Source organism: Hyperoodon ampullatus, assembly GCF_949752795.1.
Source record: "Hyperoodon ampullatus genome assembly, chromosome: 2".
NCBI lineage: Eukaryota > Metazoa > Chordata > Mammalia > Artiodactyla > Ziphiidae > Hyperoodon > Hyperoodon ampullatus.
Genome location: NC_136915.1, coordinates 39,998,461 through 40,142,639, shown reverse-complemented (window position 1 = coordinate 40,142,639; position 144,179 = coordinate 39,998,461). Strand labels below are relative to the sequence as shown.

The 144,179-nt window shown below is 41.3% G+C and overlaps 3 protein-coding genes across 6 annotated transcripts; 1 reads left to right on the top strand and 2 right to left on the bottom strand.

Annotated features, from left to right (window-relative positions):
- Positions 1-5,781: 5,781 nt before the first annotated feature.
- On the bottom strand, positions 5,782-6,735 carry FOXE3 (forkhead box E3; the record flags this gene model as incomplete). Its single annotated transcript, XM_079698271.1, has 1 exon — positions 5,782-6,735. One exon carries the CDS (start codon positions 6,733-6,735, stop codon positions 5,782-5,784), a length of 954 nt encoding a protein of 317 aa, XP_079554397.1.
- Positions 6,736-37,977: 31,242 nt separating this feature from the next.
- On the bottom strand, positions 37,978-70,904 carry CMPK1 (cytidine/uridine monophosphate kinase 1; the record flags this gene model as incomplete). 2 transcript variants are annotated; one of them, XM_079725740.1, is made up of 6 exons in its annotated part: positions 37,978-38,019; positions 39,038-39,134; positions 39,378-39,454; positions 40,705-40,857; positions 44,588-44,734; positions 70,734-70,904. In XM_079725740.1, 6 exons carry the CDS (start codon positions 70,902-70,904, stop codon positions 37,978-37,980), a joined length of 687 nt encoding a protein of 228 aa, XP_079581866.1. The 2 variants fall into 2 exon arrangements, with proteins under 2 accessions (XP_079581866.1, XP_079581867.1); XM_079725741.1 differs by lacking the exon at positions 44,588-44,734.
- A 14,004-nt stretch (positions 70,905-84,908) lies between these two features.
- Positions 84,909-135,474, top strand: STIL (STIL centriolar assembly protein; the record flags this gene model as incomplete). Of its 3 annotated transcripts, XM_079697228.1 has the most annotated exons (17): positions 84,909-84,952; positions 88,316-88,423; positions 90,460-90,572; positions 90,892-91,079; positions 92,032-92,074; positions 92,216-92,279; positions 94,245-94,328; positions 95,865-95,951; positions 102,064-102,214; positions 104,930-105,039; positions 111,320-111,434; positions 112,575-113,543; positions 118,705-118,870; positions 120,056-120,287; positions 124,997-125,210; positions 126,705-126,955; positions 134,685-135,474. In XM_079697228.1, 17 exons carry the CDS (start codon positions 84,909-84,911, stop codon positions 135,472-135,474), a joined length of 3,729 nt encoding a protein of 1,242 aa, XP_079553354.1. The 3 variants fall into 3 exon arrangements, with proteins under 3 accessions (XP_079553354.1, XP_079553353.1, XP_079553352.1); XM_079697227.1 differs by having other exon boundaries at positions 92,032-92,279; positions 125,000-125,210; XM_079697226.1 differs by having other exon boundaries at positions 92,032-92,279.
- Between the last annotated feature and the right edge of the window lie 8,705 nt (positions 135,475-144,179).

Sequence of the window (144,179 nt, the reverse complement as noted above, 5' to 3'; positions counted from 1 at the left end):
TGGAAGTGCAGAGTCTTAAGCACTGGACCACCAGAGAAGTCCCCTAAGATATATTGTTGAGTGAAAAAAGTCAAGATACATGACAGTGTAAATATTATGCTACCAATTTGTTTTTTTAAGGAGAAAATAATGTATATTTGTTTTGTATATGCAACAAAAATATCTAGAAGGATGAATTGAAAACTAATAACTGATTACCTGTTGGGGCAAATACGGAACACAAATGGAAGAGAGACTTTTCACTGAATACTTTTTTATACTTTCAAAGCCAAGTGAATGTATTGCCTATTTAACAATTAAATAAATACTTTAAAAGAAACAGTGGAATCATTCCAATAAATAAGGCTGAGTGTGCAGCACATAAGAGTAATAAAAACCATTACTGTGCACTGAACAGTTTCTCTGGGCTCCATCCTGAGGAAATGGGTGGTGGCTGCAGTGTGGAAAGCAGGGGCGTCAGAGCCCCACCTAGTGGGTACCTGTGAGCGTTGGCCTGCCACCCTCAGGCAGAGCAGTAGGGAGTCTGGAAGCTAGGACCCCAGACTTCCTTTCTTCCTTGCCCTCCTTCTCTTTTGTTCCCAGCCCTCTGTCTTTGGGACCTCTTGGTCCCACCTAAATGGCTTTGGAAGTAGTCAGACTTTTTCAGTCTGGACAAGGATTAGGATTGAGGAAAGGGGATTTCATAGGACCTGGAGCAGCAGACTCTCCCCTCCCTTCCTTCAAAACCCAAACCAAGCTCACCTCCTCCAGGAAGAATTCCTTGTGAAACTCACCAAGCCCCAGCCCCTCCTCAACTCAGGGAGGTGGTCTGATGCCCAAGGTGGGGCCTGTGTCTCCCTGAAGCAGGGCCCAGGCCTCTTGTTTCTAATTCTCTTCATCCTCTAAACCCCAAGTCCAGCTTCTAGACAAGGGATATCTCAGGCCAAAGCCAGGTGTGCCCAGCCCTGGCCAGGCTGCCCAGTGAGGGAGATAGTGGACAGAAAAGACACAGACCCTGTCCTGGGAAGCCCCCAGCCGGGCGGGTCAGAATATCCTTACCCACGGTCGCAGTGGCTTGATTGGTTACAAAGGCCATCCCACCCAGGCAGAGAGGCCAGGGCACATTCCCCCTGTTTCAAAGGAGCCTGAGGCTGAGCTCAGGGCAGAGACCCAAACCAGTGAGTGACCAAGGTGACCTCATAGCTCCCTCATCTTGTCAGCACTCTGCACACTATATTGTCACCCGCCGATACTTGACTCTTCTGAATGGCAGTGTCTGATTCAGCTCTGAGTCCTCAGCTGGGGAGGGGCACACAATCAGGGAGCTTGGAGAGAGTTGTGAATTGCTGTGAAGGACAGAGAAAGGAAAGGCCTTGCCTAAGCGTGTGACCTGGGACTAGACCCCAGGTTTCTGACCCCAGCCCAGCATGCTTTCTTCTCTTTCCCTCTTACAGAGTGGATCAATCCTCTGCACCTAGGACTGCCCACCCCACCCACTTTCCAAGCCCTTCTACAATGGGTCAGCATCAAGGGCTACCAAGAAGAATGGGGGAGGACAGAAGATCTGGGAGGGCTCCCCAGGGTAGGTGGGAACTACAGCCGGTTTTCCTCTTCTAAAACAAATCTCTGGGCTCCCCATGAGCAAGTGCCTTTCAGCCACCGGAAGCCACCCTGAGCCCAAAATAGCATCCAAATGGATCCTGGCTTCCTTCCACTGATTTCCTGCTCAAATCAGGTGCATACAAGGTGGCCAATAGGTGGCGCTTTTGTCTCCACAAAATTAATGAGGGGAGAAGCGGGGAGAGAGAGAGAGGAGTTCAGGGAAAGGAGAGAGAGAGGGGAAGTGTCCAAGAGGGAGGAAGTGGAAAACTGGAAGAAAAAGGAAACCAGAACTTGTCATTTGGCTTAGAAAAGTAGCTTTCAAGATCAGGACTGTGGGTGTGAGTTGGGGGGGCATGGATATTGGGGTGAGCTGAGGAATTTTATTGGTGTCTGGGCCTTTCCATCTAAGTTTCCACCTCCACTGGCCTCTTTCTCAGAGGAAGAGAATGACTTTGGAGCCAGGGGAACCTGGAGCCCAGTTCTGAGTCAGTTACTTTGCAGCTTGACCTGGGTAAGTCACTTAACCTTTATGAGCCCCAATTTCACCATCTATTAAGTGGAGCTAAGAATTCTAATAATGCCATCCTGCATTCCAGGAATAAACTGTACTTGCTTGATTGTGCATTTTTGTAATACACTACTGGCTTCAATTTGCTGATATTTCATTGAGGAACTCTGCATCTTCTTTCGTATGTGAGAATGACTGTATTTTGCGTGTTCACCCCTTCTTTATCAGTTGTTTTTTTAAATAAATAAATTTATTTACTTATTTATTTTTGGCTGCACTGGGTCTTCGCTGCTGCACTCGGGCTTTCTCTAGTTGCGGTGAGCAGGGGCTACTCTTCATTGCGGTGCATGGGCTTCTCATTGCGGTGGCTTCTCTTGTTGCGGAGCACGGGCTCTAGGCGCACAGGCTTCAGTAGTTGTGGTTCACAGGCTCTAGAGCGCAGGCTCAGTAGTTGTGACGCATGGGCATAGTTGCTCCGCGGCCTGTGGGATCTTCCCAGACCAGGGCTCGAACCCATGTCCCCTGCATTGGCAGGCGGATTCTTTTTTTTTTTTTTTTTCTTTTTTTTGTGGTACGCGGGCCTCTCACTGTTGTGGCCTCTCCCGTTGCGGAGCACAGGCTCCAGACGCGCAGGCTCAGCGGCTATGGCTCACGGGCCCAGCCGCTTCGCGGCATGTGGGATCTTCCCAGACCGGGGCACGAACCCATGTCCGCTGCATCGGCAGGCGGACTCTCAACCACTGCGCCACCAGGGAAGCCCTGGCAGGCGGATTCTTAACCACTGCGCCACCAGGGAAGTCCCACTTGGTGATTTTTTAAAGACACAATTGAATTAGGGTTTTGTTTTGTTTTTTCAACACCTCCCAAGGTGTCAAAATTCTTAAGGCACTCTATGATATGTAGCTTTCCAGACAATGAACTCTGTAAGGGCGTAAACACTCTCGTATTTGTATCTGTATTGGCCTCAGAGCCCAGCACAGGGCCTGGCACACAGTAAGCCCTCAATGCTGTTGAATAAAGGAAAATTAAAGAGGCATTTTTGAAATAAAATCTTTCTGATTTTCCAGCTCAGTAGTGACCTTTCTAGTATTTCTGTGCAGACATTTCCCATCTTGTCCTCACTATTTCAAGATCCCAGGGACAGAGACCTACGTGGCAGAGGCAGGAATTGAAGTCAGAACTCAAGAAGCACTTCCTGGCTTCGGTAGAGTAAGAAGGGTCCTCACCTTCCCTTCCGTGGAAATTTTTTGGATTTAGAAGGCATTTCTCAAGAAGTGCTGTGAGGCAGGAGGAGGGGCTGTAACACCATTTGGAGCAGAAGAAAGTTTGCATTTTCATCTCTGTGGAGCTCTACTCCTTAGAGAACTGAGAGCAGGATCTTCGATACCTGTTGGGCCCCAGGGAGGGGCAATTTTCTTATTGGACCAGTGGGGACCTAGTCTCTACCTCCACCTCTTTCACCTCTTTCAGCTCTTTTGCAGATCACCATGAGGACTAAAAGTGAGAATGGGTAAGAAGATGCCAAAGTACTGTCAACCCAATCATTATTCAGTAAGTCAGGCACAATATTAGACACTAGGGATTCATTCATTCAGTCAGTCAGTCATCAAATATTAAGTGAAGGGCGACTATGCATCAGGCAAATTAGATCTGACTCTTGCCCACAGGGGTTAATAGCTGAGGGAGCAGGGTCTATCCAGGGCATTTCATACCAAGACTGTGCATACCTACTGCCCTACCTCCAAAGAGGGCCTTCCCTGCCTTCTCAGATTTCCTGAACCAGTCTTCTCTATGAGCTGCCTCCGCTCCATGTTCACCCTCAATCACTGCCCCGGAGCTTTAAACTCTTGTATCTAAGAGAGGAGCACCAGGCACGTCCAACATGCAAATCACGTTCACCCTGGGCTCAGTCACACTGATCCCCTCCCCCGCCCTTCCCCACACCTAATCCAGGCCCTACTAGACTGAAAACCCTGGGGCAAAGGAGCTTGGAAAAGCCTGATGCTTAGCATTTGGGTCAGCACCAGAGAGCAGGATAGGGTCAAAGGCCAACTCCCTCCCTCATGCTGCAACCTCCTAGTCTCTGCTCAGTGCTGCCCTGTCCTTGGTGCTGGGGACAGTCATGAGTCAGCTCAGGTCCTTGCTGCCCCAGCTCCCAATCCAGCAGGGGAGGTAAAACAGGGGCCATAGTTGATGGTGCAGACTCGAGCTTCATCCAGCGGGGCATGTATGGTTCTGCAGCCTGGTCCCACTCCTTAAAGTAGGGAGTGGACTTTTAAACTGAGCCCCAGCCTTGGCACGGTGCCTTTCCTTCCGAATACTGTGCGTATACTAATCACCCGGGAATTTTGTTAAAATGTGGAATCTGATGATTCAGTAGATCTGAGCTAGAGCTTGAGATTATGCATTTCTAACGAGCTCCCAGGTCTCTGGGACCTGGACCACAGTTTGAGTGGAAGGCTCTAGAGCTCTTGTCTCAGTTCTCTGAGAACTGATTGGTAATGTCTCTTCCCCACGGATCCGTAAGCTCCTTAAGGCAGGGATCTTGCCCATTTGTTTAGTGATATATTCCCAGTGCTTGGCACATTCAGTAAGTCCTTGTTGGAGGAGTAGCCAACGCTCCCTTATCCATGGGAGCTGGGAATAATCCCACACAGCAGACAAACCCACTGGCCAAATACACTCATTTGCACGCCCCATCTCATCTCTACCAGCCTCCACGGCAGGTGATGGCATTTTACCAGGCCTACTATGTGCACAGCTATGGCTTAATCACATCCTAATCCTACTTCATGAACCTCTGCCTAATAACTCACAAGGGGCTCACCCCATGTGGTGACCCAAGATCCTGAGCAAAGCTCCCCCACTGCCTCCCCCACTGCCTCCCCAGACCACTCCCCCAAGTCACCAGCCGACACACCGGGCCCAGAGGAAGATTTCTTCTTTCTTTTTAATTAAACTAGTTTTAATTAAAAATAATAATAACCTAACAAGTCCCAAGTTTTCCAAATGGTGGGGCAGCCCACTAACTCCCCTTGCAGTCAAGGAACCCCTGGTGCTGCTTGTCTCAGAGATGAAGAACTGTCCTCTGGGTCTGCAAGAGCTCAGCCAGGTGCGTCTGTGTGGAAGGGGAGCGCTCTCCCAGTAAGAAACCGAGAACGTACAGGTAACTGGGGGTGTGGGGACAAACTTGTGGGGGAATGAAGGGACAACAGCAAGGGAGTCATAAACCCGGGAGTCTGACCTGGGTTTGACGCCTTGTCTTATAAAAACACCAGGGAAGGTTAAAGAAGTGAGGAGCCAGTCGGGAAGTGGCTTGAGATCGAAGGTCTGGCTTCAGAAGGCTTGGAGTTCACCAGAAACCCGAGGTGAGGGCTCACAGGTGGTGATCCAGGGTCCCCAGACGTGGGACCCAAAAGAGCGCTGGCGAGTGGGGGGCGTGCACAGTGGAGGGAGAAAAAACGGGGGCCTCAGTTCGCGGTGGGGAGGGGGATTCAGTCCGGTGGAGCGACAGCGGGAGGCTCCCCAGAGATGGGGGGGCAGAGACAGATGCAACAGGTGTGCTCAGTCCATCAAGCAGAACTGGGAGCTCCGAGGTGCGCTCCAAGCCAAGGGGGCAGAGATGGGGGCTCCCAGGCAGCGCCCCGTCCTGGGGAAGAGGGGCCCGAGCCGCTCCGCCAGGCTGGAAGGGCTCACAGGTAGCGCTCCAGCCCCGGCGCGTAGCCCGGCGGCCGCAGGTAGGCCTCCCCCGGGCCGAGCGGGCCGAGCGCGGCCGCCGGCCCTGCCAAGGCCAGCAGCGGCTCGGCGGGCAGCGGTCCGGGGCCAGGACGCGTCGGGGGCAGCCCCAGGCGGTCGGGCGGCGGCGAGTAGAGAGGCGGGGAGGCGGCTGCCGCGCAGGGCGGGAAGGCGGCGTCAGGCGCAGCGCAGCAGGGCGGCTCGGGGGCGCCCAGCCCCGCCAGCTCGGGCGGCAGGCTCACCAGGCTGTCGACGCTGAAGAGGCGCGCGGGCGGTGTGGAGCCCGGAGCGGCGGGAGGAGGCGGCGCGAGCAGCGCGGGGCCGGGCGCGTAGGGCGCGTAGGGGAAGGGCGGCGGGCCGGCGGCGGGCGCGGGCGGCGCGGCAGGGAGCGCGGGCATCTCGGCGCGCTTGAAGCGCTTGCGGCGCCGCAGGAAGCTGCCGTTGTCGAACATGTCGGCGGCCGCCGGGTCGAGCGTCCAGTAGTTGCCCTTGCCCGGGTTGCCCGGCTCGCGGGGCACCTTGACGAAGCAGTCGTTGAGCGTGAGGTTGTGGCGGATGCTGTTCTGCCACTTGCGCGGGCTGTCGCGGTAGAAGGCGAAGCGCTCGGTGATGAAACGGTAGATGGCGGCCAGCGTGAGGCGGCGGCCCGGGGCGTGAGCCAGCGCCATGGCGATGAGCGCGATGTACGAGTAGGGCGGCTTCCCTCGCTGCAAGGGCCGCCGACGGCGGCGGCCCGGGCCCGGCGCCGGCGCAGGTTCCGGCTCCCCGCGGCCTGCGGCCGCCTCCTCGGGCTCCGGCCCGGGCTCGGCTCCGGCAAGCGGCGACGGCGGCGGCCCCGACGGCGCGACCGAGGGCGGGGCCGGGAAGCCCGAGAAAGCGGCGGGCGGCTCCATGTCGCTGCGCCCAGGCATGAGAAAGCGGTGGGCTGCCCGAGCTCTCGGAGGGAGCTGGGGCCGCTGACCCGCCTTATATGGACACGGCCCCCTCCCCCTGTGCCCCAAACCAGGGGCGAGGGCTCGGACCTTCTCCGCTGGCCAGCGCCTCCCCTCTAATTTGCCTTCCCAATCCTCTTACGATGTTGACAGTTCTCCCCCATTCCCATCCCCACCCCCCAACATTTCACCCCTCCCTTGGTCTCGTCCCTTTGGGTCAGTCAGTCCCAGACCCAGCCTCATCCCTTCCTCATCTCCATGGGGTCAGTCCCTGGCCCTGGCCCCATCCCACCAGATTCCGTCAGCCCCCTTCCCTTTCCGCTCCTCCCTCAACCTCCACCCCTTTGGCTCAATGCCAATCACAAATCCACCCATTCAGAGCACTCTCTGGGCCCCCTCCCCATTATGCTTCTCCCAGCCAACTCCTGTCCCCTCCATCCTTCTTCTCTCCTAGTCCCCTCCCTGTCCCTCCAACCCCAGCTGGGGCAGAGATGAGAGCCGCCCAGGGCCGCCTTGCTAGCCCTCAGCATCCTGCTACTGTGCTGGTCGGGGAGGTGCCAGGCCCACCCCGGGACATTAGGCAATGGAGAAAGGTAGGGTCAGGGAAGGGGAGAGCAGGAGGCAGGCTTGTCTCAGGGGAGGATGTTTCCTGGCTCCAGGGTCAGCATCTCCAATCTCTGCTATCTCCCCCACAATCTTGTCCCATCCAGGCCAGCATCCTTTGAAAAAACAAAATTGTGAAAAGTGGTCCAGCTAGCAGAATTGGGAACTGGAGGACTGACTACTTTAAATCAAGAGCCCCCTAGAAAATCTATAACTTGGAATTGCCTTCTGGCTGCCTCTTCTCCATGCGTCTTCTCTTCTAGAGAAAGGGCTCCCTTTCTCACACACTCATGTCATGCACACTGGGAAGATGCACAAAACACAGCCTGCACAGCCCAGAGTTCCAAGGAGCAGTTACTGGGTCAGAGAGTGACCCCCAAGTGCTTCCACAAACTGGAGGTCTGAGAGAGCTGCTTACTGGCCCAGAAATGCCAGACTTGCATCTCATTGGGGAAGGCGGGGTGGTCTTAGTCTTTATTAAAACCTGGCTCTAGGAAATACCACCACACACCACACGGTTCAGAAGAGATGCAACCCTGAGCTTATTTCAGGAAACTTGTCCAAAGTGACAGGAAAGCCAGACCTGGCTTGGAGAGAACTAAAGGATGGAAGAGGCTTGTCTTAAAGAGACTTGTCTGTCTTAGAGGTAGGCAAGTTCAAGGGAACAGGGCTGGGAGTGGGTAAGGCAACTGAAGTGGCCCAGATTTAAGGGGCCTCTCACTCTTGGGGTGGTGCAAGTGCAGGGTCGGCGTTTGAGAGCCAGTGCCTCCTTAAATTTGGGGACCCAGGTGCCTCACCCCAGTTCTGGCCCTGATGTGGAGTGCCCCTGGGTACAGATGATCAAAACTAGCTATAGCAGCCAGAGGGCCTAGGACTTCAAATTCCAAACTTGAAGCTCCAGGACTCCGCTCTCTCCAGCTCCAATCTCAGCTGATAATATACCAGCCACCATTGCAGAGCACTGTGTATGTGGTAAACACTTATGCACATTAGCTCACTTAAACGTGAACACCTTGAGAGGTAGGTACTGTTAATACCCCTGTTTTGCAGATAAGGAAACTAAGGCTTTGAGAGGTTAAGAGACTTGTCTAACCTCACACAGCTAGTAGGTGGCAAGTGGGATTAAACCCAGAGTTCAGTGCCCTGGCACCAAGACTAGGAACACCGTAGCTTAAAGCTGAGACTGTAGAAATAATTTACTCTGGAGGCCTTCCAGCTCTCACGACTTCAGCTGCAAAGTTGATGCCTAGCCGCTCTGCTGACCTCCAGGTCAGCATGTCCAAGTGTGCTTTGGGCATGACGCTCAACCTCGTGCACCCCCGACCCCATCCTCCTCCCCGTCCTGCATTTCAAATCTCAGCCAGTGGACCCCTTGCCCCTCACCACCCAGATCAGAAATATGGACACCATCTCGGGCTCCTACCTCCCCCATCACTCCCCACATCCAAGAGATCTGCAAGTGCTGTCAGTTCCACCTGAATCCAAATCCGTCCTTCCATCAGTTCTCTTGGCCTCATTAGCCCACATCATTCATCGAGCACTTCTGTGCCAGGCCCTTTGCCAGTGCTCAGGGCAGACAGGTGAAGAGACTCACAATCTGGTGGAGAGATGGACACACAAACAATTACAACTTGGAGAGAGGTAGGCAGAGGGGGCTGTAGAAGCAGAGAGGAAGGAGAAGATGACACTCGGAGATCTAGAGACAACCCCTCCCCCCCCACCACACTCACAACAGTGAAGAGTCAGCCTGGCTTATACACAAACAGACCTGACCTCAGTACCGTCTCCACCTTGCATCCTACTGCCTGACACAGGCCTTAGGAGCATAAGATGGTACCGTCGCAATGAACAGCTCACCAAAGAGGAAGGCAAGACAAGCAGCGACAGCAGCAGGGAACCTGGCTCCAAGAGCCGAGTGACCTGGGCTGCCGATTGCTCATTTGAGCCGCAGTTTCCTCACCTGCCAAAGAGGAGCAATAATGGACCCTCTCAGCATTGTTATGAGGTTCAAATGAGATCGTGTATGAAAGTGCCTGGCCCACATTGGCAACTGGTAATAGGAGATTTCCTTTCTACTACGTACCTGGCATGTCTGGTATTAAACCAGGAAGGGAAGGAGAGAGGCAGAGCCAGAGACGTGATTTCAGAGCCTGCATATTTTCAACCAGGTGCAGCAGAACCCTGCAGCTAGACTCAGGTACGGAACCAGAGCCACCATCTTTCTCACCTTCCCTTAGGGCTGAAGCTCCCCTCCAGATGCCTCTCCCACAGCCTCCTGGGGTAGGGGGCGGGTTGTGGAGAATGGCTCTTATTACCTCCCCTGGCAGACTACAATTTTCTTATACTTTCAATTTTCCAGTCCATGTGTAGAGACTGGGACATAGTATATGTTCAATAAATGATACTGAATGTGTGGTTGGCTGTGCTACTCTTGGGAAGGGTGGGGGCAGGGAGCTGGGCCAAAGGGGTGAGAACCCAGACTTTTCCAGTTCTCTGTGTCTGCCTGGCCCCCTCCATTGGGCCTGCTTCCCGGAGCCAAGCAGGCCGGTGTCAGGGAGTGGCCCAAGGGCTAATCCTTGTTTTCAGCGTGGCTGGGCCCTCTTTTCACAGGCCCTGGGCCGGACGGGATGCGGCTGAGCATCCGGGCATAAGATGGCCAGTGAAGGCGGCCCCTTTCTCATGGGCCTGGATTCCAGGCGGCCCAGCGTCTGAGTGGAGCCCCTGGGGCGGGAGGAACACAGTGGCTGGGCTGGGCAGGCCTTTGTCTGACCACGTTGGGTGGATATTCAGGCTGGCAGGAGGGATTAATGGCCAGGGATTGGCCCTGGGGCCGGCCTTCCCACTGCCCTTTGGAGGCCAAAGGCCCAGGTCAGGGCACACAGTGTTGATGGCTCCCTAGATAGGAGTGGAAATTCCCACCCTGTCCAAAGCTGTTAGCATCAGCCCCCAAGGCTCCCTGCCCCCAGCCCCACCTCTACAGAGGCACCAAGATGGACTTCGAGGCAAGGAGCAGAGGGTGGGGGACCGAGCTTCCCAGCCACTCTGCGTGGGAGAGAGGGCTGAGGCTGAAAGTCATTTCAGGTCCTTGCCCCAAGATTCACAGCCACTCTAGGAGGGCCCCCTGACTGCCTCTCCAGAGCTCTGGAGAGAAAGAACTATGTTAACCCAATGAGGGTTCAAGGGACCAGCCTGAGCTGTCACCAGACCCCATAAGGCTTCCCAGAAGGTTTTCTCAAATACCCCTAGTTTGAGACCACTCTAGAGCCATTTATTTCTAAAGCCGTCCATCATAGCAGCCACAGAACCCATAGCCCAGAGGCTGCAGAAGGGGCTCAGGAACTCTGAGACACCCTCACCTCAACCCCTGCCACCCAGGGGTCCCAAGGGCTGCTGCAGGACCTCCTCTCTCTTCCAAGACCAGAGCTGTCCAAGATGGTGCTCCTTCCTCAGAAGCCTGGGGCAGGGACTTCCCTGGTGGTCCAGTGGTTAAGAACCTGCCTTTCAATGCACGGGACGCAGGTTCGACACCCCCTCGTCGGGGAACTAAGATCCCACATGCCGTGGGGCAGCTAAGCCCGTGTGCTCTAGAGCCCACGTGCTGTAACTACTGAGCCTGCACACCACAACTAGAGAGAAGCCCGTGTGCCCCAACGAAGAGCCCCTGTGCCACAACGAAAGATCCTGCGAGCAGCAGCTGAGACCTGACGCAGCTAAATAAATAAATAAATATTAAATTTAAAAAAAGTGGGGGAAGCCTGGGGCAGACAGTTGCAGCCTGGCGAGGGGGCATATTGGGTGCCCATTTTGGTGTGGCCTTTTCTAACCAGGCTTCTCCTGAACTAGGGATGAAAGCAGCAGCCCCAGCCTTACCCGCAGAGCCTGACTCCTGCAGTGCTCTCTGGGCTGAGGGGCAGTGCTCTCTGGGCTGAGGGGCCTGCGCCAGCCTCGGGAAAGGGAACAAGGGCAGGCCTGACTCTGGAGAGAGCATCAGAGAAGAACCCAGGAGGAGGATGCTCTTCCTGGTGCCTCTTCATACCTCAAGCACTTCCATTCAGCAAATCCCAAGGATCTGTGTCCAGGCTGCCCTGGGTCCTGAGTCAGTGATGAATCAGACCGTCCTCTCCCTTCACTGTGTGGTCAGTGTGTGATGCAGGCAGAAAAGGGACTGCAGGGACACAGAAAAGGGAGCCCACCCAGCCTGGCAAAGCCAGAAGGCTTCCTGGAGGGGGTAGAACTCCAGCTGCGGGGGTGGGGGGCGAGCAGGCCCAAGCTGGATGAAGGCTCATTCTCTGTGTCCCATCTCATCTCATCACTGCACTTACCTTACTGACTCTCCATGTGTCTGTCTCCCACACTAGACTCTGTATACTTTGAGGGAGGGTACCATGTCTCACTCATATTTGGATCCCTAGCACTTAGTATAGTGCCTGGCACAAGTTGATGGCAGATAAATGTGAATCAGATGGCTGGAAGGATGGCTGGCTACCAGGACAAGAAAACCTCAGGTGCAAATGTCTAGAGGCAAGGGGATATAGTCCATTCTAGGAAGTGCAAGACTTTCAGTGTTTTTCGACTAAAAATTAGATGAGCTAATATGTGTAAAGTTCTTAGGACACTGCCTGGAACATATCAGTACTGTGTGGAGCTATTGTAGCCGTTGTTGTTTTTCTTGTTACTATTATAGTTCACTGTGGCTAGCGTAGAGTGTCAGGGGACTGAGACAAAGAAGGTAGATGGAATCAGATTGTAGATGACTTATTTGCCAGGCTAAGAAGATTACTTCTTTCTAGAGACAACAGGAAGCCTTTGAAAAATTTTCAGCAGGGGAGTGACAAGATCAGATTCCTTGTTTAGATCAGTGTGACAGCAGAGAGACTGGAGAGTGAAGAGGCTGGAGGCTAAGAGACCAGATGGGAGACTGAGCATACGATGCCATGTGAACCGAGGCTCTGCTTCTGCGAAAGCATCAGACCCTTCACACCCATTCACTTCAGACCAGGGCAAAGAGAGGGCCTCCAGCATCCATCTCAGATGGTACCTTAAACCTCAACTTGGTCACACATCCAGGGACTGGCCATCACCCTCTACTCCTTTCTCTCCCTCTCTGACCACCTCCACTCACCAAGACCTGTTGGTTCTCAGAAGTTTCTCTCATTTGTTGTCCCTTCTCTTGTCCGTCTGTCTCAGTCCTTGTTCAGGCCAGTGTCAGTTCTCACACTGCCGACTGTGGTAGCCTCCTGGCTGGGACCCCTACCTCCCACTCCGATTCCTTCTCTCCTCAGCAGCTGGAGCAATGCCTCATCGGTTAAACACGTGCACTGGCTCCCCATCAGCTCAGAAGTCAGCTGAATCCTTAACATGGCTGGCAGGGGCCGCACGACCTGACCCACCCGAGGCCCCACCGCCTCCTTTCTCCCCCGTCCCCCTGCACCCTGTTTCCCCCTCAGCACACACACGTTCTCTACAGAGTCACTTTTAGCAAAGTGCGAGGTCCTCTCCCACTCGGAGCCTTTGCTAATCGAAGTGAGCAAACCCGCTTTGCCAGCTTTGGATACAAAGGCAGTCTCGTTTACTTTTCCAGCCAGCCCCTCGATCTCCTAAGACTTTAATTAACGGGAAGGCCCATCTTTCCCTCTGAAAGATTCCACCTAACCTGCCTGGTGGGCTCCTCCTTGTCCTTTGAGAACCACTCACAGAAGATAATCATTTTATCCTCCGGAAAACATTTCCCCATTTCTCCTTCGGCAGGCAAAAGGCCCACCCACGCCTCTGGCCTGACTGAGCCTTAAGCACGTGCTCTGCGTTTGCTTTCCTCTGTGCCCAGTTCATCCCTGGACCCTGTGCCAGGCTGCAGAGCTGCACAGCTCAGTGAGCATTGTTGAGTGACTGACTGACTACTTTGCTGAATGAATGAATGAATGAACGAACGAACAAACAAAAAAATGACCACAAGTGTCTGGAAAGGGAAAAGATCCCTGTGCCTGATTTCCAGCTAGGAATCTGCCTCCTGCCCTTGCTGCCTCTCTGCTCAGCTCCGTGGCCCTGGGCTGAGACCCCCAGCGCAGTCCTTGCCTCTGCAAGGTCCAGACTCGGTTCAGGCTCAGACGCAGACAATGTTGGTGCAGCCCTGAGCGTGTAATTCCAGCTGCTCCTAAACCACACACCTGGCATCTGAAGCATGTTCCATGTCATTTGGGACTGTCAGCGTTCTGCCATCCACCTCACCTGCACCCTAGGCAATCTCAGGGCTCTCGGGCCTCCCTGCTTCTCATTTCCAGGGTAGCTGAGGGAGAGCGGTGCTGTCAGCCAGGCCGGCTGAGCCAAGGGAGTCGGGCTGGAGAAGAGTGAGTTAGAATCCACCACTCATTCGCTGTGTGATCCTGAGCAAGTTGCGCAGCTCCTGTGGTCCATGTTAGACACATAAACCCAGGGCCTGGAGAACTCTGAGAGGACCTGGGACACTGATTCCCAACCTACAGGCCCTTTAGCTAAAGCAAAGCATCTGGAAACCACGTGGCACCCTGTGCTGTCTGTAAAGAGGACGCACAATATATCTCACACACAGGTATGAATGCTTTGCAAATGGATGTCGAAGCTGCTGTGACTGAGAAATACCCACAGTGAAAAGCTTTGTGGTCATTTTAATTTTTAATCCATCGGTGGATACTAGAAGCACAACTACTATCATATGGAGTAGCTGAGAGGTAGTTTTTAATCCCCATTCTTTTTTTTTTAAAGACTTTTTTGATGTGGACCTTTTTTAAAGTCTTTTTGTTTTTTTTTTTTTTTTTGGCTGCACTGGTTCTTTGTTGCTGCACGCGGACTTTTCTCCAGCTGCGGAGAGCGGGGGCTGCTCTTGGTTGCGGTGCGCAGGCTTCTCCTTGCGGTGGCTTCTCTTGTTGCGGAGCACGGGCTCTAGGCGCTCCAGCTTCAGTACTTGTGGTGCACGGGCTTAGTTGCTCCTCGGCATCTGGGATCTTCTGGGACCAGGGCTCGAACCCGTGTCCCCTGCATTGGCAGGCGGATTCTTAACCGCTGAGCCACTAGGGAAGTCCCTTAATCCCCATTCTTAAACTACCACTTTAGTCCAATATACCTTCTTCACAGTTTTGGATATTGAGGTCTAGGAAGGGGAGAGACTTGCCTGAAGTCTCAAAGCAAGTCAGTGCAAAGCCAAAAATGGATCCTAGGACTCTGTCCCCCAACTCCTCCTTCTCTGCACTTATTCAACGGTATTTACTGGCACCTGCCTGTGGCTGACTCTATGCTGGGCACCAGGGAGCCATTGATGGAGAACCACAGTCCTATCCTGAGGGGCTGACATTCTCTGTCAGGGAGAGGAGACACTGAACAAAGACTTTATCCTAACTCCTCAAAGAAGCCATGGGAGGACTGGAATCAGGAAGTGATATGATAAGATTGCTGTTGTCTAGTAATCACTGCATTTGCAACGTGGATGATAGACCAGAAGGGTTTTATCATTTAGGATGTTTTGGGCTTCAAGTACAGAAAATCTCAACTCAAAGTGATTTAGGCTGTAGGGAAATATGTTTTCTCCCTAACAAGAAGGTCAGAGGCAGGATACAGTTAGGGCGCTGGCTCCCCTTTTCTGTGATTCTTTTGGCTCTGTGGTCCCTCATGGGTTGGCTTCATCTTCAGGCTGGCAACAGATAATTACAGCACCCAGAACTACAACACCGAGTTCCAAGTATCCACAAGAAGAGAGGTTGTCTCTTTCTCTGCCTATTTCTTAGGAGGAAAAAGCTCCCCTCCCCCTACCCCAATGTCTCCTCAGCTCTCATTGGCCAGAGTTGGATCATTTCCCCACTCCTAAACCAATCACTGGCAAGGAGGAATGAATTACAGGTTTGACTAGGACTAATCAGAACCTACCTACTCCCAGAACTGGGAATGGGTCACTTTCACATCAAGTGGGTTGCTGTGTGTTAGAGAGTGGATACTAAAATAAAACAGGTTCCCTTGAGAAGGAGGAAGGGACAACGTCTGCTATAAAGAGAGAAGCGAGGAGGCTGGAAGCCCAGCCTGGAGTCCACTGAACAGGGCAGCTTCTATAGAGCGCTCGCCTCTCTGCCTCGGGTGTCTGCCTCCTTACCTGGCTCTCAGCTCCTTGAAGGCAAGGCCTGGGACCCAACCTCTTGTGGATCCAGGCACTGGAGTCACCAGAGAGGAAGAGGAGTGGTTAGAAAAGCCAGCGTATTCCCACAGTAGCAGGCACAGGCTAACATTGAGAAGTGCCCCCAAGCATGGGCCAGAGAAGAACACCCAGTGAAGGATCACCTGGCTGGGTGAGCTGGGGCCATCATCTTGACCTCCCTGAGCCTCAGTTTTTCCTTTAGAGACCTGGGAGAGGATGTTCTTGCTCTCTAGCCACATTCACGTCCCACAGAATCTTCCTTCTCTATCTCCTTGGATGAGCCTCAGGGTGGGGGAGGAATGGGGGGAGGGGTTAAGAAGAGGGAAAAGTGGGAGACGGACAGGTAGAAAGACTAGAACTGGAGTGCTGGGGCTGGCTCCAACCAGCTGGTGAGAGTAGCGCATCTCCTCCCAGCACTGCTTTCAGTGACATGTTGGTAGTTTGAAATCAGTCACGGTGGGAGGTTTTACACCAGAAATTGACAAACGCTACAAATCAGAAGCTACTGCCCTCTACTCCGTGCCCCTCCCCCCCAATCCAGCTGTTAAACATTCACCAGCCCACCACTTGGCAAAGCACCAGTGATTAAAATAATAAAGCTCAGACAACACTGAGACTCTCCTTTGTGGCTGTCAGAGGGCTCCAGGGAGGGAGGCCCTAGAGGGCAGGGCCCCGGGGGAGGGGGAGGAGCAGGCATTGACCTGTCCTCGCTCTGGGACCCCTTAGCTCACACTCCTGGAACGCTGTGTCTGTGTCCAGCACTAGGCCAGAGACTTACAGAACATCCCTAACACAGCAGCTCTGTGAGCCAGACCTGAGCGCTCCCCCTCCCCTCCATTTTATCCTGAGTTCTAATACTTAGTTCATATTATTTGATTCAGTAATTCCCCTGCTAGGAATTCACCTTGAGGGATGTGCTCAACGATGCATGTTCATTCAGGGATGGTCATCACTGTGTTATCTATAATAGGGGAAAAATTGAACCTAATGTCCTGCAGTAGGTTTGCTCTGTTCTTTGAAACATTGGGCAAACGTTGAAAGTAGAACATTTTTGAGGACTTTTTAATGACATGAGGAAATATTTTTGATATAATGTTAGATATAAAAAACAGCATACAAAAGTCACACAGTGTGGTATCGATGTTTATGTATGTATACATACATAGAAAAAGAATGGGAAGAAAGTACACCACAATATCAACAGTTTTATCTCTAGGTGATAGATTGGGGTCATTTTTCTTTCTTTCTTTCCTTTTTTTTCGGAATTAAAACTATAAACATTATTCACCAAGTTTTGCTCTTGAGATATATGCACTTTGCCGTGTTTATATGTGCTAATACCTCATTTAAAAGTTTTTAAAATTTATACATTTGATACACCAGAAACCAATAGCAGTTGCCAAGGTAGAAGAAAAATGGTGTGGTTATAAAACAGGAGTGAGAGGAAGACATTACCAAGGGTTGAACACTCTGCAGTGAAAGCGCAGAGTCCTAACCACTGGACCACCAGGGAATTCCCCCATTTGCATCTCTTGAATTGAAATCATATGAGTGTATCACAAAGACGGGTTGATTACATATTTAAAAAATAGATAATAAGCATGCATGAGTTCTTTAACAAGAGAAAAAAATGTTAATTTCCAAAACCATCCCCAGTTTACAGATGAGGGTATGGAGGTTCACAGAGGTGGGGCAACTGCCTAGAGTCACCCAGCCAGGAGATAGTTCCAAGCCCAGGGCTCGACCAGTGGCAGCCATCGCTGAGTGTGTTTGGGGCTTCAAGTTTGCAAATTACTGCTTCCCTATAGACTCATTACTCATTATAGATGCAGAAGCTGAAAATACTCAAGTTTAGAGCTCACCTCCCTCACCCCAGCGTCATCTAGAGCACTGGCTCCCAGTTTCCCACCTGGCACCTTTCTTCCCCCACCGCACAAGGCAGGCAGGAAGGCACAGCCTCCACAGCAGTCTGTAAGGCAGAGATCCCCTAGACTGCCCCTATGAGGCCCAGGAGGGCAATCACTTTCCCCACCCCAGCCCACCCCAGCCCGCCATATGTCTCCCTAAGGACTAGAATCCAAGGAAAATTCCGGAACCTCAGGCAGGAAGAAGGAAGGGCTCTCCCAGAGACAAGAAGCAGCATCTGGAACAGTTTCTGCTTTGGAGCAGGCGTGCAGTCATTAGGAGGGCTTTGGCATGTTTGGGGGCAATAACTGCATATTTTCTCCAGGGTGCATCATTAACCGCTTTTGCTCAGAATGTAATGAGTGTGTCTCCTATGAGGTGGGGATGTTTACACTCCTCCCAGGCCTTCCTGGGCTGCTCTTCTGTCATCTGCTTGGCCTTAGGCTCCAGGCCTTCCCATTTTTAGATGGATCCAACAGCCTTAGGACCAGCCGCTGAATGCAACCGTGAGCGTGGATTTCATGATGGGACCAAGGACCAATGGGGCAGCCTACTAGGGGAAGAATCATTCATTCCAGGGCTTTACTGTGGTCAGAAGTCCCTTCTTTTCATCCCTGTTTAAAGACTCCACCCTGGGGATTTTCCAAGGAGTTTTTTCTTGTTTTCCCAGAAGTTACATGGGTGGAAAATACGAAAAAGGTCATCTCCTGTGTCCCCTCCCCTCCGGCCCCAGGCAGCTACTTTCTCTCATTCTCTTTTGGACCCTCACAAAGGCAGGTTCTTCTGCCTGGAATGCTCTTCCTCCTCTCTCCGCGCCCACCCCCATCTGAAAACCTCAGCTCCTGCCACCTCCTCCAGGAAGACTTACAAATGAGGATATGTCTCCTTCTCTGACATCCCCACAGTTTTTGTGCTTCCCTCTGTCACAGCCATTACCACACTCAGTACTTAACTCCCTCCCCTGCCTAACTCTGAGTCTTGAGAACCGGGGATGGGAATTATTCCTTTACCAAGAGTCTCAGTGTCCAACATAGGGCCAGGGACAGAACAGATGCACAAGGGATGCTGACTGACTAATTGATGGAAAGAATAAATTAATGAACATAGTAATAGAGCATCAGAGATAAAGGGGGAAGGGTGCAGCCCCATTATTTTATAGATAAGGATACTGAGGCTTAGAAAGGGGAGGGAGAAGGTATTATCAGGAGCCGTTGGTTCATGGCAAGGATGTAACTGGATTTAGTGATGTCTGGAACCAAATACTCAAACATCCTCTTCATGTCAGCATCACTTTTCCAGACCACTTTCTCCACAAGGTTGGGGACCTGGCTGTTGGCAGTTCTGCAAACAGAGACAAAAGGGCAGCAGTTGGAAAAAAGCCCCCGAGAAGCACTTTGAATGATCCAATTTGGGACCCATGCTCAGTCCTTGCAAATCACTATCAGAGGATGGCAGCCCCCCAGCTAAAGGAGGAGCAATTCTCCCAAACACATGAGGGCATCACAGCCATGACCCTTGGGGGAAATCACTGTGAGCAGGGCAGCCACCCCAATTTAAATCTACGAGAGTCACTAGCAGTTCTTGAGCATCTCTGTACCCAACCCTTGTTAGATATTTTCATGCTCAATCTCTTACAATAACTGTGAGGTAGATATCATTATCCCATTTCATAAATGAGAAAACTGAGATTCAAAAAGGGTAATTGGCCCAAAGTCCAAGAGAGTTAGGGAGCCCAATAGAACACTTAGACCCACCTCTGTGTACAAATGAAGAAACTGCAACCCCAAGAGGAGGGTAGGGACTTGCCTGAAGTCACAGAGTAGGTCAGTAGGATAGTCTGGAACTGGAATTCATGAGCACATGAGTTACATTATTAGATATGTAACAGGCATCTTTGGGGTATCTGCTCTGCTCATGACAATTCCTTTCTCTTGGAACAGACCACTCACCAACCCCCAGGACTGTGAGGAATGACTCCCAGAGGGGTAGCCTGGCAGCCATATTAGCACCATGTGACCCCATTCCCCTCCCAAAGCTGATTGGACCAGAGTGGGACACCTGCTCCAACTGGTCCAATCACCCTCTCTTGGAAATGTGGAGATTCTTTCCACATGGCTGGACATGATGGGTGCTGTGAACTGTCATGTTTTCCCCCATCTGATCAGAAGGGCAGAGAAGGCCAGTCTGGGAAAAGAAAAGAGCAAAGAGGTAGAGATAGAGGTGGGGAGAACCACCCCCCTGGGGTCTTGAGCTAGGTCAAGTCCTTTCCTGCGTTAGGTCACTTGAGACTCTAAGTCCCTTGTAATCAATCTCCCTTTCTTTGTTTAAACAGACTCTAGTGGATTTCTTTTTTTTTTATTAATTTTTATTGGAGTGTAGTTGATTTACAATGTTGTGTTAGTTTCTGCTGTACAGCAAAGTGAATCAGTTATACATATGCATATATTAAACAGACTCTAGTGAATTTCTTGCTGTGAAAATACCATCATTCTATAGCATGTGACAAAGCACCTTTACTGAAAAGGGGTCATTTAGTGAAGCCACATGGTTACTTCAGGCATTTCAGGTGATCTGATGAGGAGGCCAGAGTGAGCTGGAGTGGTTAGGAGGGCTTCCCTGGAGGAAGCAGGACTCCTCTGTCCTTGAAGGATGAGATGCATGTAAGCAGGGAGAGAAGAGGCAGGAGCACCTCCAGGGGACACTTGAGATGATGCAAGAGAGGCTAATTTGAAGGAGTCGAATGTAGGGCCAAGCAGGGCAGTGAAGCAGCTAACAAGAAAGACAGTGTGGTCTTCTGGTCCCCTAGGAGCCATCCAAAGCCATCCGAGGTGTCCGGCGGATGCAGGGAAGGATTGGGAGGCATTAGCCCCTGGGAGGGTTCCTCAGGGCTGGTTACAAACCGAATCGCTGTGATGAAAGCAATTACATCCCACCTGTGCTCTAGGCTGACATCAGGCATTTTGCCATTTCCTGCGGGCCCCTCACTCTCCCTCCTCTGTGACTTTGCGCAGTTCTACCAACCTAGGAGCCCTTCCATCCAATCTCAGCCCGGTTTAAAGGCTACCTTATCCCAAAGCCTTTCCTGTCACCACCCTCAACCCCCAAAGTGTAATCCAGGTTTTCTTTCTGCAGGTTCCCTCTTGGACCCTCTACTGTGTAGTTTATATAGTAATTATCTGTGCAAGTGTCTGTTGTCCCCAACAGGATGTGATCCCTGAGGCCAAGGCTCAGATTTGATTCATTGCTTCTCCGTTGCTTAACACTGGGGCTGGCCCACAGTACGGGAGAGTTTGCCACACGCCTAAGTGTAGCCGCTGTCCACGCTAACCATGGGAAGAAGTGATGTGTTTGCTGCCTCCTACCAACCTCCCTCCCCCACTTACCAATCAGGAGAGAGAGCAGGATGTGAGGGAGTTCATCCTCCCATGGGGGTGGGGGGGCTGTGGAGCCGGGAGCTCTGTGTGGATATACGTGTGCGTGTGTGTGCGCGCGAACACGTGTATGTGCGTGCATGGGTCTGTGCTGGGAGCTCTCTCTAGGTTGTCAGTCAAGGAGGGCTCCTCCCAGAGCCTGGCAGTTGGCAACACTAGTTGTGTCACTAGCTTTGTCAGCCATCCCCCACCCCAAGCTTCATTCTAGTCACATGGTCCCATGATGGGTCAGCAGGCGTTGGCCCGGAGGCTGATGGGAGTTGTAGTTAATAGCTCCAAAGCCAACCCTGTTTGGCCCGGAGCCCAGGAGGGGCTGGGGCTCAGCAGAAATCAGTCTAATCCTCTCACATGCTGCCCCCAAAGGTCCTATTCATTTCTGTTAACCTGCAGTTGACATTCAGGTTGATTAGGTGCTTCCCTTCCTCATACTGCTCCCCAAGGCTGTGAGGGGCCAGGAGAGAAGGCGGAGCAGCCGTTTGATTTCAGAGATTGGGTGTTGAAAAGTTCAACAAAGAAGAGAGGGGCCGGAAAGGAGCTGGCACTCACCAAGCACCTACAGGCTCCGGCTCTAACAAATATTTCATCCCTTCCTCCCGGCAGGCCTAGTTGTCCCTTCTCCAGCCCACAGACAAGGAACCTAGTGCTCTGGCCCTGAGGTGGCTTGTCCCAGGGTGAGTGGCTGGGAAGAGGCAGAGGTGCGGGGACTTGAACCCAGTTTGAGGACGGCCGCCCTCTCGTCACGGAGTCCCGTTGCCTTTAGAGGGTCTAGAGGTGGCACCCCAAACTTCTCCAGCACCTTTTCCTCCCGAAGCTTCGCGGCCCAAACCCTCATCACCCTACATGTCCAATCCTCTCGCAAACAGAGGATTTTTGTGCCAAATTTCCGCCAACTGGCCTGTCTGGCCTGTGGTCAGATCACCCTCATTCCACCTGCCGCGTTCCCACCAGCGTTTACCACAGTTGAGTCACTTAGTCCTACAGGTGACTATTTGCCTAACGTCTGCCTCTGCCACCAGACTCTAAGTTCCACAAGGGTGGGGGCTTTATCTTTTTCTCTGCTCTCTCCACATGGTTCATTCACTCAACAGATATTTATTGAGCACCTACAGTGTGACAGCTGCTGTGCTAAGTGTTTGAATATAATCGTGAAAAAAAAAGACAAAAATCTCTGCCCTTTGGAGCTTACCTTCTAGTGTAGAGAGACAATCAGCAAATCTTAGAGTGGACTGTGTCTCAGAAGGTAATGAGCATGATGGACAGAAATAAAGTTGGGGAGGATAATAGAGAGAGTAGGGGTGCAATTTTATGTAGGGAGGTCAGGAAAGGCCTGGAAGGAAGTGAGGGAGGGAGGCATTTGGATATACCGGGGAAGGGCCTTCCTGGCAGTGGGAACAGCAAGGGCAAAAGCGCTGAGGTGGGAGGGTCCCTGGTGTTTTCCAGGAACAGCAAGGAGGCCCATCGTGGCTGGAGCAGAGTGGGCGAAGGGTGGGGCATGAGAGCCGTGCAGGAGCCGCCTTCCCTTTGATTTGGAGAGTGATCTGATTCAGGTTTTAAAAGCACCACTCTGGCTACTGTGGTAAGAATTGGTAGTTTCTGATGCACGTCAGGGATTTAATAGATATTTTTGAATGAATGAGTAGAGGAGAGTGAGAGGGAAGAAAGAAAGGAATTGCTGTCGAGGGGAGAAGCTGGAGATGCAAACCCAGAGGACAGTTCTAACCTTGACACTCAGTGATTCTGAGTCCAGTTATGAGGCAGTGAAAGGCAAGAGACTTCTGCTGAGCTGAGTGTGAAGCTTCTCCCTGCCAGGCTACCTTAGTAGATGTCCTGGGAGGTCAGAACACCTTGTCATGGGAGGTGTGCAAATCAAGATGGATGGGCTCAGGAGAACCTGAGAGCTGCGGCTTTCCAGGGACTAGGGACAGCCTGTGCTCCCACCTCCGCATCTCCCCTCCCCTCCCGTCCTTCAGCTCAGATGTCGCTAGTGGGTGCAGCAAGATTCCTCTCTCTCCTCCTTGAGGACCTCCATCTGACCCTCAGGGATGTCAGGCCCTCTGGCATTTGGTCTACCTTCCTTAGGCAGTACCAATGACAAAGAGGTCCAGGGAGCAGGCCTGTGAGGAAACACTGCTGCGGAGCGTTTGGAGCCATATTTGCTTGGGCCAGGAGGCTGTCCAGGGTGGCAGGCTCTCTGTGGGCAGAGTCCTGGATTCCAGGGAGCCAAGGCCAAGGCAGGCCAGGAATTCCTTGCCTTAATTTTTGCCTCTAATTCCTCCCAGAAATGAGGCATGTCAGTCCTCAAATTCTTGGGTTTTTACGAGGCGATTATGGTGATTACTGTAAATCTCCCGTGTGTTGTTTTCAAAGGGGCAATTAAGTGGAGGAACCAGGCACCATTTTCATTTCTCATTAAGTGATTAGGGTTTGTTTGGCAAATCCCAACATCTGTGGCCAGAGGCAGGCTCTGCCGAGCTTGACTTGGGCAGTGCATGGCCTCCACACACTGTAAGCATCCAGCACTTCCCTTCTGCCCCAGCTTCTCCTAACGTGAAGGAGTTGGAAGGAATCCTTTCAGCGTGCAGAGGAGGAAACTGAGGCACAGAATGGGGAACTAACCCACTAATACCGCACCACTAGCAAGCCCTAGAGCCAGGTTCTGCCTCCCAGCGGGGGGACTCTAGGCAGTACACCATGCTTCCTACCTGAAGAAGGAGTTTTCAATAAACTTGTTCCCACTGAGGCAGCTTCGCTTCTGGAAGGAGCAGTGAAGGTTCCGTCTTTAGCATGGGGTCATTTTCCCACCTGATTGTTCTTCCCCCAGAACAACCACCACATCAACAAAGTATAGCTGACGCTGTTGGTTGCCCAAATGACAGTGATTCCCAGCCTCCTGTTCCTTTGCCTACCTCCCACTAAAGAGGCTGTACCCAGCCTGTCCAGTGGTTAGGAGAGGCTGTGTGACCCAGTTCTGGCCAATGAGAATATGGGGGATTCTGCTGGGTGACTTCTGGGTAAGATATTCCTCCCCCTTAAAGTCACTCAAGCAGAAAGACTTTGGTCTGTACTTACTTCCTTACTTCTGTTTTTAGATGTGGTTGTTTGTAATGATGCTCGTAGTTGAGGAGGCCATCTTGTAACTTGAGGCTACAGGCGAGAGGAAGAAAGCCAACTGTTCCAGTCATCTTTTACTACGTAACAAATTACCTCCCCAAATTCAGTATCTTAAAACAACAATTAGGTATTATCTTTCACCATTCCGTAGGTTGACTGGGCTCAACTAGATGGTTCTCACTTGAGGTCTCTTATGAGGTTACAATCTGGTGGAGGCTCAGGCAGGAGTCATCTAAAGGCTCACCTGGTCTGGATGTCCTAGACGGCTCATTCACATAGCTGGCAGTTGATGCTGGATGTCCAGTGAGAGCTCAGCCAGGGCTCTTGACCAGGACACCTGCACATGGCCCTTTCATGTGGCTTGGGTGACCCCAGCGTGGCTGCTGGTTTCCAAGGGCAAGTGTTTCAAGCACTAAGCATTTTAAGAGGCCCAGACAGATGCTGCAAGGCTTATGACCTAACCTTGAAAATTCTAAATGTCATTTCTACCACATTATATTGGTTAAGCTAGTCACTATGGCCAGCCCAGATTCAAGGGGAAGAGAATTAGATTCTACCTCTTTTATTTTATTTTATTGAAGTATAGTTGATTTGCAATGTTAATTTCTGCTGTACAGCAAAGTGACTCAGTTATAGATATATACATTCTCTTTCATATTCTCTTCCATTATGGTTTATCACAGGATGTGGATATAGTTCCCTGTGCTATACAGTAGGACCTTGTTGTTTATCCATCCTATACATGCTAGTTTGCATCTGCTAATCCCAAACTCCCGATCCTTCCCTCCCCCACTCCCTCTCCCCTTTGGCAACCACAAATCTGTTCTCTGTTTCTGTTTTGTAGATATGTTCATTTGTGTCATAGTTTAGATTCCACATATAAATGATATCATATGGCATTTGTCTTTCTCTGCTTGACTTACTTCGCTTAGTATGATGATCTCTAGATCCATCCATGTTGCTGCAAATGACATTATTTCACTCTTCTTTGGCTGAGTAATACTCCATTGTATATATATATATACCACATCTTCTTTATCCATGACTCCACCTCTTAATGAAGGCATAGCAAGGTCACACTGAAGAAGAGCAAGTGGCATGGGAGATATTGTTGCCTCCATCTTTGGAAAATGTAATCTACCATACCTACACCCTGAGGACGATGATGTGGAAGATGGAAAGGGTCATGGTCCTTGTTACCTATGAGCCACCACACAGTCTCTGGACTTAAGTAAGCAAATAATGTTCTAAAGGCTTGAGCCAGAGTGAGTTGGATTTTCTGTTAAAGTCCAGGCCCAGGGGCAGGGGTTGTAGTGCTGAGAAGCAGCAGCCGCTCTCTCCAGCCACAGTTGGGCCGTCTCAGTCCTCTGGGAGAGTCACATTTGTACTATTATCACCAGTGAGTAACATGGGAGCATTTTAGGGCCTCGAGGCATAGAAGACCCGCACTCACACCTGAGGTAGAACTTCCCTAAACTAAGCCCTAGAACTGAGATCCCACCATTCTCTCTTCATTTGTTAGGTCTGAACCAATGGGGACTGTGTTCTCTGAAGTTCTCACCCTCTGACAGGCACCCTCAGAGTAAAGGAGTTTACGGTCCTTTCCTGAGGAGGAGAGAGCCTTGATAGGTGAGGAAGAGGTGCCTGGGGCCGGGGAGGAGAGAGTGTGCACAGGAGACACACTTGGAGGACCTCACAACTGGGCCAGTGCTGTAATTAGAGGGATAATAAGGAAGAGCTTAGGCTGACATGTCCTTGAGGATGATAAATTGACTGCCTGTTTTATGCCCCTTTTGCTTGAGAGACTTCTATTGATAAAATGACTATTAAGGAATACAAAGGATGCAAACCACAACAATAAAGATAATGGGTGAGGTAACCTCAGCAGACAAGCTATTACAACAGAACAATAGAAAGCAGGTGGAGAAGTGGTAAGTGATGCAGGACGGCAGAGAAAGTCTTAGGACAGAGTGTGCGGAGAGGAAGATACAGCCAAGGAAGGAGGCAGCCTGTCTTGGCAGAACCAGCAAGACACAGAGCTTAAAACAGGGGATTAATTAAAAATCAACATTGGACAGTCTCTCCCCAACCCCAGGCACAGAGCACCAAGAGGTCAGGGTCTACTCTCCAGGGGGAGGTCAGGCGGGGTGGCGGGTTCTGGAGCAATCTATTGTCCCCAGATGAAAGACCTTCATGTTCTGGTATCGGGGTGGGAGTAGGGGAAGCAAGTCCTCTACTATAGACTGACTGACTGCTCAGTCAACCTGAGGCATGCACACTAGTTAATGAGCAAGCTCTTTAGTTCTTCATTTGTAAATATGAATGGACAGCCAAGGATTACCAAACATTTGAGGAAAGCCACCAAACTGAAAGAGTAAGACAAATAAAATGACCCCAAAGGAAATGGAAATAATGCAAGGACCAGAAAAGAACTTAAAAAAAAAAATGAAAAAAGTTTAACACTCAATAGAATCCTTATAGAGATTCAAGGAGATAGTGTATCCATAAAATAAAAACTAGATGGTATGAAGAAAAAAGAAACAACCAGAGAACAAGAGAGAGCTCTTGAAAATTTAAATATATATTTCAAATTTTAGTAGGTTTCAATGTTTTCAAGTTAAGGAAATTTCTCAGAGAGTGAAATAAAAAGATAAGAAGGTAGAAAATATGAGACATAAAGGATCAATACATGAAGTTAAAAATCTAAATGGGAATTCTAGCAAAAACAGATAAAAATGGAGAAATTATTTAAAAGTTAACTAAGAAAATTTCCCTTGAACAAAGTTCACAAAGTCTCCATATTAAAAAGAGCTCAATATGTGCACCCAAAATGAATGAAAAAATGACCTGCTCTTGGGTACCATATCCTGACTTTTTAAATACAGGGAGATAAAGAGAAGACCTAAAAGCTTTCAGATGGGAGAAAGATAAAAATAAAGAAAAAAGGTCACAAAGGAATGGTAATCAGAGTGACTTCAGAATTCTCAGCAGCAACACAGGATGCTAGAAGTTAGTAGAGAAATGCTTCAAAGTGCTGAGGGAACATAGCCGTATGAACCATCAACTATACAGATATAGTAAAGACATAGGGAGACATGCCAGGAGTGAGAATACTTACATCCTATGCATTCTTCCTCAGGTGGTTACTTGGAGGGTGTGGGTGTGCTCTAGACGAACATGGACATAAACCATGAAAGTGGGAAACATGTTTCAAAAAAGGGTGGCCCCCACACAGAAAGCTGTGAAAGGAAGTTAAAGTGATGGATTTCCAGGAGGCTTGGACACTAGCTGATCACATTACAGCATAAGAATAGAGGGACTTGGAAGGAAGTCTCTGGTGAGAGAGGAAGACTGGATGAAAGAGAGACTGGATAAATATGAGGGAGAGATAAAGGCAGTTAGGAATTTGAGGAAAAGAAAAAGTGGTGTAAGAATATGCAATCTAGGAATCCCCAGATCTGCAATGAACAATAACACAATTACATGAAAAAGTTTACTAGTTTCTAAGTTTTCAGATGCATCTATAAACAAAGCATAAAAGATTCACTTGACCAGCTGGTGACAGAAGAAGTCAGGGGTTTGAAGCATGGGGAAGATTCTGTTTGCCTTTCTTGGCTGGAAAATGGAGCGGGCACATGGAAAGGATCTGAGCACAGCCTCTAGTGCCAAGAGTGTCCCATGACCAACAGTCACCAAGGAAACAGGAATCTCAGTCCTACAACTGCAAGGAATTGACTTCAGCCAACAGTATGGAAGCTTGGAAGTGGATTCTTTCCTGAGCCTCCAGATGATACCTTGATTTCAGCTTTGTGATACTGTGAGCAGAGAACCCAGACTTCGGACCTACAAAACTGAAGTAACAAGTGGGTGTTGTTTAAAGTCACCAAGTTTGTGATGATTTGTTAGGCAGCAATAGAAAACTAAAACACGTGGCATGCCCTTCCCCTCCCTGCTGCCCCCAAACTCTTACTTTATTTATGTCATATGAGGTGTTTTAGCCTAGTGGCTAAGCTCTCAGACTGCAGATAGGCAGACACGGGTTAGAATTAGAATTTCACCTCTGAGGATGAGCAGTCACAAACACACTAAACATTCAGTATACAGAACTATAATGATTGTTCTTATTCATTTTGAGTCTCAGTTCAGCTCTCACTCCCTCTGTAAATGTCTCCCTGACTCCCCACCTTACTCCTCTGGAAAGTTCATCACACCCTCCCCTGCACTTTATACTTACTGTACTATTGCATGCTTCATGCTGTACTGGTTAAACGCCCTCACTGGACTAATTTGTTGAAGGGCAGAGATCTTGTCTGTTCGGAGCCTGCCACAGCCCCTGTCATGAAGAAGGAGCTCTGAGAATGTTTATGGAGAAGGAACACAGAGGAACTTTCTAGACCCAGTGAGGAGGGGCTGCTCAGGGAGGGGTGAGTTCTCTGTTACTAGGGTAGCTACCTCAGGGATGCTGAAAGGGGTTGACTTCTGCTTTGCTGTGTATTAAAGCTGGGATTTGTTTCATAAAAGCACATAAAAAGCCGGAAGGCAGGTGCTAGAGGGTGAGAGACCTCTCCAGCTGGGGTCAGTGGACGAGGCAGAGTCAGGTGTTGAGCTGGACATTAACTCATCCATTCAATTATTTTAACACACATTGTTAACTTTGACAGTCCTGCACAGGGAGATGCTGAATTAGACTTTGAAAAATAGGTGGGATTTTCACAGCTGCTCCTGGGAGAGAAGCTTTGGTGGAGGCTACATTATGATCAAGACCTGACAGATCCACTTCTCCAAAGAGCAGTCTGAGGACTGAGCAGGGGGCTCTGAAGTATTATGTCCAGCTGGGAGGGAGGAGGGATGGAGACCGGTGCTTGTTTCAGTGGTTTGAGACAGGGACAAGGTGAGAATAAATACAGTGGGTCCTAGAAGGTTGGAGCTGGGAGCAAGGACCCTCTCAGCTCTGTTCAGGGATCCGGAACAGGAAGATGCAGGCTTGTGGGTACAGAAACGATTGACGGGCTGACAGAACCAGCAAAAAAGTGGACGCAGTATGGATCCTGGGCGCCCCTTGGTGGCCACACCGAATAACTACACCCGATACCACCCAGGCACAGCCAGTGCCCAGCTCAGTACTTACCTCTGGACTGGGAAGACCCACTCACCCACCTAGGAGGACCACTTGTTGCACTGGTGTCTGGGGTTGTGTGTCTGTGTGCTTTTGTGTCTGTGTGCTTGTGCTGCCCAACTGTATAGGGGTATACATATACATGAGTGCATGCATGTGCATTTGTCTTCGTGTCTGAGTATGTGCACTGGTGCCTGTGACTGGGCACGTGTGTTCGAGTTGTACGTCCACGTATGTACTAGGTGCTAGTACCCAAGCATGCATTTGTGTGCACTGGTACCAGGATGTGAATCTGTATATTTGTATGTATGTGTATCTGTCATCCCCTTGCTTGTGTCTGAGTGCATGTGTATTAATGCAACTTTTGGGGCCTTGGCTTTCTTTTCTGTCACACATTGAAATAGTTAAGCTCCATAATCTTATTGTTTGTTTAAAGTTTGCTCTTGGATGCAGGCCTGTTCCAGAATAACTAGCAGATGCGAAAAGCATCCATTATGTATTTTTGCAATTAGCCGAAAACCCAGAAACTTTTTCATAAATAACAGACACAATTCTGTGGGTTGCTTATTGCTGGGAGCTGCCTCCTCTCCCCGGCTCGCCTGAGCCGGCCCCGGGCCCAGCCCCAACCAGGCCAAGCCAAGGAGGGTTTGCACACTGTCCCTAGTGAGATGGAAAAACCATTAAGAGTTCAGAATAGAACTCAAGGGACAGCTTACAGTGAGGAGGAGAAAGAGAAGAATAAAGAGGAGGGGTGAGAGGAGGAAAAGTGCAGCTTCCAAAATCTGAGAAGACTCTGTCACACTGGCTCATCCAGCCTAGCAGTTACCCAGCGTTCTGGTCTAGACCCAGCTAAACAGACACAGGACAAATCCACATTCTTTTACTTGTCTTTAAGGTTTGTCCATTGTATTTCTCCACCTTATCTTTGCATACCCCCATCTCCCATTGTTTGGAATATGGTCTCCCCTATGCCTCACGCATCCTCACTGCCATCCTTTTGCTACTGCTGTTTCCCTCTCCTGGAATACACTTCTCCTCTTCTCCAATGCCAACCAGGCACCTCTTCACCACCAACAGCATTACCATCAGCAAACTTCTTTGAGTACCTATCCCAGGCACTGGGGAGGGGACCTGGGAAGCAGAAAGAAAAGCTTAGGGAAACTTCTCAGTATTTGAGTTCTTATGTGAAGGCACAGACTCTCATCATGTTCCTCAGTCTCTCCTCCCTGCTACTATGGACAGAGAGTTGTTCTGTGTCCTGGGTTTCAGGACCAGAGAATGTGGCTGAGCTGCCAGGTGGACTTCAGACTGAGACTACAACTTGAACAGGATGGTCTGTGAAAGAAAGAATTGCTGGGCTAGAAGACACTAAAGCATCCCACTGAGACGAGTCCTAGGCTCTGCTTCCTCCCGTGATGGGAGCTCATCAGGTCCTCAAGCAGATCAATTCAATGTTGGTCAGCTCTGACTTTCAAAGGTCTACCTTATGTTGCTTCTGCTGCCCTTGCTCTGCCCTCAAGCCCACACTGAACACAGCTACTCCATCTTTCTTCAGAAGTCTAGAGAAAGTGACAGTGGCCCCCTGGGCTCGCCTCACCTTTCAAGACAGTGGCAGCTACTAAGAGAGATGAAGGCAGCTCTCCTATGTCAAGCTGGTGGCCATTTGACAACTTCCTTAGTGGGGGAACACTCGTGATCTTCTCGAAGTACTTCTCCTGCCTCAACCCATGAGCTTCAGGGATGGCAGGCTAGGCAACTGCTTGAGCTATGAGCTTCCATTAAGGTTGTTAATCAATTTGTCAATTCATCATGCACTGAGTACCTACACTATGCTAGGCACCGTGGAAACAAAGACCAAGAACACATAGTCCCTTGCCCATAAAGATGCAAGGCTGGAAGTTTCCAATATTGCCTCTGGCCACTCTGTTTAGTACAGTGGTTCTCAAAGTATCAATATCACCATCACCTGGAACTTTAAAAGAAATGCAAATTCTTGGACCATACCCCAGATCTACTGAACCAGAAACTCTGGGTGTAGGCCCAGCAATCTGGGTTTAAGAAGCCCTCCAAGTGATTCTCATACACTTAAAAGTCTGAGAACCACTGGTTTAGATTCACCTGGTGAGCCTTTAAAATTAAATCAGAATTTCTGGGGTGGAGCCTGAGGCACTGGTTTTTAAAAAATGGTTTGAAAGACATTGACTAAAAGCTCAGCACACTGAATGAAATCCATTAAAAAGTACTGGTTCTGAAGCATCACAGGATATTACTTTGCCTTCCCAAATCCTTGTTAGTAATGACAGAGGTAAAAGCATATTGGTGTTAAGGAATGGGAGCTGGGTTCTAGGCCTAGTTCTGCTTCTATCTGGGTGGGTTTGCTAGTGCTGTTTCCCTCTCTTGGAATACACTTCTCCTCTTCTCCAATGCCAACCAGGCACCTCTTGACCACCAACAGCATTACCATCAGCAAACTTCTTTGAGTACCTATCCCAGGCACTGGGGAGGGGACCCAGGAAGCAGAAAGAAAGCTTAGGGAAACTTCTTGGTATTTGAGTTCTTATGCGAAGGCACAGACTCTCATCACGTTCCTCAGTCTCTCTTCCCTGCTACATCAATAGCCAATAAAATGTATTAATAATAAAACCTATTAAGAATATACTCTGTGCCAAGTCAGTAAGAGAATAAAAAAATACAACTAAGACCCCTTAGAAACTTCTTTCCCAAAGACTCCATTGATCAAGAACTACAATGCATATTTATTGAGTGACTACTATGTGCAGGTACTGGGAAACAGAGATGAACAAGACAGACAACATTTTTGCTCTCCAGGCACTTATAATCTAGCAGAGATCAACAGGAAGTAAACAAAGAAACTTCATAAATTATGCATATGTGCAATAGAGAAGATAAATGTGGGTAATGGGCTAGAGACAGAGGAAGTCTGGTGGGGTATTAGAGGTCACACTTCAAAACTGGGCTTAATTACAGGTAGGCATGGACTACCAGAAAGACAGGAGGCAGATGTGTTAAGGCCCAGAGGTCTGGGCTCCGGTTCCAGACGCACAACTATATAGCTGTAAAGATTGTGGGGCAACTGACTTGGGCCCCTTGGACCTCAGTTTAATCATCCATGAAACAGGTCAGTATGAGAATCATCGCAGCCTGCCTTGTTGGGAAAACAAAATGAGATCAGAGGTAAAAAAGTTTGCCAGCATTAAAAGCACTCTACAGAAACACAATACAGTTAAGAAACCAAAGGTTGTATACTGTTGTATTCCTCACAAATCTGCATCCAACATATTTTGAAGGAACGGCCAACCAATTTTTTTGTAATGTCATCATTTTAGTGCTATTGTCATCTCCTGTAACTAACCCTCTGATCTCAGTCACAAGGGCTAGCATCTCTGAAATTTGGCTTGCTAATGTGACCAGTTAGCTCAATTAAGATGGCAGATCCTTAAATGAATGTGATTATAGACTGTAATAATGCCTCCTATATGCATCTATTATTTCAGCAACTGGCCATAATCTGTGTACTGTCATATAAAACAATGATTTAGCTGATGACTGTAAATTAAATAGCTCCTTTCCTAAGTCAAATACACAACCTAAACTCAGAAATATCCATGAAATTACTCAAACAACAGGATAAATAAAGATAGAGGGTGTTAAGGACACCACCTTAACACCTGAAACCCATTATGTATGAAGCAGAACTGGGCTCAACCAGCTCTTGCTTCTCTATACAAATGATTTTATTCTCCCTACCCTCATCTCATCCCATCCCATCCCCTAAATTTCTGAATCTTCCATTAGTACACAGTACCAGTAGCAGCCTCAAGTCAGCAGTTACCTTCTTTCCCTAAATAGCACTTATCCAGACCTAAGTAAAGGCCCTAAATAGAGGAAGGAATACAGATACAGTCTCTGCTCAGTCATGTTTGATATTGGATATGACACAGACATTCTGACACAGAATTTGACACTAGGTGTTCTTTTTTTTTTTCACTTTTTGGCCCACCACGCAGCATGTGGAATCTTAAGTTCCCAGACCTGGGATTGAACTGTGTACCCCCTGCAGTGGAAGTGTGGATTCTTAACCGCTGGACCACTGGGGAAGTTCCAACACCAGAGGGGTTTTGATGCCGCTGTTTTAACTTGGTCATTTTGATGTGGGAATATTGACTCAATCGAAAAGTCAGCCATGAAACTTCAGCATTTTTCCCCTTAAATAATGTAAACAATGTGTTCATCTTGACCACCATCCCAGTTGAGGATAGGATGACAGTTGTGCCTTTTGCGCACATTACCTGATAACTTAAAAGAGGTTGGGACTTCCCTGGTGGCCCAGTGGTAAAGAATCTGCCTTACAGTGCAGGGGACGTGGGTTTGATCCCTGGTAAGGGAACTAAGATCCCACATGCCACAGGGCAACTAAGCCCACGTGCCACAACTACTGAGCTCACGCGCCTCAACTAGAGAGCCTGCGTGCCACAGACTACAGAGTCCACGCACCCTGGAGCCTGCGTGCCACAACTAGGAGAAAACCCGCACGCCACATCTAGAGAGAAGCCCGCGCACTGCAATGAAGAGCCCATGCGCCGCAAGAAAAGATCCTGCACGCCTCAAAGAAGATCCTGAATGCCACAACTAAGACCTGACGCAGCCAAAACTAAATAATAGAAAAAAAAAAACAAACAGAGGTTTACATTTTGACAAAGCCACTTTGATGCAGCCTTGCAATGCTCATAGGTACTCTGGCCAAGTTCTGGCAGCTGCTTTGGAGCCACTTATAAAAATGCTTCTTTATAAAACTAATAAACAATCTAGGGTGAGCCACGTACAAGAGCTTTGTGCTTTTCAGTACTAACTGCTGGACCGATTCAACATCTTTCCCCTCTGGCTCAGGAAGCCCTTAGAGCCAGGTGGCTGTGAGACAGCCAGTTCCACCCGCAGTCCTCAAAGGGCTGCAAGTATTTACCAACTAGCAGGGAAACTTATCCAATTCAGGAGTTTTCTTGGAAGTCCATCCTGAGTCCACTGTAGCAATTTTTTCCCCTTAATTTCATAGACACTGCCACCGAAAGCATATTTCTTCCAGGGAGCCTTCTAAAGGCAACTATATGTGTGTTCCCAAAGTTCACATACATGGCTTTTTAAAAATTTTACATTCTCTTTTTAAATGTGGTTACTCAACCAAACAAGAATACATCTGCTATTCTGTAGTATGCTGCTTAACTGCTTGATTTCACTGTGGGGAAGACAGCTCTTAATATTTCTTAGGGTTATCTACCATTAGGGTTGGGATGTAGTAACCCACCTCTGCAGATGCTTTTCCTCTGGTTGGTTAGGGCATCAAAGACCAGTGCTAAGAAGTTGCATAAAGTTACTTCAAAATGTATCACAAAATAAAAAACAATTTTCTGTGGCTGCAAGAACTTCACTACCTAGAGAAATGCTGATTTATTACCCCTGTCTCACTGAACAGTACAAAATAATTGAGCCCGCTTCTCTTATGCCTGAGTCTTAGAAGGACAAAGTCATGAAAGAAAAGCCTCTTTGAAGAATGAATGGGATGGCAGAGATCCCATAGAAGCCTGAGCCCTGGTGATAGCCTGGAGCTGGTATGGCTGACATAGGGCATAGTGTGGTAGCCAGAAATTCAACTTAGTCCTTCAGCTCTCCCCAGAAGAGGAAAGATGATGACCTGCAGAATTTAGCTAAAGTCCAGAATTAACATCACAATCAAAATAACCACACCCCTTCAAAGGAAAGCAGACTTGAATCCAAGAGAGTACTTACACTGAAGTCAGAGATGAAGAAATAAAGGGATAAGTGATTAGGACCATTTTTACCTTTTCCTTTGGTACACAATGTATGAACTTCCTTCCTTTCATTTAAAAAAAATTGCTTAGAATTAAGGAGTACTTAATTAAGCTGAAGTATGCAAGAAGGCTAGGGAGAACTGCAATAAGCTATATAAAAATGGCTGAAGTTAGCCAACAGAAGACATCTGAAGGTCTGTCCACGTCAGAGTGTTAGTTTTAGATAGAAAACTCTTGGAAGGCAGAGTATGTGTTTGTAGCACTGTGGCTTGTGCAATTAGTATATGTTTGCAGATGAAGGACCAAACCTCCAGGGAAAAGATGCTGACCTTGTCTGGCCAAAACTGTCAACCACTATTATCTCCAGGGACCACTGGAATGTCAGGCAACCACTTAAATTACATGGACAAAGCTACAAGGCCACAAAAAACCCCGCATCCTGATACACATTGCCTGCTGCCAATTTCCCCCTCAAAGAGACAAGCAATTAATGCTGCAGGCCAGTAATGAATTGGGCTACTTGTGCCTCAATCTGGATTACTTCTTTAAGGAACAGGATAAAGTCATGCTTTCTGCTTAATTCAAGACGCATAAACATCATACACAGAGCGGAAAATTCTCTTGGATCCTGAACTCTGCTTTTGCCCTGTGAGGACCCACATGTGAAATATGATACTTCTTGATCTTCAGTATGCTTAAGAGAATAGAAATCTGAACCAGCAAACAGCAAAGCCCATAGCGCAAAATTTATTGGGATTACTCACTAAATATTGACAATTCATACACATCCAACATCGTTGAATAAAAATAATGTTAGTTAATTTTTTAAAAACAGCAAGCCTTCCATTGGGGTCTTTAACGTCAAAAATACATTGATGACTATATCTTTAATAAATGAAATGACCAAAACTAGTGAAGTCAGATGTAACTCAATCAACTCCTAAACTCAATATTGCCAACATGTTTTTCTACTTAAAAAGCAAACAAAAAGGAAAGCCTCGTAATTTAGCAATTACTATGTTTCTGGGTTTTTGCTCTCAAATGCCACAGAAAGATATTTGATGAAAGGAAGCAAAGCACCTAGTCTCAGCAGTCTTCTTAAAAACCTTAAGTTTGCTTTCACAATATAAATATTTAGATCCCCATCCAATGGATTTCTTCACTTATGTGAGTAGGAATGTTCTCAAAATCTTGGTCTTTACTCTTGCTTCATACTACAGCTGTTTGATTGAACTACCACTACCAGTAAAATCCCTCAGTATTGGCTAGATTAAATCACTAGATAAGAATTCATTACAATCTCTTCCAAGAAACCAAGATAATCTTAACACAGATTTTAGTGGCTAATATGTTACAGTACTTATGGATACTTTGTTTTCTATGGCAAGTATGTTGAAAATTCATCACTAATAAGTGAATTTCATAACACACACAGAAATAAATAAATCTATTACAATATAAGAACATCCATAAATTGTCCTCACTATTCCCAATGACTTTAAATATAAAATGTAATTATACAAAATCAAAATTCCTTGCCCAGTTTAACCCTGTATACCAAACAGTGTAAGTGCTGAAAATGAGAAAAATTTTAAATCTCACATTAAGAACCTTGGATACCACTATGCATTAGTGATGACAGAAAAAGATAAGGAGAAAACAAATTTTTCAGAGATTTTTAAAGGAAGAATGAATGTAAGAGAAAATTCCTTTGGACTCTATACTTTTTAAAGAATTCTGTACCTTTTAATACTTCAACATGATGCCAAGAAAATACTGAATAAAAGTAGCCAGGAAGGGAATCAAACATTTGTAAGATAAATTTATTATTTTTCTGACCAAAGTGCAATTTTTAAATCTTCTTAAACAACTACGAAAAAAAGTATTCAAGAAAATAAAATACAAATGGGAAATTTAACCATTAGATTTCTTCTGCTTTGTACTAACCCTATGCTTAGTCTAGAAAACAAACAAAAAAAACTCTGAAGTCTTACTAAAACACTAACCAAATCATTTTACCATAAATCTACTAAGTACATGCATTTCAAGGTTCCACTACTAGGAATTTTGTTAAGATCAGTTTAATCATTAATAACATTATATAATAGAGCAAAAGGAACACATGTCATTAGATGTGATCCTTGCCCCTTACCCCAGATTTATGTCAGAATAAAACTGACAATTCCACCAGGCTCTGAACCCCCAGTGCCCCCATCCCAACCCCTGGAAGCAAAGACTATGCCCTGCAAATAACTTTGTACAAATTGTAGTAAAACAAAGCCTAAGTTTTCTTACCTTTCTATAGGAAATGGTCAGCTATTTGATAAATACTAAAATACTTCTAGGAATTCATGAGTTTGTTTACCAAACACATTGTCCAAGAACTCACTACACAAAAAGTTCCTTAGAATTTGGTCCATAAATTCACTTAACAGGTTGGAAACTTAAAACCTGCAAGAGAAAGAAGACATGGGGAATCCCTAATCCAAACATGTTGTAATTGCTTAAGGGATATACACACATACTAAAAAGTTTTGCTCACAGAAGGCACAAGCTATAAAAGGGATATTCTTTTTGAATAAAAACAAAGAACTAGGGCCTCCCTGGTGGCGCAGTGGTTGAGAGTCCGCCTGCCGATGCAGGGGATACGGGTTCGTGCCCCGGTCTGGGAGGATCCCATATGCCGCGGAGCGGCTGGGCCCGTGACCAATGGCCGCTGATCCTGAACATCCGGAGCCTGTGCTCTGCAACGGGAGAGGCCACAACAGTGAGAGGCCCGCGTACCACAAAAAAAAAAAAAACAAAAAAAAAAACAAAGAACTAGCTAACACCCTTCTTTGTTTTGTGAGCACCATAGCTAAGATGAAGTTAGACTCGAATTCACTGCCTACTCCTGTGACCAAAAAAAAAAAAAAAAAAAAAGAAGATAAAAAATTTAATTTGTCTTACTACATACTTTACAGCCATTAATTGAGATGTAATTATGAAAGATTAAAATTGCCTTAAAAAGGGTTGTGATAGCAGCTATCAAAGCAATATTCAAGCATGATTTCAAGGATGCTTTCAGGTTTAGAGTTAGCCTTCTTTGTCAAAAATCTTCACAACTTCATCAAAAACCTGTAAAGGAAAAGGATAATAATAATAATTTAAAAGGCAAATATTGTTAAAACACCATATGGCTAAGTTCCTGTTAAAAGTCAATTTTACATGAATTTTCAAAATGGATTATTAAAAAAAACACATTATAATTTCTTAGTTTCATCTATTTTACTTTAGACAGTAGTACAATACCGTAAATAATTATGAACGTGTTGCTTCAATATAAAATTATGAACATGTTGCTTCAATTTTACTAGTACTTTTAGGACAAAACAAACTTCTTGATAGGCTACCAATATTATAAAAAGTAAAAGTAAACTGAAGTGGCTTATCTTCCTAGTTCTGATTCTAAAACACTAAGTCTTCTGTATTACCTCACCTCTACAGGAAGGGACCATGGATAAAAAACCAAAAATGATTATATGATAAAAAAAGGTCCAGGGGAAGATGATTCAGGGAATCAGGGAAAGATTAGGTGAGTTTAAGAGACACTAGTAGTGGCTGGGCACTGAGAGTCCGCAAACCACAGTACAGAGACCCAAGATTCATGAAGGAAGAGGCAAGCATTGAGTCGTGGAAACCCTGTACCTCTGGAGCTACGTGCTACGTGATGGAAGAGATGAAAGAACCTGGGGCTCTTCAGCTAGATGATTTGCTATTCATGTTACAGATTTTTAAAAAATGATCATGGTCCAAATCACAGTTCTGAAAATGCCAATTTTCCAGTGCTTGAGAAAAGAGGTTTGGAATTAATACACCACCCACTTTTTACAAAGAACAAGTCTGAAATTGTAAAACCCATTTTAGACTCTATTCAAAAAGAAGTACACCTGAAACTAACACAATATTGTAAATTGATAAAATATACATACTTTAATTTAAAAAAAGAAGAAAAAGCCTAGCTTTTCATTCAGTCTCCAGTGTTCTGAAAAGCAAAATAATCTGTCATGGTATTTCTTTTTCTCCTGCATATTGCTCCCCTCCCTGCCCCAAATCACATTGTTACTTTACTATTAGGCAGGCTAGGGATACTCACTTCATCAACAGATTTAGAAGCATCTATTTTCTTGACTTTCCCCATTTCTTCATATAAGTCAATAATTGGCTTTGTTGACTGAAGATAGGTTTGAATTCTGCAACAGAAGCAAATATTGCAAAGTTCTAAGCATACTTCTCTCCCCTGTTATAGGACAGATCGGGGGACAATACAGAATAAAACCCAGTTGGCTCCCTCCCTTATCAGCTTTTTAGACAAGCCATTCTACATATTTAAGCATGACATTTTCTTTTTCTGGTCCAAAATGGGGCACGTGTTTAATCTGTTACTCAAGTTCCAAACTGAGACGTGGTGGCAATGTGTAAAAACTGCAAAGTACCTCTTTTCCAAGCTCTCTCTGTTGTCATCACTTCTACCACTACTCTTTCCCCTCTCAAGACATCGTTCAATACAGATCTAAAAAGAGAAATATATAAAAAGTTATTTTTAAAAATATATGAATTTGCCAGTCTTTTAAACCTGAAAAGAGAAGAAAGTTCGAAGAGATTACCAACAAAACCCTGCATTAAACCCAATGTGTTTAATTCATTAATCAACATGCAAAGTTGAAACATGTGGTTCAATTTATATAAACTAGGTTAAATAAGTACAGAGCATAATAAGAATTCATTCATGACTCAGTTTTTCCTGTGTATTTTTTTTCAAACCGCAATAAAGAGATGATCTCTATGTGTATGGTTCCATCTATTATTAACTTATTAGGTATGAATTACATGCATCAAACTTTGTTCCATTTTTGCTTACTTTTTGATAATTCCATAAATATCCAAATATTTAAGAGTTAACATATTTGCATTTGAATAAAGTATCCCTTGTTAATCGTGAATAAACATTCCTTAGTTATAAAGCTGTGGTAACATTCTAAAATTAACTCTGAAGAATAAGTGAAAACATATTTTTGGGGGTTGGAAAAAGAGAGTTACATTTTAAAACAACTCAAAGGCTGCAGCAAGTCTCTCCACCACAGGCACATTTGCAATTCAACCTAAGAATAGTCAACTTCCTTCAAGGCAGTACTGCTGATTCTTATTCTTTCAGGCCGTTGGCATTAATTTAATAAAGTTTATATTACAGCTGTCATACAGAGTCAGCCCTTTTAATTAAATGATTCCGGGGAAAAAAAAAAAAGATACCGAGAAATTCATTTAGTTATTCAAAAGTATGTCTGGGTATGTTATTAGAAGTACCAGAAAGAAAAAGACTGCTTTCCTGCTTTTTTTAATTTCACTCTTAGAAGACAAATCAGGCTATCATACATGTTTCTTTAAAGTAGAAAGTTTTCCCAACTTCCCAGAAATGTGTGTTTCTTTTCCAGTAAACGACATCCTAAGGCAAGATACTCTCTGATAATAGTGCCTACTCAAGAAGTAACAATGCAGCTTCATTACCTAACATGGTATGAGTCAATTCTTAACGCAAAACACAAATTCTTGTTATTTTGAAAATAAAGCAAATTTTAGGCCCACAATATTGCTGATGCCAAATAGCTTAAGACAGTGCTGTTCTGTGCATCCAACTTACCAATTCAAAAAATACTGCTGTCAATATAAAATGTAAATATAAGTGAAACAAATCACTTTCTTTTTCTCTAATAGTTGACCATCAGCTGTTTAAAGCCCATATAGGCAGATGAAGATTTTCATTACCTCATTATTACAGTCAAAAAACAAAACGAAAGATACATCAGCCTTCCCATCCATGGTCTTGTTCCAACCTTGAAGGTTGTCTTGATTTCTTGGAAACCCATCAATCAAGAATTTATTCTTCTGAGCATTGGCCGCCATTGTCTGATCCATTTCCTAATGAAAAAGCGAAGATTTAAGTTCAACACTATATTAATGCAATTTCTTAAGCAGAGTGGTAGCTATATGGGTGTGTTTTATTATTATTCTTTAAACATTAAGCATGGAGGGTGCATAGGAAAAAAAAGACTTAAAGGAAATAACATGTTTGCCTCAAGCTGGTAGAGTTATGGTTATGTATCCCCCATTTTATACACATACACACACAATTTTTTTTCTGTAGTCTTAAAATTTTCTACAGTTAAGCATATATTATTTTCATGAAGTTATAAACAGCAAAAAGAGAAAAATAAACATTAACCAATATCTTTGCTTAACAGAGACCCTTATCTTGCCTTCCCTTTCCTCTTCCCAAGTCATTTTGCTATGGTAGGAATTATGCTGCTTCTACAGGTACTCAGATTCTCTGCAATAATTCAAGTCCAACTGCAAAAAGCTTTGGATATATAAAGAGATTGCTAGCATTAATTATTAGTGTAGGAGTCAATACTCTTTTTTTTTTTTTAAACTGAAGCTAATTTAAACCTAAATGCCACTGGCCACCCCAAAACACAGGTAGCAAAGGAAACAATACATTCAGAAAGACAGCAAGAATTGCACATTTCACCAACCTCTTTTAAAGTCTGAATTTAGGTAGAATGTGGAAACATGTGACTGGGAGATGCAGATCTCGAATCTCCAAATCCTTACCGCTATCAATCACCATGAGATAAGCACAGATGCATGCCTTCCACAAACTCCAGAGGAGCCTCTACTCTAAAGCAAACTGACATCCAGTTCCCTCAGTGCTCAAACTTTCCTGGTTCCTCAAGAAGAACAATGGCTGTCAGGACCCCCTAATTCCTTTATCTGAGGATTGGCTTTAACCCAGCATCTAGCTTCTCCAATATTCACAAAATTTCACAGAATGCTTTTGGACCCCTGCTATAGCATTTCTATCCCAATTATGGTAGTACAAGATATCTGAAGGGGTACATCAATATTCTACTCACTCAACATACACTCATTCAAGGCCTACCATCAGGGAACATGAAGAGCAAGGTCATGGCCCCTGGCGGGCTCACAGTCCAGTGAGTAACAAATATGTGTAAGTAAATGTGCTAACTTCTATACTGAGGTATGCAAGGATGCTGTGATAAAACAAAGAAGCAAGCACAAACTACCTGGGAAACTGCCAGGAAGAGCTTTACCAAAGAGGTGGCAGAGGAGCTGAATTCTGAATAATGAAATGGCAGGCAGACAGGGATCAAGTACTCCAGATGGTGTCAACTGGATGTTAAAGGCTCAGAAATGAAGAAGCATAACAGCTTTGATGAATCTGAAATAAGCTGGTAGAGGTGAACCTTAGGATGCGTGTAGAGAGTGGAAGGAGAAATGACTAGAAAGTAGGTAGGGCCAAAATTAATGAAGAACTTGTTATACCGCACTAAGGATTTGGTTTTTATTCTGCAAGTAATACAGGATCACTGAGAAATTTTAAGTAGTAGAAGAACATGCTCCCATCACCTTTAGAAAAAAAAATCACTGACTGTACCATGAAGGATGAATTAGAAGGCGACAAAGATGGATTAAAGGCAAAAGACTAATGATAAGGCTCGAGTGATGGTCCAAATAAGAAAAAAAGAGGATCTTGGGACTTCCCTGGTGGCGCAGTGGTTAAGGATCCACCTGCCAATGCAGGGGACACGGGTTCGATCCCCAGTCCAGGAAGATCTCACATACCGCGGAGCAACTAAGCCCAAGCACCGCAACTACTGAGGCTGCGAGCCACAACTACTGAAGCCCGCATGCCTAGAGCCCATGCTCCACAACAAGAGCACGGGCTTGCAATGGGAAGCCCGCACACCACAACGAAGAGCAGCCCCCGCTTGCCGCAACTAGAGAAAGCCCGCACACAGCAACGAAGAGTCAACGCAGCCAAAAAATAAATAAATAAAAAATGAAAACTGTATTTCAGTGATTGATTTCGCAACATAATGTCTGCATTCTTCCCAATATTATTAAAAAAAAAAGAGGATCTGAACTAAGATGACAGTAGTAATAGAGGAGAAAAAAAACTGTTAATAAATAGAAGAGGATAAAGAGAAAGATAATTGAAAGGATCTGCTCATGAGTGGATTTGGGAAAGTGAGGAAGAGGTGGAAAACATAGGATGGCTCCCAGATCTCTGGCTTGGGCAGCTGGGTAGATGGTAGAACCATTAACCAGGATAGGAAATAAAGGGTGATCACATTTTAGATGATACAGTCAGACTTGGACATGTTGATTTTGAGATACTTGTGAGACATTCAGATGGATGCCTAATAGTTAGTTAGAAATATAGGTCTCGGGAATTCCCTGGCAGTCCAGTGGTTAGGACTCCGTGCTTTCACTGCTGATGGTGCAGGTTCGATCCTTGGTCAGGGAACCAAGATCCTCCAAGCTGCGGAGTGCAGCCAAAAAAAAAAAAAGAAATATAGGTCTGGAGTTCAGAAAAAGAGATTTGTGCTACAGTTATAGATAGATTCTGGGATCATTAGCACAGTGAAAACCTTGGACATGACTAACAACATCCAGCAAGAAATGTATAAAATAAGAGGAGAACCAAGGATGAAACCCTGAGAAGCATCATGGTTTAAGAAACTTGCAGAAGAAGAAGAGTTATCAAAGGAGACTTAAGAAATAGCAGTCACTGAAGGAGGAAGAGAATCAAGAGAAACGGTGTCACAGAGAACAAAGGAGGAACGAGTTTCAAAAAGACAGGAAGTTAAAGGCTACAAGAAAAATGACTGAAAATATCCCCTAGATTTGATAGAGATCACTGGTAATATCAGCAAGAATAGTTTCAATGAAGATGGAAATAGAGTCTTAGTGCAAAGAGCTGAAGAGTAGAAAATGAAAAAGTAAAAAATGTAGACTATTCTTTCACAATTGAGCATAAAAGTGGAGAAAGGGCATTAAATCCAGAGAATAAGGAGAGAGGATTTAGTTACTCTGAATGGAAGCAGGTTACTCCAATCTCTGAGACAAGAGGTAAGAATGTGTGTGAATGAGCCACTCTTCAAGTTTCTCTGGTTCCAATCAGAAGCTCATGTATCTCTTTTCCATTGGGCTTCAACTATTTCTTGCTGTTCTCACTCTTCCATTTCTCCTTCACGTTTCTTATATGTGAAAATATCTATTAATGACTATAATCTTGAGAATCTATAGTGGAGAGTTATCATGTAAATGCAAGGTAAATGTTTTTAGATGGGACCTATTTTAGTTTGATAGCTGTTAGTCTCAGCATTTCACACTGAAGATGGTGATGCATGCACCAGAAAAGGAAACATGAAGACTGAGAGAATGGCAACAATGGGAGGGTCATGGGAGGGAGAGAGGGAGGGAAAGAAGGAGGGAGGAAAAGAAAGAGGGAGGGAGGGACAAAGTCTGGAAGAAAACGGAAAAGGGAAAGGAGGAAAAAGAAATAGAAATGGAAGGAGGATGGATTGTCTGCATGCTGGGAAGGGTCAAATGTACACATATGAATGTTCAGTTGTAGCTGATCCTAGACCAAGGTAGAGAATGTTTCCTACTGTCCAATTTCTTCCCAGGTGAAAGTGGAATTTCCAGTTCTGCCATTCTCAAACACCATGACCACCCTCCACAAGCAAGAAATTCAATACTCTGATTTTTTTCATTACTCAAAGGGAAGGCAGATTTCTCATTTCCTTGTTGGTTTTAACTGGTTGGCATTCACACTCCTTACCCTCCTCAACAAACTGATGGTTATCTCAACTGGCACAATCTTTCCATCTTTAATGTACTTTTCAATGAGTTCACCATACTGTGAATCTGGGTTCTTCCTTTCATCACGAAGAAGTTCTCCTGCAGAAAGGTGTGTGTAGCCATATTTCTGAAAGAAAAAACACATAGGAAAAAAATCAAAATACATTCAACCCAGTGTTAGGACTACTGTTTGTTTTCCTTCACGGTAACTTTTATATTCTAATTTTTCTATAATAAACAAGCTTTGCTTATATAATAAATAAATAATAAAGAAAAATTGAAGAGAGATTTCATACAATCCAGTTTGCTTAAAAAATATCCTTAACCTATGTAGCATATGGTAGCTATAATGTTCACAAGTCATGCCATCAACCCGAAACTTATTTAACTATTCAAGGCATTAACAGCTCAACATATTCCTTCACAAACACAAAGTTTAAATGTTATTAATAATGTTCAAAGAAATGTCTAACAAAAATCTATATAATTCAAGGCAAAACCCCCCAAATCTTACCACAGTTGGCTGTACCCACCTTCTATAAGATCCTCCCTTCCTTAAACTCAACACATCTAAAGTGAACTCATCAGCACTTACACAAATCCCACTCTTCTGTTTCGTTCCCTTTCTCAGTAAACAGTACAAGTCCTAGCCCTCCATGAAATTAGCTATCCTGACCACTCTGGAGAGTGGACACATAATCAAATAGTGTCTTAGAATATCACTGTCTCTCCATCTTTACCACTCTCAAAAGTCCATTTCCTACCTCTCTAGTTGTGACTAGAGAGGTCTCATCTGTAAAATGGGAATATAGATACCTATTTTATAATTCAGTGGTGATGATTAAATGAGATAATGTATTTATATAAAATGCCTACCAAAGAGCCTGACAGGTAGTAGGAGATAAAAGCCATCAATTACCTCCTTGCCACCATGAAGATACTTATCTTAAATAATCTGGAATTTTTATATTATATATACACACCATTTTTATATTATTACATATATGTATGTGTGTGCATGTGTGTGTGTATATATGTATTCACTTTAAAGGTTTTTTTTTTTTAATTTATTTATTTATTTTTGGCTGTGTTGGGTCTTCATGGCTGTGTGCAGGCTTTCTCTAGTTGTGGCAAGTGGGGGCTACTCTTTGTTGTAGTGTGTGGGCTTCTCACTGCAGTGGCTTCTCTCTGTTGCAGACCACGGGCCCCAGAGCGCACGGGCTTAAGTAGTTGTGGCACGCAGGCTCAGTAGTTGTGGCCCATGGGCTCTAGAGCACAGGCTCAGCAGTTGTGGCGCATGGGCTTAGTTGCTCCGCGGCATGTGGGATCTTCCCGGATCAGGGCTTGAACTCGTGTCCCCTGCATTGGCAGGCGGATTCTTGACCACTGTGCCACCAGGGAAGTCCGGCTTTAAAGGTTTTGACAGAGAGACCAATCAAAGGACTTAAGTGAGATAACAGATATGAATACACTGTGAAAGGTCAGGAGTATAGTAGTATTACAATTGTGATGGTCATTATTAAGGATTTACAAATGATGTATTAGGTCAGGGTATAGGGTAATAGTTGAACTAAGTCACATAAGATGCTATAGTGTTATTCTGCCATTTCCCCGTGGTTGGAATGAGAAAACAATACGATCTAAGAGACAATTATGAATACTGAAAAGCTTCTTCCTCCACACGAACTAGCTTGTTCCCTTTTATTAAATCAAAAGAACTATAGGGCTTCCCTGGTGGCGCAGTGGTTGAGAGTACACCTGCTGATGCAGGGGACACGGGTTCGTGCCCCGGTCTGGGAGGATCCCACATGCCGCAGAGCGGCTAGGCCCATGAGCCATGGCCGCTGAGCCTGCGCGTCCGGAGCCTGTGCTCCGCAACGGGAGTGGCCACAACAGTGAGAGGCCCGCATACCGCAAAAAAAAAAAAAAAAAAAAAAAAAAAAAAAAAAAAAAAAAAAAAGAACTATAAAATCTATTTTCATAATAATAATTTTCATAATAATAAAATAGATTATTTTTACTCTCAAATATCAGGATACTGAGATCTATATTCAATGTTCAATTACAACAATCATCTCATCCCAAATTTTTAAGATTCCCTAAATAGGTTTTTATCTCATTCATAGTAAGTGTACCATAAATATTTGATAACTTAAATTTTATCTTTAATTTCAATGTTAAGATTTGAGGCAGCCCACACTCCCACCCCTCCTTCCAGAATAGAATGTTTCAACTGCACATTTTACAAAACTTAACTCTCTCAATTACTGAGGCTACAGTGAGTTTTCTCTCTCTCTCTCTCTTTTTTTTAAGATTGCAGAAGCCATTCTTTACTCCTTTTCTATCTCTAAAAATTGCTGGCTAAATTTGTTCTTGTTTATTACTAAAGTAAGCCAACAATAAGGTAGTCAGCAAAGAAAAACAAACTAAATAGTTTATTTGCTGACTAAAATTGGATATAAAGTTTGAGGAGAATAAACAAAAACCACAGTATCACTCATGTCTCTCTTAGGCATACAGTTCATTGCATTAAAAGAAATGATCAAAAGTGTATTTAGTTGTTGTAATAGGCTTTTAAAAACATTCCCATCATTTACAGAAAATGGAAATAAATACAAAAGTACTTAATTATTTAAATTGTTATTTTAAAATTATTTCCACACCACACCATTTTTAAATGCCTACTTTTATCACCAAGTATAAACTTTTGAAAGACGGGTATGGATATGGAAAACACTTTATAAAAAATGAGATGTGACCTACTTTCCCATTTACTATGTACAATTTTCAGAAAGCATTTTGCAACGGCTGTCCACAAAATTTTACAGCAGCTTCATTTTCCACTGCTTACTCTGGCTCCTGCTTGGAAGTTTATGCTTGCTGGATGCTCTCATCTGGTCTAGAGATTATAGCACATGGTAATATTGAATAAATGCAGAGACAAACAGTACTAAACAATGGCAAATGCTCAGTGAAACACCAACAATACAGATTGCTCTGTACAGACTGCCTTGGCTGTATGAACAACATATACATTTAGAAACCCAGCTAATAATTTAGAAATTAGTACACACACTGTTTGTTTCCTGACACTGAAGAGCTCAAATTTGCAAGCTTACATTACATTACAATGGGTTTTGGCACATCACTTTTTTAAAAGAGAGACTAGTTGTAAATTGTAGAAGTGTACAAATGATATGTTTTTTAAAAATTATACAGAAAACAACCTTATCTGCAAAGTCCAAGGAGATAAGGAATTTAAATAAATATAATCATGTCAAATCTATATATGTCTTTCTATTTCTCATCCACATTCCATTTTTTAAAATCCTCTATTTACCAGTTACTTTTTTATACTATATTTTTCTTAAGGATTTTGCTGAAGCTTTCCTCTTACCACAGAGTTTCTACAACAAAAAAGCAACTATCACTTACACACTAGTTATTATGGTATTTAATTATAGCTAGACTTTAAAGAGCATGTTTTCAAAGCATTCTGCTGTCATTAAGTAGTCACTGATGCCAATTTTGAGGAAAGCAAGAATGGATATTTCCCAGGCTTAACCCAAACTTTTTCACATTCTCTGAAATTTCCTAGCAATTAAAATCTAGTGGGTCACTAATTACAGTCTTAAGACCAACATTTAAACCACAGCAAATTATAAACACTAAACACTATAATAACTACAATTACAAGCCACTATTCAGCTAAAAATAGTAGTTTTCTAGTGACAAATGTATAAATTCATTTAGAGTAACCGTCTAAATTTTTTTACTTTCATTTTCTCCTTTAAGAAGTTGAAAAACAACTCAATAACTTCTGTGAATTAGACACTAAGATTTGGAGGGAGGAAAAATGCATCATATTCTCAACAAGTACAGAACAGCACTCTGTTACTACAACTAAGCAAATGTTGACAATTTTACGGTATCAAATCTCAAATCATCTTGATAACTTCTCTCCCTTAGCAATTCTCTTTCCTCCTTTCTAAATTTAGGTAATGTCGTTCTATGTGAATAAAAACAACAACAAAAAGAATCAAAACCAAAACAATAGCAAAAAAAAGAGTTCAAGGTACAAATGATGCGTAAATGGCAAGTCCTTGGGGGCAGAGGAGATCCACATGCCAGGCACCTCCTCCTGTGAGTATGGCAATTAGAAATGCCATTGGACTGCTACTGAGCCTTGAGCTACATAGAGGGAACACAGCAGAGATAGCAGATATAAATATATTTTTAAAGCAACTGAATTAAAACTATTGGTGTCCTTTAAATAGCTGACACATCTATGAAACATCTAAGACTAAGTTACTTTGCATTCCCCATAAGAGTAGTGAAACTTAAAAATCTAATTCTGATTATGTATTGTCAACAATGCACCTTCAGCATAACACCTGGAAATGCTATCTGGAGCCATCCAGACTCACCAGTTTGGCACTGTTGCAAACAATGGCTTTAGAGCTTACAGCATCCCAGCAACACTTCATGTAAGGCTATCATTTATTTCAAAAGGCATTTCCAACAGAACTTTTTCCGATTACTCTGAGATGTCTGATAAGCACTTCCAGTAACATTATCTGCCAGTCTTGGAGAACTTACTTTTGACTGTAAGAACTGCTGTACAGTGCCCAGATGCTTAAAATTGGTGAACTGTTTAAGGTTCCTTCCAGTTTTACCCACAGAGGGTTAGAAAAAGGATTTTTCTTATAATTAGCATTTTACAGAGGTTAGAAAGAAAGAAAGGAAGGGAGGGAGGGAAGAAGGGAATGGGAGTGGATAGAGAGAAAGGGAAGGGGTAGGGAAAAGAGGAAGGAAGGAGGAAAGGAGGCATAGGAAGGAAAGAAGACAGTGGGGAAAAGGTTAAATATAATATCTGACTTAAATTGCTAGCTGATTTCCAATCTCACTTTTAGTGTGCCCTCATTGTATTTCCAAATGTATACATCACGTTTGACCATGCCTATTTAATTACAAATCTACATATTAACTATAAACTATGAAAGTTATAAACCAAGCTAAATCTTTTCTTAGGCAAAATCTTTAGCAGACAGACTCCAAATTAACATGAAGCATATTTCTTTCTCTAATTAAAGAGTGATAGTTTAAAAGCTTATATCCTGCAAAGGAGAAAAGAGGAGGGATATAATCCATTCAACTGCAGACAATTACAGCACTATTTTGTTTTCCTCAATGTTTTGCTCTTCATGTAAGAAAACCTCAATTCAGGCAATACATGGAACTTATTTTAAATCCATAAATATTTATTAAGTCTCTATAAAGTGCCAGGCAATGTGCTAATTTGGGGAAATAAATAGGTTATATTTACGAAGGATGAAATAATGACTTACATATTCACAGTGACTTGAGCCCTACTATTAATTAATAAAGTCAATTTTTCATATTTGCATTAACTTTTCCTAAGGAATTCAGTCTTTACCAGCACTGTCTGCTTGGGGAAGAGGTGATTCTTCAGAGGCAATGACAAGAAGGTAGAACAATAAATAAAACTTAAAGAAAGGGTGATTTAGAAGCCATGAAATAGACTGTTTTCTCATTTGTGTAAGGCCTCAATATCCCTCTGACATTTTGCAGAAGACTTCTCAGAATACTGAGGATTTTGGCATCTGTTTTACATACCAAATGGCCCCTATAGCAACTGTGAATTGGAATTTTCACACTCCAATTTCATTCCAGTTGGTCATTTCCAGTGTTTTTACTTCTTTTAATTCATCTCAGCCATTCTGAATCAATCCACATTCCCTATAACAGAAAGGGATGGAAAATAGTCAAAGATGGAGATGAGGCCCAGAAGCCTCCAGGGATTCCAGGAGCTCACAGGCAATAATTCGAAAATTTCCAACATTAATGGATAGGCACAGAGGTCTTGTTAGTCTTAAGAAACACTCATCTCATCTTGTTAATTAAATGATCAATTCTTATAGTCACTGCAGAGCCTACAAGCAACACACTCACATCACTACAACACAAATACTGTTGCAGGTGGCCTAAGAGCCTAGAATTCACAGTTAATTCAATTCCTGTGAGAACACTCAGAGGATATACATCAAACCACTCAAATGAATCTCTAGCCTCTATTCACTTTATGAAAGAGAGGTTTCTTAAACACTAAGCAGTACAGTACCAACTGTACTTATTTTTTATTTTTGTTTGTTTTTTCTTTTTTTGTACTTATTTTTTTTTAAAAAAAGGTAAGTAACATTAAAATGAGAATATCATTTACCCAGGGAATACCAAAAGTAAGAAAGTCACCCTAAGAAATATAACTACTTGGGAATACAACTTGTAAAGAGCCTCACTACAAAATAACCACAACATTTTAACAGCTTGGGTTCTCTTTAAGAACTAGAATTTATTTGGATTTACCAATCAACACGAGAAAAATGTGCAAAGGATACCAAACACTGAATTCAGTAATATATGCAAACATAAAATTTGAGCACCTGCAACATTATCAAACAAATGGAGAAATGCATTTAGAGAAACACAGAGGCTTCAGCAAGGATCAGAAGAACATAAGAACCGTGCATGAAGTCGCAAACTTAGAACACTGAACTAATAATTTGAGATAAGGGTTTTTTTTTGTTTTTTGGGTTTTTTTTGCAGTACGCAAGCCTCTCACTGTTGTGGCCTCTCCCGTTGCGGAGCACAGGCTCTGGACGTGCAGGCTCAGCGGCCATGGCTCACGGGCCCAGCCGCTCCGCGGCATGTGGGATCTTCCCGGACCGGGGCACGAACCCGTGTCCCCTGCATCGGCAGGCGGACTCTCAACCACTGCGCCACCAGGGAAGCCCGAGATAAGGTTTTATAACTAAACTCTGTCACAATCCAGTGTGACTCTAGGAAATTGATTTAACCTGTTTTAGACTTGAGTTTCTTCATTTGTAAAACAGAAATAATATCTATACTACCAGAAATCATATCTATACTACATTACACTATCAGCCACAGCCAAATATCATTATTAGCTGTTAAAACTAGGAGTATGAAGAACATACTCCTAAAAACGTGGTCTACGCTACTAGATTCAAGACCTACCGTGAGAGCACTCAGATGGGTCAGGGAGGAGTTAGACTAACTCATATCGGCTCTTCCTGGAGCAAAGTCCAAGATAATCAGTGGCTAAACTACCAATTACATAGCAATAAAGGAGTGAAATCAAAGAATAACTATAGAACAAGGAAGATATGATACATGAAAATGCAATTCACTATGAAAATACCCTCAAACACACAGGCTCCAAAAACTGGCATCACAGATGTATTTGAGTACATTAAAAATTTTATGAGAACAAGAATGTATCTATCTTGCTTACTATCTTCTTATAAACAAACAGATCAATAGCCTTCCAACCAATTAGAAATGGCTAATTAGAAAATATACATTTTAAAAGATCCTATTTGAATCAATTGTACCTCAATTTAAAAAATCCTATTCAAGGGGCTTCCCTGGTGGCGCAGTGGTTGAGAGTCCGCCTGCCGATGCAGGGGACGCGGGTTCGTGCCCCGGTCTGGGAAGATCCCGCATGCCGCGGAGCGGCTGGGCCCGTGAGCCATGGCCGCTGGGCCTGTGCGTCCGGAGCCTGTGCTCCGCAACGGGAGAGGCCACAACAGTGAGAGGCCCACATAACGCAAAAAAAAAAAAAAAAAAAAAATCCTATTCAAAACAGTACTAAAAACTTAAATTTAGGGATAAATCTAAAACTAATATGTAAGAATTATAAGAAGAAACTAGAAACACTTAAAATCAGTATCATAAAAAGAAGGCATTCTATGTTCCTGGACAGAAACATTCGATACAGTAAATATTTAAAATTTCCACAAATTAATCTATAAATTGATTGCATCCGCAATCAAACTTCACCTGGGATTATTTATTTTTTAATGAAACTTGATGAGTTGATTCTCAAGTTTATCAGGAAGGGTAAATGTGAGAGAATGACCAAATTCGAAAATAATATTAACAACTACAAATGGGAACATGTCCTACCAGGTGGCATAAAATATTATAAAGCTACAGTAATTAAAACAGCATGATACTGGTATAAAAATAGACAAATGGAAAAATGAAATTCAACAGAGTCCAGAAACAGACCCAAGTGTAAATGGGAATTCAATAAGTGATAGAGTCATCATCTAAAAATCAATGGGGAAAAGATGAACTATTTAATAAATGATACTATGCAACCGGCTACCTATCTGAAAAAAAATTAGACTCTTGCATCATATCATATGCAAAACTAAATTCCAGGTAAATTAGAGTTCTAAAACAATACAATATAAGCAAAAAACAAAAACAAAAACAAAACAACCCTAGGATAGTACCAGGGGAAGATAATTTTGAGATAGAGAAAGACACTCCAAAACAAGAACCAAAACAGCTAAGATTTATGTTTGACCACATGAACAATAAAAACTTATCACAGATATAACCAAATGACAAGCAACAGCTTGGGAGAAAATATTTTCACCATACAAAGGTGATAGGGTAACATACGTTGTATACAAAGAGATCCTACTAACAAAGAAAAAAGCTCAATACAAAAATGGGCAAAGAAGAAACAATTCAGAGAAAAGAACAGATGCTCAACCTTACTGGTAATCATGAAAATGATTAAATTAAAGCAATGTGATTTCATTTTTCACCCATCAGATTGGTTAAAATAAAGACTTATATCTGGCTATGGCAAGGGTGGGGGAGGGGAAGAACCAGCATCCTGACAGTTTGTGGGAGTGTAAATTGGTTCAGCCTTTTTAGAGGGCAGAGTCTAATAAAATTTAAGATTGCATACCCTTTGGCTCAGTAATTCCATTTCTAGGAGCTGTGCTACTGAAATAGTTGCACATGTGCACAAAGACATATGTAATGAATGTTTATGTCAGCATCATCTGTAAACAGAAAATCTAAATGTCCACAAATATATGAATCGTTAAATAGATTATTGTATATATTATGAATGGAGTTGAACTATCTGCATGTTCTGATATGGAAAGCTATCCGAGATACACTGTTAAGCAAAACAATAACAATAGGCAACGTTTGTGTGCGTGCATTTTTATCTGTGTATAAATACATCAAAAGAGGACCAAAAAGCCACACACAAAAACGTTGGTACGTGATTACATAACTCGAGTAGGCTGGGACTTCCCTGGCGGCGCAGTGGTTAAGAATCCGCCTGCCAACGCAGGGGACATGGGTTCCATCCCTGGTCTGGGAAGATCCCACATGCGGCAGAGCAACTAAGCCCGTGCGCCACTACAGAGCCTGTGCTGTAGAGCTCGTGATCCACAACTACTGAGCCCGTGTGCCACAACTCCTGAAACCCGCGTGCCTAGAGCCCGTGCTCCACAACAAGAGAAGCCACTGTAATGAGAAGCCTGCGCACCGCAACGAAGAGTAGCCCCTGCTCACCACAACTAGAGAAAGCCCGTGCGCAGCAATGAAGACCCAAAGCAACCAAAAAAAAAAAAAAAGACTACGCTGAGGTTAAGGAGAACTTTCACTTTTTACTTTATGTACTTTTGAATTGTTTGAATCTCAATGTACATGTATATAAACTTACTAAATTTTTAATTTAAAAAAAGCATATATTCTATCCACACATCTCTAAATGGCAAATATCACAAAGACTGGGTTTTTTAAAAATTTAATTTAACTAATTTATTTATTTACTTTTTATACAGCATCACAAAGTAAGATTGTTGATTTAAGTGTTTTATTAATATCAAATCCTAAGAGAACAGCAAAATGAACTGCCTCACATTAGGAATAAAAATCCCTACATAAGAAACATTATCTAAGGGCTTCCCTGATGGTGCAGTGGTTAAGAAGCTGCCTGCCAATGCAGGGGACATGGGTTCGAGCCCTGGTCCGGGAAGATCCCACATGCCACGGAGCAACTAAGCCCATGTGCCACAACTACTGAGCCTGCGAGCCACAACTACTGAAGCCTGTGTGCCTAGAGCCCGTGCTCTGCAACAAGAGAAGCCACCGCAATGAGAAGCCTGCGCACTGCAACAAAGAGTAGCCCCCACTCACTGCAACTAGAGAAAGCCTGCGCACAGCAACGAAGACCCAACACAGCCATAAATAAATAAATAAATAAATGAATGAATGAATGAATGAATGAATAAATGAATATACTCCATCAATAATGTGTGTAATGGAATGGTGTAAAAAAAAAACAAACATTATCCAAGTTCAAGAAAAAAGAAAAACAGTACCTGCAAAATCACAAACTTATTTAAAATTTAAAACTAAACCACTGTAGAGAATAGCAGCAAAAATCAAGTCAAATGTTTAGGTAAAAATTTCTCTGGAAAGTGATCCATTCCTTAAACAAAGGAGAAACAAAAGTATAATATAGCAACACTGAAACACACTGCATGGGCATGAAGTCAAGAGTTATAGAAGGAGACAGAAAACAGTCCAGTTTTATAGCCTAGAAACAGATGGAAATTTAGAGACATACTCAGTTGAGAGGATCCAAAAGGCACAGCAGCAAAAGTTTAAAAGGAAACATATTTCAGTGAAGCCTTACTCTAGACACTAGAGGTCAAAATTATAAGCAAGATGTTCTGGAAATGACACCTCCATGACAGACAATGTACCCACACTACTTCTAGTCTCTAGAATGACCCCTTGGAGCACTTTCAGAACTTTATTGTGCCAACCACTCTCAACTGAATTTTTTTTTTTAAAAGAGAAAATTAATCTAGCTTAGACAACAAAGAATCATCTTCATTTTTTGTCCATCAACCTGTGCTAATAGGAGAAAGTGTGAGGAAAATCAATGTTTAGCTTTAAAAAATAGTATATGTTTCCAAAATTTTTTGGTGTAAAATTTACCTTCGTGATTACATTTTTCTCAATCTAAAATTAAAGTCAGTCTACGAATATACATTTTTGATGGTATAGCCATCATATCCTAGCCCAGCCTGGGATTCAATGTTGACCATAGACAACTGTACCCATTTATATAATGTAGAACAGGATATAAGGGATTACTGGTTCTTGATTAGAATCTAACTTCTTCACACAATGGAAATGTCCTAAAAAGTGGTAAGCTTATGGGAAATTTTTATGGAAAGCTTTCTTTCCTGCCATGACTACACAACAGGAAGAATGCTGGAAACCATTTTGCAAAATGGACAACCTCTCCCACCTCTCTAGCCTGACTTATCTTGGAGCCAATTATGCCCTGGAATCAGTCAAGGAAGTAACAAGAATCTGTTGCTCCCACTCTTCCTTTCCATCTACCACTATCTCCTCTCTCTTCCACCCTCAACTCTCAGTCCCAGGGACAATACACTTACCAGTTATACCTCTTTTACAGTTCTGGCCTCACTTTATCAATCTTTTAATCTCTGCACCACAGGCAATAGAAAGCATACTGTATGTTCTAAAGTGCAAGATATCAGACCTCATCAAAATTTTAAACTTCTGTGCTTCCAAGGACACTACCAAGAAAATGAAAAGACAACCCACAGGATGGGAGAAAATATTTACAAATCATGTATCTGGATAAGGAACTTGTACCAAAAATATATTTTTAAAACTTTACAACTTAGCAATAAAAAGATAAATAACCCAATTTTAAAAATTGCAAAAGACAATTTTTTAAATGCAATATTCTGGGGGAAAAAAAAAGGACAAAAGGTTCAAACAGACATTTCTCCAAAGAAGATATACAGATGGCCAGTATGGGAAAGTTCCTCATTAGTCATCAGGGAAATGCAAATCAAAACCATAATGAGATGTCAGTGCACCCTTCAGGATGGTTATTTAAAAAAAAAAAAAAAAAAAAAAAGGACATGCGAGACATGAAAGATGCTCACAGCATTAGTCATTAAGGAAACGCAAATCAAAACCACGATGCGATACCACTGCACACCTAGTAGGGTGGTTATAATCAAACAAACAAACAAACATAAAATGATAAGTGTTGGTGAGGATAAAGAAACCACACATCACGGGTAGAAATGTAAAATGGTACAGCTGCTGTGGAAAACAGTTTGGCAGTTCCTCAACAAGTCAGAATTATTATATGATCCAGCAATTTCACTCCTAGCTCTATACCCAAAAGACTCAAACAGATGCTTGTATGCCAGTGTTCATTGCAGCATTACTCACAATAGTGGAAAGGTGGAAGCAGCCCTTATCCAGCAACAGATGAATGGATAAACAAAATGTAATAAATACATACAATGAAACATTATTCAGCCATAAAAAGGAATGAAGTTCTGATACATGCTAACATGGATGAAACCTGAAAACATTATGCTAAGTGAAATAAGCCATAAAAAAAAAAGACAAATGTATGATTCCACTTACATGAAGTACCTAAAATAGGCAAATTCAGAGGCAAAAAGTAGATTACAGGTTACTAGGAGCTGGGGGAAGGGAAGAATGGGAAATCATTGCCTAATAGAGTTTTTGTTTGGGGTGATGGAAAAGTTTTAGAAATCGTGGTGATGGTCGCACAACGTTGTAAATGCAATTAATTCCACTGAACTGTACACTTAAAGTGAAATGGTAAATTTCATGATATATTTTACCAAAATTTAAAAAATTAATAACATAATATACCAAAAATACTGAATTCTATACTTTTTAAATTTTCTTTCTTTTTAATAAATTTATTAATTTTTGGCTGTGTTGTATCTTCATTGTTGAGCACAGGCTTTCTCTAGTGTGGCAAGTGGGGGCTACTCTTCATTGCAGTGCGTGGGCTTCTCACTGTGGTGGCTTCTTCTGTTGCGGAGCACGGGCTCTAGGCGCACGGGCTCTAGGCGCACGGGCTTCAGTAGTTGTGGCACACGGGTTTCAGTAGTTGTGGCTCATGGGCTTCAGTAGTTGTGACTCACGGGCTCTAGAGCTCAGGCTCAGTAGCTGTGGTACACAGGCTTAGTTGCTCTGCAGCATGTAGGATCTTCCGAGATCAGGGCTCGAACCCGTGTCCCCTGCATTGGCAGGCGGATTCCTAACCACTGTGCCACCAGGGAAGTCCTGAATTCTACACTTTAAATGGATGAGTTGTATGGTATATAAATTATATCTCCAAGTATTTTTTAAAAAACACAGAATACAACTTCTGAAAAATCAGAAACAAAATTTCCAAAACAAGGAATCAATTAATTAAATAATGTATGTAATCTACAGAGTACAATATCATATAGATTATGTGGTAAAAGTGCATTTATTAACATGGTGATATGTTTGTGATATTATTATAAGTAAAAAGCAGGTTTCCAGAGTATGACCCTACTAAAAAAAAAAAATCTCTGGAAAAATATGTGCCAAAATATTTATTGATGATCGTTTTCTCTGGATGGTAAGATTACTGGTAATTTTTACACTCTTCTTTTTACTCATCTGTATTTTCTAATTTTTCTGTAATGTATGTGTACTACTTGTATAATTAAAAAGTAACCAAAAGTAGGACTTCCCTGGTGGTGCAGTGGTTAAGACTCTGCACTCCCAATGCAGGGGGCCCAGGTTCAATCCCTGGTCAGGGAACTAGATCCCACATGCATGTCGCAACCAAGAGTTCATATGCCACAACTAAGGAGCCCATGAGCCGCAACTAAGACCCGCTGCAACAAAATAAATTAAATAAATATTTTTTTAAAAAAGTAACTAAAAGTAAAAGTATGCATATTTTTAATAACAGGACAGTTAAGGTACTTATTCAGGCTTAACTTATGAAACTTATCCAATCATTAGGTCATTAGCTCCATCTGGCAACTAGTAAACTATTTTGAATATAAAGAGCATGTATACTATAAACTGTTCCTTAAATCCACTTGCCCTTTCTAGGATTTTTAAATCTAAGTAAACTCCAAACATTTTCTCTAAGTAGAAGGACCTTTCATATTTGATAAACTCTAAAATACCATCCCGGGTTTTTAAAAATCTGTAAACTGATTAGTGTGGGTAATCATTTCCTTATGCTGTAGTAAACAATGGGAATACAATGCTCCCCAAAACTACTTTAATCTAAATTACTCTTTGATCTCTTCACTGTAGATCTTTTCTAAAATAATGCTAACCTTTACACATTTACTGAGTGCCATGTACTGTGCTGAACACTGTAGAAGCATTATGCTGTTTCATCTTTATAACAACCTAGTGAAGTTGTCATTATTATCATCACTTTACAAATGAAGATAACAGAATCAGAAAAGTTAAGCAACATAGCCACAGGTGTTAGACTGAGATGTGAACCAACAACTGACTTCAAAGTCTACAATGTTTCTACTACTATGCTATACTGTGAGAAAGTTGGCTCCAATGTCCCATTTCTTAAGTATTTTTAATTAAAAAAAATTCATACATACACAATTGTTCTACTTCAAAGAACTATTCCTTTTCCTACCTTTACACATTCTTTGTTATCACTCTGAAGTTCTATGTAAACATGAAATACAGTGAGAATTTATTAAATACAATTCCTTGGTGCTCCCATTCATACAGCATAGAATGGCAAAGAAGATACACATATTCATAAGGACTGGATAACATGCCTCTTGAATGTGACTACACAGGATTACAATACTACCTAACAATGAAGTCTCAGTATACAGAACTGTTTTAGGGCTGGCAAGACCATCTATTTCCATACCTCTCATTTTACGAAAGGGGAAACTGAGATAAGCTGACTCGCTAGTTAGCAGAGAGGAAACTGGCACTTGAACCCAGGCCTCCTGACTCTCAGTGACGATTATTCCACAGTGGGCCTCTGAGGGAATTCCTAGGTGACAGACATGGAAATACAGAGTCTTGCCATCAAGCTACTATGGCCTTCGCATGACAGAATCGGCTGGTGGAAATTAAAAAGGAGACTCCAAGTTCATGGACTTTATCATTTTGTTGTATTCTAGCATGGAGAGAAGATCAGGAACTTTACCCAGACACAGAGCCAGGCATATCTGACCCACCATTCAGCCAGGTTCTGACCATCCTTCATTTGCTTCGTTCTTGCCTTTCTCCACTTGTGACACCATTTCCATTTCCACTTGCCTCACCCAACAATCATTAAATAAGTAGCAAATAAAAATTTCCAATTTAAAAACCTAAATTAACCATCAAGTCAATTCCCAATTATATAATATCAATAAAACATCTTCTGGACTGTCTCTTTACTCCCAGTAGACACCAAGAGGACAGAAATTCATGTTATTATCTACCTAATTATACTTAAAGTCTTATAGGTTAAATTAAACACATAGAACTTTTCAGTGGCAAACATCAATGACTAATACATCATGGAAATTCCAAACACAAAGTGAGCAAAGAAGCAGTCTTTTGTAGAGCCCCAAACCAAGCATATTCAATTGCTTGTTGGTACAGAATATTCCCTAATGATAAATGGAACCAACTTACCGGTCTTCTGGAGAAAACGGATGGAAACCAAGCGTGGAACATGTGTTTTTTGGGGGACCCAGTTCCTCAAAGTGAAAGTTTCTAAGAATGGTACGTAATAACTGGGGCTTCTTCCTTTACCAAAGTGCTGTTTGGTTAGCTTTGTTCACCAGCAGCAGGAAACTGTCGGCAAACAGTATGTTCAGTCACACCTGTTCTCTATTAAGTTCTAAATGCTCTTATCACATGTTCAGTCTATAAAAATGTCCTTAATTTAACTGAAATGTTAGAATAAATACATTTTCATATGGCAACTGGGCTAAAAGTACAAGCTTTAAGGTTAGCAGGAGTCAGTGTGATCAAGCTAACATGACAAGAAGAGTAAGATGGTTATCCCGTCTCCACCTTTTCTCTCTTATCTAGTCTAAAAGTCCCACTACTAGAGTGGTTTCTCTGAAATGCTCTCAATTTCAATTCAGAAGGACAACCATTAAAATACTGTACTCCTATGTGACTTTCGGAGGTCTTTCGTGACTACAGTCCTCTCCTATTAGCATCTTAACTAGGATGTGGTGTTTAATCGATTACCATCACTAAAACTTTAATCCAAAGGATGTAAATCAAGTAGATTTCAATAGGAGTAAGGATAAGGGGAAGAACTGACATTGAAGAGGTGTTCTGAGCTAGGGCAGACTTAGGTAGAGGTGTCTAATTTTGATGGGGGTGGAATATATACATTCATTCAGAGAAACCCCTCCCAGGACTTCCCTGGTAGTGCAGTGGTTAAGAATCCGCCTGCCAATGCAGGGGACGCGGGTTCAAGCCCTGGTCCGGGAAGATCCCACATGCCACGGAGCAACTAAGCCCGTGCGCCACAACTACTGAGTCTGCACTCTAGAGCCCGCGAACCACAACTACTGAAGCCCGTGCGCCTAGAGCCCGTGCTCTGCAACAAGAGAAACCACCGAAATGAGAAGCCCACACACCACAATGAAGAGCAGCTCCCGCTTGCCGCAACTGGAGAAAGCCTTCGTGCCGAAGACCCAACAGAGTCATTCATTCATTCATTCATAAATAAATAAATACATACACACATACATACATACATACATACATACATAAATAAATAAATCTTATTAAAAAAGAGAGGAACCCCTCCCAGCACAGCACACCCATGTAGTTGGATATATATATATATATATAATCTCTCATGTTTGTATATTTATTAATATATAATTTTATTATTATTATTTTAATGTATGACTGAGCTGGCCAAAAATTAAAGGAGTAACTCAAATTCAGATAAATCAAGAAAACACAGGGCTTCCCTGGTGGCGCAGTGGTTGAGAGTCCGCCTGCCGATGCAGGGGACACGGGTTCGTGCCCCGGTACGGGAAGATCCCACATGCTGCGGAGTGGCTGGGCCTGTGAGCCATGGCCGCTGAGCCTGCGCGTCCAGAGCCTGTCCTCCGCAATGGGAGAGGCCACAGCAGTGAGAGGCCCACGTACCGCAAAAAAAAAAAAAAAGAAAAAAAAAAAGAAAAGAAAGCACAAAGCCAGAGGAGCGAGAGAGTGCTGGAGCTGGAGCCTGGGGACTTTCTCCAACCCCAAATCACAGGTGGCTAGAGCCCAGGATTTAATCAGCCACAGAGAGGGGAAAGGAGACAAAGACTGAGACCTAAATAGGATTGGAGGTCAGATCAACGAGCTCCACATAAAGTCAGGACCTCTGAAGGATGATACCCTACGTGCTTGAACTAAGAAAAAAGAACCTACCATGTAAAGAATACAGCAAAATTTCCTAACCACAAGCCCATACTGATTAAAGAACCTTCTGAAGGATATACTTCAAGAAAGAAAATGATCTCAGAAGGAAGATCTGAGGTGCAAAAATAAATGGTTAGTAAAGAAAATGGTATGTATGTAAGTTATTCTAAACAAACATTTGTTATAAAACATTAACAGGTCATTTGTGGGGATTAAAAAAAAAGTCAATACAGAATTAAAATCCTAAAAAAAAGAATAGGATAGAAAATAGAGTTAAGTGTCCTAAGGTATTTGTATTGTTTGGGGGAGAGTAAAAATATTAATATTAGACTTAAGTTAAATAATATGTGTGCTTAAAATTTCTAGGGTAACCACTAAAAACAGATTGTATAGCTTCCAAAGTAGGAAGGAATAAATCAGGAAGGAAAAAAATCTTAAGCAAGTCAAAAGAAGGTCAAGCTAGGGGTGGCAGGAGGGCAGGCAAAACTAACACAGAAAAAGTACGATGATGATGATAATAATAAAAATAATAGTTAACATTTATATAGGAATTATCACATGCCAGGCACTGCTCTAAGTACTTTATATACATTAGCTCATTTAGTCCTCACAACACCCCTCTGAGATAGATACTATATATTATTGTTCCCATTTTACAGATGAGGAAATTGAGGCATAGAGAGACTAAACCTTTGTTAAGATCTCACACATAGTAGGTGTTATGATAAGATTCAAACCCAGACAGTCTAACTCCGGAGTCTGAACTCTACATACTGCCTAGTAGACAATACACTGGTATGACACTTTGACATTTGTTCATATCCTTGCAAATCAATTTTTCTTCAGTCTACTAAGAATGACCACCGAACTGTAGCTACTGACGCTGCTCAAGATATTTCTTTCAGATAAGCACAGAATAGGCAAGGAGAGAGATGCTAACATATATGAAGTGCCAAACACACAGTAGGCACTGTGCCAGACATTTTATTACATGGATTCTCTTGGCTAATCCTCATAATCACCCTGTAGATTAATATCCCAAATTTTCAGGGGAGAAAACCAAAGAGCCAAAAATTTAAATAACTCACTAAATGGCAGAAATCCAGGTATGACTGGCTTCAAAATCTACTTAACAAATGTTTATTGAGCATCAATTTATGCTAGACATTGTACTAGACACTGAAGATATGAGTAAATTTAGAAATCTAAGGTTCTCATCCTTATGGAGCTTATGGCGTAATGAGGGAGACAATCCAATAATCATGAAATTAAACGTGAACTACAAACAGATAAATGTTATAAAGGACAACAGAATTAAAAACTGAAAGGACAAAAGAATAACAAACTGACAGATGTTTTGAAGTGCTTTGAGATCACATAATAGAGAAATCTGACCTAGTCTAGAAATGTGAGGGCCAGTTTCACTGAGGAAATCATTTTTAGCTCATGGTTCCCAAACTGAATGCCAAAGTACCCTGGAGCACTGCAGCGAATTCACAAGAGTGCCCTGGGTTTACATTTTTAAGGGAAACAGAGCAACACTGGACATCTATTAGATATCATGTGAACTATCAGCTCAGGGTAGTTCACAATTTCAACTTTAGATCATGCACATTCTTTTCGAAGACACATCTTTATGATGCTGACTTTTTGGTGGGCAGTTGCTGTGATAAAAATAAGTACCACGTGAAAATTAATGTGGAAAATAAAATGAGTATGGAAGCATCTAACCTGATTCCAAGGTATGAGAAACTGGGCAGTGTCAACAGGCATTTACATCCAATTAGTAAGTGATTGTGGTTACATAAGAATGAAATAAAGTTGCTACTTCTTCTTTTGATGTATATGTACTGTTTCTTTAAACAGCTACTAAGTTGTTAGAAAATACTTATTAAGTATTGTTTGGATCCAATTACTCAATAAACACAACTTATTTTGGACTAAGGTGTTTGTGAAAAAAATTACTGAGACACTAAGGGGACCATGAACTGAGAATGTTTGGGAATCTCTGTATTAAGCTAAGATCTGAAGGATAAGTAGGCACCTCAAACACCATGCAGTAGAATGAACAGGAGCAAAAGACAGGGTCCCCATCCTTGAAGACATTACAATCTAGTTAGGGTGGCAAATCTAAAAGATAAACAGTTTTTGTTTTTGTTTTTGTTTTTTTGGCCACGTTGCACGGCTTGAGGGATCTCAGTTCCCTGACCAGGGACTGAACCCAGGCCATGGCAGTGAAAGCCCAGAATCCTAACCACTAGGCCATCAGGGAACTCCTGATAAACAATTTCAAAACAATTTAATGTTAAACTTTAATATGTGCAAAAATCTTTCATATCTTTTCTCATGAAACTCTATTAAGTATGTGTCTTATCTCTACTCTAAATTGAGAACCTCTAGAAGGCAGTATCCCCCAACACAGAGCAAATAGTTTGCATTTAGGAAGTGTCTTCTGGGTCAATCTCACTTGTGTCCATTTACTCTCCTTAGCCTTTTCTCAGAATTGAAACCTCCAACTACCCTATGCAAGGGTAACTCTGCTTTAAGTGTTCTCCACTCCCCCATATCTCCTGGCTGCTTCTTTCCTACTGTCCTTCTAAATTCAGCTCATACATATCACTGCCCCCCAGGAAGCCTTCCCTGACCCACTGAGCTGTAACTTAAACTTATCTAAATGGTCTGTGTGTTTATTTCTGTCATAGGACTTACCACTCTGTCCTGTCATAGTCACTGTTTAACTTCCATATCTCACAGCTCACTGTAAACTTTTTTTTTTTTTGCGGTACGCGGGCCTCTCACTGTTGTGGCCTCTTCTGTTGTGGAGCACAGGCTCTGGACGCGCAGGCCCAGCGGCCATGGCACACGGGCCCAGCCGCTCCACAGCATGTGGGATCTTCCCGGACCGGGGCACGAACCCATGTCCCCTGCATCGGCAGGCGGACTCCCAACCACCGCGCCACCAGGGAAGCCCCCCACTGTAAACTTTTGACAGTAGGGTGTCTTATTCACCTTAGCAACTATCACAGTGCCTAGCTCTCAAAGAATGTTTTCTGAATAAACGACAAGGGAAATTTTTTTTAAAGTCTAATTATGCCTTTCACTTTAATGGACTTCTTGGAAAAAATGAGTAATTTACTCAGAAAAACTTTGAAGAGGAGATTAACAAATTTGAAAAAATTAAAATGATTGATAATCATCCAGTGCTAGTAAAGAAAAAAGCATACAACTGCTGATAGAAATGTAAGTATAATGTTTTTGAAAAGTAATCAAACAATTATCAATTAAAATTAAAAATGCACTTATCTTCTGACTTAGCAATCCTACTTTTAGGAATTTTGCTTGCAAAAATAAAAGCATCCATATGCAATATTATATTTACAAGGAAATTTATTGAAGCACTGTTTGCAATAGCAGAATAATTTCCTGAAAACTACCCTGAATGTCCATCAATGAGGGGAATGGTACAACTATGCTATGGTAACATCCATATTATGGACTATTCTGCAGCTACTAATAAAAATGAGTTAAGTCTATGTGTAGAGGCCTGAGAGGATAGCCATGATACATTCAGTAAAAAAAAAAAACAAACCACAGAATAATCCCACTTAGAGGTAAAAAAGGTAACTATATGCACTTCTATTTGTAAAAATATTGAGAAAGAGTTAATATCAGACAGTTAATACTGGTGACCTCAGGGTTAGAGGTCACCAACAAATATGTATTACTACTGTAACTTAAAATGGAAAGAAAAAAATGAAGTTTTCAAAAGAATAGTAAATAATCTGAACATATTCTCCCCTCCTCCAAGTTCTTAACAACAACAACAAAAATCCCACATTACCATTACCTTAATGAAAGGGTGGTGCTTCAGGAGAGTCGAGGATTCTGTGGACTCTCTTTTACAGATAATTTAAACTTTAAAAAAAACTTTAAAAAACCCCAAAAAACCCAAAAAAGCTATCTCTTACTCCAGCCCATCCCACCAAAAGGAGAAAGGCCTGTTCTGAAGCAAGCTTAATGTCCAGTGGATCTTCCTATCTCGTTTCTTTAATGAGTGGTAGTCTGCTTTAGGGATTTGTAATCAGGAGCTTAAAAATGTTAGAATGCTCATCAGATTTTTACAACTATACCATTTATTCACTGAGAGTAAACTGAAGTGTTACATGAGAAATCAGAGTAAGACAGAGGTTTCATTCAAATACTTCTGGTCCTGAAACTGGGAGTACTAACTGCTCCTTGGGCGCCCCCTGGAGACCGAATTTTAAATTTTTTTACATCTTCAGGACAAACTGGTGTGCTATATATTCATTCAAAGAATACTTACTAAGCACCTATATGTCAGGCACAATGTTCAACACTAGAGACAAAAAGATAAAATCAAATTTCTGATTTCTACATACTTAAAGTCAGTATCACCCAAAACTTTCTAAGCATAGCAGGTAGGATACAATGTATAAGTTACCCATACAGGTCATGGAGGAAGTTAAAACACAAGATGATAAAAATGCTTCTGGGGTGCTACAGAAGCAATTTGGCATGGATATAAACTTTAGCATAATTGTTTATTTAAGCAGAATGTTCACCATCTTTAAAAGAGAGTAGGTTTAAATATCCCAGCTAACACATGCAAAACTGTGGTTGTTATTTTCAGACAAGTTTAGGTTATGGCACCATAATTTTTCTTGGGCCAAAACAATACAAATAAAGCTTAATTTAAAAAATTCAAAAATGACACGGGGGGCCTCCCTGGTGGCGCAGTGGTTGAGAGTCCGCCTGCCGATGCAGGGGATACGGGTTCGTGCCCCGGTCTGGGAGGATCCCATATGCCGCGGAGCGGCTGGGCCCGTGAGCCATGGCCGCTGAGCCTGCGCGTCTGGAGCCTGTGCTCCGCAACGGGAGAGGCCACAACAGTGGGAGGCCCGCATACCGCAAAAAAAAAAAAAAAAAAAATGACACGGTATCTTCCATCATTTTTTAGTCACAAGTTATTCCACAATAATAACTCCACTCTGAGCACTTGACTCCTGATTGCACTGCTTTAGAAAATGGCTAATTTTCAAAAACAAATTTGAGTATGAGAAGAGACTTAAAAATTAGTTAGAAACTAAAACAAAACTGAAAAAGATCAGTTCAACTAAATGGGCAAAATTCAATCTCAAAGCCTCCCTCAAATCTTTCCTTTCCAGTTCACAACACTTTCAGAAGATGCTGCATCAGATTTGCCTTTTCTTCCTCAAGGTCTGGGAGAGCAAGTAGCACAGGTAGAATTCACAGCTAGAAAAACAAACAAACAAAAAAAACAAGCAACAGCTTCCCTGTGGTGACACCCTCGACCATAACTGCAATGTCCCAGGATATTAGAGGGCCAGATATTCTCAGGTTCTGTAGCAAGGGTCCAAAGATGTACTTCTGGTGGCCTGAGTTGGAAATTAATGTAATCTTCCCAAAGAAACAATTCTGTTTCAGCCACATTTCAGGTACCCTGTTAGCTAAATTAGTAATGGCATGATAGTTGGGGAATTTAACCTTGATTTATATAACTTTTCCCCTACAGAAAAAAAATTAGCTCCAAAAATTACAATCGTTTGGGATTCAGCTTACATTTGCCTGTATAATAAAACATTGAGTCAAAATGCAAGAGACTCACTAAAGAAACAAAACAAAAAATCCTCTGACTTAACTGACCACGGACATTCCATTGTTTAATCCACTAGAAGACAGCAACTGCTGAATTATAAGCTATTTGGAATTGTAAGAAAACAGTTGAATTTAAGCTCATATAAGTGTTGAAATCTTAAAGAATAAGATAATACATTTTAGAACCTATCTCATCATGGAAATCTTATAATTCTTAATTAACAGGTTTAAAATATTATCCACCATTATCAAACAGAGTAAAGAATAAATACTAGTTACAGAATGTGGAGATTATTTTTAACCCAGTGGAGTAATATGGGTATTATCAGTTTGGGTGTGAACACTTAAAGTCACATTATGATTCAAAAGCAAAATATTTAAATACATTCCAATACATCAGTCATAAACCTTTTTTTTTTTTTTTGCGGTACGCGGGCCTCTCACCGTTGTGGCCTCTCCCGTTGTGGAGCACAGGCTCTGGACGCGCAGGCCCAGTAGCCACGGCTCACAGGCCCAGCCGCTCCGCGGCATGTGGGATCCTCCCGGACCGGGGCATGAACCCGTGTCCCCTGCATCAGCAGGCGGACCCCCAACCACTGTGCCACCAGGGAAGCCCCATAAACCAATTTTTAAAAAGTAAAACTACAGTGCACTTCAAAGTAAAAACAACCAATCTCATAAATTAAGAACAGGAACTCTAAAACAGAGGAAAACATTATTTGCATCTATACATGCCAGATATTTTACCTCATTTCATATTCATAAATACCATACCAGACAGGTATTATTTCTTCCTTCTTACAGAGGAACCCAAGGTAAAACAACTTCTCTGGGACTAAAGAGATAGTAAATGGAACAGTTAGGGTTTGGACCCATATCTGTTTGACTCTAGTAAAGTCTTTTCCCCCTCAGAATGGGAGAAAATATTAGTGACCGACAACAGATTCATCTCTAAAATATACAAACAGCTCCTGCAGCTCAATATTAAAAAAACAAACAACCCAATCAAAAAATGGGCGGATGATCTAAATAGACATTTCTCCGAAGAAGACATACAGATGGCTAAAAAGCATCATTACATCATTGCTAATTATTAGAAAAATGCAAAATAAAACTACAGTGAGGTATCACCTCACACACATCAGAATGGCCATCATCAAAAAATCCACAAACAATAAAGGCTGGAGAGGGTATGGAGAAAAGGGAACCCTCCCACACTGTTGGTGGGAATGTAAATTGGTACAGCAACTATGGAGAACAGTATGGAGGTTCCTTAAAAAACTAAAAACAGAGCTACCATGTGATGTAGCAATCCCACTCCTGGGCATGTATCTAGAGATAACCATGATTCAAAAAGATACATGCACCCCAATGTTCATTGCAGTGCTATTTACAATAGCCAGGACATGGGAGCAACCTAAATGTCCTTGACAGAGGAATGGATAAAGATGTGGTTTGTATATACAATGGAATATTACTCAGTCATAACAAAGAACAAAATAATGCCATTTGTAGCAACATGGATGGACCTAGAGATTGTCATAATGAGTAAAGTAGGTCAGACAGAGAAAAACAAGTACCATATATCTCTTACATGTGGAATCTATAAAATGGTACCAATGGACTTATCTGCAAAACAGAAATAGAGTCACAGATGGAGAAAACAAGCTTATGGTTACCAGGGGGTAAGGGAGGGGGAGGGATAAATTGGGATATTGGGATTAACATTTACACACTACTGTGTATAGAACAGATAACTAATAGGGACCTGCTGTATAGTACAGGGAACTTTACTCAATACTCTGTGATGGCCTATGTGGGAAAAGAATCTAAAATAGAGTGGATATATGTGTATGTATAACTTATTCACTTTGCTGTACACCTGAAACTGACACAACATTGTAAATCAACTATACTTCAATAAAAATAAAAACAAAAAACAAACAAAAATAAAGTATTTTCTCCTTCCCCTACTATGCTATTTACATGTAAGAGTTATTTCATATATACAACAAAAACCTGAAACCATCCAATTGTCATGTCTTTTAAAAAGAGAAAAGAACGAACAAAAATAAGGAGAAAAATATTTATGTATCTTTTTGTATAAGCTCCACTTATAGTCTCACAAATGATCAACAATTATAAATACAGCTGTAAAACACATAATGAAGATGTTACCATCCGACTTTTTCCGGATGCTCTTTAGAGAATAAAATATAGGACAGGAGTGGGTTGTATGAACCTGGGAGAGAAGTAAACTCCCAAAGCTAATAAAAGCCATATCCTGGAAAAGAGGAGGAAACTATTTTAGAAGTTCTGGGTCAAAACTTTTGCTGGTCACCGAGTTTCACAAGGATTCTTTGGTGTTTTACAGCACTACTGGTCTCCTCTTCTGTTTCTAGATATCTTCTGTTTTCCTTCTCTCCCAAACACTCCCCAGATTCTCCAATAAGCCTTTCACCCACACTGCAGCTAACCACGTATCTGTTCGAAAATTGTTAACGGAATTGAACCATTAACCTTACCACGCTTTGGGGAAAAAAAAAAGTAACACCATTTTAGACTTGGGAGGCATTTCATACTGAGTTTAAATCTGTGTGCAGAGCCTCTACTGTTCTAGTGGGGGCAACCGAGACTCGGAGAGAGGAAGTGACTTGGCCATGGACTAAGTGTAAGTTGGCAGCCGGGTCAGAGGTTGAAGTTTGATCTCATACTCCACAGCTTTTTCCAACCACACAAACCCGGGCTGAGCCTCAGGGCTGGTACTGACTTGGACTGGTTCAGAACACCTAAAGTAACGTCCTGTCGCCCGGGGCTCCTTTCTAGGATAAAGACTAGTAGACGGTTCAGAGTTTAGAGGGCCTGCAGGAATGGGCGTGGTGGAAAAAACGGTCTCCCCTTCAGGCAGCGGTGGGCGCACCCAGCCTCTAACCCAAATCGACGCTACTGCCGCCTCCGACCGCCCCACAACCAGCGACACACTGACCTCTGCGCGCTGGGGTCCCCGGAAGCGGACCCTCCCGGGATCCCTCTCCCAGCCCACTCTCGAGACGAACTTGGTCCCCAAAATGTAAGGAAAGAGGGGCACAGGAACAAAGCAATCCCAAGCGACCCCCCTCCTTTCTGGTCCCCCCGAGGCGGGCGGACGTGGACTACCAGTCCCGACATGCCGCGCGCCGGCGGACCCTCGAACCACCGCCACGCCGGCGGTGCGCCGGTCGCCGGGACTCGTAGTCCGCGGCTCCGGGGCGGTGGGGGAGGCGCGGACAGCCGCGCGCTGCGGGACGAGCCGGCCCGGCGTCCGGTCAAGCACAGGGAGCCGCCGGCTGCCCGGGCCTCACCTCGACGATGCGGGCGCACTGGGTCCCCTTGCCGGCGCCGGGACCGCCGAGGACGAACACGACCTGCGGCCTCATGAGGCGGTGCGGGGAGAGGAAAAGCGGCCGGCCGGTCAGCAGCGGGAAGCTAAGGCCTAGGACGTACAGCAGCCGGCGGCCGCAGCGGCGAAGCATGCACCGCGGCTCGGTAGGACGCTGATGCAACTGACAGCGGCCGGGCAGGCGTTGGAGCGGGAGCGGGGCACGGAAAAGGGGGCGGGCCGAGCCGGCGCCAGCCGCGGTCCAGCCGCCGTGGCTGCCGAGGCATCCGCGCCGCGGCCGGAAGGGGCGGGCTTCCGCTGCTCGCTCGTTGGCCGCGCCCCTACGTCCCCCACGCGGGGCCGCGCTCGCGTCCTCCCCGCCCCTCTGCCGGCTCATTGATTCTTTCGGTCCGCGGGTCCTTTATCCTGAGCCTCCTGGTGTCGGGCCTGTGCTGGCGTCTGGGATGTGACCCAAGGGAGAGCAAAGCCCATTGTCCCTGCTCGCAAGTTTAAATTCCAGGGGCCAGGTAGCCGACCTGAACAAGTCAACACACGAATAAATAAATGCAAATAGCAATATCGGCTTTGAAGGAACCAAAAGGAGGAATAACAAGAGATGAATGTAATTTGGGTAAGGTAGTCAGATCTCTGAAGAGGTGACATAGAAGCGAAGGCATAAGGATAGCAAAGAGCAAAACTAGGCAAAGACTGGGATAGAGTGTCCCACAAAGAGAAAAGGCGAGTGCAAAAAACCTAAAACTTTCAACTGTTAGAGCAATTGAAAGGCCAGTGAGATCAGAGCGGTGTGAAACGAAGGAGGAAATGAAAGGTGGGAGAGTTTGGCCGACGGCAGATCAGTCAGGCCCTTTGGTTAAGAAAAGGAGTTTGGATTATATGCTAATTGCAACGGCAAGCCCTTTTAACTATAACTCCATTTCCCTGCCCCTTGCATTAGGGAAAAACCTTGAGAACAAAAGGAGTCCAAGGAATGAGTCTTAGTGAACAGACCTTTAAAAGTTGGAGAGAGGAGGAGGAACCTGAGAAGGCAGAGCCAGAAAGGTAAGAGGAAAACCAGAAGAATGTGGTGTTCCAGCAAAGAGAGTGTTTGGGGTGGGATTGTGGTGGTGTATTAGTGAACACTGTTAAAAACAAATGAGTACAGATAAATTGGATTTGGCAGCAGGGAGACTTATGAACTCTACAGTTCTGCCCAAAGCAAATCATACAATATATCTAATTTGAATCCCGATTGAAAAAGAAGTGGATAGGAGATGAGTAAATGAAAACAATACTGAGAATAAGGGTCAAGGCAAAGTTCATTTAGGATGGGAGATAGGGGCCATGCTGTCTAATATGGTAGCCCCTAGCCACATGTGGCAATTTAAATTAATTACATTAAGAACAATTAAAAATTCAGTTCCTCAGTCACAATAACAACATTTCAAGAGCTCAATAGTCACATATGGCTAGTGGAAATTGTATTAGACACCACACATACAGAACCTTTCTGTCATCACAAAAAGTTCTATTGGTCAATGCTGTACTCAAGCTTGTATTTAAGCCGCTAGGAATGATTTGACAGAAAGGAAGAAAGGTAACCCCTTGAGAAGAAGAATCAGATGGGCAGGTCCAAAGGGCACATGGAGGGCCTTAGATGACTTAAAAGGTCTTAGAGAGGAAGATGTTCATTTGTAACAGGAGTTACAAGAAGGGTAGAGTCGCAGGAAGGTTTGAAGGTAGGAAGCGTTCCTGTCCGATAACTTCTATTTTCTCAGTAAAGAAAGGGCAATATTACCTGAGGGGAAGGAGAAGGGACTAGGATATTTGAGGAGAGAGAAGGTATGAAGTAGACATCTTTGAGAGTGGAAAATATGTTTTTCTAAAGAAAACTAATCAGTAGGACTTCTGGAAAGTATTAAGAGCTCATCTGGTTTTTGAGACCATAGGTTTAAAATAATTGAAGATATTTGACTGTTCAGGTGCAGGCAGAGAGAAGGCAGACTGTTGAGTTCATCTGGGATTGGGGGTTTGCCAGGGAAGTACAACAGAGGGAGAGAAGACTAAGGGAGTGTTTGCAAGAGAATGTTTATGATGATGTATGCAGAATCAAAATCATACAGAAAAGCAAATGGTGGCATGTGAGGTCTGATAGTGGGGATGTGGAGGGAAGCCAGGAAAGGGGCCAAGGTATTAGAAGTATTGATGTCAAAGAATGGTTGGGTTGGAGTACTTGAGCACATGAGCAGGCAGGCAGTACAGATGCTGATGGTCTGAGTGGGATATTTGGACTGAGGTATCAGAGATTGTGAGTTTCTGCTGATGCTGAGATCCAGGGTGAGTCCATGGGAGTGGAAGAGTGAAGCAGACGCACACCCTGTTATTAGAACTGAGAGGCAGGGGTGTTCAATTTATTATCCAAGTAGAAGTTTAAGTGAGATAATATTGGCGTGAAGAGAGAGACTACAAGAGAGAAACTAAGTTGTTGAGGGCAGAGTGCCAGGAAGGGATACAAACAGGAGAGGATAGTGGTACAGCCTCCTGTCTGGCTACCACCACTCTCCTTTTCCCTGTACTACCCCTTTCCTCTTCCCTCACACAGTATTTTCAGCCTCTTCCCCATCTTTTCCCCCAACTCCTCCACTCTTTTTTTTTTAATTTATTTAATTTATTTTTGGCTGTGTTGGGTCTTCGTTGCTGTGCGCAGGCTTTCTCTAGCTGTGGTGAGCGGGGGCTACTCATCGTTGTGGTGCGTCGGCTTCTCATTGCGGTGGCTTCTCTTGTTGTGGAGCGCAGGCTCTAGGCGTGCGGGCTTCAGCAGTTGTGGCTCACGGGCTCTACGGCGCAGGCTCAGTAGCTGTGGCGCACGGGCTTAGTTGCTCTGTGGCACGTGGGATCTTCCTAGACCAGGGCTCGAACCCATGTCCCCTGCATTGGCAGGCAGATTCTTAACCACTGTGCCACCAGGGAAGCCCTCCACTCTTTTTTATTTTACTTATTTCCATTCCCCTCCCCTTCTTTTCCCATTTCTAACTTCCTCCCCTTCTCCCCATCTACTTCTCTTTTCCTTTCTTCTCCCCACCCTCTTTCTTTGTCCCTCTAATCCCTTCTCCCTTCAGTTCCTGCTTTCTTCCTTTCCACATTTCTACCTTTCCCTTCCCATCATGGAAGAAGGAGTAGAATATCTCTGATTATCATAGCTAGAGGAGTCTTATTATTAATAACTTATTATTCATTTAGCTTCAAAATTATCTCTTTTTTCCTTGTTTATGACACCTGTCATAGCTACTATCTTATCAATTTAGTGACATAGGTGTTACTATTATACTCATTTTGCAGATGAAACCAAAGCCAAAAGTTGTCTGAAGACAGCCAGCCAGTAAGCAGCAGGAGCTGGAATTCAGCTTGTTGTTGTTGCTATAGAGCTGGCATTATCTCGTTTAAAAAGCAGAGCACATCAAGGTTGAAAGGAACTGTAGAGTTCCTAAGTCCAAAGTCTTCATGTTACCAAAGGGTAACAGGTAAGAAAGTAAGTTCCTGATCCAAGATCTCTTCCCACTTAGTACAACAAATAATTAGGACTCAGGGAGGATTAATAGGCAGGGGCATCTGACTAAGAGCAGGGAGACCTATGTTTAAGTCCCTATGCTACCAATAAATCGCTGTAACCTTAAGAAACTCCTGTGGACCTCGGAACTTCAGTTTTTCATCTTTCAACTAGGAAATGGAGAGAAGGGTAAAATGAAAGCCTTGGTGTAGATGACCTCAAACCATCCTACTGTGTTTAGTTTTTTGATGAGAAGAGGGACAGTTATCCAATTGCTGCTACTATGCCTCTTGAGGGCTTGTCCTGGGTAGCTAGCATAGGGATCTGCAAATTTTTTCTGTAAAGAGCCAGATAATAAGTATTTTACGTTTTGTGGTCCATACCATCTCTGTTCAGCTACACAAGTTTGCCATTATAGTAAAAAGCAGCTTCAGACAATACATAAACAAATGAATGTGATAATGTTCCAAAAAACTTTTTTTATGGACACTGAAATTTGAATTTCATATAATTTGCACGTGTCTCAAAATGTCATTCTTTCTTTTATTTTTTTCATCCATTTAAAAATGCAAAAACCATTGTTAGCTTGTAAGTCTATACCAAAACAGATGCCCACAGGCTATAGTTGCTGCCCCCTGGCCTAGCAGAATGCCAAGTCCAATCCAAGCTCAGAGGAACGGTCCAAATCCTCCACCTACCAGGAAGGAGGACCTAGGACATGTCAGATGAAAGTAAGAATGACTGGTCATATTATAAAGAGGTAGTAGGAGTACAAAAGAAAAAGGCCATATTGAAGCAAATTTGCTTCTTTTCCATTGTGCATGTTCTCTTAAGTGACTTTTCTGTACCTCTTATGGCATAATTGCCAGAGTTGAAAGATGTTAAGGGGATGGGGGTCTGTGGAAAAGGGTCTAGGAAGCTATTCTTTGGCTTTTAGTGAAAGCCTTGTGCCCTTTTCACATGCGTTAGGAGAGAAACAAAAAGATAGTCTTTCTGGCTCCCATGATAGAGTCCACCAGTACTAATGATTCCACATAGGAGTCTGGGTTCAAAACTTCATTGTATACTTAGAGCAATATGTAGTGACTTTTCTCTCTTTGACTCCCTGGAGAACTTGACTACAGTAGGCTAAGTCCTTAGTATCCTCCACCTTGCCCATCTCCTGCCAACCATGCTAGGCAACTGAGGAAAATACTAAAGAAGAAAGATACAAAAAAAAGTGAAACCTAGATACCCACATCCACCAAGGGTTTTCCAGGAAGTTATTTCCAGGAAGAACAAGACTAGGCCAAAAGGACAGTTTATTATTTGTTGGCTCTTTGGGCCTATTCTGGTTATCTGTTCCTATGTAGCAAACCTTAGTGGACTACAACAACAAGGAATGCTTGGCGGGGGAACACCACCCCCAGCCCAAACGGCACACACATTTGGTGACCAGAAGTGTTCGGTTTGAGTGGTGCTGTGGGTAGAGAGAGGAGACACATGGGAGTGTTTTCCCAAGACACCTGTTTACCACACCAGGCAGTCCCATGGAGCCAAGCCAAGGTGGCTAGGATCCGTAAACGACACCGTGCTACTCTGATGCTTGAACATTTAACCCCTCTGCTTGTCTAGAGTGAAAGGTCTAACTCTTAGCACCTTGGTCCTCATTTGTCCCCAAAGAATTCATTTTGCCTTAGCCTTATATCAGTGCTCCTACTCCTTGGAGGTGGCAGAGAAGCAATGAGTTCCACCTAGATGCAAACAATCAGACCCTCAATAAGAAAATGTCTCAATAAGAATATATTGAGTAAATGGCTGTCACCTGTAAATGGTAGAGGGCCATTTCCTACCTAAATCCATAGATTGAATCCATAGATTACATAAATTTGATTAATATCTATTGAATATCCACTATGTGCCAAGGATTTCACTTATATTACTTAGTTTTTGGATGATATTCAAACTTTTAAATAATCAGTACAATCAGAATATTTATAGAGATTTCTGTGCTGGGGATTTGCTGTGCCAGGCATCAGTCCTCTAATTGTGGGGTCTTGAGGAGGTCCTAGGTGTCCCAGGAGAGGGGAAGAGGGCGTTCAAAGTTCTCAGGGGAGAAGCTATATCCAACTCATATGGAAATAATTCACTTTTAACCACCAGCACAATCTCACCAGTTGTCTGTTGGCTAAACATCAAGCCTCGCCTTATGAAATGCTCGTAATGCTGTGAAGTTAGTACTGTCATTTTGCAGATTGAAAAAGAGAACCAGGAAGTGGAAGTACTTTGTTCAAGGCCACAGAGGCAGTAGATAGCAAAGTCAAACTCAAACTTAGCATGTATAGCTTCAAAATATGCATTCTTTCTATATATTACTGACCCTTTATGAGATAAAAAGTTCCATACTCACAAAATCCCTTCAAAGTAAGTTCTGTTACAAATGAGAAGACTGATCTCAGAAAGATGTATAACAAGAGCTATCCTCAAAACCCACTCCTACCCATATGAGTTTATTTATCAAGTACGTTAGGTCTTTGGGGCATATATTCAGTGTATGCATACTGTTCCAAGAGTATAGCTATATTTCTAGTGAACTCTCAAGGGTCTTGAGAAGTAGGGCCTTGTCACCATTTATGTCCTATTTATCATAATTGTCCTTTAGATATCTGTTCCCATACTTTCATTTTCCCACTCTTGACCACACCTGTTTGCTGGTATGTGCTGTTCATTTTTCAGGATTCAGCTCAGATTTTACTTCCTTCGGGAAGCTCTCTCTAAATTCCCAAGACTGGGTTAGGTGCCCCTCTTTTGTGTTTCTACACCCACTACCACCACCACCACCACCACACTCACTCCGTTCCTTGTTTACTTCTGGCCTAACACTGTGGCGTATTATGTATCTCCATACTAGATTTAGAGCTGCTTGAAGGAAGAGACTATGTCTGATTACTCTTTGTACAACATAACAATGTCTTACTGTTACAACGTGATTTTCTCTCTTAAGGGAACTCCAAGGTTCTTGGAAGATTCAGAATATATAATTTGGTTGCTGCCACTCAAGTTCTATCTACAATGGTCTTTGGCAACTACTTCCTTGTAATTCCAGAAATACTTTTCTTGAGTATACCTAGGAACTGGTTTCTAGGATCAGTCTGGGTGATGGAGCAAAGATAGGACATGTGGGTGGCACAGGTGGGTGGGTGGCAGGCCATATGCTTTCCATTCGGGACTTCATAGCCATCTGTTATATTGTGATCTATTTCCTGGAGGGTTGCTTAGCCCATTACACAGCCTGATGCTTAATGGAGGTTCTAAAATGAAGATTCACGTTATTCAGATTTGCACGGTTATTGCTGTATTGCTTTATCAAAGGAGCTTTTATCAAAGATTCTGAGAGCATTGGTTAAAAGAAACATGGTCTTTTAAAAGCTGATGTGCCTGGGCTTCCCTGGTGGCGCAGTGGTTGAGAGTCCGCCTGCCGATGCAGGGGACACGGGTTCGTGCCCCAGTCCAGGAAGATCCCACATGCCGCAGAGCGGCTGGACCCGTGAGCCATGGCCGCTGAGCCTGCGCGTCCGGAGACTGTGCTCAGCAACGGGAGAGGCCATAGCAGTGAGAGGCCCGCGTACCACAACAACAACAACAACAACAAAAAAAGCTGATGTGCCAAATCTGGCAACAGACAATATGCCTACCCTCCTGGGAGTGACTGTCAGCTAAGCTCAGTCCATACTGCAGAATGGCAGCCTGACCAGTGAAGGGAGATTGTCTTTGGCAGGTCTTACAGTGTTTTTGCCTGTTAACTTTGCAAGCCTAGGTAGTTTGGTTATGCCTACAGTGTCTTTGTCTGCAAAATCAGGATGATGGTAAAAAAAATCAGTGTGGCCAATACTTACAGAGAATTTACCGATGTGTATTATTTGCTCATTCTAGTCTTTATTCCAAACAATCCAAGCTCTAAAAAATAAGTAAAATAGGGGCTTCCCTGGTGGTGCAGTGGTTGAGAGTCCGCCTGCTGATGCAGGGGACACGGGCTCGTGCCCCGGTCCGGGAAGATCCCACATGCCGCGGAGCGGCTAGCCCATGAGCCATGGCCACTGAGCCTGCGCCTCTGGAGCCTGTGCTCCGCAACGGGAGAGGCCACAACAGTGAGAGGCCCACGTACCGCAAAAAAAAAAAAAATAAGTAAAATAAGTCAAAATGATTTGACACATAAATTGTTATTATTACCTCTCCCAAGAGGTTTGAGTCTCAAAGGAATTGTGCATAAATTAACAGATTAACAGTCCCCCTTAAAAATATGATGTTCCTTAAAAGCAAAGCTGTAGTTGTTTTGAAAAAGCAGCTGTCCAGCTTAGCTCAGAAGTGTAAATACAGAGACGGAAAGTTGGGTGTTTGGAGAAATTTAGTAAATAAGGGCAGAACCGGTAACTGATTCCAACTTCCCTGTTCCTGGTGAAAACAATAGCTCTTTAATTCCCACGACTAGCCTATTAGCAGGCACATCAGGGTTTATAACACTGAACATTTACCAGGTCTAATCATAAAGAGTATGTCACGTGGTCAGGGACTGAAAGGGAATAAGGAAAAATGAAAACAATTGATATGTTAGAATGTAGACTTTTGGATTAATTTTTCCCTTTACATTTTTTCTTTGTAGCATTGTTTACGCGACAAAGTCATACATTTTTTAAAAAGTATGACATACTGAGAGGCCCGCGTACCGCAAAAAAAAAAAAAAGGTATGACATACTGGAAATGGTTCTCTGTGAAGCAAATTAAAGTGCTTAGAAATTTGAAAAATAATACTGGTAGCTTTTCTCTGTAGGGGCCAATAGCCATAGCAATTCCATGGTGTCCTGAAATGACATAAATATATATAAGCAAGGATCAAAGAATAGCACAGTATATATTCAGTCTATTTAAACTGGCCTGTAATCTAACAATAATTCATATTTGCTTTGGATAATTACCTCTTATTACCCCCCATAAAATTGTGCCTTCCTTGTTCTTTGCTTGTCATGTCCTTCCAATTCCCTATGCCATCTAGCACAAAGCTTAATGTGTAGTAGATCCTTGGTAGAACATTTGTAGATTTTATTTCACTAAGCTTATTCTCTAATTTAACAAATCAATTCCCTTAATCTCTATGTATGTACAGCAATGTGTTGCTAATTTATTAACACTGTCAGTTGTCAGTATACCTGGACTAATAATATATGGGCAGCCTTTTAATTAACTTTCACACTTATTATGAATTGACTCTTTTATGATAATGTACAATATACAAATGAGGAAAATCAATCTTAGAGAGTTTAAATGGCAGAATTGGGGCCAGATGCCCAAAGCCAATGCTTGTTACATCATACCATATTTCAAAAAAAAAAATTTTAGGGCTTCCCTGGTGGCGCAGTGGTTGAGAGTCCGCCTGCCGATGCAGGGGACACGGGTTCGTGCCCCGGTCCGGGAAGATCCCACGTGCCGCGGAGCGGCTGGGCCCGTGAGCCATGGCCGCTGAGCCTGCGCGTCCAGAGCCTGTGCTCCGCAACGGGAGAGGCCGCAGCAGTGAGAGGCCCACGTACCGCAAAAAAAAAAAAAAAAAAAATTTAATACCTAAGGAATAAGCCCTTTGGACTCCTCCACGTTGTCCTAAATATGAGGCTGAGTCATTCCAATCCAAAAATGAAGTCAGTAATTACTTTTCATTCAATTCAAAAAATATCTACTCTATCCATAGCATTTAATGTATATCCTGCTTAGAAGTCCAGTGGTAACAAAATGTGTAATTGAAGTCTTTTTGAGTTATTATTAAGCAAAAAAGAAGGCATTTATCTTATTTTATTGCCGTTGTTCAAAAAATTAGCATATACTTCAACTCTCCTCTTGCCCCCTCCTTTCTTTTTTTTTAAACAGAGGTTTTTTTTTAAGAACAGAACTAACAGGAAAATTGAGAATATAGTAGAGTCTCCTCATACCCGCCCCCGCCACCCAGTTTCCCCTATTATTAACATCTTATATTTAGTATGGTACCTTGTTACAATTAACCATCCAATATTGGTCACTATTATTAAGATCCATAGTTTATTTACATTTTCTTAGTTTTTAACTTGTTTTTCTGTTCCATGATACCCCATTACATTTAGTTCTCTCTTTAGGCTCCTCTTAGCTAGTTTCTCAGACTCTCCTTGTTTTGATAACCTTTACAGTTTTGAGAAGTACAGTTCAGATACTTAATAGGATTCCCCACTGTTGGAATTTGTCTGATGTTTTTCTCAGGATAAGTTTGGATTTATAGATTATTGGAAGGAAGACCACAGAGGTAAAGTGCCATTTTCATCACAGCATATCAAGTATACATACTATTGGCCTTGATCACCTGGCTGAAATACTGATGGTCAGGTTTCTCCACTGTAAAGTTACTCTTTTCCCCACTCCTTTACATACTGTACACCTTGGAAAGATGTCAATATGCCCAGCCTACACCTAAGGAATAGAGAGTTGTGTGTTATGCTTGCCCCTTCCTTTTTGTCTAATTCATATCATCTTACATTTCTCTTTCAGATATTTTAAAGTAGTTCTTAAAAGAAAACATAAATCATGAGGGGCCCACACAAAGTTTTTTCTTTTACATCCTAAATTCACTCTGTAATCAAATTCTGTTGAGTTTACCTTCAAACTATACACAGAATCCAGCAACCTCTCACCACCTCCATTGCGGTTCAAACCATCAATCTCTCCCTTACGTTATTGCAGCAACCTTCTAACTGGTCTCCTTGCTTCTGCCTTTGCTCCCTACAGTTTATTCTCTATGTGGCAACCATAGTAATGCTTTTAAAACCTAAAATCAGATCTTGTCATTCTCCTACTTAAAATCTTCCATTGGCTTCCAATCTAACTGAAGAGTGCAGGTAAGTCCTTATAATGCCTTATTTGATCTGCCAACACCTCCTCCCTCTTCAGCTGTTGATATTCTTCTAACCCACTTTGCTCAGCACATACTGGCCTCCTGCACTTCCTTGAAGATGCCAGGAAACTCTCACCCCAGGGCCTTTGCACTTAATGTAAAGCATGGCAGCCATCAAAGTGTGCCACCTGTATCTCTCTCTAGAAAGAACTTGACAATTAGCTGCGCAGAGTACACTTGGCTGACAGCTTCTTGTTATGATCTTCTGGATCTGCCTTAATTTTGTGCTTGCTCTTTATGGGAAGCTCCAGGCAATGACTGAGCACAGCAAGGGTTCTAGTCATTTCTGCCTAATGTGGGACTCCTCCAGTGGGCAATCTTTGCTCCAGAGTTCCCCACTAGGTCAGCCAACTTTGTCAGACGTGCATCACTGGCTAAGGCTCTTCCTATTCTCACACCAGAGCTGAGGAACTCAACAGCATTTCTCTTAAAATGTGTGCCCTAGATTCTAGGAATTTTTCCAGGAAAGCAGAGAATGACACTCTATGGAGCATATATTTCTTGGCTAGTTTGATACATTTTTCAGGATAGTGTTTTCACTCTGTCAAAAGGGTGGATGCATATTCAGAACAAGACAGCCTACAAGTGCAGCGCAGACTTCAAGACACTCCCATATTGCTCAAGAAACTAACAAAAGTCTAGAGAAACGTAAGTGACATTTGACATTTTGAATCTGGACTCTGCACTAACTAGCTGTGTGATCCCTTGTTGAACAGGGATAGTAATACCTACGTTGACTGTTAGGGCAATCGAATACGATAATGGAGAAAGCTCAATTACCAACAATACTTGTGGAGATAACTATAAATCATCACACTAATACTAATATCATATGCTATATATATAATACCAATACTGTATATAATACCAATACCATACATCATACACAATACCATTTTTCGTTGTGGAGATAAGTATAAATGGCTTATAAATTTGTCACGTTCTTTTCTGCCCAAACAGGAAGGAACTAAAATTTTTTTATGTTATTGAGAGGAGAGGACGATTCTTAGGAAAGAAACAAAGAAATCGAACTTCCCCTCTCTTTTTGTCCAATCAAGGGATTCGGTACGCTTCTAGTCGCCGAGCGAGGACCAAGGCAACGAGCACTTCCGGTTTCCTCTGCCATCCTCTCTTGCGCCAGGCTGGGCTTTTCACTGCGCGTGCGCAGAGCCCGCCCCACCCCGGAACTTAACCGTTGACGAAATTGAAGTGTTTAAATCCTCCGGAACCTAATCCTGGAGCGCGGGTGGCGCCCACCTTTCTCCACGGGGGCTTGGGATTGGTCGGCCTGGGACCTGTGCGGGGCGCTGATTGGCTGGAGCGCCAGCGTGTCGCGGCGACCGTGCGTGACGCCTTCGGCACCGCCCTTGCTCCCTGACGGGTTGGGCTTCTGACCAGTCAGCAGGCGCGGCGCGGACTTCGGTTTCGCGAGCTTCTGTTTGCCGCCGTGGTTCCCGCGACCTCAACGTCCCAGAGGCGGGGCGCAGTCGGCGGAGGCGCTCTTTGGGGCCGACCTCTGTTCCGGCCCAACAAACAAACCTCGACTCGGCGGAGGTTGAGGTGAGTGGGGATATGTGCTTCGGTTTCCCTGAGGAGCGGCAGCAGGACGGGGGGAAGGAGGGTGGGCAACACTCAGGGCCCAGTGGTGGGTTCAGGCCTCCAGGAGCCTGGACTAATGAAGTGAAGGGAAGCTAGTAGGAGAAACAAGTTAAGCGGACCACGAATTCCTTGGGAATCGTTTGTACGTAGGTGTGTGAACGTGGTTTGGAATCGATAACGTGCCGTTTAAAGTTTTTACTGTGAAAATTTCTTGACTAAAGCCCTGTGTGCTCGGACAGCTACGTAGTAAGGAATCAGTTAACGTTTGAAGTTCGTGGTCTACTGGAAGTAATGTATAAACAAAGCGTGAAAATGCTGTGTATGTGAACACAGGCGGTAGTAACACCACCATGGTGCCTAGGAAATGGTTTCACAGAGGAGTTGACATTCGGATTGGATTGTGAAGGATGATGGGGGTTTACCAGAGCTTTCCAAGTAAAGGGGACAGCCTGTGTGCAAAGATACTCGGGAACTGCAAGTAGTTCACTTTGATTGTGTTGTTGGAGGAGTGAATAGGGGTTAAGTTTGGAATAATAGGGTGGGGCCAGATTTTGAAGGTCCTTTATTCTGTACATAAAGAAGAGCCATCAACTCTTCAAGCAGAATAACTTGATCAGCAGAAATAACCCTTCTAGCAGCACTGTGGAGACATTTCAGTAAATCTGGTGAGAGCTGATGAAGTCAGGAACTCAGGTAGCAGAAATGGAAAGACAGAATTTACATCGGGGAAGAGGGAGAAAGGAAGAGGTAAGGATGACTTGATGGTTTCTGTTATCCAAGGAGAATATGTTTTGCTAGGTATAGGTGTTATGTTTCTCTAGCTTTAATTGCTTGTGTGTTACTTTCAGAATAAACTGTCTCGTGTGTTTTTTTAAAATAAGGAATAGGTCAACATTATCTTTTTACCCTAATGCATAAAGGAAGAGCAGACAAATATGGAGTTTTAAGACTCTTGTTTGATGAAGAAAAACGGCACTTTATTACTTCCTAGAGTTACAACTATCAATCTGAATATTGTTATCCATGACAACCAAGTAGCATAGAAGGACTTTAGAGTTTAAAACATGCATTGCCTGGAAGCTGTGTGAAGTCCAGATACCTCTAAAAGGGACTTTTTATCAACCTTACAAGGGCACTCTCAATAGGATTTTGTTCTTGTAAATATTTCCAGCTCCTGACTTTAACTAAAAAATTCTTCTAAAATGACTTTTGCACCAGCATGAATAACTCTCTCCTTCCTTATCTTGCTTTAAACAATTCATTTTTGCAGAATTGAAGTAGAATGTACAGGGCCTAAAGATTAACTCTAAGATTTAATAAAAAGACATAGTACATAATGAACTGTAAAGAAAGGACTTTGAGGTTTGTATTTTGCTTAGATAATATCTAGATTTAGATATCCAGTGGGCAATTAGAAATATGGGCTTGAAACTCAAAAGAGAGGGAGAAGCCTAAAGTTTGGTATATCCAGATAGGCGTGGAAACAATTGAGAGTGGATGAGATTACCCAGAGAGGGTATGTGGAGCCAAAGAAACACCACTGACTTGGCACTGATACAAGTTAGTTTGTGGGTGTGCAGCATTTGCCTCCCATCTCCACAAGATTGAAGATTCGTTGACTTTATTATAGACCTGATAAACATCTGGCCCAAATTGTTCCTATTTGCTTCTTTGTGGTTTTCTGGATATGAGGCTTTTGGTCAAAATCTCATGCCCAAAATACGACTGCCCTACCCAGCTCACTAAATTCATATAAGGATCTTGGGGCAGAATCTGTACTTTCCTTAATGAATAGATATATTGGTGGGTTTTGCTGCCTAGAATAAATATTAACATTAATTATACTGAATACTGTAAAGTATGAAAATGATCAGAATCCACAAGCACTTTATCTTATTAATTATGGATGAAGACACTTCACATAAGTAACCTAACTTTGTCTATTATTTTCTTAATATGTGGTTAAATCATGTTTCCTTTTGTTTTTCATTTTTGTCACTCATTAGTAATATTCTTTTTACTTCTTTAGGATCCTGAGCATGTGAAATTGAGTAAATCATTCACCAACTATCATGGAGCCTACGTATCCTCTCACAGGGACCCAGATGAATACCAGGTATAGAAATATTTTTACAAAATGTTTTCTTTCACAGCTGCTCATATAACTTGGGTTGGAATAGAGGGGAAAAAATAATCTTTAGAACCAGGAAAATCTGGGTCTGTATCCCAGCTCTACCACTTATTAGGTGGGTGACCGTGATCAAGTTATTTAACTCCTCTAAGCCTCAGTTTCCTCATCTGTAAATTGGGGACAGTAATCTCTAACGGAAGATAATTGTGAGGCGTTAAATAAGATTACTAAACTAAAGGATCTGGGACATAGTAGGCACTCAGTAAATATTAGTCTCATTTCCTCCTTCCCTTATTTTAGTTTCACAGAGGGTCTTTTTATTGATGAAATAGTACCTGAACTTTTGAGGCTAATGATCACATACATATTTATTTACATCCTAGACAAATGGGAAAGTGGTTGAGTTCCTTCTTCTAAACCCTAATTCCTTGATGGGAAAAATTTCACATCGGATATATCAAGTTTCCTACATGTCCCTAAGCCTTTGCCCACTCAAGTGGTGTAGGAAGGAGGAGCTTGCTGTCAGCTGTCTCCTGATTTTCTCAATCTGTCACTACTGTGAGGACCAGGCAAATTGGCTTGTGTTATTTGGCTCTTTGGATCATTTATTGTTCTTTTTTCCCCCAGAGAAGAACAATTAATGCTGACGTGTGAATTTTTTTCTTCTAAACTGAATTGCATCCATGAGTTACCTTTATTTTCTGTATTATTTTTCTTTGTGCCAGATGTTCTTGATGAAGACAATGGGAAACATGACCCAAAGAGACTGTCATATTCCTTTTGCTTAATTTTGGCCCTTCTGTTCTGTCCTGTTGCTACCTCTTATTCTTTGAAAATTTGTCAACCTCTGTTCTTCTCTTTAATTTTGTTATTGGGTCAAATCCATTCCTTACATTCTAGGGAAGATAATATACTCGTGTGATTTAAACTGATTATTCCTGGTATATTCAACTCTAGTTTTTTAATTCATTTATTGAACTCTGGTTTTCACTAATCTATGGGCTTTAGGGCAGCAGTTTTGAATTATTTTTGGTTACAGACCCCTTTGAATATCTGATAGCCATTAATCTCATTCCCTATAAGGAAAAATACTTTTATACATACATGCAACATTTTGCACCCAATTTCAGGGCGTTTGTGTCTCTCTTGCCTCTGAAGTCTACCTGTATACCTTAGATTAAGAAAAAGACTAATAACAGCATTTATTGAACTCTTGCTCTGCCAGGTTTTGTGCTAAGCATTTTGCATACATTATTTTTATTTAATCCTCACAACAAACCCATGAGGAGTGGGTACTATTATTATCCCCCTCTTTTTTTAAAAAAATGAGGAAACTAGCATAGAGAGATGAACCAACCCAAAGTTATATAGTTGGTAAATGGTATAGCCGATACTTAAACCTGAAATGATTTCTACTCTGTACTGCGAGGAAGTAAACCTGAAGTAGTGTAGGTTGGGCTTTAAAGGTACAATGGACTACTTAGAGCAAAAAGAAATAGCTAACATTGAGCACTTAAAATAAGCCAGGAATGCATTTTACATATATTGACTCATATTCAGTATAACTCTACCAGGAGATACTGATGTTATTCTGTTTAACAGCTGAGGAAACTGAGGCACGGAGACATTAAATAACTTGATCAAGGTCACACAGCCAGCAAATTTTGAAGCCAGGTTTCAGACCTAAGCAGTTGATTTCCAGGCTTTGCTTTTAACCCTTATATCATACTGCCTCTCACCAACTGGTAAATAATAAATATATTAGATATAGAGACATAGATAACTTGACAGTTGGTCACTTACTACCTTTGTGACCTTGAACAAATTTCTTAATTTCAGACTGTGTCCTCATTTCAAAAAAGGGAGATTAAAAATCCTTATAGATATTATGAGCTCAAATCAAAGATTTGAAAGCAAATAGCTAAGAATGTGGTGGATAAAGCACTACCCCATTCAGTTTCTACTAGTATAAGCTTTGAAATCAGCCACACTTAGATTCAAATTCCAGCTCTGCTACTTAGTTACAGTTTGTTATCTATAAAATGGACAATAAAGTGTTTCTGGAACAGTTTTAGTGAGAAATATTGTATATGTAAAGTGCCCAGTAGGATGCCTGGTACATAGTAGGTGATCAGTAAATGGGCTAATATATATATATATTTTTTTACTGCAATTGACTTTTTTTTTTTCCAATATTTATTTATTTATTTATTTGGCTGTGCTGGGTCTTAGTTGCGGCACGCGGGATCCTCCGCTGCAGTGCATGGGCTTCTCTCTAGTTGTGGCCCGAGTGCTCATTAGTTGAGGGCACGGGAGCTTAGCTGCCCCGAGGCATGTGGGATCTTAGTTCCCCAACCCAGAGATCGAACCTGCATCCCCTGCATCGGAAGGCGGATTCTTAACCACTGGACCACTAGGAGAGTCCCTGGGGCTAATATTTTAGTTGAGAACTTTTATCAGATGAAACATGAAAGTAGGATCTAGAACAAGATATTCTTAGTGCATGATATGATAAATATTTTTTCAGTTCAACTATTTCATAATCTACTACCATGCAAATGCACTTTTGTAGGTAGCTCACTGTCAGAGCTTTCTTGCTTTAATTACATGTGATTAAAAACTCTGTGATGATATCCTATATGATTTAACATTGAAGCCTTGCTTTACATTGCTTGCGGGATCTTTGTGGAGGAATTATTAATGATGTCCTTTTGATGCTTCACTAATTAAATTTATGTGTGGGACTTCCCTGTCCATCCAGTGGTTGAGACTCCACGCTTACACTGCAGGGGGCACAGGTTCGATCCCTGGTGCCTGATGCCACGTGGCGCTGCCAAAAAACCCCCCAAAAAACACAGAGCAATAACATAAAAAATTTATGTGATAGGGCCCAAGATACCAAATTCGAAAACCCTGAAAAGTTTTTGTGCTTTTCATAATTTTTTAAGTGTTATCTAGAAATCATCTAGAAATCAGTTCAGAAGGATGGATATTAATTTTAAATTTAAATGTAAATTCATGGTTTATATTCATTTTTCAGTTACTTAAAGAAGATTTTATAGAATTGATATTTCCAGTTCTTTTTAAAAAGACTCGCGTGTATATAAATATATATATGGATAGGATAAAAAGGACAGAAAGTCATACCTAAATTTTGAGTGCTTATTCTCTTGATTAGTAGAGTTACAAGCGATTTTTCTTTCCTTTTTACTTTTTAAAAATATTTTTCAAGTCTTCTAAAATTGCAAAAGTAATCTGAAAACCCTATCATTTACAGTTAAACTGTTTCTTGTAAAACTTCTACTGTTTTTCATTGTGCTTTGATTTTTTAAAAAAAATTTTTTTAAGGTTTTCTTCAAGCAGGATGGTGCCTTTCTATTTCCCTCCATCAAAATGTGCACTTTGGAACCCAGTGCCAACTGGAGATTATATCTGCTTACATCTCAATTACCACAGGTATAAAACGTTTCTCTTTCCAAATCAAACCAGTTTAAACAGGAGTCAAAAGAATATGTAAGGCAATGATTACAGTGACCCATTTTTTTTTTTAAACTTTTCTATTCAGGAGCTCCCCTCATAAAAAGTATTCTTTCTGCTGCTTCTTAAATCTGTTCCTTGTGCTTTTGAGAAGTAATCTTAATTTCACAGTTAAAATATTCTGCAAATCTAAAGTTCTAAGTATTATAGGAATTCAAAAGAGACAAAATATAATAAAAACTGAGTTTTTCGTCATGCTTCCACATGGTGTCTTTGAAGAACACTGAGAAGATTGATTTTGAGTTGAATAGACCATATTAGAAGGAGCATAAAATATTTTGGTTATGGCCAGGATCGTGAAAGAAAGACATAGAAACTTAGTCTTCAAGTAATAGAAAATAGAGATCCACTGAGATTTTATATATAAGAGAGTTACTTGCTAAAAGCAGAGTTCTAAGAAGGATGGATCATAGTGGGGAGACCCTAGAGTCAGCCTAATGCGAGATGGTTTTCTGTAATCCAAGGAACGTAGATTTATTCTGTAGTGGTTTAAGGTGGTGTAACTGGAGTCAGACTTCCTGGAGAGTCAAATCCTGATTTTACTCTTTCTTATTTAAGTGACCTCAGTAAAGTAGCCAAGGATCAGTTTCCTTATTTATAAAATGGGGATATGACGCTTGTTTCATAGTACTTTTGTAAGGATTAAATGAGACAGGCTGTAAAGCAGCAGTTGGCACAGTGCCTGGACATAGGAGGTAGTCAATAAATGCTAGCTCTTATAAGGGTTTAGAGCAGTGTAGCAGTGTTGAGACCAAGAGGAAAGAATGAAACAAGGTGTTTTGAAGAAATGTATAGCATTTGATGATCAGCTGAATAGAGGAACTAAGGGAAAATTATAAGTCAAAAAGTGTTTAAGGGCCTCCCTCATGGTGCAGTGGTTAAGAATCCGCCTGCCAATGCAGGGGACACAGGTTCAAGCCCTGGTCCGGGAAGATCCCACGTGCCACAGAACAACTACGCCCATGCGCCACAACTACTGAGCCTGTGCTCTAGAGCCTGCGAGCCACAACTACTGAGACTTCGTGCCACAACTACTAAGCCTGCGTGCCTAGAGCCCGTGCTCCGCAACAAGAAAAGCCACCGCAACGAGAAGCCCGTGCTCCTCAACGAAGAGTAGCCCCCACTCACCACAGCTAGAGAAAGCCTGCGTGGAGCAACGAAGACCCAATACAGCCAAAAATAAATTAAAAAAAAAAAAGTATTTAAGTTCTCAGAGAAGGGTGGTATCATTGACAAAAACGGAGAGTATCTTGTGGAAGTTTAAATATTTGTCAGACTTGTTTATTCTTTTCTACATGTCTGTTAACCTATATTTTCTATTGCCATCTTTCTCTGCTGCATTTTGAGTAATTTCTTTTGTTCTTCAGCTCTTCTAATTTTCTCTTTAGCTGTGCTTAGTTGCCATCTAATCTGTTCATTTAGGCTTTTAAATGTGGGAGTATGCTATATATGTGAAAGATTGTTTATAATATATACACACAGTTTATAGAATAATAAATTTGTCTGGTCTTTTTTCGTAGTATCTTGTTCCTTACTCATATTCTAGAGTCCCTTTTATATTTCTTTAAACATGTGAATTGTATTTATATTCTGTGTTCAGTAATGCTAGTATCTGAAGTCCATAGATCATATGTAAACAAATGGATGTGACTATTTCAATCAAACTTTGTTTACAAAAACAGGAGGCCTCATAGGTTCTTGATCCTAAAATTCATAAAACTAAGAATTTTATGAATGCCTGGAGAACAACTATAACTTCAGTGTCTGCTTATTGCAATTCTGCTTTCCAGGTAGCCCTCCTTACCCGTTGCCTTTGACCCTAGGATTTCCCAACAGTGATCTTTCTGTACATTTTAAAAGATGTGTATTATATTTTAGAAAACATTTCATGGCAGGAAGGTTTTTTTAGGCTGTCAGATCCACCACATTCGTAAAAGACTTTTGTTATTTTTCAGAAATCCAAAGCTTGTGGTAACTGAAAAGACCATCCGACTTGCTTGGCGTCATGCTAAGCAGAATAAAGAAAACTTGCCATGCTTTTTACTTGGTTCTCTCACAGTAGATGACGGTAATATACTTTGAAAAATTATGTTTATGAGTATAATAGATTTTATGTTTACTGTTTCAGTCAATTACTGTAATGTACTTTGGCTAATTTTCTTTACTGTATACCAACGTTATGAAGATGAGTAAAAGTTGACACTACTCATCATAGACTTTACAGTTTGGTCAGGTGGATAAATATATATGTAAGTCATTTTTTTTAAATGAAAGTTTAGTGTACTCTTAGTATGAACAAAATGCTTTCCTATAATCTAGGCTTGCTTGATTAATTTCACATTTCATAATTGGCGTGCTATATAATAACTGCAATTTTTGTTCTTCAGATGAAGAAAGTGTGACATTGACAATAGATCGTTTTGATCCTGGTCGAGAGGTACCTGAATGCTTAGAAAGAACCCCTACTGCTTCTCTTCCTGGGGACTTTGTGATCCCATGCAAAATTCATACTCAAGGACTTTGTTCAAGAGAAATAATAGTGCACAATGCAGATGACTTCAGTTCAGCTTTTAAGGTGAAATTTGTTGATAATGTGATTATTCCGTATTCAACACAAGAATCAAACTATGTGTACTGTGTTATATTTTAATAAACCCATATTTAATAGGTATTCATTTAATTTCTGACTAAATGATGTTGAACTAAAATGCAATTAGGTATGGTTTCTGAGGACAGAAATCCTAGGTAGGTAATATGGGTAGCATTCCAGAAGAGGAAGCAACATGACCAAGATAGGAAAGTGCAAGATGTGCTCAGGGTAACATTGAGGGTGGAGATTTTTGCTGGATTTGTGGGCAGTCAGACTTGAGTATTAGTTTGTTTAGATCATAGAGAGCCTTGTCTGCCAGGCTACGGAATTTGAACTTTATCTAATGGGCCATGTTTTTCATTGAAAATTTCTGAAAGGAGGAAATACTGTTAAATCAGGGATGGTTAACGTGATAGGGAGGGCTGACTGAAGTCAGAATAGTTAGGCCATTGCAGTAGTCAGGTGTGTATTAGAGGGGGGTGTATTAGCCTATAACAGAGTGGTGGCAGTGAGACCAGAAGGGGCACAGTCTGCATGAGCAACTACAGAGGAAGAACTAACTTGACAATTTGGAGTAATAGAAAAGAATCGGAGAGGAATGGACCTTAGATTCGCTGAGACTGAGTCAAAGTTAATTTATGTCCATTTTTACCCACGTAATAAATATTTATTGAAAGCGACATTCTCCAGTAAGAGTTTAAAATGCTGCTGGGACATATAGGTTGGAAATATGTGATGGAGCTTGGTATATAAATCTTTTTTGCTTTAACATAATTATTCATGTAACCTTTTGGTCACATGGAAGAAATAAGAGAATTGAAATGTTGCAAATCAGAAATTGTTTAATTTTGTTAATGTAAGATACATGAAACAAAACCTTCAGAGATAAGGACAAATTTCAAAGCTTTAAAATAATTGTATAATATTGATTCCTCAGGCTCTGCAGCATCATGTGTGTAGCAAAGATTCCTTGGATTGTGGTAAACTGCTTTCCCTAAGAGCTCATATCACTTCCAGGGAGAGTTTGGACACTGTGGATTTTGACTTGGATTGGGCAGCAGTAACTCTAGCAAATACCTTTAAATGCACACCTGTGAAGCCCATCCCCATTATTCCAACAGCTCTGGCAAGAAACTTGAGCAGTAATCTGAATATTTCTCAAGTTCAAGGTACCTATAAATATGGGTAAGTAAAAGACCTATTCATCCAAAATTTTAAATATTCGTCACATTAGTATATTTTCATGTTATTCACATAATATGAAATAATTGTTTGGTCAGTTTACATGCCTGAGATCTGTGGCAGCTAGATAAATAACCAAGGAAGGTGAAAAAATTGTTAATTTTTGCTGAATATGGTTTTCTGATAATGAGCCTAATGGAGGCTGGAGAATTATTTATAATATGCAGGGGGTTTAAAATAATTTATTTATTTATTTATTTATTTATTTATTGGCTGTGTTGGGTCTTCATTGCTGTGCACGGGCTTTCTCTAGTTGTGGTGAGCAGGGGCTACTCCTCGTTGCGGTACGCGGGCTTCTCATTGTCGTGGCTCCTCGTTGCGGAGCATGGGCTCTAGGCACGCAGGCTTCAGTAGTTGTGGCACGTGGGCTCAGTAGTTGTGGCTTGCAGGCTCTAGTGCTCAGGCTTAGTAGTTGTGGTGCACGGGCTTAGTTGCTCTGCGGCATGTGGGATCTTCTCGGGCCAGAGCTCGAACCCGTGTCCCTTTCATTGGCGGGCAGATTCTTAACCACTGCGCCACCAGAGAAGCCCTATAATATGCAGTTTTACTTGTGAATAATGAGCACTGCAGATAAAGGAGATTATTAAATTATAATGTATGATACTCTTGCTTACCAAATTGTCAACCACTTGAGGGTGGAGTTTCCTCACATAGCTGAAGCAGCATCCTCCCTAGCTTCCTATTAACACTCTTAGTTTCTTAGGAAATGTAAGCCAAACTGCTTGCTTTCTGATCCTCAGCAGGGCTGCTTCCCTGAATCCTCATCCACTTTCTTTATCCATTGTCTACTGAGCTAAGTCAGACAATGTAAGCACCAACTGCTTTAAAGTCTAAGCAATTCACTTCTGGCTTCCTTTCCCACTGACTCCACCCTAGTTCCTGTTAGGTCTCTAGAGCTGGAAATGTTTGGCAAGGTAAACTCAACTTAAGGTCTTGTCTACCAAAAATGCCTCTTCAAAAGAGGATAAGAAAAAGGATTTTCTTTTCAGAGGGTCCCTGGAACAGCAAGAAAGTTCCCACATGCTGATCAGAGCACCTTTCTGGTTGGGGTGGCACAAAAGCAAAAGCGTTGCTATATTCCAAAATCATGGAATGGTCAACGGTGATAGTGATTAAAAAGTGTTTGAATTAAATTGAACATTTAATTCTCTTGGAGTAATAAAATACTTCTCAATTGGTACATAGAAATTTGTGTTAAAATTAACCAAAAAATTAATTTATTTTCCTTAGTACCTGTGTCATCTAGTGAAGCATGAATTTACCTTTCTTTGAATTATTCCTTTGTGACCCCTTGGCATGCCAGTAGTAACCTAGAATGTTCAATATTCTATCTAATCACCTATTCCTCTTGCCCCTTTCTACCTAGAATTATTTAATTTATGACGTTTGCCTTTTTCTTTGACCACATTCACTTGTTTACCCTAATATTTATTAGGATCCATTGTGGAATAGTATTGTGTTATACACTGGCATTAAATAGATAAAAAAAAAACCATACTTACTGTCCACTAAGTATATTTTCATGTAAACACGATGTGGATAAACAGGAAATTCATTTCTCCCAGGGAAACCTATTTGGTTCTGAAATTGTTAGCCTTGATTTTAATACTTTTGATTAAAAAAATTGATACTTTTAGAGCAAACTTTTTCAAAAGGTATGTAATCTTCAATGACCATTTTAATACATAGAAATTTTAAGATATTAAATCTCTTCCATGTCATCCTCATAATTACTAGAATCTTTTTCTACACTTTGAACTGTTTTCTTTGTATGCATGTGTATGTAAGAGAAATTATTCATTTGAATCCTCTCCTCTGCCTAAAATATACTTCTTCAGCACTCAGATTATCTCTTTTAGGTAAAAGTGCATATTTCCAATTGTTTTTACATGAATGTCTTCTGTTTAGATATCTTACCATGGATGAGACACGCAAATTGTTACTTTTGCTGGAATCTGATCCCAAGGTTTATTCTCTCCCATTAGTGGGAATGTAAGTATTGCATTACTTATGAAAACCTTTTCAGCCATATATGTATTCAAATGTATATTATAAGCATGTGAATCATTTGTACTATGAATATGTCATTAATACTTGGATCACCTTATAAAACCATAAATGCCAATGATGCTTAAGCTTTCTTATTTTAACAGCTGAATCAGTTAAAACAAGATTTTTGTCCAATCTTAGGAAGAATTCCAGTATATAAAACAAAGCTGAATTCTTCTGGTTGAAGTTGAAGCCTTAGAGCCCTGTTTCTTTAACCTTATTCACTACCCCTGTCCTTAAGGCACCTTGAAGAACTCAGGACTCAGGATAACACTATTTAAAATTCACTGCCAGGCAATTTTGCAGAAATTCTTTTTACTGTTTATGGCGATCTCTTTTCCAGTTGGTGGTTAATGACATTTAGATAGATTATTCAGTCAGAAATTTATATTAATTCGGTATTTATTGAGTGCTTACCCTATACATAGTATTATGTTTCATACTGTGTTGGGATTTAAAGCTCCTCAAGGAATTAATAATTAAAGGTGAGGCGATAAAATATTCAAATATTCCCACATAGAAAGATAAATAATAGAAAGTATATGATTTACTATGAAATAAACAATTTAGACAGTGAGCACTATTACTGTTTGCAAGAGAGATGATAGGGGACGTTTTCTTAGAGAAGGCAAACTTGAGCTGGACCTTTAAGTGTGTAGATAATAGAAGGGAGGATTGACTGGGAAGGGAACCCATATGTGGGAACGGTATGCGCAGACTTAAAAAATGAGAGTACAGAAATGTTCTGTGGACCATGAAATCTCCTTACAGTCTTTTTGCTCTGGTCCTGGTAGTGGCTGTGTGTTATTGCTGCTAAGTGAATATCTATTAAGAGTTTTCTGAGACTTCCCTGGTGGTCCAGTGGGTAAGACTCTGTGCTCCCAATGCAGGGAGCCGGGGTTCAATCCCTGGTCGGGAAGCTAGATTCTGCATGCATGCCACAACTAAGAGTTTGCATGCTGCAACTAAGAGCCAGTGCAGCCAAAATAAATAAATAAATACTTAAAAAAATAATAAAAAAAAATTTTTTTTAAAGAGTTTTCTGTTTTTCAGCCTACCTGTATAATTATAGACTTAAATCCTCTCAATAACTCTATGGTTTTAGGCTGCTAACTTCTTTCTCCCCTAATTCAGCCTATTCTTTCTAGTGCAGGCTAATTGATTCTAATTGATTTCTGCTTTCACCTCTATTGTTAACCATTTTCTTTCCCACAGTTTTACCATCATTTCAGTGGAAGAGGACAGAAAGTGGTGCTCTGTCTCTGAATCTGTCTATGGTTATAGGTATATCTATAGTCTCCCTCTTAATTATCAGCATGGTTTAATGTTCATAGATTTCTTATTTATGAGCCCTTTAATCTGTTCCTGGTGAATGCCAAGAATTTCTGCCACATTACCTTGAGAAGAACATAATCTGAAGAATGTTAAGTACTAATTTGTAAAATGACTGTAGTTTTTAATTTCTATTTTTTGTTTTAGCTGGCTGTCTGGAATTATACATATCTATAGTCCTCAGGTGTGGGCTTGCTGCTTGCGATACATGTTCAGTTCTTCTATTCAAGAAAGGTAAGTGATATTTTTTTCTGTAGGGTTTTATTTTGATCTTTACCTTCATTCATGTTTTACTGGTGTTATTTAAAGTTCATGCAATGCCTTAACCTTTTATAATACTTAGAAACCAGAAGAATAGGCACACTAAGGAAGTCAAGCATTATATTAAATGGGAATAAAACCAGACAAAAAAGGTGACATTGTGCTATACTTGGAAATATGAAGGAATTCCCTTGCCTAATGACAGTACTGTAACACAAAAGACATACTTTTTATGAGTGGAAAAAAACCCCTAGGGATCATCTACTCTAGCATCCTATTTTATAAAGAAGAGATTAATTTTCATTGAAGGGACTGAAAATGAGTTTGAATTTGTTTCAAGTGTTTTATTGTTACCCTGTACTACTGATAGTACCTTAAGAAACATTTGAGATGAAGTTTAATGTTCTTGGAACTAAAGCACAAACATTGGAACTAATAGGGAAACTTTATTTCTAACCTCAACTCCTCATTTAATTTTGTTATTTTGTACATGATACCATTATTTGCCTCTTACTTTCTTCATTTATTAAATGAAAATTCCAGAGTCTGTTTCTGTCTGCTTTGGTGGCTATAATACACTTTTTAAAAAAAACTTTAATGAAAAGGCAGTATAAGTACATGGCAAAAAATCAGACATATATAAAGATACATAATAAAAATGTCTCTTCCACCCCATTTCCCCAGACCCTATCCCCAGAGACAATCACTGTTAAAGGAGTATCTTGTGCTTCCTTCTTGAAATACCAATGCATAAACAAATAACACCCTTCCCTGGTCTGTAAAAGTTAAATCACAAATGGGATGAAACTGTTCTACCTTTTCTCTGTTGCTTTTTTCTTTATATCATTATACCTTGGAAATCATTACTAAATCTTTGCACATGCAGATTTAATACACATATTTTACAACTGAATAGTAAATAATATATACTATATTTTAAAAACTACTCCTTTTGCTTGCGGACAACTTTGTGTATACATCTTTGTTGTATATATTAGTATATTTGTGGAATAAATTCCTAAAAGTGGCTTTTCTGGGTCAAATAGTAAATAATTTTAAATTTTGGTAGATATTGCCAATTTGTGCTTCAAAGACTATCAGTTTATAATCTTTCCAACAGTGTTTGAGAGTGCCTGTTTTCTCCATCCCCTCACTAACACTGTGGAACAAGTATTTGTTGAGCACCTACTATGTACCAAGCACTATTCATGATATTGGCAATAAACAGTAAACAAAATAAAGACCCTGCAGAGATAGGCAGTAAACAGAAAAAATAAGTAAAGAGTATTTTACAAGGTGATGAGTGCTGTGGAGAAAAATAAGCAGGGGAGGTGGATGTTGTGTCTATGGTAGTGGCAGGTACGGTTGCAGTTTTAAATAGGGCAGTCAGGGCTTCCCTGGTGGCACAGCGGTTGAGAGTCCGCCTGCTGATGCAGGGGACACGGGTTCGTGCCCCAGTCCGGGAAGATCCCACATGCCGCGGAGCGGCTGGGCCCGTGAGCCATGGCCGCTGAGCCTGCGCGTCCGGAGCCTGTGCTCGGCAATGGGAGAGGCCCGCGTACCACCAAAAAAAATAAATAAATAAATAAATAAATAAATAAATAAATAGGGCAGTCAGGCAGGCAAAGACTTGAGATGGGGGAATAAGCCATGTGGCTGTCTGGGGCAGTATCACAGGATGATGGGTACAGTGCTGTGGGTGAAAGATCACCTTGCATCTTCAAGGAATAGCAAGGAAGTAACGTGGCTGGAGAGGAGTGAGGGAAGGGAAAAACAACAAGACCTCAGAGAGGTAACTGGAAGGCCATTATTAGACTTTTTTTTTTTTTTTTTTTTTAATTTTTGGCTGCATTGGGTCTTTGTTGGGGCATGTGGGCTTTCTCTAGTTGTGGGGAGCCGGGGCTACTCTTCATTGCAGTGCGCAGGCTTCTCATTGCAGTGGCTTCTCTTGTTGCAGAGCACGGGCTTTAGGTGCGGAGGCTTCAGTAGTTGTGGGGTGTGAGCTCAGTAGTTGTGGCTCGCAGGCTCTAGAGTGCAGGCTCAGTAGTTGTGGCGCACAGGCTTAGTTGCTCCATGGCATGTGGGATCTCCCCGGACCAGGGATCGAACCCGTGCCCCCTGCACTGGCAGGCAGATCCTTAACCACTGCGCCACCAGGGATGCCCCCATTATTAGACTTTTGATCTTTGCAAATCTGATGTTTTATAATCTCATCTTCTGGGAACCTCCTAATCATGTCTCTTGCCATTACTCTATTGGGTTGTGTATCTTTTTCACATTGCTGTGTAAGAGCTCTCTTTTTCTTTTTCACTCTCTGTATATATACATTTATATAATATGTAAAGTATACAGAGAAGTATATATTTCTTAAAATATGTGTGTTATATGCTGCAAAGATTTTATATATGTGTATATAAATATAAAAATGTGCGTGTGTACATACGTATATGTATTTGTATTAGTATAGATATGTGGCAAAAATTTATTTCCCCCAGATTGTCATTTCATTTCATTTTGGTTAATATTTTTTCCCAGGCTTTTTTTTTTTTTTTTTTTTTTTGCGGTATGCGGGCCTCTCACTGTTGTGGCCTCTCCCGTTGTGGAGCACAGGCTCCGCACGCGCAGGCTCACGGGCCCAGCCGCTCCGCGGCATGTGGGATCTTCCCGGACCGGGGCACGAACCCGTGTCCCCTGCATCGGCAGGCGGACTCTCAACCACTGCGCCACCAGGGAAGCCCCTCCCAGGCTTTTTTTAAAGTCCGATTTATCCTTTTTTTTTTTTTTCTATTTTGCTTAGAAAGGATTTTTATTGAAATGAAAATCTCTTGTTTTTTCTCCAGAAGCTACAGTTCTACTTTTTACATTTTATTTTAATTATATAATATAGTTAGTTTTATTTGCAATAAAAGAGAAATTAATTATTCATTTTAGCATATTAGTAATATTAAGTTTTATTATCAGTGACTGGTCTTGCTTTAATTGTTTATTGATAGTAAATGCTTGGTGAAGTTAGTTTTGAAGCTCTCTCTGTTAATATGAAGCATTAGGGAATTTCTTTGATACCTGGACTCTTTAATTACTGCCAGCCTTTAACCAGGGAGGCATCAGCACTGCTTAGCATAGCTTAGGTTAGTACTTTACAGCATTCTGATCAGTGGTCTTGTCTGACCCTAGAGAGAGGAATTGAGCAGAATAGGCATTCTGCCTCCTAAACCCTCACTGCTTTGTTTTGTTAATAGTGTAATGTATCCCCAAATTATCCTTCATTCAACATTTTACAAAGTAGAGACAACTACTAAAAGTATTTTTAAATAGTGGGTTTTGGTGTGTATTTTAAGGACTCTTGATTACATTACAGATATTTGTTCAGTCATGTAGTGAATAATAAAATGAATGTTCATTTTATCAGTGTTTATAGTAGTGAAATATTGTGAATAAAATATACACTTTTAGAAGTCTAGGTGAATCAATAATAGCACATCTATAAATTGTAATACTGGATAGTCACTAAAAAAGAATAAGGAGGTCTAAGGTATAATATAGAATAGTGACATGGAAAGAAATCCAAGATTGTCAAATAATAAATAGCAAATACAATTAAGGAAACAATCCCATTTACCACTGCAACAAAAAGAATAAGATACCTAGGAATAAACCTACCTAAGGAGGTAAAAAACCTGTACTCAGAAAACTGTAAGATACTGATGAAAGAAATCAAAGATGAAACAGATGGAGAGATATATACCATGTTCTTGGACTGGAAGAATCAATATTGTGAAGATGGCTATACTACCCACAGCAATCTACAGATTCAGTACAATCCCTGTCAAATTACCAATGGCATTTTTCACAGAATTAGAACAAAAAATTGTACAATTGATATGGAAACACAAAAGACCCCGAATAGCAAAGGCAATCTTGAGAAAGAAAAACAGCTGGAGAAATCAGGCTCCCTGACTTCAGACTATACTACAAAGCTACAGTAATCAAGACAGTATGGTAGTGGCACAAAAACAGAAATATAGATCAATGGAACAGGATAGAAAGCCCAGAGATAAACCCATGCACCTATGGTCACCTAATCTATGACAAAGAAGGCAAGAATATATAATGGAGAAAAGACAGTCTTTTCAGTAAGTTGTGCTGGGAAAACTGGACAGCTACATGTAAAGGAGTGAAATTAGAACACTCCCTAACATCATACACAAAAACAAACTCAAAATGGATTAAAGACCTAAGTGTAAGGATGGACACTATTAAACTGTTAGAGGAAAAAACATAAGCAAAACACTCCTTGACATAAATCACAGCAAGAGCTTTTTTGACCCACCTCCTAGAGTGATGAAAATAAAAACAAAAATAAACAAATGGGACCTAATAAAACTTTAAAGCTTTTGCACAGCAAAGGAAACCATAAACAAGACCAAAAGACAACCCTCAGAATGGGAGAAAATATTTGCAAATGAAGCAACTGACCAGGGATTAATCTCCAAAATATAATGCATGAAACAGTTCATGCAGCTCAATAACAAAAAAAACCCAAACAATCAGAAAATGGGCAGAAGACCTAAATAGACATCTCTCCAAAGAAGACATCTCTCCAAAGAAGACATACAGATGGCCAAGAGGCACATGAAAAGATGCTCAACATCACTAATTATTAGAGAAATGCAAATCACAACTACCATGAGGTATCACCTCACACCAGTCAGAATGGCCATCATCAAAAAATCTACAAACAATAAATGCTGGAGACGGTGTGGAGAAAAGGGAACCCTCCTACACTATTGGTGGGAATGTAAATTGGTACAGCCACTATGGAGAACAGTATGGAGGTTCCTTAAAAAACTAAAAATAGAACTACCATATGACCCAGCAATCCCACTCCTGGGCATATACCTGAAGAAGGTCATAATTCAAAAAGATACATGCACCCCAGTGTTCATTGCAGCAGTATTTACAATAGCCAGGACATGGAAGCAACCTAAATGTCCATCGACAGATGAATGGATAAAGAAGATGTGGTACATATATACAATGGACTATTACTCAGCCATAAAAAGGAACGAAGTAGTGCCATTTGCAGAGATGTGGATGGACCTGGAAACTGTCATACAGAGTGAAGTTAAGTCAGAAAGAGAAAAACAAATATTGTATAATATCGCTTATATGTGGAATCTAGAAAAATGGTACAGATGAACTTATTCGCAAAGCAGGAATAGAGACACAGTTGTAGAGAACAAACTTAAAGATACCAAGGGGGGAAGGAGAGGGTGGGATGAATTGGGAGATTGGGATTGACATGTATACACTACTATGTATAAAATAGATAACTAATGAGAACCTACTGTAGAGCACAGGGAATTCTACTCAGTGCTCTGTGGTGACCTAAATGGGTAGGAAATCTAAAAAAGGGGATATACGTATATGTATAACTGATTCACTCTGCTGTACAGCAGAAACTAACACAACATTGTAAAGCAACTATACTCCAATAAAAAATAATTTAAAAAAAAACTATATCACAGACCTATTGAATATGTGGTTTAGAAATATACCAGTAATCACGTTGTGTGCTTTTAATTAAATGTTATTTCTCTCTTCCCTCAAAAAAAAAAAAAAAAAGGAACAAATGCAAATAGTGTGTATAGTACCTTGTTTTTGTTAAATGGTATAAAATGTTTGCATATGCCTAGGGGAAAATTCTGTAAGTAAATATGGTAAACTGGAGAGTGGAGTGGGATGGTTTTCTATTTTATACATTCCTGTTTTTGTTTGAAGTATTTACAAGGAATATGTATTCCATAATAAATGTATTTTAAAAATTAAAAATTAGTAACATTAAAAAGTAAGCATAGGGAATTCCCTGGTGGTCCAGTGGTTAGGCTCCACGCTTCCATTAAAGGGAGCATGGGTTTGATCCCTGGTCAGGGAAAAGTAAGCATAAACTTGCCCCTCAGTTTTCTTCCAAAAATTGGACTGTTTAGTTAGTCTATTAACTAGATTGAGAGACTCGCATAGAACTCTTTGAGTGTACTCCTGTTATTCTCAGTAAATTTTAATTAAATGGCATTTTTTTATCCAGGGTTTTTTCAGCATCTGGAAATTTCATTATAGTTCTCTATTCTGTGACACATAAGGATCCTGAGTTTTATGAATGCCTCCCTTGTGATGGCAGGTTACCTGACCTTCGCTTCCAGCTACTAACTAGTAAAGAAACATTACATCTTTTCAAAGTAAGTGATTTGATTACCTAGCACACTTATGACTATTCAGGGTTGTACTCAAATTATTAGGCTTTATTTATAATCAATCTTACTGAATATTAACTTTATTCATTTATGGTTAATTTTGTTTTGTAAATTTTAGGCCATACCTCCAGAACCAAATTCTAATGCAGGATCAAATGTTATCTACAGAGTAACTTTCTCATGTTTTCCTAAAACCTTTGAGGACTATATCAAGAATTTAATGTATATGTTGTATTATTTTATGATATTGAGAGTTAATTTGTGATCTTAGTGTTTTCTTTGTCCTGACTGTTAATTTTTAAATGTATGGGTATAACAAATGGTTTCTCATACTTAAAAGTCAATGTCTATAATATATAACCCTAGGAATCAGAATAGATTAATGTGACTGGCAAAAAAATTCGTTCGGGTTTTTCTGTAAGATCTTATGGAAAAACCTGAAAGAACTTTTTGGCCAACCCAGTACATTTAGGTGATGGTCACAGAAAAAGTAGATCTTTGAAACCGTAAGTGTCATTATGTAAAAACATTCTAAGGCCAAAAATAAACAATAATTCTGCTTTTTTTTTTTTTTTTTACAAAAATATTGACTATCTCGGGCTTCCCTGGTGGCTCATTGGTTAAGAATCCACCTGCCAATGCAGGGGACACGGGTTCAAGCCCTGGTCCCAGAATATCGCACATGCTGCGGAGCAACTAAGCCCGTGCGCGACAACTACTGAGCCTGTGCTCTAGGCAGTGAGCCACAACTACTGAGCCCATGTGCCGCATCTACTGAAGCCCACGTGCCTAGAGCCCATGCTCCGCAGCAAGAGAAGCCATCGCAGTGAGAAGCCTGTGCACTGCAACAGAGTAGCCCCCACTCGCTGCAACTAGAGAAAGCCCACGTGCAGCAACGAAGACCCAACGCAGCCAAAAATAAATAAATTAATTAAAAAAATTTTTTTACTATCCCTAAATAACCATGTGTTACCACTCAGATCTTATTTTGTGCCTTTAATTTCATTTATAGGTTGTATTGATTCATGAATCAAGTTTTTGTATTTTAATTATACACATAATCATCTTAAATGAGGTCTATTTCCATTTTAGAGACATATCGTTCACTCATTTTATTCTTCAGATTGTATGCTCAGTTTAAAGTTACTTTTTTTTTTTGCGGTATGCAGGCCTCTCACTGTTGTGGCCTCTCCCGTTGCAGAGCACAGGCTCCGGACACGCAGGCTCAGCGGCCATGGCTCACAGGCCTAGCCGCTCTGCGGCATGTGGGATCTTCCCGTACTGGGGCACGAACCCGTGTCCCCTGCATCGGCAGGCGGACTCTCAACCACTGCACCACCAGGGGAGCCCTAAAGTTACTATTTTAACTGAATCCCTGGTTATTGAGTAAGTTACATAGTAAAGGTAATTAGGTTTTTACTTTCATTTATGTAGTAGAGAGATGGATAGTTTTTTAAAAAGGTTGCATAAAAATAGAACCATATGATTCAGCAATTCCACTTCTGGGTATTTATCCAAAGGAAACAAGAACACTAATTCAAAAAGATATGTGTACCACCATGTTAATTTCAGCACTATTTACAATAGCCAAGATATTAAAGCAACCTAAGTGTCCATGGTTGGGTGAATGGATAAAGAAAATGTAATTTATCTTATATTATATTACATTATGTCATATTATATTAATATAATGGGAAAATATTCAGCTGTAAAAAGTGGAAGGAAATGCTGCCATTTGTGACAACGTAGATGGACCTTGAGGGCATTGTGCTAAGTGAAATAAATAACACAGAGAAAGACAAATACCGTATGTCACTTATATGTGCAATATTTAAACAACAACAACAAAACATTTCATTGAACTCACAGACACAGAGAACAGATTGGTGGTTTGCAAGAGGTGGGGGGGGGGGGGTTGAGGGTGGCCGAAATAGCCAAAGGTGGTCAAAAGGTACAAACTTCCAGTTATAAAGTAAATAAGTAATGGGGATGTAATATACAGCATGGTGAGTATAGTTAATAATACTATATTGTATTTTGAAAGTTCTTCTTTTTTAATTTATTTATTTTATTTACTCTTTGGATGCGTTGGGTATTCGTTGCTGTGCATAGGCTCTCTAGTTGCGGCAAGCGGGGGCCACCCCTCGTTGCGGTGTGCAGGCCTCTCATTGTGGTGGCCTCTCCCATTGCAGAGCTCAGGCTCCAGGCGCACAGGCTCCAGCAGTTGTGGCACACGGTCCCAGAAGCTGTGGCTCACGGGCTTCAGAGCACAGTAGCTTCAGTAGCTATGGCGCATGGACCCAGTTGCTCCGCAGCATGTGGGATACCCCCGGGACCAGGGGTTGAACCCGTGTCCCCTGCATTGGCAGACAGACTCCCAACTACTGTGCCACCAGGGAAGTCCTTGAAAGTTCTTGTAAGAAAAAATTTATCATTCTGCATGGTGATGGATGGTTAACTAGATTTATTGTAGTGTGTGTTTCACAGTATATTCAAATATTGAATCCTTATGTTCACCTGAAAGTATTATGTCATATGTCAATTATATCTCAGTTGTAAGAATGATCTTTTTAAAAAAGATTATAGTTACAGAAATCAGAAGTCGCCTTTCCCCCAGTGTTTCAGAGCTACTTGTCATCTAAATAGAATTATCTGGTGTTTATGTAAGCACATCTCAAAGTATGACCTACTTTATTTCAGAATGTTGAACCTTCTGACAAAAACCCAGTCTATTTTGAACTGAGTGCTGAAGGCCAGAATGCAGAAAGAGAGTTTTTTAACAAAGTTTCCAAGAATCTTTCAATTAAGAGGTAAAAGATATTTTATTATCATGTGTAATTGTAAAATTAATTTTATTAGTTTTTTGGTGAGTAATTAAAGTAACTCCCTAATTATTTCTGAGGAAACTATGTGTAAATCTTATACCATAGGTATCCTTGCTTTAAATGCATCCCTTCATACTCAGAAGTTGGATGATAATTTTAATGAAGTGACAACTCTAATATGGTTCTCATTTGAGTTGATTTATTACATAGGGGAACAAAAGTATTTGTCAAGACATTATCTTGTTTAAGAAGAAGCATCCTGTTTTTGTTTAGTTTGCCTTCTGTTCTTCCCTTCCTTGTAGTATTAAACCTAGGCCTATCAGATAAACTACTATAAAAAATAACTCCTCTACCTAAAAAAGAAAACTTTTAAAGCAAATGCACTTGGAGAATATTAAATAATGGTTGTGAATTTTTGAGTCCATATATACCTTTTATGGTAAAGTAGATATTCCCTTTGTATTAGGGTTCTCCAGAGAAACAGAAGCGACAGGATATATATACATAGAGAGAGATGTGTTTTAAGAAATTGATTTGTGCAGCTGGGGAGGCTTGTCAGGGCCAAAATCTGCAGGGTAGGCTGGCAGCCTGAGAAAAGTTGCAGTTAGAGTCCAAAGGTGGTCAGCTGGCAGAATTCCCTCCTCTTGGGGAGGTCAGTCTTTGTTCTATTAAGGCATTCATCTGATTGGATGAGACCCACCCACATTATGGAGGATTATATATGCTTTACTCAGAGTCTACCGATTTAAATGTTAATCTCATCTTAAAAACATCTTCACAGAAACATCTAGAATAATGTATGACCAAAAATCTGGCTACTGTGGCCTAGCCAAGTTGACACATAAAATTAACCCTTCATATCCCTATTCCAGCTTTCTCATTTATTTTACTATGTGCCTGATAATGTGCTAAGAGCTGGGGATATAGTGGTATTAAAAACAGATGCAGACACGATCCCTTTCCTCATGGAATTTATAGTTCAGTAATGGAGTGTTGAACTCTCTGTATTATTTGAGAGGTCCATTAATTTAAGTTAATATTTACCAAGTATTTAATAACCTCATTTAAAAGTTACTTTGGAATGCTGGTTTATTCTTTGAGTCTGTAGCTCAGAAACTATTGTTATTTTTAACATGCCCTTAAAACTGATTTGTCCTTTTCTCAACTTTTTGATTATAACTTTAACCTATCTTTGGGCCTCTTTAATACTATCTGTTTAGTATCTTGCATGAGAAACAGGCAGATATAACGTTCATTATAGATTATTGCAATTATTGAGAAAATAGCTTCACCTTTTTTTTTTTTTAGCCGCGCCACCTGGCACGCGAGATCTTAATTCCCTGAACAGCGATCAGACCCGTGCCCTCTGCATTGGGAGTACTGACTCTTAACCACTGGACCACCAGGGAAGTCCCTAGCTTGACTTTTTTTTTTTTTTTTTTTTTTTTTTTTGCGGTACGCGGGCCTCTCATTGTTGTGGCCTCTCCCGTTGCGGAGCACAGGCTCCGGACGCGCAGGCTCAGTGGCCATGGCTCACGGGCCCAGCCGCTCCACGGCATGTGGGATCCTCCCGGACCGGGGCACGAACCCGTGTCCCCTGCATCAGCAGGTGGACTCTTAACCACTGCGCCACCAGGGAAGCCCTTGACCTTTTTTTAATAGCATTCATTCATCTGTCCTTAACACTTGATTCTGTAGGTGGAAGTTAACTATGATACAGTTTTAAAATAAATGCCAGCTATGCCAACTATTTATAGAGGCTACATAACATAATAGTTGTGAGTTCAGGTTATGGTATAAGACATATATTTGTTCAAGTCTTGGTTGTAAACATCACTATCCCATCTGTAAAATGGGAATTATGACTTTATTCATATTGGTTTCCTATTGCTATTCTAACAAAGTACCACAAACTTAAGTGACTTCAAACAATACAAAGTTATTATCTTCTAGTTCTGGGGGTCAGGAGTCCAAAATGGATCTTTGGGGCTAAAATCAAAGTGATGGTAGGGCTGCATTCCTTTTGGAAGCTTTAGTGGTGAATCCATATTCCTTTTTCCAGCTTCTAGAGGCCACCTGCATTCCTTGTCTTACTCCATCTTCAAAGCTAGCAGCATAGCATCTTCAAATCTCTCTCTGACTTCTTCTATCCTCCTCATATCTCCTTCTCTGCCTGACCATCTTGCCTCCATCTTATAAGGACCATTGTGATTACATTGAGCCTCCACATCTCAAGATACTTAATCAATCACATCTGCAAACTCCCTTTTTCCTTTTACACTAACATATTCACAGGTTCTGGGGATTAGAAAGATGTCTGAGGTATACTCTATCTTTGGGCATTTTAAGTTATTTTTATTTTTATTTTTTTTAAGAAGATGTTGAGGGTAGGAGTCAATTTATTTATTTATTTTTGCTGTGTTGGGTCTTCGTTTCTGTGCGAGGGCTTTCTCTAGTTGTGGCAAGCGGGGGCCACTCTTCATCGTGGTGCGTGGGCCTCTCACTATCGCGGCCTCTCTAGGTGAGATAAATCTCGTGCCACCTGGCATGCGAGATCTTATTCCCCGAACAGCGATCAGACCCTTGCCCCCTGCATTGGGAGCACTGAGTCTTAACCACTGGACCACCAGGGAAGTCCCTAGCTTGACCTTTTTTTTTTTTTGCAGTACACGGGCCTCTCATTGTTGTGGCCTCTCCCGTTGCGGAGCACAGGCTCCGGACGCGCAGGCTCAGTGGCCGTGGCTCACGGGCCCAGCCGCTCCGTGGCATGTGGGATCCTCCTGGACCGGGGCTCGAACCCGTGTCCGCTGCATTAGCAGGCAGATTCTCAACCAGTGCTCCACCAGGGAAGCCCTTAAGTTATTTTTGAAACAGGTTAGATCAGCAGAAAACTATATTGTTATAGACTTGCAGGACCACCTTCATTGTCTTAAGTTTTAAGGTTTTATTCAAGATTTTATTGAATGTTTATGGAAGAAAAAGCCAAATTAAGGGGACACTTGCAATTTCTTTAACATTGTTGAAAAACCGTGTCTATTTTCTTTTTTTTAATTTATTTATTTACTTATTTATGTTTGGCTGCATTGGGTCTTCATTCCTGCGCATGGGCTTTCTCTGGTTGCAGTGAGTGGGGGGTACTCTTCATTGCGGTGGCTTCTGTTGTGGCCGAGCACGGGCTCTAGAGCGCAGGCTTTGTAGTTGTGGTACACAGGCTTAGCTGCTCCGCGGCATGTGGGATCTTCTGGGACCAGGGCTCGAACCCGTGTCCCCTGAATTGGCAGGCGGATTCTTAACCACTGCACCACCAGGGAAGTCCGGCCGTGTCTATTTTCAACTCTGACCAAACCTTTGATAAGGATCAGTTATTTTTAGCTTCTAATTTTAATAAAATGTTTATCTCACCCAGATAACTGGTATTAAAATTATACAACATTAAGGGGTTTTTTTGTCTTAGGTGCTAAAAAAGCTCAGAAATTGGTATATTTTGTTTTTTGTTTTTTGTGTTTTTTTGGCTGTGCCACGCAGCATGTGGGATCTTAGTTCCCTGACCAGGGAATGAACCTGCACCCCCTATAGTGGAAGCGCAGAGTCTTAACCACTGGATGGCCAGGGAAGTCCCTCAGAAATGGATCTTATTGCTCAGCGTTGGGAAATTTTATATGTGTGTATCTATGTGTATATTTGTATATGTATATCATAAGTAAGTATGTAGCAAATATTAATTCCTTGCCACAAACTCAGGTGTACCAAAAATGTAACTTTTTGTTTTTATTCTTTTCTCTTTTTTTTGGTGCAGCATGTGGGATCTTAGTTCCCCAACCAGGGATCGAGCCCGATTCCCCTGCATTGGAAGTGCAGAGTCTTAACCACTCGATCACCAGAGAAGTCCCCTACTTTTTTTTCTTTTTAAAAATAATTGAGGGGCTTCCCTGGTGGCGCAGTGGTTGAGAGTCCGCCTGCCGATGCAGGGGACATGGGTTCGTGCCCTGGTCTGGGAAGTTCCCACATGCCGCGGAGCGGCTGGGCCCGTGAGCCATGGCCGCTGAGCCTGCGCGTCCAGAATCTGTGCTCCGCAATGGGAGAGGCCACAGCAGTGAGAGGCCCGCGTACCGCAAACAGAAAAAAAAAAAAAAAAATAATAATAATAATAATAATAATTGAGGGAATTCCCTGGCGGTCCAGTGGTTAGGACAGCGTGCTTTCACTGCTGAGGCCTGGGTTTGATCCCTGGTTGGAGAACTAAGATCCCACAAGCCGCGTGGTGCCACAGCCAAAAAAAAAAAGTAATTGAAGTTAATTTCTATTTTGAGCCCCTATTCATTTTGCTCAGTTATAGAAGCCAAATTTCAGTTAATTCAAGGTCTGTTTATCCTGTTTTCTTCTGAGGTTATGTGTAATTTAGAGGGGACTAATGCTCTGCCACTACTGGTGATGTGGGGTAACATGATTATCACCCATCCACACCACTCAGCCATCTGCTGAGGTGTTTCTTTCTTTCTTTCTTTCTTTGGTTGCACCAGGTCTTAGTTGCAGCAGGCAGACTCCTTAGTTCTGGCTTGCGGGCTCTTTAGTTGGCGCTTGCTGGCTCCTTAGTTGAGGCATACATGTGGGATCTAGTTCCCTGACCAGGGATCGAACCCAGGCCCCCTGCATTGGGAGCGTGGAGTGGAGTCTTACCACTGCGCCACCAGGGAAGTCCCTGAGGTGTTTTCATTTGCATCTGGTTTTTGGCAGTTGGTTTGTGCAGGATCCTGCTGCGACCTCCTTACCCTATTCAGGTCACTGGCTCTCTGGGTCATGTCCATGCTGCACTGAGGCATATGGAATATCATTCTGTATTCTCCATGTTCTTCTTGGGTGTTGGGGGAGAGCTTTGTGAGATTGTTTCATTGCAGCACCTTGGCACAGAAAGAACTCTGTGTTTGCATCTACAGACTGTCAGGGTTTGGGACTAAGGTCTATTCTGCTGTCAAATCTTCCATATCTACCTGGGGGTTTCTGTTGTTCTGCTAAGGAGACAGGACCCTTTCTTAGGAATTCCATTAATATCTAAGCTCTCTTAGCTTCCTTCTGGCTTTTCTTTGTCTTCCCTACCTCATCTTATTGAGATTTCATTTAGTTTAGGATGGAAAAAAACTGGATGCATATAGTCTTTCAAATTTTAGTCTTAAACTCTAATTTCAGCTTTTGAAACTCAGTACCAGCACTTAAAATTTTTCTGTGTTCTACTGGGACATGACACCTGTGACACAATAACTTCAACTGACTACATGGAAGGAGGTATTTCAATTAATGTCTCAGAGTATTTTACCATCACAGATATACGTACATAGGAGAATGAAATTCCTTACTTGATTTTTCTTTCTAACACAGTGAGTGTTTAATGCAGTATGTTTAATACAGTGAGTATACATCTCTCTTATCAGATAATAAATTTTTGATGGCAAGCTCTGTATCTTATTAATTTCTATACTCCCCTAAGTGGTTAATCAGAAAATGCTCAGTAACTATTGCTTTATTATGACATTAAGATTAACTGGGTTATGGATACAACTAGAGATTATCATACTAAGTGAAGTAAGTCAGAAAGAGAAAGACAAATACCATATGATGCCACTTATATGTGGAATCTAAAATATGACACAGATGAACCTATCTGTGAAACAGAAACAGAATCAGGGACATAGAGCACAGACTTCTTGTTGCCAAGGGGGAGGGGGGCAGGAGAAGGTTGGGTTGGAAGTTTGGGATTATCACTGCAAACTGGTGTATACAGAATGGATAACCAACAAGATCCTACTGTGTATAGCACAGGGAAATACATTCAGTATCCTGTGATAAACTATAATGGAAAAGAATATGGAAAAGAATGTATGTGTGCACACGTGCGTGTGTGTGTGTATATATATGTATGTATATATATATATATGGATAACTGAGTCACTTTGATGTACAGCAGTAATTAACACAACATTATAATTCAGCTATACTTCAATTAAAAATAAATTAAAAAAGAATAACTGGGTTAAACTTGCCATGATCAGGAGAAGAGGGTAGATTATTAAGCATGAGTCTGACTGGCTCAGCTTTCCTGATCATCTGGCACTGGCCTAAAAAAATAAAATAATTTTTGGTTGTCAGATACTAAATTAAATGATCCAGTTACTATTGTGGCTTATTAAAGGACTTTATTCAGCTTCAGAAAGAAAGAACAAATGAAAACTAAATTACTGAAGACTTATATTTTCTCCCCTCTGTTCTTTAGGTCTTCTCAAAAGTTACCTCCAGGGAAAATGCCAATAAGTGATCATGACTCTGGTGTTGAAGATGAAGATGTTTCTCCAAGACCAATTCCTAGTCCTCATCCAGTGAGTCAGAAGGTACCACTGATCTTAGAACTCAACTTTGTGATTAGAAACCTAAAAGTCTCTTCATGTTAAAGCACTCAATAATATTACCTAAAACTTCCTTAAGTTCATTCTAAGATATCTATAGCTATCTATATGTATATGGCTTTGACTATATATAAAGAGATATATATATTCCTCACAGGTACATATAATTATTGTATGTAATAATATATATGAATATGTACACATATTGTAATAAGTATATATAATTATTATTCCCAGAGAAAACTGAGGAACAGATTGGTTAAGTTACCTGCCTAGGATTACATAACTATTAAGTAGTAAAGCTGGAAATCAGGAAGTTTGGGATTTGGTAAACCTAGTGATTTAGGAGGTTTAGTTTCAGAATCTGGTGCTTTTAACCCATATAGACTCAACATTCTGTACATTAACCAGAGCTCAACATTGTTTCTTATTACCATATTCTGAGAAAACATTCTACTTCCTTTTGAAGATTGCTAATAACCTGTCATAATTTTTTTATTGAGGCCAGCTAGTGGGTTATTTTAGAATTGTTGTGTCCTAATTACTTATTAGAAGAAAAAGGAATGAGAAAGGCTTTTTAAAATTAATATTAAATTATAACCAAATTCGCCACAGCTAGTATTTTATTCTTTTTGGCTCTCTTCCAACTCTTTTAGTTGGTATCAGTAAAAAGAATAGCAGTGAATAATTTCACTTAGTAGAATATTCTGAATACTTATTGGAAGACCCTTATTTAAGATGCAGAAATATTATTCTTTACTAGCTGTGTTGAAGCATCAGGTCTGATAATTTTTTTTGCAGAGAGGGTAAAAAAAGTCTGTTATAACATAGCTTCCCATATTGTGTTCTGTGATCTAAGCAACATTAATCAGTGTTCCAATGAAAGGAGTTTCATTGTTAAATAAGTTTGTGAGGGCAAGGACCTTATTTATTTTGTTCACAGTTGCATTTCTAGTAGTAGCACATAGATGCCCAGAAAATATTTGTAAACTGTCTAAATAAAGAATAAACACTTTTTGATAAATAACTGGATGTAATTTGGAAAATACTAATCAAAGGAAAATGAAGCATATATCATTATCCTAAAAGGTACTTTTTCCTCTTTAATGTCTTTCCCACTTACAGGTTTCTAAGATCCAGCCATCAGTTCCTGAACTTTCACTTGTATTGGATGGCAACTTCATAGAATCAAACCCTGTACCTAACCCATTGGAAATGGTGAATAATGAAACTCCTCCTTTGTTGATTAACCCTTCTGAACACTTTGAATCATTGCAACCCCAGCTTTGTGATGAGAAACACAGCCCAGAAGCTGAAGCTGGAGAGCCTTCCTTGAGAGGGCTACCAAATCAATTAAACCAGGACACTGCTCCTTTGAGACACTGCAAAGTAAGACAGCCATCTGCCTGTAAGAAAGGGAACCCCCATATCAGGAGCAGTGTTAAACCGTCTTCTTTTAATGGACCATCTCCTGAGGCATCTGAAAAGCTTCAAACAGTTTCTGCTGGAAATGTACACAAAGAAGAGTATCCTGTAAGATCCTCCACATTTAATTCCAGGCAGTCTTCCTTTGCCCCACAGTCCCACCCACACAATTTTGTTTTTTCACCCCATAATTCAGGAAGACCGATGGAATTTCAGATACCTACCCCCCCACCACCATCTTACTATTCCACAAATGTTTGCAGTTGTTTTCAGGATCATGGCCGTATTCAATATAGTCCAATAAATTCTTGGCAAGGAATGAATACAGTAGGATCCATTCAAGACCTCCAGTCTGAAGCCCTTCAAAAACATTCATTATTTCATCCAAGTGGATGTCCAGCTCAGTATCATAATGCATTCTGTTCCTCAAGTAGTCCTGTAGCCTTGAGACCTCAGGGAAACATGGGGGGTTGTTCTTCCCACAGCAATGTAGAACCATTGCCTGTGGCAAGACTACCTCCACACGTGGACTCATGTAACCCATGGCCTTGTGCAGTATGTGTGCACACACCCAAGACTGGGTCAGATAATGGAATGATGGGACTATCTCCGGATGCGTATAGGTTCGTCACAGAGCAAGACAGACAGCTGCGACTACTTCAGGCACAGGTTTGCTAGCTTTCTTCTGTTAAATTCTTGGTATTAATAGGGTTTTGAAAAAATAACTGGCAACTCTTCAGTAATTATAGTTTATGGAGTAGAACTGTAGAATGTCAGAGCTAGAAGAGACCTTGGAAACTGAATTCTAGTCCCTCTTGTTTACAGGTAAGTAAAATGAGGATTAGAGAGAAAATAATTTACCCAATGACACATTGCTAGTTAGGAGTAGAACTAGGCCTAGAAAGCAAGTCCTCTCTTCTCTGTCTTGTGCATATCCTAACCTACAGCATAACTATTTTTCTTTCACTTTTTGCCTCTAATGAGAAGTCTGTAATTTACTAAACTTTATATACAACTAAATATAAAGCCTGCACAATAGGTTCTGATACTCTCTAGTTTGTCAACCCTATAGTGTGTAAACTAACCTTTAGCCAGTGTACCTTTACAGAGTACATGTAGTGCCTCCTCTGTGTATCTATACTAGGCTTGTTCTACTCATTTTATTCTGAAATGCTTTCTTTCTTCAGGCCTTTAAGACAAAGTTCTTAGTCTTTTAATTATATCCTTGCACAGTTTAGTCTTCATTGTATTGTGTCTTTTTCTTTCTTTGCTAACTGACACCCTTCTTCCACATACCTACCGCAAACCCCCCACTCCTTCCTTTCCCCCTAGTACCAATGGAAACAACCTGAAATAGATTCTTTCATAGTTTTTTCCATGACCCTATAACTATACTAATATATGTAAAATGGACATATATACATGTGTGATTTTTTTTAATCTTTTATAAAATTGGGGTCATAGTGTTTGCATTTTGCAAAAACAAGACAATGACGTTTTTCAAATTCTGCTTTAAATGCTTTAGATAAGACACCCAAGAAAAATTCAGCTTTGCTGTTTTTTTTAAACCCAGGTATATCCTCTGAAATTGTAAAATGTAAGTTGGATTTTAACAAATGATTATAAACATTTGGCAGAATTTTTAATGTGACTAAATATTTCACATTGAAAAGAAATTTTTCTTTCTTTTTGGTCTTGTTTTTTTTTTAAAAAAGATATAGCAGCTAAAAAGGTCTTCTAAGCTATTTAGAAATCTTAGTACTTGGGACTTATATACTTAAAATGTAAATTATAGACTACTGGCTCTGGTGTAGATTATGAGTCATTATACTTGGAGAACACAAAAGATGATGTAGAAAATGCTTCTATGATAAATTCACATAGTATTTTGCTAACATATTTTTTAAAACTTTTAAGGTAACATCTTATTAAAATTTTTTTTTAACTCTTTTTTTTTAAGATGTTTTTGATATGGACAATTTTTAAAGTCTTTATTGAATTTGTTACAGTATTGCTTCTGTTTTATGTTTTGGTTTTTTGGCCAAGAGGCATGTGGGATCTTAGCTCCCCTACCAGGGATCAAACCTGTACCCCCTGCATTGGAAGGCAAAGTCTTAACCACTGGACTGCCAGGGAAGTCCCTATTTAAATTTTTCAAGAGTATCATAACATTTTCTATATACGTTTCTATAGAACTATCTTATTCTGCATAGGATTCCCTTGTTATGTACAAGAAATCGTCTAATTGGTCTCTTATCAATTATTTCAGCAGTTTGAAGTTTCTGCTTTTGCAAACAGTGCAGCAGTGAACACCCTTATACTTGTATCTTCCTGTATATATGCATGTACCACTGTGGCATAGATCTCTAGAAGTAAAATTTTGAAGTCAAAGGGAACACATATTTAAATGTTCAAAGGTACCCAAACTTGCTCCTCTTCTAATATTCAAAGTCTTATTTTGGTGTAGTGGTTAAAGAGAGTGGGCTCCTTGGGTTCTAATCCAATTTTGGTGTGACATAAGTTATACAATCTTGGGCAAGTTACTTTATGTGTCTGACTTAAGTTTTCTCATCCACAAAAGAGGAATATACATAAGTGTACGGAGTTCTAAGGGCTGAATGAGTTACTAGGTAGGGGCCAAGAATAGTGCCTGGCATATAGTGCTCAGTAAATGTTAACTCTTACTATTATTTTCATTATTGTTATTATCTCAGTTAATGACATCACTTCTCATCCTGCTGCTCAGGCCAAAATCCTATGCCTAAAAACCAAGGCTTTTACTTTTCTAGCTGTATCCTGAACTTAATGTTCTTTACCATCTTTCCTGCTACCACCCTAATTCAAACCATCATTTTCTCTTCTCCATACATGCTGCTTCCAGTACTGTTCCCTCATGTTTTCCTGCAGTTGGAAACATGAGAGCCATCTTTTTAAAGCCCAAGTCAGATCATAGGGATCCTGCTTAAAACACAATGGTTTTCCATTGCAATTAAAATAAAATCAAAATTTCTTACCTTGACCCTCAAAACCCTTTGGGTTCAGCTTCTGTCTCCCTCTCCTCGCTCATCTCTTGCCACTGTCTTCCATGTTGACTACACTTCCGCTTCAGTGGTATGCTTTTTGTTCTTCAAAAACACAAACATCTTTCCACTTTATGTGCTTAAGCTTCTAGTCCCCTTTGCCTGAAACATTCTTCTAATTCTACTAATGGCTAGCTCTTTCTCATCATTCAGTCAGGCCTTAATTACATGTATTAGTTTTTTGTCTTTAGGGAGCTCTAGGCAGGGAGCTTAAAAGATTCATCACTGTATTCTTTAGCACCTTGAATAGTACTTCACTTAAAACAGTTGTTTAATACATATTTTGTAACTTGAATGAGTGAAAAAGGCCACCAGAAAGGCTATACCAATTTAATACTTCAAAAATGTTCCCATGTCTCCAATACTGGACATATCTACTCTTAAATTATTATCAGTCTTTATTAATAGAAACTGTTTTGATTTGCATTGTATTATTATGAGTGATCATTTTATTGTTTATTGGCCATTTGTATTTTCTTTCTATAAAGTCTCTGTTATTTACCCATTTTTCTATTAAGTCCTTTTCTAATCAATTTCTGAGAGCTTATTGTATATTGAGGAAATTGGTTCTTTATCATCTGTATGTGGTATTTCTTACAGTTTGTCTTAAGTGTTTTGTGTTTTAATCATTTGTACAGAATATTCCAGCTTAGACATAATTAGATTTATCAGTCATTTTCTTTTTGGGTTTTGTATTATGTTTAGAAGAGCCTCTTTCCTTTAAGATCATAAAAAATTTAGTCTTCATTACCACCACGCCCCCAGGATTATATTTGTTGCTTTATTTTGGTATATGAGATAAAAGATTTTTTTATTTTTAATCCTTAGATGACTGACTCCATATATTTACTTAATAATATATCTTTTTGTTAATGATTTAGAAATGCATTTTTTTTGTATAATGAAAGTATCATGTGTTTGTATCTGTTTCTGTACTGTGTTCCCCGTTGATTTGCCTGTCTATTCCAGCACTATTACCATTCAGTTTAATCTCTATAGCTTTATAATAAATCTCTTATCGAGTACTTCCTAGGCAGTCTCTTTAAACCTCACTTTTCTCAGCTGTAAATTGGGAGCACTGATTGGTATTATATGTAGATTTGATGGTTAAATGAATTTATATGTATATGTATATATTTTCACACACACACACACCTGTCTGTCTAGATAAAGTGCTTACTGTAGGATGAGGCTATAGTAAACACTCAGCAAATTACAATTATTTTGTTTATCTCTTAGTCCTCACAACAACCTTAGTTTTAGGTAATGTTGAAGCTCATAGTAGCTAAATAGCTTTTCCAAAAGGTAGCAGAGTAGGATTTAAACTTATGTCCTCATGACACTAAAGCCCATGCTCCAAACCACTATAAGTACATATGCCACTTCGTATTGTTAATGCAGGTCGTATTTCTGCTGATCTCAACAATTATTGATAATACTTATTTTCCTATATTAATAAAGTTAATCTACTAAAGTTAATGAGTTGAACACAACAGTATAACTTACAGGGAAATAGAAAATTACAGTGTTTAAAAAGGGAGACTTTTCCACTCCTAGGTGTATATCCAGGGGAAATGAAAAAATATGTTCACACAAAAACTTGTATCCACATGTTCATAGCAACATTATTTATAATAGCCAAGGATGAAGTAATCAGTCCATCAACTGATGAATAGATGAACACAGTGTGACATTATCTATACAATGGAATATTTCAGTCATCAAAAGGAATGAAGTACTGATAGGTACTACAGCACAGATGAACTTTGAAAACGTTATGCTAAGTGAAAGAAGCAAGATGTAAGGCCGCATATTGTTTGGTTTCATTTATATCAAATGTCCAGAATAGGCAAATCTACAGAGACAGAAAGTAGATTAGTTGCTGCCAAAGGCTAGGTTCTGGGGCCATGGAGAGTGACAGCTAGTGGGTACAGAGATTTTTCGGGGGTTGATGAAAATATTGTAGAGTTAGATAATGGTGATGGATGCAGACTTTGTGAATATCCTAAAAACCATGGAATTGTATACTTTAAAGGGATAAGTTTTATGGTATGTGAATTACATCTCAACTTTAAAAGGAGGAGGGGAAGCTTTTGGTGTTTGAACTTCAGCTTTGCTACTTGTTAGTTATGTGACCTGGGCAAGTAACTTTATTTTTAGTGCCTCAAGTTTTTTTCTGTGTAAAGTGTGCCTAATAGTAGTACATTCTTCATGGGATCATTGTAAAAATCATACATAAGAGCTCTTATTGTAGTGTCTTGTAAACAGGAAGCACTCAGTGTTAGAGACTGTTATTAATATTTCCAGTTTCAGCATGACCAAATGCGGGCAATTCTGGTTGACTTTTATAAGATGAATCTTGTGTAAAAAATTGTTCAAATTTGGTATATGGAGTTAGGGTATGCCTCCTATCTTACTTTTGGTTTGTAAGTGAAATAGGAATAAAATGTTTGTTTGAAGTGTTAACATTAAGGTTTTTCTAAGTGAGTGTCAATTATGAATGCTAATCTAAACACCTGTATGTTTTTACTTTTAAATTTATTGGTAGCCCACTTAAGTTCTTAATAACTAATGACAATGATGTTCAACATTGAATAAGTTTTATGGTATAATCTAGTTGAAATGTGAGAAAATATAGTTAAAAGTCAGTTATTTATAACGGGGGCACTTTGTAATTCATTTTTAAACTCTTATGCCAATTTGGTTGATTACTTCACTGTCAGTGTAAAGTATGTTTTTAATTGATACAGATTCAGCGTTTGTTGGAAGCACAGTCTCTGCAGCCCTGTTCCCCTAAGACAACCACTGTTGAAGACACAGTGCAAGCTGCCAGACAAATGGAGTTGGTTTCCATGGAAGCACAGTCTCCCCCTGCTTTGCACATGAGGAAAAGTGTAAGCATTGCTGTGAGCACAGGTAATTTCATTTTTTTAATTTGTACATGGTACACATAATGTCAAAACCAAGGTGATGAGAGTATAACTTAAGTCTTTGTGTAATTTTACTCTTTCTGAAAACTATACCTGAAAACAGATTGGAAACCATATAACATAATATATTGTTTTTGCTGCTTTCTCAAGATGAACCCCCAGTTCTAATGAGAGAAGTCATCTGTGGTTTGAGGGATCAGGGAAGGTTTCATCTGCAGTGTTATTGATTCTGGGCTTTGAAGGGAATGTAGAATCTTTGTTGGTGGAATTGAGAGATGGCAGAACAGATGGTAGAGAAAATAGGGCTCAGTGGGAAAACACAGGGTTCTGAGTTGTCTAGTACTCTACACATTACTATGTCATGGAGAGCCTTTACTGCATCTTTCACAAAGCCATGTCTACTTCATTTGGTAAGCAAAATAGAAGGCCTTTTTTTTTTTTTTTTTTTGGCTTTGTTGGGTCTTTGTTGCAGCACGCGGGCTTTCTCTAGCTTCGGTGAGCGGGGGCTCCTCTTCATTGCGGTGTGCAGGCTTCTCATTGTGGTGGTTTCTCGTTGTGGAGCACGGGCTCTAGGCGCACAAGCTTCAGTAGTTGTGGCATGCGGGCTCAGTAGTTGTGGCACACAGGCTTAGTTGCTCCACGGCATGTGGGATCTTCCCGGACCAGGGCTTAAACCCGTGTCCCCTACATTGGCAGGTGGATTCTTAACCACTGCGCCACCAGGGAAGTCCCGACATTTGATTTTTAAATACTTGCCTGATATTATGTATGTCTGATACATCTCTAATATAGTATCATAAATATTGTATTTAAGAATCAAAATCAGAGAGCCTAGGGATTTGCATTTTATATATTTTCTCCTGTTTTTCAGAACAGCAGTTTTCAAAACACACATACACCCCAAATCATATTCAGAACCTTGATAGGTAAAACACATCATTTGAGAGCCACACCTCTTGAAGAGGTAGGGCCCAGAATGTCCTCTTTCCCTTTGTACCCCAGTTTTCTCTCTTTTCACCTTTCACTTACCTCGAGAAAATATAATCTGAAAACAGTTCTGGGTAATTGTGTTAAACTAATATAGCTAGCGTTACTTAACAAAGGTTTGTCAGAGAATTATTTTTATAAGTGAATGTTTGTTTCAGTATCTGTTAACTCATCTAACGTCTAGGTGCCAGCTTGTTTTGGAATGCGGCAGGTGATGATCAAGAGCCTGAATCTCAGCTGAGACAAGATGATACCAAGATTTCCAGTGAGGACATGAATTTTTCTGTTGATATTAATAATGAAGTCACAAGTACTCCTGGTAGTGCATCTTCATTAAAAGCTGTTGATATTCCCAGTTTTGAAGAGAGCAACATTGCTGTGGAAGAAGAATTTAATCAGCAACTTTCTATATCCAAGTAAGATCTCTTTGATTCAGTATTCATCTTACCTATTTTTTTCTTTTTAAATTCTAATATTCTTCTGGTACTCTAACTCAGAAACTGTTTGTTTTCTAAAAGTATTTTCATTGGTGTCTTCCCTAATGTGATTCCTATGTAACAGACAATTCTTTTCTTTTTTTTTGAATTTTCTTTTTTGGCCGCATTGCGTGGCATGGTAGTTCCCTGACCAGGGATTGAACCTGTGCTGCCTTCAGTGGAATCGAGGAGTCCTAACCACTGGACCATCAGGGAATTCCCTGTAACAGATAATTGTGAGCCTTCTAGAACCATTCCCAGATGTCAGTCATTGGATGTGTAAAACAGTCTGGCTGAATCAGAACATTTGAAGAAAATTTCAAAAATATGTATGCTCAGGCCTCACTGTAGAGATTCTGATAACACTAGATCCCAGTTGGAGCTGGGGTCCTGAATTTTGTAAATTTTTAAAGATTTACCATATTGCAATTATATATGTATAACTAAGTCTTTATTTCTGAGAGATACAACCTGTTACCTGAGATATACTTCAGAATGAGCTGGTGGGGATGACATGGCTAGGGGTATAGTTGAAGTAAGATAGACTGAGTAGGTAATTTTAAAAAGTGATGGTACATAGTGATTTGTTAAACTATTCTCTCTTGTGTCTGAAATTTTTCATTATGAAATTTTCATTAAAAAAAATAAGGATTGTGAAGTAATTTAGATCCTTAGCAAATTTGGAAATAAATTCAACAAATATTCTTTGAGTTTCTGGTATGTGCTGCCACAGAACTAGGCCCTAGAGATTGAGCAGTAGGTCAGACAAAGCTTCTGACATCATGGAATTTCCATGAGTTGTAGAGACAAACAGTAACCACATCAGCAGGAAATCATATAATTTCATATAATGACAACTGCCTGAAGAAAATAAACCAGGGTGACCAAGTGGAGTGTAACTGGGATAGTGGCATGGGAGTGAGGGGGCATTATTAATTAGGGTGGTGAAAGAAGCCTTCCCTGAGGGGGTAACATTTGAGCAGTGGCTTGAATGATGAGAAGAAGCCAACCATGACAATATCTGGCAAAGAGTGTTCCAGGTGGAGGAAATGGCAAGTGTAGACCCTGAGGTGTGCCTGAGCTTGAGAGTTCCAGAAACAAGCAGGAAAGCCATTGTGGCTGAACTTAGTGACTGGGAGAGCACAGGAAATATGGTCAGAGATAACAGGCAGGAACCAAATTATGTAGGGCTTTGTAGGTTGTAAAAAGGAGTTCTGAATTTATTTTGTGTTCATTAGAACCAGGGAGGATTTTAAATGATGGACTGGTATGATATGATTTTCATTTTCTAAGGGCCATTCTAGCTGTTTTGTGGCAAGTGAACTGATGAGAATTAAGAGTGGAAGTAGGGGGCTTCCCTGGTGGCGCAGTGGTTAAGAATCCGCCTGCCAATGCAGGTTCGAGCCCTGGTCCAGGAAGATCCCACATGCCGCAGAGCAACTAAGCCCGTGCACCACAAGTATTGAGCCTGAGCTCAGAGCCCACAAGCCACAACTACTGAGCCTGTGCACCTAGAGCCCGTGCTCCACAGCAAGAGAGGCCACCGCAATGAGAAGCCCGCTCATCGCAATGAAGAGCAGCCCCTGCTCACCGCAACTAAAGAAAGCCTGCACGCAGCAACAAAAACCCAACACAGCTAAAAATAAATAAATAAAATAAATTTAAAAAAAAAAAAAAAAAAAGAGTGGAAGTAGGGAGACTCGTTAATACACTAAAGACCAAGTGAGGTGAAGGTGCCTTGGAATTGACTGTGGTGGAAGGGATCAGGTGTAGAATAAATGTTAAAGGTAGAGCAATAATGTAGGTTAAAACACTACAGGGTAATATCACATGAAACAGTTTTAAAAGAGGTGAATTCAGTGGTGGGGGTGGCATGGGGCAGGCAGTTGATTACTTTTTAAAATTAAAAGCCTTTTGATAATATTTGACATTTTAAATTATTCTGATTACAATAATGATTAAAACAATAAATACACCCCTCCAGAAAACTAGAAATATTTATCTGCTTTGCTCAGTAGAGTATATGTCTTAACCTTACAATTCAATTAAGTACTCATAATATGTACCACAAGTGTATTAAAAAGATCTGTATACGTGTCTCCCCGACTAGACTGAATTCCTACAGGATAGGGATCCTACTCATTTCTGTATCTTTAGGACTTGACCCAGTGTCTGGTTCCCCATGTTCACTCCTTCATAAACGTTCAGTGATAGGAAGAGCAATTTGAGGTGAGCCCCAAAATAAGTCTACATTTTATTTGGAATAATTATAGAAACAGAACAGAGAGGCATGAACTGTGGTTATCCTTATTTATTCTCCCTAACTTCTGTAAACTGTAGACTATCAGGAATTAGGAGGTTTTACCCCTGAAATAGTTTTTAAGTCAGAACTTTAAAAAGTCTCCAGTCCAGGGACTTCCCTGACAGTCCACTTGTTAAGACTTTGCCTTCCAATATAGGGAGTGTGGGTTTGATCCCTGGTTGGGGAGCTAAGATCCCACATGCCTCATGGACAAAAAAACAAAACATAAAACAGAAGCAGTGTTGTAACAAATTCAACAAAGACTTTAAAAATGATCCACATCAAAAAAAAAAATCTCCAAGCCATTGTGGTTTTTAACTTCAGAAACAGATCTGAGTTCATTGATAGAATGCAGTTAATTGCTTTTTCAGGGCAATTAACTAACTGTTGATTCCAACATATAACAGATGTAAATCTGATCTTTGTTCAGCATAATATGCGACTTGGATTAAATAGTATCTCCAATGTTGTATATGGTGGTTTTGGTGCTTCTTTAGGAGATTCTTCCCAAACATCTGGTCTGATTCATGCTGTGGTTCCCAGTGCTAAGTATTCATACATGGCACCTGGCCACCTGGGTTCCCTGCCCCCTTTGGATGTCTTGCTAAATCAGTCTAATGTTAAAGCAGTTTGTGAAAGATAAATTTTTTGACTTGCAGCATATATGGTAATTGGTTGCTTTTTCCCAGGGAAGAGTGGTAGATTTTTTTTTTTTTTGATGATATTTCTTTTGACACAAGTTTGCTTTTTTTTTTTTTAAGAAGTTGTGCTTTGGACATACCTACTAATACTTGCCATATTAGAATCATCTTTAAACAATTTTTTTAAATTTGAAATCTTTAATGTTTTGGTTCTTGTCTTCTTTTTTAGCTTTTATTTTTGTTTGGTAGGTTAGACACCAAGACACATATTTTTAAATTCTTGAAAATACAATATAGTAGAGTGATTAAGAGCATGGTGCCAAACTGCCTGGATTTGAATCACAGCAGTGTGACCATGGGCAGGTCTCATAATGTCTGGATGACTCTGTTTTCCTGTCTATAAATGGAGACAGTGAAAGTAGTACCTATCTCAGCATTGTTGTAAAGATTAGATGAGTTAATATATTTAAAGCACATAGAATAGTACCAGAATTAGTACCTAATTATTGTCATCATTTAGCTAAAGGTAAAATAAGGCAAACTCAGTAACTGACATGGACTCTCCTTAAAAATAAAGTGCTTTTGCAAATGTTTGCATGATAAAAATCCTGCTCAGTACAAGTACTTTCCCAAAAAGCCATAAAATCTCTAAAGGCTGGATTTCTGCTTCTACATTTGAGTTTTGGTATTTTCACTAAAGTGAAATTAGTTAACATGGTTGAAGATAAAGGTTCAATGTGATATTTAGGAAGCAAGGGGATAGCAGCAGGAGATGAAGAGAACTAGCAATTATGGACCACCCATTATGTTTATCTGGTACTATGCTAGGTACTTTGTATCTCCTTTAATCCTGTCTCATGTTTTTCAACCCAGGGAGGTGGATATCATTTTTCCCATTAGATGAATGAGGAAACTGAGGCCCAGAGAGATTAAGAAATTTGCCCCAGACACAATGAACAAACTATATTATAAATGAGAATATATGTGACCTAAGAGATAAAAGGAAGTGCTAATGGGGGTTGAAAGAAGCAAGAGGACATACCCAGTTAAGGTTTTAGAACATCATAGAGGAAGCAAAGTTTTAAAATGTCCCTCGAACAGTAGATAGGATTTTGATGAGAGTGTGCCAATTTAAAGGCATTAGAACAGTAAGTCTTGGCTCAGTGGCACTTGAAAATACAGGTAAATTTGGGCCCTTCACCAATTCAGAATCTCTGAAGGGAGAAGTCCCAACAGTTGTATTTTTTAAAACTTTACAAGTGATATTGCTATGTAGCCAAGATTGAGAACTGTTCTGTTGTAGACAAAATTTATGGGCAGAATTCAGAGTACTGTTAGTAATCCAGTTTGTTCAGAATATAAAATAAAACAGGAGGCATTGAAAGAGATTGGCTGAAAAGCCAAGTTGACTACCAAATTTCAGAGCTTTGACTGACAGTATAAGGAATTGTGTTTGTTTTAATAAACCTTTTAAGGTTTTTGCTTGTTTTTTTTGTTGTTGTAAAACAAAATAACATAGAATTTACCATCTTAACCATTTATATACAGCCTATAAAGATGAAATGCTTATCTAGTATCACTAAGAGCTGACGGCACAAACCAGAATGCTGCCGAGTCTTACCCCATTCTCCCAAAGTTACTGCACTTCAAATATACATTAAAGATACCTTGATAACTAACACTTACTTTATATATGTCCTTTCAAGCAGCTCTTCTCCACTTGTGAGAAAAGAACCTGATGTGCCTGTATTCTTTCCAAATCCTCTGCTGGCAGAGAGTGTAAGCATGTGCTTCCAAAGTGGACCAACAGAGGGTGCCACTAATAGCTCTGTAACATCAGGGGAACCCAAAACTGAGCAAGTAATGCAACCCTTGCCTCATCAACCATCAGATAACCAGAAACTATTCCAGGATGTGTTGGTAAGAAAATGTAAAGCTTTTCATCTTTTGTAAGATGGTCATTTAGTCTAGGGTATGCGAGTTAAGCCTTTCCTATCCTTAAACTGATTGGGACCTTGATATAAAAAGATTTTCCCCAAATTAATGATATATCACTTATTTCTTTTAGCTTTTCATAAATTATGATAACCTAAATTCAGTAACTCATTGTAAGCATGCCAGTCATCAGACACTTAGATAGCCAGCGAAAAAAATATCTTATTTTAAAAATATGTTGACATTATGCCAAATTCAACCTAAAGTTAGTACCAGAAAAATAAGCGAGAGTTTGCAAGAAACTTGAAAATTGGAAAGTAGTAGAATATTTATGATAATATTTACTGACTTTAGTTCAGATAAGCAGATTTTTATTGAATACTTAGCTTAGTCTAAGAAAATGAACTAAGTGGATAATATACAGATGAATATGACCGTCTCTGCCTTTGAAAACCTAGGGGAAATAACCCATGGATACCAGTAACAAATAACTATAGTACAGGCTGAGAAGTGCTGTAAGCAAAGGCAACACACAATAAAAGGGTAATTCTGGTTGGAGAAAACAGTCATCTTGGAAAAGCTAGAATGTAAACTGGGACTTGAAGGTCGAATGACCGTGGCTGTCACTTACCAATTGTACACTTTGGAACATTTGATTTCTCCATTTATAATTGAAGGCTAATTAAACATACTTCATAGGGCCCTAAGTATTCATGAGTTAACACGTATTTGTTATTTGCCTGCTAGGTCCTAGACTGGTGCTAGCAGCCGTGTGTTCAAGGGAATGAAATATGATTTAATGTCAGGAAGGCAGAGATAGGATCACAGGTCATTCTCATTCAAAGCGAGAAAAGAGAGGAGTCAAATTCTCAAAGTAACATACAGATCAAACTTATAACTCTGAAACATCATTTTTCAAATGAAGGCATGATTTTAAACTTGTTTATAAAGAATTTACTATAAATCCTTAAAAATACCTGAAATAGGGCTTCCCTGGTGGCGCAGTGGTTGAGAGTCCACCTGCCGATGCAGGGGACACGGGTTTGTGCCCCGGTCCGGGAAGATCCCACATGCCTCGGAGCGGCTGGGCCCGTGAGCCATGGCCACTGAGCCTGCGCGTCCGGAGCCTGTGCTCCGCGACGGGAGAGGCCACAACAGTGAGAGGCCCGCGAACCAAAAAAAAAAAAAAAACTTGAAATATTACTCAAATGATTTTAAATCTTTTGGTTTTAAAATGAACAAATTCTGAACAAACATTCTAAGTTTTCTGTAGGATCTGATGAAATCATTCATTCATTAGGATGGGCTTCTTTTATAAGAACCCCATAAAACTTGGCAAATGTATTTGATATTTTGTAGAATTTAGCAGGATAATATTTTGCTCTTCTCTGGTATTACTTACCACTATTATTTGCATTTTTGTTTCCTAAGACTCTTAATAGTGATTTTTCAAATATGTCCTTTTTCTTTTTTCATCAGGGTCAAGGGAACCACCTATTGAATAACTCCCGCAAGGAAACTGAACAGCCATCTACCAAAGCAGTAATTATCAGTCACGAATGCACCAGAATGCAGAATGTTTACCATACTAAAAAAAAAAAACATGATTCAGGACCGGTGGACAAAGATTGTGTTCTTAATGCAACCCTTAAGCAACTAAGAAGCCTTGGAGTAAAAATTGATTCTCCTACTAAAGTGAAGAAAAATGTACATAAAGTGGATCATGCCAGGTAAGTTTAAAATTTGTTTTAAAAGATAAAGAAAAATGTTAATGTATTGCAGCTGTTTCATGAGAAAAGGTATAAGCTTGCCACTCAATTCAATTGGCTTATCCTTTTTTCAGGGTCTACTATATGATAAATATAAGAGATCGTTTCTACCCTTTAGATTTTTCTAGTAGAGGAGAAGGTTATATACCTAAGTAATTTGAGGGATATTGGGGGATATCTCCTGGGTAAAGATGCCAACAAAATGCTCTGGGAGTCTTATAGAAAGAGAAATGAGCTTTTGCTCATTTTTGATGTCTGGAAAAGTTTTCCCAGAGGTGATGGGGTCTGCGCCAGCTACTGGATGTACAGTTAATGCAGTTGTGCCATCTAAAAGGCAAAAACATTCCTTTTTGTGGGACGCCCCTGGTGGCGCAGTGGTTAAGAATCCGCCTGGCAATGCAGGGCACACGGGTTCAAGCCCTGGACCGGGAAGATCCCACATGCCGCGGAGCAGCTAAGCCCGTGCGCCACAACTACTGAGCCTGCGCTCTAGAGCCCGCGAGCCACAACTACTGAGCCTGTGTGCTACAACTACCGAAGCCTGCATGCCTAGGGCCCATGCTCTGCAACAAGAGAAGCCACTGCAATGAGAAGCCCATGTACCACAATGAAGAGTAGCCCCCTCTCGCAGCAACTAGAGAGAAAGCCTGTGCGCAGCAACGAAGACCCAATGCAGCCAAAAATACATAAATTTTTTTAAAAGATTATATCCTTTAAAAAAAAAATTCCTTTTTGTAGAAATGTGTTTTGAAGAATATAGTTATATGAACCTTACTTATTGCTCACCAGTTCCAACTGGCCATGTTCTGTTTAGATTCCTCTTCATCAAAGATCACCTCAACACATACTTGTTTTTAAAGAGGATAAAATCTGGAAATTATGTTATTAAGGCTAGTGTGCTTTCTATTATTTTTGATCTCATTTTCTAGTTACAAAAGTAATACAATTTCATGATTTAAAAAAATATCAAATAACATGCAAGAATATCAGATAGAATGCAAAAGCCCCCACTTCCCAGACTCCTCAGTCTGACTCCTCCTAGGTTATTTCTCTTAACTGTTTCCTTGGTATTCTTCTAGAAATGCTCTAGGCATGTTCAAGTATGTATCTGTGTGATAAGTGTTGCAATTTGGGTTTTTTGCTTAACGTTATATCTTAGGTACTTTTCTTTATAGGTATATGCAGTTATTTCTCATGCATTTAAACAGCTGCATAATATTCTGTTGTGCCTATGTACTATAATATAGTGAACCTGAGTTCTCTATTAATGGATTTTTAGGCTGAATCTCTTATTTCTTATCTCACACAATGCTAAGTGAACATCATTCTACATATACTTGTACAAGTGTCTTTGTAGGATAAATTCCTAGAAATAGGCAGGATCAAAGGATATGTGCATCTGAAGTTTTGATAGATGTTGCCATTGCCCACCAAAATAGTTGTACTAGTTTGTATGCCTACCAGCAGTGTAGGAATGAGTGTAGCATTTTTGAAGGTTTTATTTCAATACTCTTGGGATAGAGGCTATATACATCTGTTAAAATGCATAAATCACCCTGCTATCTGTGTGGAACCCTTACGTTTTGGTATGGCTGCCTGTAGGGAATAGTTTTTAAGTAATGTATTTCTTCATAGTGGCCACCCTGTTTTAATGTCTTAATGTCTTGATTCTGTTTTTAAATGCCTATAATGAAATGGAAAGTAAAGCCTTTTGATGTGTGGAGTAGTCACATTCTTCTGCTTTTTATTTAAATGACAGTTTATATTATAAATTTATGCTATAAAAATAATACATGCTCAGGGTTGGAATTTTACAAAGTGAAGAAAATATCATCTGAACTAATAACACCCAAAGAAAATTAGGAAACATAGTTGCTGTTTTACTATATATATAATTTTGTTTATTTTTCTTTACTTACCATTACAAAATAGACATTTTCATTTAATATTGTGGGCTGTTCCCATATTTAAAATTCAATTACCTATAAGTTGAAAAATCCATAGATATATATTCATAGATAGGATTTTAGTTTCATGTAAGATGATTTTCTCAAGGAAGTAAAAGCTGATGTGAAAATAATTGTTTTCAGTTCAAAACAATATATTAAATTAATCATTTCCATAGAGGGGTAAACTGGCTAAAATTTTACAATGACATAGCTGTATCTTCACATGAAAACATTTTTTTTAAAAGCTTTATGTTATAAATTGTGTAAAATATTGTAGAGCTTTGGAAATAGAGTTTGATATTTGTTTTGTTTCCATTGTCAAAGTAATATAAGTTTATTTTGGAAACCTTGGAAAATTTAGAAAAGTAGACAAGGAAAAAAAAACCCATATTCAGGGGAATTCCCTGGTGGTCCAGTGGTTAATACTATGTGCTTTCCCTGCTGAGGACCTGGGTTCGATCCCTGGTCGGGGAACTAAGATCCCACAAGCCGCGAGGCCAAAAAAACCAAAACAAAACATATTCATACCAACCAACTTCATTTATTATTAAAAATTTTGCTTTTGTATTTCCTTTTATTTTTCTAAAATAATTTTAACAGCAACCATTTACTGAGTGCTCATAATGTATGAGGAACTGTGCTGAAGTTTTATACAATATTATTTCAGTTAATCCTTGCAATAATCTATGTGATAGATACTATTATTATACATGTGTTATAGATGAGGAAATTAAATACCAATTTACTCAAGACCCCGCACCTGTAATTTTTTTTTTTTTGCGGTACGTGGGCCTCTCACTCTTGTGGCCTCTCCCGTTGCAGAGCACAGGCTCCGGACGTGCAGTCTCAGCGGCCATGGCTTACAGGCCTAGCCGCTCCGCGGCATGTGGGATCTTCCCAGACCGTGGCACGAACCCGTGTCCCCTGCATCGGCAGGCGGACTCTCAACCACTGCACCACCAGGGAAGCCCCCACACCTGTAATTTTAAACCTACTCTTCTAACTCCAAAGTCCATAGTTTTTTTGTTTGGTTTTGTTTTTTTTTACTATTTTGCTCTATGCTTATTGCTTGTTTAATTTTTTGGTGGGGTCTTAACGGTGGTGTATATTTTGCTGCTTTGTGTTTTGACCATACTGTATATACCCTCCCAAAAAAGTGTTTTTGGTTTTACACTGGAAAATAATCATGTTTTCAAAGTTGTTGTAACATCTTCTAAGCATCGTCTTTAATGGGGAACTAATAAACCAGTAAGTAGGGCATAGTATTTGTTTACTTAACCCTTCCCCTTTTGTCAGAACTGAGTCAAATTGTTTTCAGTGTCTTACTATTTTAAATATTGCTATGATAAACATCCTTTTGCAAAGATTGCATTTTTTAGGTTTAGGATTATTTCCTTAGAATAAAGTCTCAGAAGTGGAAAGACTAAGTCAAATGGTAGGAAAATTTTAAGGCCGTCACTACATTGCTTTCTGAAAGAGTAAGATTTTTACCTTCCTACCAGCTATATGTATTAGTAGTTCACCAATACTTTTACTCATTTTACTTCAATAAATATATAATGAGCTGCTACTGTGAGCCAGCTATGAGAAATATCATGGTATACAAGATAACCTAGGAAAGACATCTTTCCCCTCATAGATCTTATAGTTCAGTGGAGAAGATGCACAAATAAATAGTCAATTATAAAATACTCTGATACCTGCTATGAAAAGGAAGGATATAGTATATCATGGAAGCACATAGGAGAGGTACCTAGCATATTTTCATACTGTATTATAATTACCCTATATTAAAATTGACCATTTTAAAGATCTGTGCTAATTTAGACCAAAAATTCTTAAATTATCTTTAATTTATATTTTATGCATTATTAATGGGTTCTATATATCATTGTGATTGAAAATGAGACTGCACTGAAACTATTTCTCTAACACATATAAGTCATATTTTGTTGTCAGTAGTCTTAGGCTGAGAGGGGATTCCAAGCATAAGACTATCTAAAGCCTACCTAATTAATTCACATTGTTTCACAGTTTCTCTTGAATTTAGTTTTTTTAGTATAATCTCCTACCACTCTCTACGAAATTCCAGTTTACCCATCTTTGGCATTTGCAAAGTTCCTTGCTGTTAGTTTTACCTGGGATGCTCTTTTTTATCTTTCTGCTTGCCAGAATCCTTATCCTTCAAAGCTGAACTCAGACGTCACCTCCTTTGTCAATGTTTCTGGGACCCCTCACCAGAATATTGCTGTTTTGTACTCTCAGAGTACCTTGTTTCTAATAAATTATATAGCAAGTTCTTGTGATAGACTTTCCAGCAAGATTATGAGTTTTATCTATCTGTGAATCCTCATTGCCTCTACCACATTTGGTGGGTCTTCATGGATTGATAAAGGAAGGAAATCCAAACTACTCGGGTCATCACTGAAGTTTACAATGAATGCCTTATTTTTATAAGTACCTCCGTAATACTTATTGTCAGTATTTATGGCCTTGTGTTGTTATCTTTTAACACATATTGGTATAATATAGTTGGTGTGCTGCAAGTTCATAAGGCAGTTGTTTAGAATTTAAGACACATTTTTCCTATAGAAATAGTGTATAAATTACAGTTTGGTATTCCAGAAAAGTCATCTTTATAATCCTTGTAATGCCTGTTGTTGTCCTAGTTCTGTAAACCAGCTACCTTTGTCATTGTACCTATGTGAAAACTTATTTCATGTTCCAGTTCTGGACTGCAGGAGCATATCTTCCAGCCAGAAGAGTAGCTGAGAGAGGGGAAGGAAGATTTCCTTTCTGCTTTCCTGTTCCATAACACTGCAGATTAAGAAGGTCCAAAAACAGGAAAACAATGAAAGAAGGTCCCATACATACCTAGAAATTGTAGGGAAGATGGAGGACTGGCAGCAGCCTCTACAGGCATATTCCCAATTGGAGTGACCTTTTGAATTCAAAACAGATCCTTAGCAGTCTCTCTAGTTACTTCCTTGCTCTCTACTTGAAAATGGTATGTTTTCTCTAGTTGAAAACCCTATGTAGGATAAGTAGGAGGTAACTAATCGGGATTCAAACAGGACAATAGTCAGGGTTGGTTTTCATCTTTAAGTAAGTTGGAATAATTCCCTTAATTGTTGGCATGTGACTCATATTTAAACATAAATAGACTCTCATCATCCTTTTGTGATTGCATATCTAATGAGATTCTAATATAGTATATCTGTGATCAAGGCTTTTAGAATTTGATTAGTGGAATGGCCTACTTTTGCTTTTCATCTTAATTACCCTAGTGTCTATATGCATTTGTTCTGAGTATTATTGATTTGTTTTGTTTTCAAAGTAATGGTGTTTCCTCCAGACCCCAAATCGAAACTAGCTAGCTGTGTTAGACAATGAAACCTGAAGAACCTTTTGAACTGATATTGATTGTTTCATGGATTTATATAGATCTTTTAACCATTCTATAAAAGATCTGTTATTACTCAGCCATAAAAAAAGAATGAAATAATGCCATTTGTAGCAACATGGATGGACTTAGAGGTTGTCGTATTAAGTGAAGTAAGACAGAGAAAAACAAATATCGTATGATATCACCTATATGTGGAATCTAAAAAAAATGATAGAAATGAACTTACTTATAAAACAGAAATAGACTCACAGACATAGAAAATAAACTTATGGTTACCAAAGGGGATGGGGGGAGGAGATAAATTAGGAGTTTAGGAGTTTGGGATTAACATATACATATTACTGCATATAAAATAGATAAACAACAAGGACCTACTGTACAGCTCAGGGAACTATATTCAATATCTTATGATAACGTATAATGGAAAAGACTCTGAAAAAGAATATGTATATAAATAACTGAATCACTTTGCTGTACACCTGAAACTAACACAACATTGTAAATTAGCTATACTTCAATTTTTAAAAATGGTTTTAAAAAAAAGATCTAATTCAAATTAGATCTACTTTTTCTTAATATTTAACATTTTGAATTAGAAGTTTTTATTTGCCTTTTCATATTATTTACATTAATATTATCTATAGATATTATATATTTTTAATACGTACAAGTTTGATTTAATATGCAAATTGCTTATAATTTTGAGGAAATAGGCAAAGAAAGTAGAAAAATGACTTTATATTCAGAAGATATTAGCACTATGAATATATCATGAAAGAATAATATCTAGATAGATTGGTACTGTCTCTTCCATCTTATTAAGACAGTCTCCAAAGCAGTAAATACCAAGAAGGTTGAGGAAGAATTCCAAGGTAGTTATAAAGAACAGCATTATTAAGCACATTCTTCCATTGTTTGGTAATGACATCACTGGTTTTAGGGGATATTGATGGTTGAAAATAGTTTCTTCAAAATTTCAGGTACTTGTGAGAATAAAAATACCTGATAGTTATTTGGGCTTTGTGAGGGTAGGGATGCAGGCAGTGGCTGGCATGTATAAAACAGCTGAATTTCTTCGTTGGATGGTATGGAAAGTCATAGCATATTCTTTGACTAGAATATAATAATAATATAATATATTGTATATTATATATATATTATATATAATATAATAGTACACAGAGGACTCTGATTTTTAGGGAATAGAAAAACTCTGATAGCAAAATACAAATTGCTGAATACAGTATAGTGAAACAGTGGTTATAGAGCCCCAGAGAGTAAGGCAGACCTGGGCTCAGCTTGCCAGTTACTAGCTGTTCAACTTAGGGAAATTAGTTAAAATCTCTATTCCTTAGTTTTCTCAACTGTAAAATAAAGATAATAATACCTATTTTATTCATTCAGTAATTATTTATTGAATGCCTACCCTGTGCCAGGCACCAAGGATACTGCAGTAGTGGGGGAAAGAGACAAAAAATCCCTTGCCCTCATGGATTTTCATGAGGGAGCTAGACAATAAGAAATGTGAGTTAAGTATATAGGTAGCCATAAATGCCAAGGAGAAAACAGAAAAGTAGGGGAAGGGAAATGTGAATTGTTGTAATGGAGAATAAGGTTGAAATACCTGATAGGGACAACCTCCCAGAGAAAGGTTTCTGCAAGGATTAAATGAGGCACTGAATGTTTATCAGAGTGCCTGGCACATAATAAGGCATCGATAAAAGTTAGCAGCTATTACTGTATATGTGATATACAGGAAAAGGCAAGTCAATTGATTACTGTTAATGAGATAAACCAACCAAAGTGAGTGAGGATTATATCTAACAAAAGAAAATTGGTGTATACACACACACACACACACACATACATGTCCATATCCAGAGACTGGTTGATATTTTTCATTCATTACAAATGGAATCTCTTCAACTATGAACAATGTAATATTCTGAGCTACTCACCAAATCTTGTAATGTTATATTATCAGATGTGTTTTCTGTTTGATTTTATTTTTGTTTTATTTTACCAATATTAAAAAGCTTTACATTTTCGGGTCTTATATTTGGTCTTAAAACCATAACTGATATAAATTTAGGAAAATTAATTTGTGTTCCACTTTCAGTCTTTGCATCATGGATTACCTTCTAGGTTATCATAGTTACCCCTTGAATGTATCTGGATCATCAAGACTTAGATGTCTGAGCTCTCAGATAAAAAGCACCATCAAGCTTAAAGCTGAAGACTTACTGTTACCTTCATAGAATGGAACATATTTATATTTACACTGTTTAGTACTCAGAATAAGATAAATGATGGCCTGCTCTGTTCTGTCTTTCAGTGTGTTGGCATGCATCAGCCCTGAAGCAGTGATCTCTGGATTAAACTGCATGTCATTTGGTAATGTTGGCATGAGTGGCTTAAGCCCCAACGGTGTGGATTTGAGCATGGAGGCAAATGCTATAGCCCTGAAATATTTAAATGAAAATCAGCTGTCACAACTCTCTCTCACTCGATCAAACCAAAATAACTGTGACCCATCTTTTAGTCTTCTACATATTAATACAGACAGAAACACAGTGGGCCTTAGTTTAATTTCACCAAACAACATGTCATTTGCAACCAAAAAATACATGAAGAGATATGGACTGATTCAAAGCAGTGACAATAGTGAAGATGAAGAGGAGCCTCCAAACAATACAGATACCAAGAGTGAACATTTAGTGAATCAAAACCTTACATGCGTAGCTGAACAACTTGATTGTCAGAAAGAGCCTTCTAGGAATGCTTGTGAGATGACTACTTGTTGTAACTATGACTCCATGGGCATCCACACAGATATGCCAGTATTGAGAAATATTACAAATGAAGTTGTTCAGCCAAAAGCAACACCACAGTTGAATGAAAACCCAGATTTCATATTAAAGAACCTTAAATCAAGTCCTGCAGTGAAACTCCGAACTGGAAAAGCAGAGTTCACCCAACATCCTGAGAAAGAAAATGTAAGGGACGCTCCGATTTTTCCTGAAAGTTTGAAACCTTCTGATACTTTAAAGCAAATGAATAGTATGAATTCAGTAGGCACCTTCTTAGATGTGAAGCGTCTCAGACAGTTGCCAAAACTATTTTAAACTTTTAATTCCCCCGCCCTCCTGATACGAGGATGAGATGTCTCCTGAAGATACTTACGGAAGCCAGAGCCTTTTGATAGTTTTGGAATTCCTAGTCATTCTAGGCATCACTCTGTTTCTTGGTAACAGCTGATGGCAAAGAGCTGAACAAATGACCTGATTGTCTATGAGATGGCTGGCTATTAGGAGGGCTAAGTGCCCTTTGTTCAAATAGTGGCGTTCAGCATCACTGGATTTTTTTTTTTTTAAACAAATCCTGAGATCAGTTATTTCAACAAATTTAGATAAGCAGATGCTATCCAACTATGAATCTGAATTGCTCTTTTATACTGTACATTTTGAAAACTAAGTCTGTTTTCCTAGCATTTTGCATCTACCCAGTATCACCAAAAGAATATAAAGTTATCATGACCCTGAGTAAATTAGCTAAATCAGCCCTTATTGAATTTAAGGGGAAAGTTTTATTTTTAAAAGTAACTTAAGATCTTTTATACAAGGAGTATAGATGTTGTCTTAAGATGCATATTTGTTAAGTACCGTGGAAGTAAAACTTTTGCACTCTTGTGGGTTGATGTTAATGTAACATTTTCAACATATAGCACTAGCTATCACATAATAAGAAAATTATTGAGTATGAGTGTGTTTTATAAACTTTGTGAGTTTTTCAGATGTTTTAATATTTTTTAATGGAACTTAATAAAAATGTCTAGATTGACTGCTTTCCTTTGTCCTCTGCTGTAGCATATCCTTCTCCACTTAAAAAAAAAAAACTTTTTAGACTCCACCCAAATTACAAAAATGATACAGAGAGTTCAGGTGTACCCTTTATCCAGCAACCCCCAATGATAATATATAACCATAGTAAATGATCAAAACCAAGCAATTGACATTGGGTACAATATTAGTAACTAAACCACAGACTTTTCAGGTTTCACAAGTTGCTGCACTCATCTATTTACTTTTTGGTGTATAACTATGAAATTTTATCACTTATAGATTTGCATAACCACCACCACAATCAGCATACAGAACTGTCCCATCATCACAAAGAAGCTCCCCAGTTCTACTCTTTTAAAATACAGCCTCCCTCCAACACTAACTCCTGACAACCAGTGATCTGTTGTCTATCACTGAAGTTTTGTCATTTTGAGAATGCTAATATAAATGGAATCATAGTATGTAATTTCTTGAAATTGGTTTTCACTCAGCATAATATCCTTGAGATCCATCCAACGTGTTTAGTGCATCAGTAGTTGCTTCCTTTCCTCACCTTCTTAAAAAATAAGTTTTAAATTGTTATTTCTGAATGTAAATGAAAAAGTCCTCATTCACTTGAGAAAGCTCTTCTTCTGAAGTTAAATTAAGAAGACGTCATTGCCTTATATCAAAATTTGATATGTAAACTGGAAAGAAATGGACCTTGGGTCTCTAAATACCCAGCTGGGGCCTTCTAAGGTAATAATCTGATGAAACAATTTATACTTAGCTGGCCAAAGTATGGCAACATGATGCTCTCTGCTGTTCCCCACTGGAGCCAGGCACCAGTTAGTGTACACTTCCCTGTTACATTGCTCTTTCAGGTTAAAATCAAGATATAGAAATGTCACTGATGATGATTTTCTGTGTTTACCTTTGTTCCCATAGGCAATGTCTGGGGCTTCGGTTATTTTAATAAATACTTTTAAAATCCACTTATAGGTTTCACTGGAGTAAATTTTTAAGTAATGGAATTGTCATCGCCACTTCAAGTGTGTTCTGTTTAACTTTAGCCCTCAGTGTTTCACCCAAGAAGTGAGTGTAAGTACAATTTATATTGCATATTATTTAAAAAACTGAGAATGCTGATTCACTGACAGCCTCATTAACTATACCATTATCTCTGGGAATCCTGTAATTTTCACATCAAACAAGAAGCTCTCTATCTGAGCAATAAAAACTGAACCCAAGGCTTTTTAGGCTTTTTTTTTTTTAGCAATAAAAACTGAACCCAAGGCTTTAATTCCATCACTGCTGTTAGCACATCTAATTCAAGGCCTCTGATAAGACACTTAAGCAGTTTTGGAGACTGAATTTAGACTGCAGATTAATTCAACAAAACATGTCTCCTACTAACATCCAGAGAAGAGGGACCATCACTGAAGCCTCTCTAGAAGTTCTCTAAGAAGAGAACTCACTCTGGAAGTTATCTGACAAATTAGTATCTATTATAGCTTTTCAGCATCTTTGGAAAAAGCATTAGTACGGGAAGAGTTGGATGAAAAGACTTTGGAGATGATTGCCTCTCAAGTGACATTTGTCTGAATTTCTTTCATCCAGTCCCACAGAATACTGTTTATAGATATGTGGGCGCTACGTCAAATGGAATAAGGAGGTGATGGAGCTTCTATTACCTGGGAAAGAAACCTATTAGTCTAGGTCCTGGCCAGTCGGCACCTCCACCCCCTTCATCAAATGTCCCTTCACTCAACCTCTGAGCCCCTTGATGGTTAACTACTCTATGCTGACTTGTCCTCTGCCTTTCCCTGCCTGTGCTAAGTAAGCTCCAGAGAAGTGGATGTAGACATGTTAGACATAAGTCTTGCCTTTGCCAGCTGTAAAGGCTCTAGGGAAAACAGATACACACTGGAAACAGTGGCACAACAGTATGAGACAGTGTATGATGAAAAGCCAAAACAAGTGATTCGGACTATGAGGAGCCACAACAGTGTAATCACGATAGCTTCCATCTTTTAAGACTTAACTACATGCTCACAGGGTGCTGTGCAGAGCACTTCATATTCCTTAGTTCATTTACGCCTCCTGGCTGACCCCAGCTGGTGATTGTCATCCTCATAGTTGAGGGACTGACCTTAGGGAAGTAACTTACACAAATAAGTTGTTACCAGAGATTCAAGCTCAAGCTCCTGTTAAGCCACCGAGAAATGCAATTTATCTGAGGCCTGAGGAATTCAGGAAGAGCTTCCTATGAGACACAGATCTTGAGCTGAATGAATGATTTTGAATACTACAGTCAGTGCTATTTCAGGTATGTGCTGTCCTCCAAGCTGCTGGCCTTATTTTCTGCCAAGAAGTCCCCCTGCCCTTTAGCCAAGACCAGAAACTACTGGTTTTTTAGTCAACAGTCCTGAAGAAGGGAACCCCAGCTCTTAATATTAAAGAGTTCACGTCAATGATTTTACATCGTGGTAACCGCTACTGAGTACTGTAACGGCTCCAGGAAATTAGAGGAGCAAAAGAGTTTTCTGTGCCCTTGTTTTCTAGACATTACTCTTTTTTTTTTAAGATTAATTAATTAATTAATTAATTTATTGGCTGCGTTGGGTCTTTGTTGCTGTGAGCAGGCTTTCTCTAGTTGTGGTGAGCAGGGGCTACTCTTCGTTGTGGTGTGCAGGCTTCTCATTGCAGTGGCTTCTGTTGTGGAGTACAGGCTCTAGGTGCACAGGCTTCAGTAGTTGTGGCATGCGGGGCTTCAGTAGTTGTGGCTCGTGGGCTCTAGAGCGCAGGCTCAGTAGTTGTGGCGCACGGGCTTAGTTGCTCCATGGCATGTGGGATCTTCCCGAACCAGGGCTCGAACCCGCGTCCCCTGCATTGGCAGGCGGATTCTTAACCACTGTGCCACCAGGGAAGCCCCTAGACATTACTCTTGAGGGCAGAACCTTTCCTAGCTCCAAGATTAACAGAGACCTTTATGCCTGCAAAATAAATTTAGTGATAATGTCTTAGATTTGCAGACTGCTTCACACTCTTCAAAGTGCTTTCCCACACATTTCCTCATATAATCCTCACAACCAAAACCCAACTGAAGTATGTATGGCAGACATCATCAACCTCTTTCTACAGATGATGAGACGGACACAAATAAGGTATAAGTGGGCCAAGGTCACACATTTATAGTTAACAACCTAGTCCTTCATAGCATCCAGCCCAGCAGCAGCCATTCCCTCCGTTCTTCCTCTCCCCACCAGCACCTTTTATACCCCTAGTCATTCAGCAGGTGACTAATGTTGATTCTGCTGGGCTCTGGGCTGGGATGCTGAGCATACCGTGATGAAGAAGACAACTTGTCCTGTAGGATCTCGATCCAATGGGGGAGACACATGCAAACATTAAGCAATACAGTGAGGTCAGGGCTTATCATAAAACTATATGAAGTGAGGATATATTAAGAGGATGGTTATTTTGCAAATGCTCCAGGTTTTTCCAAAACCTTAGAGGAGCAATATGGAAGAGAAGGGGAAGATGTGATATTTCTGATAGAGGGAACAGCTTGTTGGAAAGCATGGAGATCTGAATAGGTATAGCATTGGAGGAGGGGGTTGGGGGCAGGAAACCAAAGATAGGAAGGGAAAAAATACACATCTAGAAAGAACACTGAGTTAGGAGTCAGCAACATTTGGGTTCCTCTTGTCCCTCTGCTCAAAATTCCATAACGTTGGGCAAGTCACCTCATATCACTAGGTTTATTTCCCAGTTTTTTAGGTGAAGGGGTTAGCCATGTATCTCTAACATTCTGTGATTGTATGAAATGTTAACGCAGAAATAGGCTGTGAGGAGTGATTTATAAGTCCAGAAGAGGGAAAGCCTTCTGCAAGAGATAGCATTGGAATGGGACCTTGAAGCATTTTGAAGGATTTCCACAGTCATCGATGAGGAAAAGATTTCCTTACTTTTAGTAATACCTAATTATTTAACACTTTAAAAAGAATTCCGTTTTCACCACCAAAATGTTGAGTAATAATATCTGTTCTAAGAGGTACCAACATCTCTTTCTCCAGCTCTGAATTAATACATTCCCTGACTTTAAGGAGCTCAAACTCCAGTGTGGAAGAAAACATCAAACCCACAGAAAGGGGCTTAGGGTTTGGAGGCCTGGGTGATGTTCCCTATCTCCTCTCCGCTCCCCAAACGGGAACTGTTTGGATCACAGAAAACATCCTCACAGGAAATCCTGCTTTCCCACCTCCTGGTAAGAGGCTGAACTCCAGGAAAAGGACGGATTTGGGGAGAGCCCTGTGTCCTGCCTCTTCACGGGAGGTCTGGGACCAGGAGGACAAGAGGAACTAATTAAAAACAATGGAAAAGGTGATGTCAGGTATTCAGAGCTGCAGGGCCCTCAGAAATCACTTGGTCCTCACTGTACAAATCAGGACATCGGGGCCCCAAGAAAAGGGACTTGCTCAAAGTCACACAGCTCAGTAAGCACAGAGCTCAGGCTGGAACTCAGGACTCGTCTCCCAGAGCATGCTGTCATATGCCATGGTATTTGAGTCAGTAAATCAGGTACCAAGCATCAAACCTAGCCTTGCCTCCCCCGCCCCCCATTTCCCTTTCTACCATAAAGGAACGAAAAGGCTCTGTGTGCGCGCGGGCACGTACACACACACACACACACACACACACACACACTCCAATTGCTCCTTTTGCCTCCACACCCTCCATGGGCTCAAAGCCCTATTAACTCTTCAAAACACAGCTTAGATGCTCCCGCGCTCCACGACTCCTCCCCACCCTGCAGGAAACCTTCCCAGAATCTTCCTGTGAGAGTGATTTTTTTTCCTCTCTTGACTTCTCATTACCCTCTCTCTGGTCCTCTTTTTGTCCTCTTCCAGATGATTACAGCCAGTTTGTATGTTGCTTGTGAGTACCCACGGCTGGGAGCTTCTTGAGGGCAGGGACCATGTATGATTGCCTTGTCCAATGAAGAGTCACAGGGACAAGGTTTGTTGAATGTCCCCACTATGTCTGGGACCTTGTGCTAGACCCTTGGGAGCAAAACCAAGAAAGAGAAGGTTTCTGGTAGACCCTGCCACTGTAAAGATGCATCTATGCATGCACGGACATATGTGCAGAATCCCACTCATCGAACACTTGTCTTAGTCCTACTCAGTCTCGTTAGACCTCACCCAGCCCTGCGAGGTAACAGCAGCAAATGTGCAGTTTCTCATGCAGTCACAGAGGTATTCACGACCACAGAAAACTGGAACAAAAGCAGAGCCAAAGACCTGCAGCAAGAGACAAGATCCTGGTTCAGGACTGTGGTAGGAGCATATGATGGGGGAAAGGAAGACAAGATTATTCTTAGAGATCTTTCTGAAGATCAGAAACTGCCTGTTACAGAGTCAGTACAGTTTGCTTACTGCCTTGCGGATCATTCAGGTGAGAGGAAAGCACAATTACATTTGTTTTCTCATCTAATCACCATAACAACTCAGTGACTTAAGAACAATAGTTAACAGTTACTGACTACATCTGCTATGTACTAAACCCTTCACATTGTTAGCTTACTTATTCCTCACAACAACAATATGAGGTAGATACTCCTATTATCCCCCATTTTAGGGAGTAGGAAATAGGAACAGGGGGGTTAAGTAATTTTCCCCGAGGTCACACAGCCAATGTGAAGAACCAGGTTTCAAACCCTGGCAATCTCGCTCCAGAGCCCTCGCTCTTCACTCGCGCATTCTATGGGGACTATCCCTGAGAGGAAATGGACACTCAGTGATAAAGTGCTGTGCCCAAGGGGCACACGGTGGAAGCCAGTGTCTGAATATAGGCCTGTCTGGCTTCTCTTCTCCTTTTTCTCCTCCTCCCTCAGAGCAGAGGGTTGAGGGAAGCATGTGTTTCCATTCCCTAAAGATCCTGTTCCTACCTTGATAAGGTGATACCAGGTCACAGATGCTGGCTGCACCACAGCTGAGTCAATCCTGGTGAGTAACTTGTTCCAAACGCCCAGAATCACCCCCAGGGGGTGCGCTGTGACTCTCGTCTCCTTCCCCTCCCTCACCCCCAGCATGGAGAGTACCACCGAGCCAGGGAGAGTCCAGTGCCCCACCCCCATCAAGGCCTGCATTCCCTGGGCCACCCAGGAAGGGGCTGCGACCCACAGCCTGTGTAATGGCGGAACCATTTCTCTCTCCTACAAGGGCCACACACGGGCACTTGCACGTTCTCTGGGGCTGTTTCCTAGAAGCTGGAGGGCTGACCAGTTCTGTTTCCTCCAAGTTCATGGCCCAGGTTCCTGCTGGGTGGTGTTTCTCTCCCTCAATTTCTTTCTCCAGTTCTGTCTCTGTCACTCTTATTTCTTCAAAATACATTTGTGGTGCTCCTGCTCTGTCTCTGTGATAGGCTGGGACATGGACAAACCAGACACGGTCCCTGTCTCCGAGGCCCCCACTGGGGTACACAGAAACCCGTCGCATGTGGTCGGCACCACGATGCAGGGAGGTTTAAGGGCCACGGGAGAAGGAGCTGGAGGCAGGAACTCCTGCTCTGCTGGAAGTCCCAGGCCAACCAGAGTCCCTGGCTCCCTCTGTCTTCCTCCAGGAGATTCACCTGGTGTTCACCCTTGTCCTCGCCTCCTCCTGCCTCCCCTGTGCAGCAGGGCCCCAGCGCACGGTCCTGGGAAAACAAGACAGTGATGGGACTAATCCAGGAGAAGCAAGGTACCCAACTGTGTGCTGCCAAAGGCCTAGATCATGGACATGATTTCATTCGACTCCTCTCCGTTCTCCTAAAGGTGAGCCTTAGCTCCTTGCGGGCAGCCCAGCTGCGCTCTGCGTCCTCTCCCATCCCCTGCAGCCAGCGCGGGGTCCAGAACTCCCACTCCAAAAGTGTTTGCTTAAAATGGACTAACAAGCAGGGGCTGTGCCCACTGTGCAGATGAGGAAACTGAATTCCAGACAGGACAGGAGATTGCTCCCCCACCACGGCTTTTAGTAACAGAATGAGAAGGAGCCCAGCTTTCTTACCCTAGGGCAGGGCATGCTGTCTAAGAAAGGGGAGCATGTCTTATTTGTCTCTGTCACCCAGGCACCTAAGATGTTGTCTGGCACGAACTAGACGCTTAGCAAATGTGGAATAAAATGAACGAATGGAGCTGGGTGGCATGCGATGTGGAGAGCCCTGGCCCCCCATTCTCGCTGCGTCTACCACGGAGTCCCTGCGGATCACTTGAGCCACAGTCACACTGAGCTGCTTGCTGTCCCCATCTGTGCCCTTCACTTCCCACCACTGGGCCTTTGTACTTGCTATTACTCTTCCCTGTCATCTGTCCCTGTACCTCACAGAGCAAGACAGATGACACCAGTTCTGTAAAGTCAGGTCTTATCCTTCCTGGAAGAATAAACATACACATATGCGCACACACACACAGAGTCTCTCCTGGGTTCCCAGCACACTTTGCACACTCCGCCCTAGTAGCATACTGATTAAGCTGCACTATAATTCTTTGCTTATGTGTCTGTCTCCTCCATCTTAGGATCCCTAGGTCTAAATACAGAGCTGGTGCCAAGTAGAGGCTTCTCATAAAAAATAAGAGCTTCTATGTATCAGATGGTGCTAGGCTCTGTGCTAAGTTCTTTCTATATGTCTCATAATCTTTCCAACAATCCTGTGAATCATATGTTATTTTTACCCCCACTTTAGAGATGAGGAAACCGAGTCACAGAAAAGTGATGTAACTTGCATAGGGACACCACCTACTGAGTAGCCAAGGAGGAACTCTAGCCTAGGTTGGCCTAACAATCAGTAACATATGCTTAACCACACCATTAGGCTCTGCCCTGTGGCAGTGTTCCGGGCTGCATGCACAGGACCCAGGCCATGTGGACAAGAGGGCTCCTGCCACAGTGTTTTCCTGGTGACTCAGAGCTGGTAACAGAGTCCCGTAGGCCCGTGTGTGTCTTTAAATGGTGACTTTATAAACT